Source organism: Hydra vulgaris, chromosome 05 (assembly GCF_038396675.1).
Source record: "Hydra vulgaris chromosome 05, alternate assembly HydraT2T_AEP".
Taxonomy (NCBI): Eukaryota; Metazoa; Cnidaria; class Hydrozoa; order Anthoathecata; family Hydridae; genus Hydra; species Hydra vulgaris.
Window position 1 is genome coordinate 15,755,490 of NC_088924.1, and position 144,179 is coordinate 15,899,668.

General features: G+C 26.9%; 4 protein-coding genes and 1 long non-coding RNA gene across 9 annotated transcripts in view; 4 read left to right on the forward strand and 1 right to left on the reverse strand.

Annotated features, from left to right (window-relative positions):
- Positions 1-3,459: 3,459 nt before the first annotated feature.
- On the forward strand, positions 3,460-66,922 carry LOC136071887 (leucine-rich repeat protein soc-2 homolog). 3 transcript variants are annotated; one of them, XM_065797504.1, is made up of 22 exons: positions 3,460-3,686; positions 7,323-7,491; positions 15,296-15,405; positions 16,019-16,084; positions 19,334-19,363; positions 19,510-19,633; positions 22,559-22,620; positions 22,810-22,905; positions 30,263-30,320; positions 30,441-30,503; positions 31,076-31,184; positions 34,493-34,586; positions 35,989-36,093; positions 47,876-47,944; positions 52,662-52,707; positions 52,843-52,908; positions 57,893-57,951; positions 58,123-58,210; positions 59,381-59,450; positions 59,566-59,633; positions 65,978-66,147; positions 66,222-66,922. In XM_065797504.1, exons 1-22 carry the CDS (start codon positions 3,660-3,662, stop codon positions 66,270-66,272), a joined length of 1,800 nt encoding a protein of 599 aa, XP_065653576.1. In that variant the 5' UTR covers positions 3,460-3,659; the 3' UTR covers positions 66,273-66,922. The 3 variants fall into 3 exon arrangements, with proteins under 3 accessions (XP_065653576.1, XP_065653577.1, XP_065653575.1); XM_065797505.1 differs by lacking the exon at positions 3,460-3,686 and adding an exon at positions 5,266-5,434; XM_065797503.1 differs by lacking the exon at positions 3,460-3,686 and adding an exon at positions 6,208-6,275.
- On the forward strand, positions 60,863-63,207 carry LOC136080621 (uncharacterized). The gene is made up of 2 exons (XM_065797502.1): positions 60,863-61,574; positions 61,678-63,207. Exons 1-2 carry the CDS (start codon positions 61,004-61,006, stop codon positions 63,063-63,065), a joined length of 1,959 nt encoding a protein of 652 aa, XP_065653574.1. The 5' UTR covers positions 60,863-61,003; the 3' UTR covers positions 63,066-63,207.
- Positions 66,923-82,536: 15,614 nt separating the features above from the next.
- Positions 82,537-108,844, reverse strand: LOC136071888 (nephrocystin-3-like). Of its 3 annotated transcripts, XM_065797508.1 has the most exons (25): positions 108,705-108,844; positions 106,442-106,579; positions 101,485-101,553; positions 101,301-101,407; positions 98,912-99,045; positions 96,704-96,837; positions 96,232-96,327; positions 94,124-94,216; positions 93,670-93,726; positions 93,149-93,291; positions 92,512-92,725; positions 92,207-92,380; positions 90,542-90,729; positions 90,223-90,385; positions 85,945-86,104; positions 85,685-85,847; positions 85,482-85,587; positions 85,116-85,244; positions 84,872-84,987; positions 84,346-84,478; positions 83,934-84,053; positions 83,497-83,625; positions 83,268-83,357; positions 82,938-83,096; positions 82,537-82,786 (listed from the first exon to the last, which is right to left on the reverse strand). In XM_065797508.1, the coding sequence occupies exons 5-25, from the start codon at positions 98,952-98,954 to the stop codon at positions 82,676-82,678; spliced, it is 2,721 nt and encodes a 906-aa protein (XP_065653580.1). In that variant the 5' UTR covers positions 98,955-99,045; positions 101,301-101,407; positions 101,485-101,553; positions 106,442-106,579; positions 108,705-108,844; the 3' UTR covers positions 82,537-82,675. The 3 variants fall into 3 exon arrangements, with proteins under 3 accessions (XP_065653580.1, XP_065653578.1, XP_065653579.1); XM_065797506.1 differs by lacking the exons at positions 106,442-106,579; positions 108,705-108,844 and adding an exon at positions 102,093-102,730; XM_065797507.1 differs by lacking the exons at positions 93,670-93,726; positions 106,442-106,579; positions 108,705-108,844 and adding an exon at positions 102,093-102,650.
- A 1,158-nt stretch (positions 108,845-110,002) lies between these two features.
- LOC136080622 (uncharacterized) lies at positions 110,003-113,149 on the forward strand. The gene is made up of 3 exons (XR_010638566.1): positions 110,003-110,651; positions 110,819-111,056; positions 111,137-113,149. It is a non-coding gene; the product is annotated as an uncharacterized LOC136080622 (long non-coding RNA).
- A 26,975-nt stretch (positions 113,150-140,124) lies between these two features.
- The window catches only part of LOC136071889 (TPR repeat-containing protein DDB_G0287407-like), a 43,030-nt gene continuing 38,975 nt past the window's right edge, over positions 140,125-144,179 (forward strand). The window contains 3 exon segments of the mRNA XM_065797509.1: positions 140,125-140,818; positions 141,400-141,468; positions 141,552-141,658. Of these exon segments, the coding sequence (XP_065653581.1) occupies positions 140,339-140,818; positions 141,400-141,468; positions 141,552-141,658 (656 nt within the window). The 5' untranslated portion in view covers positions 140,125-140,338.

Below are 144,179 nucleotides of genomic sequence, written 5' to 3' on the forward strand. Positions count from 1 at the left end.
TTTCAATATTTGATTTTATATATATATATATATATATATATATATATATATATATATATATATATATATATATATATATATGTAGGGCTAGATAATAGGACCTTGTCTTCTGCATGCTCCAATCAAAATTTTTATCTACTTTATTTTTATGTTGTAAAAATGTTGTAAAACTTATTTTTTTTTGACGAAATAAGCAAACAGATATCACTAAATATCTCATTTTGTACTAACTAATTAATTGATTTGCGAAGCCTTTATGTTGTGAAGTTTTTGACATGCTACCTCTAATTATTTTACCGTCCGGGCAGAACATTACAATTGTAATTTTTTTATAAATTATTCTTGAGACAGCCAACCAAAGAAAAATTTTTAAATTTCTAAATATTTTGTGTCGTGGGTATTTGTTACAGATTAATAAAAAAAAATCAGGATCAAAGAAGGTAGATATACAATACCATTTTAATCTATTCAAAAAGTTTTTCGGCATGTTTCAAGAAAATGTATTAAATTATTATCAAGAAAAGTTATCAAGATTGGTTAAAAATATTTATAGTTAATAAAATTATCAATAAAATGAATATTATCAATAAGCTAACGAATATTATCAGCTAATGAAAAATATCAAAAAAATAATTATTTGAACAACTTCTGAAGATCATCAGAACATTCCAGTAATTTAAATATTTAAAACTTTAAAAATGTACAAACTAAAAATTAATAATTACTACTAAAACCAATCATTAGAAAGATGTGTAATAACATTTTACAAAAATTAATGAAGAAATAATAATAATGAAAAAAAAAATTTAATTTTAAAATCAATACAGAAATAAAAATTAAAAAAAAAATTTAATACTTCTGAATAATTATGTAGCAAAATTAAAAACATTCTTTACTTGACATTTTTATGTGTTGAATGATTTCCCCATATCTAATCATATTTGTATCATCGTTTTGAAAAAAGTTCTATAACTCGATATGCAGTATATTAATGCAGTGAGGAAAGGAGTAGTCAAGGGCAACGCCCCCTTTTCCACAAAAAAATTTTTTATATCAAACCTAAACTAAATATTTTAGTTAAAAATTGTAGGTGATGATTTCCGTTTATTTTTCACAAGTTTTTTATCAATATTTTTGAATAATAAATAATAAAAATCCCAAGCGAAGATTCCAAAGAGAAGTCATAACTAATTTTCAATTTAATAATCAATCCAAAGATATTTAAGTCAATACGTTAAATCAAAAACCATAATATAAAAAGTATACGTACAATACGGAATAGCAAAGATATGATTTAAATTGTGGTATAAAAACAACACAAATATAGTGTCAATACGGTATAGTTTGCAATGAATATTAGTTCCTTTTTTTTTAATTATCTGCAGGTGATTTTTTTAGGAATTATTAGGCGATAATAGATGTTCAAAACATACTATAAATATAATGTTTTAATAACGGACTTTGCATTTTACATGGATTTTAAATTTACTAAAATATGCATTTTTTTAAATATTTTCATCTAGTTAAATATATCGAATATTTTATACAAATAAAATAAAAATGAATATTTGAACTACTTTTAACAATTTAGGTAGCAAGTACGATTGTATAAAGAAAAAAATATTTTCGAACATTTATTTATAGAAATAAAACAAAAATAGAGACACTAGTATTTTTGATAACATAAAATAAGTATATTTTGGGAGCTTTAAAGTTGGTTTGAATAATTATATATGCAGCTGTTTTTTTTTTTTTTTTTTTTATAATATATGCATATTAGGATTTAGTAAAATCATATCGATCAAGTCCATGCATGCAGACTTTAGTTTAAGGAAGAAGTTGAAATTGAAGAAAAAACTTTTATTTTATGCTAGTTTCAAACATAAATAACTTATGCAAATATACAATAATAAAAAATTATTATTTCAAATTAAACTATATACTATAAATTTATTTAAAAAAAAAAAATCTTTACATATGTGCATATAGTTTTAAATTTATACACAAATGAAAAAATTTTGTAATTTTGCAAGAAATTATTCATCGATTTCAAATCGCTCTTGGATACGGTGATTGACTTTTCTTTCAAGAAAAAATATGAAACCTATATATTTTTGAATAGCCTAGATAATGTTGTGTATAAAGATAATAATAATAACAAAAATGACAATTTTTTTTTTAATTTTGGCCAAAAATCAAGTTTTTTAGACCACTGTGGACTGGATTGGTTTTTTAAAGGAAATAATTTTTATTTAAATTTTTATTTAAACATTTACTAAACAAAGTTAAAGGTAGATGAATTTAATTTTATAAATATATTGAATATAAGTATATATAAGGTGAATATAAGTATTTATATACATTCATAATTTTCATATTAGAATTTTTTATGTATAATTGTTTGTGTAATACAAAAATAATTATAATTGTGTTTTTTATTTGGTAGTTTTACAAATATATTTAAGAATGTACATCAGAGACTTTTTAAATATTACTGTCTAGGGGTCGATGTTATAGAACTTTTTACCTGTGTAAAATGCTTCCGGCGGAAATTTTATTCTGAGAATTTTTACAGCCGTAAATTTAGAGTCGTAAAATATTTTTCTATTCAATGGTATAAACTTTTTCCGCATCAAATTTTGTAGATATCTTTGCCTTCAATTTGTTTTTAGAAATCTATTGTCCAGATCAATAACATTCTCAAGACATAAAATAGGTTATCAAAAACAAAGTCTTTTTGAGTTGAAGATTCAAAAACATTGTGAACTACAGGTTTCTACACCTAAATCTTCATATCTTTAGATCTTCAACAAAAAAGTCTAAAAACAAGAGGTCCTACCTCCGGAACATTTTTCGACGGTAAACGTTTCTGCAGCAGAAAGTTCATTGCCGAAAATATAAAATAAAATTGAAAAAAAGTCATTTACGCTGGTAAATTTTACCGCCGGTAGCATTTTATACCGGTAAAAAGTTTTATAACATCGATTTTTATAACAGGTGAATAAAATTTTTTCATTTCAAGAAATAAAATAAAAAAATTATGGTTAGTTATATCAATTATGCTTAAAACGTCTAGTACCAGTTTTTGTCAAATTTTTTACGAACGGTCATTTTTTAATCACCGTTATTTAACTTTTTTACTTTTTCCTATTTATTATTTATAATAATTATATTTTAATTTAATTTATTATTACTATTTATTAAATATTTTAATAAAATCCAAAAAAATTATAAATGTTGTCTTGAAACAAGTTATACTTTAAAAAGTTACAATTTTAAAAGTTATATTTATTAAACATTTTTTAAATTAATTACAAGATATTTTCAAAGTTTTAATAAACAAAAATAAAACAACTAAAATCTCAAAAAAATAAAGATAACATTAAACATTGACAAAGTTATTCAAACCGAAAAAGTTTATCATTCCTTGCCGTTGCCAAAGCAACGCTGTTGTTAAGTAGTCTTGAATATAACATCGAATATATTGTCTAAATCTAAAGAAAAATTAATAACAAACAAAATACTTATATATATATATATTTTTTATTTCTTACATAACGTAACATAAAACTTTCTATCAGATTAAAAACTCCCTCTTGCTGCCTGGTTATTTTGAAATTAGTATGCAACCATTGCGCATTTTGTGGATTTAAACTCGTATGGCTTGCATGAGCTTTATCTTTAAAGTAAGTTAGGTAGAATTTTTTTAAAATATTTATCTAGTTTGTAAGAATAGAAAAACAAAACAATACATGGTTTAGGATTATAATTACCAACTTGTAAATGGCATTGAGTTACCCATTACTAAATGAGAATGATTAAAAATCCATCGTTAATTTAGATTGATCGTAAATAATTAAAAATTTATTTAATAAATTACCGCTCAGAAATTAAAATATTGTTGCCTAAGCATTAGAACTATAAGGATTTTGATTTTCTGAATTTTACAACCTTTTACTTAGAGTTTTCTTTTATAGTTGCTTTGTTTTGTTTCAAAATCTTTTTGTTTGGTTATACTGCCGAGAGATAAGACTTTTTTTGAAAAATGAGATTTATTTTTGAAAATCAGAAACAGAAGCCACTGCCTCATATTTACGTATTCTTATTTTGAAAAGTTTTTAGTCTTTATTACCAATTATTGTTTGCTTATATTTCAATTTAAAATAAGGTTCAATTTTAAGTATTAAAAAGTATATATTTTAAAATTACTCTACATTAATTTTAACTTAATTTTTTTATTTGTTTTAGTTAAACAAATTATTCAATAATTTGTTTAACTATAAATCAAAATCAAGAACGGAAAAAACAACTTATTAATCTTTTCTAATCCTTGTCTAGCGCAATATTAAAGGTCTGATTCTAGAAAATTGAACCAAAAGCAAATTGGTCAAAATTAATTTTCGAACTTAAGATTAAAAGTTCCAAATAAACTTAGTACGATAGAATAGATTCAAAATTTAATAATTTGATTTCTTTATTTCAATAATGGATGACTAATCATTCCTTTTTTGAAAGGATGTATAAATAATGAGATGGCAAATCAAATTAATATTTTAAAAATTAAACCAACACAAATATACACATTAATAATCAATTAATAATTTTTGCGCTCAAGATCGTTATGTAGGATCAATCAATTAATTGTTGTGAAGATCAATCACAATTGACAATGCTTCGAATCGCGATAGAGAGTGATTGATCTTTGTGGCGGTGTAATCAAATTCAAATAACTTCAATTGTAATCTGAAATTTAATAAAGAAAATTTAAATGTATTCCGTTAAAATAAGAAAGATTTTTGAACACAATAAAAGTGTTCGATATGTAGAATTTAAATTAAAAATCAAAAATATGATATTAGAAGTTGAATATAGGTCAGTTTGATTTTTAATCAGACTTCATGGATAATTTATTTTCTCATAAGTTTTGTCACAAAATGACTGTCTTAGACAAAGCGTCTAAGACTGTCACAAAATGACTGTCTTAGACGCTTCGTGCTTTACTAATTTAATTACCAAGTTTTGAATTATGAGTTAAATCGCTATCCTTTAAAATCATCAAGTAATCTGTTTAAATGAATTCAAGAGATATTTTTTCACTTTTATTGGCAAGAAATTATATTAACGAATACTTAGCATCGCTTTTTTCAATTCCATAAAGCAATAATTACATATATCTTTTAGTCTAATCTTTTTTAAATTTTAAAGTCGGTTGTGCATATCGTATTACAAAGATTAATAAAATAAATTTTCCGTCGAAGAGACATTAAATAACGTGTAAATTAAACGCACTCTAAGCTTAGCCTCATAATTTATTAATTTTTTTAAATTAACTTTAATAATATTATCTTTTGCTCAAATTAGTGACGGTGACTATTAACCTTTGGTGAAAAAGCAAGTTTTTTACTTAGGTGACTACTGTAATCATGCTCATCAGGTAGGGAAGTAAATGATTACAAAACAAAGATCTTTAGTAATTTTGCAATAAAAACTTTAAGTTTAATTTCAGTTTTGGGAAAGTGTTTTATTTACTATTTCTCATCATACCTGCGTTTACTTAATCTGAATTCATAAATATTTGGTTGTGTTATTACAAGTTTTAATGTTAAAGAAGAAGTTCCAAAAACCATATCAGCTTTTTAGTTATTTTTATATAAAGACTTTACATTCTAGAAGTTGGTAGTTCAGAAAGTTTTCACCATACAGATTGCACCTTAATAGCTTTTATATTCATTATTTCTTTGGATATTTATATAATATAGATTGTATAATTTTACATCTTTGTATACTTGCAAATCTCTTTATCATGTTTTTTAGCAAGCAATAATCTCACATTCATTTTAATATTTTGTTACATAATAACATTTTCCAGATGGCTTATCATATTAGAGTTTGAAATCTTTCTAACAATCATGCTATAATTTTATTGCTATATTGTTTATGATCTTACTGTTACAGTCTAGAGTGTAATAATACCTTATACACTGGCAACTCTCATTCAATACTTATATATGGCTTGATTGTAATTCAAACTCTTTTTCTTAATTCATGAGTGACAGTTTTAGCGAAGATGCTTGTTTTTTAAAATCGTTAAAGCTTCCATTAAAAAAACCATCTCATTTTTGCTGCTGATTTTACTATTATCTAAATGATAATTCTTTAAGTTGTATGGTCAAGCAAGCTATCATGCAATCAAGCATGCAATCAAATTTCTTTAAAAAGTTATAATGGTGAGGAGAAAAAGATTTGGTCTGTATTATATAGAAGAAATCTGGAAGGTTGTATTATTCTAATTGTAGAATAAAAAAAGCTTTTCAAATCTTTTTTAAATATGAAATTTTTTAAAACTTTTTAAAATAAGGTTGATTTTTTCTAATATTTTGACCTAATTTTATTTATATTTACTGGCATTATAAAGATATATTCTAGATATTTGAAAAAGAAACTAAAATATTTTTAATATTTAAGAGATTCGGAATAATAAATATTTAAACAAAACATTTTAACAAGAGATTTTTAAATGATTTTTGCTTAAATACTATAAAAAGAAAGTATGAATTTTTTTGAAACCTCCTATCTTGGATAAATACTAAATAATGTAATATTCAAATTTCAGTCAACAAGGCTGTTGTTTCTATACTAATGGTTGCCATGGTAGCTTATAATTTTAGACATTTACTGTTTTAAAAAGATTTAAAATGTTTATTTATGCTAACATTAAAAACTTGATTATGCAATCTAAGGCTAAAGTTAAATTTTATTATGATTATTTTTAGATTTAAAAAAAGGATTTGTAAAATAACCTTCCTAGCATTATAATAAAACTTTATTTAAAAAGAATGTTTTTAAATTATATATATATATATAAAATTTTCAATAAAACATAGGCACCTCAGATGAATATATGAAAGACACTCCAGTTACTGCCCAATCAAACATTTTTAATGTGGTTTTTCAAATTGACATAATGTAAAATTAGAAGTAAAATGCTATTTGCCTATCTATATACTATCCTTATATTACTGCATCTCTAATTAATGCTTTGTCAATATAATCATTGTAAATTTTGGTTTAGAAAACATTCTTAAATAATTATAGCTGCACATTAAAAATGTATTGTATAAATATAACATAATGTAGCAACAGTTCCTTTTCTTAACTTTTTACTTCATTTGCAATAGTTAAAGTAATAGATTACTCTATAAGAGATGAGAAAACATACTCTGTTGCAATGTTATGTGATGAAAAAAAAAAAAGTAACATTGGGGATTTTTAGTAACTAACAGAGACTTTGTCAGTATGCACTCATTTTTGTTTTATTTTAGATGTCAAAAAATTATTCGAATACTCAAATTACAGAAGAAGAAGAGTCTAAATTACTTGAAAAAAAATTAAAGTCATTAAAAGTAGAAGATGAAGATGATGATGCATTCTTACCTTCTACTCTTACGGTCAAAGAAGTATCCAACAGTCATATTACAGGAGCATTTATTGGTACATATATTAGGGTATATCATATCGGGGGCAAAATTTTGATTTTATAAAAGTATTGGTAAAGATGATTGAATTTCAGTCTATTTGGATATGGGGAATTCAATTCTGAAAATATTCCAAAAAAAGCAACTAGGAACAGAGATTTAAAGTTACATTTTTATTATAATTTTAATTCACTTTTTTACTTAAGATTTAATTATAAAATATTTTAAACAAATATTATACAATGAAATATTATAAAATATATGCAAATCAAAAAATATATATAACAAATTAAGTTATCATTGACCCTCATCATTCCTGGGTCATGAAATATATATAATACATCATGTATTTTCCTTCCTCCTCTTTTAATTCTTGCTAGTTTTGTTATAGTTTATAAAATCAAGTTATATCACAGTTATTATGTGTGTGTGTGTGTGTGTGTGTGTGTGTGTGTGTGTGTGTGTGTGTGTGTGTGTGTGTGTGTGTGTGTGTGTGTGTGTGTGTGTATATATATTTGGGTGTCCCAAAAAACAACATTTTTGAAAAATATATGCAGAGACCCCCTTAATGTGTTGTATCTAATAGAAAAACACTAGATTTAAAATTTTTTAGAATAAAAAATATTTTATGGGGTCCCTCAAGACCCTCAAATATTTAATGGGTCCCTAATAATTTCAAAAAAAAAATTTTCAAAAATATGTCAACCTGGTACTTAAATGAAGCAAAATTATATAAAAATTTCAAAAATAATATTTAATTTGGAAAAATTTTAACTTATTTATCAAAATTGTCATAAAAATACATAAAAAATGCATTTTTTTGTTTTTTGTTAAAAAACGTTAATCTCTTGTTTTTGTATTAGATAGAACACATAAAGGGGGTCTCTGCATATATTTTTCAAAAATGTATATATATATATATATATATATATATATATATATATATATATATATATATATATATATATATATATATATATATATATATATATATATATATATATATATATATTGAATCTTAATTGATGGAACAAGATTTTGTTAAAAAAAGATTTGTAAAAAAGAGAAAAACCTTACAATGATGGAATAGATGTTTAATCTTAGCAGCTAGAGCAGGCCTAACTACAATTACAATGCAATTTTGGACCTTGTCTAGAAAAGAAGGGGCATCATTAGGTTAACCAACCCAAATATGACAACAGTACAGGTACAAATAAGAGATTTGTAAAATTAGAGAAATGAAATCTAGAGTAAGGAGATAGCGAGCACAATACAGTGAAGCAACCTTAACAGATGTCAACTTTACAAAGAATTGTGTACATGGATTCCATGATAAATGGTTAGTTAATAATAATCCAATTATAGGTCATTAATAAATAGTAATCTTTCTTCTGCAACTGTCCAAATATGTCACAGAAGAAAGATCAGATTCAAGATGAGCTGCTTGTTCTAAGTGATCAAAAAGTGATGACTTTATGTCAAGACTGTAGTATATTGTTGTGTTGTTAGCAAATTAAGCCACTTTTTACATTAAATCATAAGGAAGATTGTTAATATAGATGGACAACAATACAGGACCAAAAAAAAAAATTTGGGGTACCCAGAACTTACTCGAAATTAAGGAGACTTAATTCAAAGACAACTTTAATACTGGGGTTTAAAGAAATTATTTAACAATCTCAAAAACTTTCCCAGATGCACTTATGACACATATGATGCACGCTTATGGAGAAGACCAGCATGTTAAACTTTATTGAAAGTCTTGGATATGTCAAGAGCAATAACCTTGGGGCCTTCATTTAGTGCACAAAAAAAAAAACTTTTTGTTACAACAGTTAATAAGACAGCTGTAGAATAAGAGGATAGAAATTTAATCATTGTGAGAGACTTGCTTCAAGATGAATATAAATTTTGATAATTAAAGGCACAATTGCTTGCTAATATCACAGACTGATAGTTAGAGGGGGCAGAGTGTTCTCCAGAGTTTTTTAAAAATTGGATCCACAGATTCCATTTTTCCAGCAGGTAGGAAAACAATATTCAGTTGACTATTTATTAAAAGTTTGTAGAAATTGTAGAATTGTATTATTAAATAGTTTGTAGAAATAGTATTGAAGAAAGTTCTGGAAAACACTTTTGTAAGACTGTGACAAAAATTTTGTTTTGACCACAGGCAGCAAAATAACTTTAGGAATGGAAGCCAGAGCAGTTTAGATGTATAACAATGGAAATTGTAAGACATCCAAACCTGTTTCTTTTGGGCGATAGAAAGAATATGAACATTGAATATAAGAGACAATATAGAGAAAAATGTTCTTTTCAAATTTCTCCTTGGAAGAGGATTTAAGATCAGAGCCATGTATTAGAGAAATAAGACTTAGCTTTATTAATGACACTTTTAAAGATTTTCGAAAAGTCACTAGAACCTAACTTTTTAGATAAAATGCAAGAATTATTAAACTTAGAATAATGAACTTAGCGTCAGACAGCACCTTTTAAAATTAAAAAGGCATTTGTACTCAAAAAAGTTGTACTTGTTAAAAAGATTAAAATAATAATTACAATTAGAAATAGCAGCTGCACAAGAAGGTGATTAGAACAAGACTTGACTTTAATCCAATACAGTGGATTTCAAAAATATAAAGTCACTAAGATGATTTTTTAGCAATTACTTAAATTATTAATTAAATTATTATAAGAAAGAGATTTTTTTTTAAATTTGTATTTGGAATACATTGTATGAAAAAAATAAAAAGTTTCAAAAAAAGTTACGTTTTAGTACCAAAATCTATCAAATAAGAGAATCAAGTAAGGAAAACTATAATAGTAAAAAATGTATCAAAAATATAAGGTCATGCTTTAATTCAGTATTTTGCATGACCACCACGTGCTTTTAGGCAGGCTTTAATATCTTTGAGCTTCAACCACATTGATCCACAATTCCTTTAGAACATCATATCAAATTTTTCTAGTGCAAGTTTTAATTGAGCAATGCCTTCCTCATTCTCTTTTAATAATATGTAGTTTAAAGTTTGTAGTTTCTCAGCATTGGTTAGACTCAGAAACACCAAACAGTCTTGCTATTTCTGATTGATTTTTTGTATTATCTTTGGATTTTCTCCTTCAGGTGTGCCAAAAGTTTGCTAATTTAAAGTTCTTTTAAAAAATACTGTTTAGAAACTGTTTAAATTTTTCTTTTGAATTAGTTTAAAATTTATATTGGTCAAAGTAAGTACAAATTTTCCAAATTCTCAGAAAATTTATTATATTATATATATATATATATATATATATATATATATATATATATATATATATATATATATATATATATATTTATTATACAATATATATATATATATAAATATATATATATATATATATATATATATATATATATATATATATGTATATATATATATATATATATATATGTATATATATGTATATATATGTATATATATGTATATATATATATATATATATATATATATATATATATATATATATATATATATATATATAAATATATATATATATATGTATATATATATATGATTATCCTGCTACTGGGAACATGTAACCCAGTACAACCTGTTTCATGCCCTGCTGCCTTGTAGGGTTCACCTTTTTAGGCAAAGGCTTAAAAAAGTGAATCCAACAAGGCAACAGGGCATAAAATGTATTTAATGTCTGTTCTAGAGGAGTATTTTTCGATAGAAATACTCATCTAGAATAGACATTAAGTACATTTGGCTACTGTCTTATAGAAGGCCTCCTAGGCAAATACTTAAGGGGCAAACAGATTCTATCTTTTGACCAGCTTTGCACCCCTTCTTAATCTATTAGGCTGGCGTATATGTATTCATAATACGTTGTTTCCAGTTTAGGATGTCATATGCTGGATCTTTTTGAGTCATTGCATGGGTTTTGCTTGTATCTTTGTTTTTATGACTAGGCAACTCACTCTATTATCTCCTAATGAGGGTACATCTCTAAAACTATAAAACACAAAAAACCATCGTCATCACCAAGCTCTCTAAATCTATCATTCACTAATATTTGTGGTCTTCAAAGTTACTTTTCTTTTGTTGAGTCTTATCTCTTGCAAAGTTCACCAGACCTACTTGCTCTTTGTGAGACTAAATTGAGTTGTAACTTTTTGGATTGAGGCTGGTGTGGAATCTTTTATTCCAAGGGTTGCTATTCTCAGGTCACATAATCAGGTCACAAAATCTTGTATTTAATCTCAAAAATTAAGACTGCTGGAGAATCTTTAACAGTGTCTATAATAAGGCAAGCCTGTTATTCCTTCTCTCTTTCATGGTCAGATTTTGTTACCTCAGAGCTGAATTGTTTGCCAGAGCTTTCATTAATCTCATCTCTTGATTACACTAATTGCATCCTACCTAATAAATCACTGGTTGATCCATTGTGTGGCATTTATATCACTCCAGCTTCTGTGTCTAAAGTGATTTCCTGCTTAGACTCTTTTACAACTTGTGGTCCAGACAACATACCTGTATCAGTCTTGCAAAAGTGTTCTCTGGAGCTGTTGTCCATACTTTCAAAACTATTTAACAAGTACTTATCAGAGTCTTGTTTTCCAGTCTGTTGGAAAGCGACGTCTGTTATCCTTATTTTTAAAAATTCTGGAGAGTAATCTGATTTGTCTAATTATCGTTCCATTAGTCTTCTTATCTTAAGCAAGGTTTTTGAGTCTTTAATAAACAAACATTTAATCTCTCATCTTGAATCTAATAACTTTCTGATTATCAATATAGATTTTGACCTTCTTGTTCTACTGTTGATTTGTTAACGGTAATAACTGATAGGTTTTATTGTGTATTAGATAGATGTGGAGAGGTTAAGGCTATCATATTTTTGCTTCTCTTTCTCTTTTCTATAAATACTATAATGGGCGCTATTCTAAAAAGCTAGTATCTCCTGTACCATCTACTAAAATTTATTCTTGCTTTACTCATCATTCAATTTAGTCTCATCTATTTACTGTGACTATTTCTTAGTGCTCCAAAAAATCTTATTCAAGTTATCGAGAAATTATTCCAGTTTTTTTCCTTAAACATTAGTTCTTTGTAATTTGCTTCCTTTATCATGTTTTCCTGATACATATCTATCTATCTATCTATCTATCTATCTATATATATATATATATATATATATATATATATATATATATATATATATATATATATATATATATATATATATATATATATATATATATATAGATATAGATATATATATATCTCTCTATATATATATAGATCTATAGTTTGTTGTCTTTGGGAAGAGCAGAAGGAAAAAAGTGATTCTTACGCCAACACATTCGTCACTTTTAATTACTTTTGACTTTCGTTTAACATTTGCGTGTTGGACGAAAGTAAAAACCATTAATTTAATTACATACAAATCGTTTTTTAAAAAAACCACAAAAACGCAAATTTAATTGACCAGAATGTTTTAAAAACACTCTGAATGTTTTTAACAATATAAACAATGTTTTTATTTTTATTTTTTTTAATAAAATGTTTTTATTTTTAATTTTTTTAATAAAATGTTTTTATTTTTATTTTTTTTTACTGTAAATCATGCGCGGAGTGTTGCTACATCGACTATCTTATAGCCTGACCCGCAAGGGAGTGTTGCTACATCGACTGAGGGTTTGGTTGGGGCAGGCAGTCTATCAATTAATAAAAAAAAAAATTCAGGTCTTGCATTTTAATTTTTACTTTTTGTCAACAAATTATGGAAAAAACTTTCGGACAACATCTACGGGTTGTATATATATATATTTATATATCTATATCTATATATATATATATATATATATATGTATATATATATATATATATATATATACATATATATATATATATATATATATATATATATATATATATATATATGAAATATTTACTATATTAGGCATCTATATATATATATATGTATATATATATATATATATATATATATATATATATATATATATATATATATATATATATGAAATATTTACTATATTAGGCATCTATATATATATATATATATATATATATATATATATATATATATATATATATATATATATATATATATATATATATATATATATATATGTATATATATATATATATATATATATATATATATATATATATATATATATATATATATATATATATATATATATATATATATATATATATATATATATATATATGTATATATATATATATATATATATATCTGTCAAAGGCAGGTAGCATTTTTGATGAAAAAAGAGCTTGTTTGTTGCCCAAAACTGGATAGCAACTCTTTTTGCACCACAGTATTCCTAAACTTTTAGAAGTCTTTTCATAAGTGATTACTGCAAATAAAATTAGGCAAAGCTACAGATATGCAGTCTAAAATAATTTTATTTTATCGCTTGTTGCGCTTTTGTTGGACTTTTTAATATAAACGTAAAGAATATTTATGTTTATATTAAAAATATAATAGTTCAAAGTGGGGACTTTTTAATATAAACATATAAGAATATTTAGTACTTACATCGACAATCTTATAGCCTGCTGCTACAAGGGAGTACTGCTACATCCATTATCTTATAGCCTGCCTCTACAAGGAAGTGCTGCTACATTGACTGAGGATTTGGCATAGGGCAGCAATCTTTTATTATTTCAATTAAAATTTCTAATTTTAAAAAACTCTCTACTAACGAGAGCGCAACAAGCAAAAAAATAATATTATTTTAGAGCACTAATCTGTAGCTTTACCTAAAATTACGTTGTATTTGTTCAGAATTTTGTATTTTTTACCTAGGTTTACCTATAGTTCTTCATTGCCCTGTAGTACAATGATTTTTTGATTTAATTTACACAGTCTGTGTCACATGTCTTAAATAAATAAAGTAAAAAATAAATTCTGGCATTCCGGCTTTAAAGTATCAAATTCCGGCCAGAATTCTAGTACATCCCTAAATAGAACCATCAATCTGATAGAAGAATCAATCTCTTAACATACATTATTAAATTATATATATATAAATAATACCGTAGTGAACCAAGTATATATATAATTTACAAAATAGATGTTAAAAATTCTTTACCAATGCTTCCCGATTTCAATGTACCAATCCTCACCCTTTATCAGTAAGTGCCTCAAAGTGAAGTATTTATTTTTTAATAAAAATCTGTTCATGTTTTAATTTTTTCTTGGCAAATTTAGATTTAATCTTAAATTTCAGTTAATTAAAACATTAATTAAGCAGATTATAAAAAAAATCAGCAGCAAAATGAACAACAGGTATTAAATACAGGTAATAAATAACTGTAAATTGTAAATTTAAAGGTATCAAAGCCTTTAAACCTAACTATGTATTCTGTGGAAGAAGTAATTATAAACAATATTTGAAATCAGTATTTAAAAGCTGAAATTTATTTAAAACGCCTGAATATTTGCCTGTGTACCAATGCTTACCCAGTACCAATTCTTCCTTTCTCTTCTATTTATATATAAATAGATACATTTTGTTTTTTTTATAAGCATATGAAATTTTTGAAACAGGCTCGAGTATGCTTATGCAATAAATAAATACATATATAAATTATGTCTAGTAGTTTATATTGGAAATTGGTGCCCAAATATGCTTGAAAGTATAATATATATATATTTATTTATATTTATATATATATGTATATATATAAATATATATATATATATATATATATATATATATATATATATATATATATATATATATATATATATATATTTATGCATATATATATTATGTTTAGATACAAAAGATAAGTCTGATCATAGTAGGCATGTAAGAATTGATGTAAAAGACGATGGTATTAAGAAGACTAAAAGAAAATCTACCAAAGGTGATAAAGAATCTAGTTCTGTAAGGTTTTATTTGTACTTTGAATTATTTTATTCATTATTTTTAGTTTGTTTTCTATCTTTGTAAGGTTTAATTTTATTTAAATCAGTTTTGGTTTGTTTTTTTAATTAAGATTTTTTTTTTTTTGTTATTCACCTCCTCAAGGCTGAGAAGGCCACTACAGATGAGGAGGCTACTTAATAGTGGTTATAACCCTCTCTCAACTCTATAACTTTGAAACACGAACCTTGACGAACAAGGTCGCTGCGCGGAGAAACAAGTTGAGTGCGGTACTACCAGGGACTTGGTGGGGATCGAACTCGGAACCTCTCGCTTATGAAGCGAGCGCTTTACCACTACTTAGTTTATGTAATTAAAGAAAAATATTTTTTAATCTGTTAAATTTTTATCAAATGGTTGTTATATGACCTATAACCTATATTATAATAATTCAACTTCTATTATAAGAAATAATGAAAAATATTTAAGATGCCACACAAAAAAATATAAAAAAATAGCTATCATAAATGGTAAATTAAAAAATTAGGCTTGTTTCAATTAAAGAAGTTAGTTAATAATTAATTTATTTAAAAATTTTTTTGTTAATAAATTTTGTTGTATTGTTTTGTATTAGATTGTTAAAGGGCTTATGAAGTGCAAAGAGGAAAGCAGTAAAATGCTAAATTTATCTAAGTTAGGGGTATGTTTAATTTTTATTTATTTTGTTTTTTATTGTTTCTAACAATCTTGTTGTTGGTTTTTAGAAAAAGTAATACATTTAATACTTTTAAAATTGTTTTTTTTTGTCTTGAAAACTAGCATGTAATTTAATTTTTTTTCTTCTTATAAACCGTATTTGAATAAACTCCCAGCCCAAATGTATATAAAATTGACTTCAAGTAAATTGGTTTGTTGTTACATTTAAAGAGTATTTAATAATAGTACAAGATCCTAGTGGGATTGAGGTTTGTCACTTTTGCTACAAGTAAATTACGAATCATAAAAATTGGAACTTGCATAAAATAGTTTGTTTTGTACAAAACATGGTATAAAAATGATAAATCATACAGTGTTGAAATTATTGATCTTATCTGACTCAAAATATATTATATGATAATAATGTAATTATATGATAATATTTATAGGATTTAATGCTTGTAATAAATTTAATTGGATTTCATACTATATTTCATAGATCGGAGATAATAGATTGGTTTGAACTCTTTTTACTAACAAAAGAAGTACTCTACCACTGCACCATTATTATATATGAAATCACTTAATATTGTTTACATCATTAAAATAAAAACGTACTTTATGTAAAATGTTGATGTAAATGTTTTTAAGACAATATTAGTTGTGTAGTGGTTTGAGTTCACTTTCAATCCAGAGTTCTAGAGTACTCTGGATTGAAAGATCCAATATTAAAAGATTTGATATCTTCTCAGCCATTGAAGCCACACTAGACAAAAAAAATCCTCATTAAATGCTGTCTGCTGATTTTTATGAGATTGATTGCTATCTTTGTGTAAATGGGTTGGCACTATCCTAGTATATTTTGAACATATTCAGTTTAAAACTTAAATTAAATAAACAGTATTTTCAGAAAAAAAAAGAAAAAATAGAGAATAATGAATAAAACAAGATTTTTTTTTGCTGTAATAGAAGTTTTGAAATCTAGAAAATATCTGCCCAAACCCTCAGTTAATGTATGTACTGAAGCCCCCAAAACTGATAACTCTTTACTTGCTGATACCTAATCACTGAATCTTTTCTGAATTAACCCACCTTATCAGTTGGTCTTAAATCACCTAATTTTTTTATTTTTCAGGTCAGACTTCTCATCGCTTTCTCACATTTTTTCTTGCCTCAATCATTTTATATCTTGGTTTTTTAAAGCATTTAATTCAGTTGATTACAAAGTATTGTTGTTAAAGCTAAATGCTCCTGGTTTCGAAACTATTGGCTTATAGAATTCTTAGAACAGAATTCAAAGTGCATAGTAGAGAATAAATTAGAACAGGAAGAGTTTGTATGAGTACAATAATAATATTTCTAATAAAATTTTTATGCGTTTTTGCTAATGACAAAAATGATGAAACTTCTTAGAGTGATAAAAAAGTGAGACGGAAATTATTGAACTTCACCAAATTATAAACATAATAATGGAATGGTAAAATGAGTGATAACAATAGGCACATTCAACCAATTCAAAATCAATTTTGATAAAAAAATTAAAAAAAAAACCCTTTATTGAACTAAATTTATTATTGTTGTTTGCTGAATTTGTAACAACTGTTACAAATTCTATGTAATTACAAACTGTACCTAGTTTAGAATCTTGACTTAGTATACAGCACTTCTAACAAATATATCTTTTTATTCATCTCCTCAGGCTGAGGGGTCACCAGTTTTGCGGGCTATAATTTTTATTTTTAATTGTCTCTTATCCTAAAGCCTCTTTTTATCCTACAGCTCTAAAATACAAACCTAAACAAACAAGGCAGTTGCATAGAGAAACAAGTTGATTGCAATACAACCAGGGGCGTGTGAGATTCAAACTTTAAATTTCTTTCTTACAAAGTAAGCACTCTACTGTTACATAATAACCACATTAAAGTATTTAATTAGTTTTGTATATTAAAAATATAGAGAAATAATAACAATTTATTTGGTTACTTTAAAACAATACTAAAAGTTTTTTCAAATTGGAGCTAACATTTGATTAATTAATTTAAAATTTTGATCAAAATGTTTGATTTAAAGTTTTGATCAAATTAAGTTTTTGATCAAAAGTTTGATTTAAAGTTTTTGTTGAATTAAAAAAGTTTAAAAAACTTATTTGACACTATTTTTACACATAGTTCACTATTTTTACACATAGTTTTTTTTTTTTTTTTAATAAAACATTTTAAAATTCTTATTACTTTAATAATTTACTCAGTTTAAAGGAAATCTCTCTAAGTATATTATCTAAATTATATCTATTATCTAAATTATAATCTATAAAATCCCTTTTTGTCTATAAATTTGTAGAAATAATTGAAGATAATCACTTATCTTTAACTGTTGCACAAGGCTTTTCAATGAATGCAGAGATACAAGAAATGTGGTGTAGCTGTTAAAAATAAGTGATTATGTATATATATTTTTTACTGCTGATTAAAGTTGTTTCCTTTTCTTTTCAAAACAAGTTGAATCCCAGCAAGGCTGCAAGCAACCAATAACTATTTTTTTGCTGAAAAAAGAAAGAGATGCAACCTTATGATTGTAAGACAGAGGCATTTATAATGCAGTTTTTAGACTGTGTCTAAAAGAGAGAAAGTCTCATTAGTAAAACCAACTCAATTATAATAACAATATTCCATACAAAGATGAACAAGAGACTCATAGAGGTAGAGAATATAATCAGGAGTAAAAAAATGACAATAATGATAAATAGTTTTTGCTAATAAAAACATTGCTAATAACATTAAGAAAACTAATCGTGAGATTGGAGCCATCTTCAGAGTTTTTAATTGAAGTCACAGATGTCATTTTCAAGCAACCAGGAAAGTGAGGTTCTGTTAAGCATTTATTAAATAGTTTAGTGAGTAGTGGAGAGAGTTTCTTGTAAGACTGTTAAGATCGGTACAAAACATCAAACAAAATTGTACTTAATTAAAATTTAATTAAGTATGCATAGTTAAATATAAATAAATACTTTAAGCTGTAATTACTTAAGTCAGAAATGGATTGCAACAAATAAAAAAATGTTTTTTGTTTGTTTTTAAAATAATGTGAACTTTAATTTAAGCACTAAAAGTTATGCTGTTTGTATATGTATCCGTGTATTTTTTTTTATTTAAAGTTTTTAATTAAAACTTGATGTGGTATATATGCAGTTTGTAATCCCATAAAAAAAGCTAAAGCTATATCCTTTTTTAAATTTTTTCAAATTTATTTTTAGATTATCAACATGCCAAAAGAAATAAAAGAGGTATTGTAAACAATTAGGTTAATAAGTCTTAATGGTCTTAAAACTTATATGTTGTCGTCATCATCATCATCATCAATCGTCATCAATCATCATTTTCATAAAGCAGTTTGTATATATAATAAGGTAACAAAAATTTTCCTTTTTAGTTAACTGGTTTAACTCAGTTATTTCTATATGGGAATAAAATAAGTAAACTACCATCAGAAATCGGTCTGCTTGTGAATTTGGAAACATTGCTTCTTAACGAGAACAGTATTTCATCTTTACCAGGTAAAAAATAAATTAATATAGTTCTTTGCATCAAATCTCAAAACTTGAATATAAATAAATGTTCTTTTGACACCATCAAATTAGAATGAAGTTTGATAGTATTGTAATTTTTGAAAAAGTTATTATAATGTAAAAAGTTATTAATAAATAATTAAATGAATAAATATTTGTTATAAATATTTATAATAAATATTTATAATAAATATTTATTTCGGAATATTGCTATTAAAGCTAAATGCTCCTGGTTTCAAAACTATTGGCAGAAAAGGATGTTTAAAAAACATAGTTCAAAGTGCAGTCATAGGAGCGAATGAATCAGAATATGCATATTATTATAAAATAAACATTTGTCTAAATAACAAGATTTTATAAAACATAACTTAAACTATAGAAGATTAAAGAAATAATAAGATAAAATAAGAAAAAGTTATAAAATCCTAAAACAGTAAAATATTTTTTTTTAATACATAATAAGATTTAATTTACTTTTAAAATTCTAATTCTGTGATCAACTAAAATTTGTTTAGAAATCAAGATAATTTGTTTAATATTTTCTGATATTTAAGTAAATTTTCTAATAAATAATGAATTTAAATACCCATCATACTTTCCATTCTTTTTTCCCCCACAATTTTCTTGTGTTTTGAATAACAGACTTATTATGTTACTATTTTCCTCCAGAGATATGCTGACACCTAATTACTACTCATTTTGTATCTTTGACTCCAGCCAGTGATCTGTTTCTTTGCATACTATTAAAAAAACTTTGACCTAGTAGTGATCATTAGCTAGTAAATAGTTTTTGACGGGTGTCTCAAAAAAGTTAAATATGCTATATGATGTAAGATTTATCATGCAAAGATGAAAGTTACAGAAATAAGTATAATGAAATCTTAAGCTCAAATGCTAAATGCAAAATTATTTTCCAAGTTATAAAACCTTTTTTCATTGTAAGCAAATAAATAAAGAGTTTAAAATTTAAATATAAACTTTAAATAATGAGTAACTTTTAACCTTTGATTTTTTTATTGGTAAAAACCATCAAAATGACTCTTTGTATTGTCTTGGAACAAAGTGATGCATGCGAGTCATCCCTAGAACTAGTATGTTGAGGTTCTCAGTCATAAACCAGAGAGCCCATTAGATTTGATTGATAGTCACTTGTGATACTATTACTAAAAATGCATTGTTATCATTATATCCCCAGCTGAAAGTAAAAAGAAAAAAAATTACCACCTTTGTCTATTTTTAAAAATGTGCAAATTGTTTTTAAAGTATAGATTATTTTTTAAGATATTTTGTCACCAATACTACTTTAAAAACAATCTGCACATTTAAGAAAATGTTATATAGGTTATTTATTATTTAGAGTGCTGTATTTAGTTGACATCAGGTCGACTAAATTTTACTTATGATTTTTTGCATCCTGTTACAGGATAATCCAATGTTTTAAAGGATGTAGCAGTTAAACTTTATTTAAGTTAATAACGAATTTATGAATTGATTATGTGTGTTTAATGTGCATGATTATCATGTAATTATTTACATACCCCCAACTTTTCCAATAACTTTTCTATTAAGCATATTACAACTTGTTTATAGTTTTTTTTTTTGTGTGTAACACCGTAGCGTTTCTTTTTTTTAATTGCTCTAATAAAAAACCTTAACTTGTTTTCGTTTTAAAAAAATTTTATATTATTTTTTAAGTTTTTTTGTTTCTTCTCCACATGTAGTTTAATACTAAGTCTTCGTTAAGTTATGATAACTTAACGAAGACTTAGTATTAAACTTTCTGATCTTAAATAATATTAAAATAGCCGTAAACATGTAAATGAAGAGTTTTACTTAATAAAATAAATTAATATTCGATTTTATACTTTATAACATAATATTAATGCTTAAAGTTTAACTAAAAAAGCATAAGAACAACACACACAAAAGTGGCTTCCATCACTTTTTTTAAATTTTATTAACTTTTGAATGAATGAATTAATTAATTAAATTAATTAAAATTTGTTTAGTTAATTAAAATATAAATTAAATTAATTAATTTATTAAATTAATTAAAACAAGTTTTACTTTTAAAAAAAAATCGTAAATTTTTATTTCAATTTATTTTGTTATTTTTTTCAACGTCATTCATAACAACTATAGCAAGGTTTTTATTAACCTTGTGAATGAAAATGAAAAAATAAATTGAAATAAAAGTTTACAAATTTTTTTTAAAAGTAAAACTTGTCTAACTTGAAAAACAAATATTTATAAAATATAAAAATAAAATAGTTTGATTAAACTTTGATTGAATATTATTATAAACTATTAAACTATTATGTTTTTTATATATTGATCGAATGTTATCTATTTTTACATATTATTTATTTTTGCATGCCGACAATTTTACAAATTCAGGTCAGTCGTTCTATGCAGTAGTAAAGCAAAGATAGATTGGGTTTTGCATCGGCATTGCTTAATGCTGACCTGGATTTTGTGAGCTGCATAAATTTACATTTAACAATGTTTTTAAAGTATAATCTTTTTTTTTAATTTAAAATCAATTCAACCTGTTTCAGACACCTTATTGATCAATGATCAATAATTGTATAACCACCTGCACAAATTTAAAAATATATACATAAATGTAAAATTAAGTATAAAAAACATGCTTGAATATATACTTATTTAATGTAAACTTTTTATATAAAAATATTGTATTATAATATTAGTCTAAGACTCTTTATTTTCTTTCTAAATTAAGAAAAAGTTCTGTTTAAATTGTTTTTAGTTAAAATTGTTTTTAGTTAAAATTTTTTGGTTAAAAACTAGTTCCTAAAGTTTTTGAAACAAATCTGAACATTTTGTTTTTTAATTTTAAATTTTTTGTTTTTATATTTACTAAAAATCTTTTTATTTTTTTTTTTATTGTAGCTGAAATTGTAAATTGTAAAAAACTTCAAATGTTGGATTTACGTCATAACAAAATTAAAGAGGTATTTTGCCTTTTTTTTTTTTAAAAAAAAAACTGTCTGTTTTCAAGTCTTACTCAAGTAACACTTTAACATTACTTTTTTTTCGATAATAAACTAATAAACAACATTAAAAATAACAAAGCTGCTGAATTAAAGTTGTATTATGTTATATTAAAGATTATTATATTATATTTCTTTTTTTATTTATAGATTCCCCCTGTTTTATACAATTTAGTTTCTTTAAAACAGTTACTTCTTCGATTTAACAGGCTAACGACAGTTGAACCCGAAATTGGAAACCTAACTGTTAGTACATTGTTTTAAATTTTAAGAGTGTTTACATTTTTGAAACATGTTTATTGGTTTTTATTAAAAACATTTATTGAAGTTTATTAGGACAAATATATTAAAAATTTTTTAATTAAAAACATTAATTCGACCCTAGAAATAGTTAACTACATAAATGTTTCACTAAAAATTAGAAAAATTGCTTATTAGAACAAATATTAAACTTTTTTTTTTTTTGATAAATAAACTTTACGAAAAGGAATACCAGAATATAAAGCTTGGTTAATGTGTGGGGATACAAATACCTCAGCAAAATGTAGAGTTTGTCTACATCCAAGAAATATAATTAAACTGTCTAATATGGACCAGGGAGCGTTAAAAAGTCATTTCAACAGGAAAGAAGCATTTTGAATGTTTGTCTCTTCACTTAAAAACAACACGTATACCATTTACCAATGTGTCAAAAAATATACATGTTGTAATAACCACTTTGTCAGAAAACACAGTTCAAGTTTCCACTCTTCAGTCATATGTTGTGTCAGATTTGGTTATTGATGCAGAGATCAGATAGACACTTAAAAATGTTTTGTCATCATTTTCTTTTTGTTCTAGTGATGCACTTTCGATTTTGTTTAAATCAATGTTTCCTGACAGTGCTATAGCTGAAAAGCTCCCTCTTCAAAAAGACAAGTGCTCATATTATAGAAATTTTGGTATAGCTCCTCATTTTTTTTAAATTTAATTTTTGATTTAATTTAAAAACTTTATGTCAAGTTGATTTTTACAAGATAGTTTTAATTAGCACTAAAACTAATTTAAATCAACACATTTATTTTTATAGACAGTACACACACATGAAAAAATTACAATTATTTCATTAAAAAATTTGAAAAAATAAAATAAAAATCTCATGAAAATTTACAATTGTTTCAATTTAAAAAATATATATATATTTATAATAATACAATCTTAGCTAAAGATATAAGTCAGTGTAAAATAATACAAAATTTTTAAAACAACAAATTTTGTAAACGTAATTTTTACTATACCAATTCTTGATATGTTTTTTGAACACCTCAAGACTTTTTGCGGACATTATTTAGAGTGTTTCAGAGCGAGGTGGCTCTATATAACATACAGCATGAATCATATATGAAGCTTTTAGGAGGTAAATTGAGTTTTTTACTACAACTGAGTTTATACATAAGATTTTTTATAGTAAAAAGATTTTTCATAAATATTGGATTTAGACAATTAATAGATTTAAAAGTTTCGATCATAAGAAATCTCAAATTTCTTAGATGGATTCTTGGACTATTATCAAAATTTAATATCTCATTCAGGGACAAATCAAATCTTTTATAGACTATACTTAAAGCTTTTTTATGAAATTCTATTTATTTGTTTGTCATCTTTTTTTGAGCAAAACATCCAAATTGGAGGACAATAAGAAAAGTTAGACAAAATAAAAGGATTAAACAGCAAAATAGATTTATCATGGGATAAAAAATTTTGTATGCAAAACATTTACCTCTAGGTTTACTGCATAACTGTTTAATGTGTTCCCCAAACTTTAGATCTTTATAAATCGTTATACCAAGTAGTTTTACCTTATTGGAGGCAAAAACCCTTATATTACCTATTTTTAACGATAGATTTTTGTGTTTTTTAAGCCAACTAAAAAAAATTGAAACTTATCTGGGTTAGCAACCATCGAGTTTAACTGAAACCAGTTGATGATATTGGTTGCTTCTTTTTGCAAACGAAAAATAATCTCAAAGCTATAATCACAAGCATAAATAGTGTTATCATCAGCAAAATTACAAAGTTCCGTATCTTTAACAAATAAAAATAAATCATTTATTAGGACATTGAACAAAATAGGTTCAAAGAATTGACCTTTGAGACTCTCCAGATAATATATCCACCCAATTTGAGGCAGAAGAACCTACTTTTACCTCTGTTTACGAACACAAACATAGGGTAGCAAGAGATAAAGACTTTCTTTCAAAAAAACCATAGGCGTTTAATTTAGCAATTAGTAAGTCATGTGGGATATAGTCGTACGCTTTTGAGAGGTCTATTAATATTGATCCAACAACACCTCCATTATTAATACAATCATGCCACCATTATTAACACAATCATGCCAACAAAAAAAGGGCATGCTGAGTACTATAACCTCATTGGAAACCAAACAAAAGTTTATCAAATCTAGGCTCAATAAAAATCAAGATTTGTTCATATAAAATAGTTTCAAAAACTTTAGAATGGGCTCGTAAAATACTAATTGGACGATAATTCAACTTACCAGTTGGGTCATTCTTCTTAAAGCATGGTATAACATCAGCCATTTTTAGGAAAGACGGGAATTCACCATCATGGATACTATTATTTATGCAATCTGTAAGACTATCCCTAAAGTGAACAGTATGAGATTTTAACATAAAAGTTGGTATAGCACCACCAGTCTTTTTCTTATTATTCAAAGACCCTATAATTTTTGTAATATCATCAGGTGTTTTAAAGAATTTAGGTTTTTATGAAGTGTTGTTGCAAAATTTTCACTTGAAAAATTTTTGAACGATCTATATATTAGTTTTTTAGGTGATAACTTACAAAATGTAGATCTTAGCATTGTGTATATTAGGTTGATGATGATCACTCACTCCGTGTAAAAGGTATTTGAATGTTGAAAGCACAACTTTCTATTAGTGAGTATAATATCTATACATAAAGGTTTATTAACCGATTTAAAACAAGTTGGTTCTTTAATTAAATTAGTGCATTGATAATGAAGGGATTTCTTCATTATTTTATCCAAAGGTTGCATATTAAAATCACCAATTAGAATATAATCTATGTATGGTTGTAAATAAAAGTCAAGCACTCCTTTTAGGTGATTAAAGAAATAGTCGCAATTCTGATTTGGGGGTTTATAAACAGCAATCATTAGCCATTTCCGCATTCATAGTTTAATTTCAAAAGTGATAATTTGAATGTCATTAGGAAAATCCTTTTTTGTTAACCTATTAGAAGGAATATTATCATTGATGTACACAAGAATGCCAATGCTATAATGAGAAATATCCAGGCAATAGAGGGTTTTATAACCTGAATATAAGAACTGATTAGTTAGAAACGAGTCATTTAGTTTAGTTTCACCAATGATAAGAATATCAACAGTTTTGTTTATAAAAGTAGTAATATCTGAAAATTTATTACGGATTGAATTTATATTTATAAACGCTAGATTGACATATTTTGGATATTTAGCCCTTAACTTATCCAAATCAGAATTTGGATAAGTTATCTTCATTAATACTTGGTTCTTCCAAGTATTAATGAAGAAGATCTTCATTAATACTTGGTTGGTAAGTTTGGTGATCAAAAATCACATGGGAATTTCTATCAAATAGACTTAAGATATGCAATAAAGTTCTTAGCTAATCTACCAGATCCTCAGGTATTAAGGTGGAGAACACGTAATCACAGGTTTATATTAGACAAATTTGAGTTATCAATAATATTATAATTACTTAGTTTTAATTTATCGCTTAAATGTATCATAGTAAGTTGAGCTTTTGCGTTATCGAATCGACAAATTGGTGTAGATAAGATTATTGAACAAGTTGGGTTTGATTTCAAAATAAAGAAAACAAGATCTTTTAGTATTTCCAACGCAGTTTCAGACAAATCGTTTATATTATTATTCGTTCTAATATGCAGGATAATTTTAGCTGTTTCTTTTTTTAAGAGAGGAATAAGAATAGAATACATGTCTTCTATGGTAGCACCACAGAAGACTCTAACTTAAATTTTTCCTAACTTATGCATTTTTTTTTCATTAGTTCCCATTAAGACAGAGCCTCCACATATTAAGGTTGTTCCTGCTGGCCATTTATAGTCGTCAATTTGGTAATCGTAAGAATAATCTTTATCAGCATTGCTTACTTGTTTTTTATTGTTATCATAAGGATAAACTTTAATAACATTGCTTACTTTGTTTTTCATGAATTTTTTAAATATTTTTCACATTTTTTTGTTCCTTTTTTGCAATAGCAGAGCAAGCATCTTGTTTTCGTGCAAGATTTTCATAATTTAAAAAATTGGAATGCATTTTTTTTAGTTTTTAATATTTTTAAACTTATGATTTGATTGAAAATTTGTTTCATTATTAATAGAAATTGTTGGTTCAGCTAGTTCAGAAATATTTTCTAAAATTTAAATATTTAACGTTTAACTGATGACGAACTTTAACTAACTCGTTACATAAACGACCTTTATTTTTATTTGTAGTTCAAAATTTTAAGCTCAGATTCTAATGTTTTGATTTTTTTATCGTTGGTAATACAAAGATCAGAGGCAGATTTTTCTACAGGAGTTAGAAGAGCTTTATAGGACTCCTTGCCGTTTTTAAAAGAGCAACTTATAATATTTTTAGATACCAGTACATTAAGAAAGTCACTTACTTGAAATTTATCTAGTTGGCTGTTGAAATGTTTTAATACTTCGTCGTCTTAATTTTTTATTGAGATTTGAAATCTTTGAATAAAACCAAATTTATTCATGTTTCTATGGATGGCCCAAATGCAAATTTGGCCTTCTACTCTGAGTTACAAAACTATTGTGCTGAAAATGACTTAACCAACAAATTTCAACTGGATCTTGTGGTCTTCATTCGATTTATCTATTATTTAAAACTGGGGAAAACAAAACAGACTGGGGTATTAAAAAGATTATAGGAGCTCTTTTTAAACTTCTTCATAAATTCTCCTACAGGGAGACTTTACTGTTGTGACTGAAAGTAATCAATTTCCTCTTCCTTTTTGTGTTACTTGATGGATTGATGATGAAAAGGTGGCATTTATAAAAATATGTAGGTTTTGGGATACTCTACCAAAGAGTAAGCATGCTTCATGTATAAGCTACCAAATTGTTTTATCTGCTACTAAGGATCCTCTAATTTTTGCAAAATTTTTATTTCTTGCTCATATAGCTCGTATTATGCAATCCTTTTTAACCATATATCAATATGTTAAACTATGATGCCATTTTTATATGACAACTTTTAATGACTATTAAAAAACATGTCAAAGTTTATTATAGTTTCTGCAAATTGGATTTTACAAAAGGAAAAAATTTAAAAAAGCCAGATATTGGATGTGATACCAGCACTATTATAGAGGATAAAAAAACAAATGTTGAAATCACTCCAAAAAAATATTTATGCTTTCAACTACATTTGGATATGTTTTCTACAGTCATTGACATGTAAGTTTGTGAAAAAGTTGCCCTTAAAACATGCCTTCGTGCAAAATGTAAAATGTTTTGACCCAGAAATTATGTGCAATGAAAAAATGGCAAAGGAAAGGATAAGATAAAGTATAATACCCCAAAAGGTAGGAATGAGGTAAATACCGAGTTTAAGAGATATTTAGAAAAGATTTTCTCTAAAAATAGTTAGGGCTTTTCATGAGTTTCAACAAAATAGATGATAGATTGGATGAGTTCTTTTTTTCTAAAGTTGGTGATTTAGATGATTATCTGGCACTGTCCAAATTAATCAAAATAATGTTGATTTTTTCATGGTCAAGCAGGGGTTGAAAGAGGGTTTAACATTAACAAGAATATATTACAACCTAATTTAATGAGTAAATCATTAATAAGCCAGAGAATTATGAATGTATGAAAGTTTTTGACTTAAACCTGAAATCTACAGTCAACGGCGTCAATCACGGCGTCAACAAAAGATTGAAACAGCTGCTGGAAAAGAAACTGAGCTTACAGATGCTCAATGCAAAAAAGTGACTTACTCGCTATAGACATAAAGGATTTCTAACAATCTAAAAAGATTATTCTGGAAAAAGTAAAAATAAACACACTAAAAAGTGATTGCTTGAAGCAATTCTTGTAAAAGCTGCAAATGATGCTGAAAAAGTTCAAACTTCTGCTATTGAAGCAAAAGTTATTATTGAAAAAAGGAAAAAGAAAAAAAAAGGAGATAAAAAAATTAGATGAAACAATTGATTTATTGTTTAAGAAAAGTAAAGAACTTTGAAATTTTAAATATTAGTTTATTGTTATTTATATACAGTAAAATCTAAATTTGTATAGATATTTAAAAGTATATTATATAAGTTGATATTTATTTTTGAAAAGATTTTTAATATTTATGTGGAAATACTTTTTCAGTCTTTTTAACAAGTAATAAAAATTTTGTTTAAACTTTTATTCTTTCAGTATTATTTTTTCTGAACCATTTGGTGTATGTCTATTTTTCATCTTTTAAATATATGTTGATTTTAGCTTTATATTTTACTTTTACATTACTTGTGTAAGAGTTTATAGAGTCAATAAAAACATTTTTACATTTTACTTTGATTGAGTTTTAAATGTACTTTAATAACAATAGTAACCATGAAAACATACTAACAATACTTTGATAAATGTAATAATGATGCTTTGTTTTTAACTGTACATGATTTTTCCATGTGTTATTCCTAATCCTTTATAAGTCTGGAAAAGCTCATAATAACTGAAATAAAAATCAGGAAAAAGAGGTTGACAATCAGGGAAAAGAGATCCACTATTAGGGAAAAATCAGGGAAATCCACCTTAAGATTTTGGCAGACACCCTGATATATATATATATATATATAAATATATATATATATATATATATATTTATGTTTATATATATATATTTATATATATATATATATATTTATATATATATATATATATATATATATATATATATATATATATTTATATATATATACATATACTATACATATATATATATATATATATATATATATATATATATATATATATATATATATATATATATATATATATATATATATATATATATATATATATATATATTTATATATATATGTATATATATGTGTATATATATATATTTATATATATATATATATATATATATATATATATATATATATATATATATATATATATATATATATATATATATATATATATGTATATATGTATATATGTATATATATAAGCAGTTTATTTTTCAATTTATCAATAGTTAATCATTGTTCTTTTAAATTTCAAGATCTGTTTTGTATGTGTGCTTTATCACACAAAAACTACTTTAGATGATTGATTTAAGCATAAAATATTTACTGTGTTTTGACACAAAAATTATTGTAATTGATTGCTTACTACACAATATTTATAATTATACAAATTATTTTTTATTAAAAAAAATTAAAAAAACATACAATAAACAATTTGTTCTTATAATTACAAATAATATTGTTGCTTTTGTATATAAAAATAAATAAAAATTTGTTAAAGTAAAAATATAAATATAAGTTTTTTTCCTATGTAGCATTTGACAATGTTAAGCTTGCGTGAAAATCGCCTTAAGCATATACCAGATACCATTGGTAGGTAGTAACTATGGTAATTATTTCTTGTTCTGTAGAACTGTTATAAGATAAAATCTTATAGATTTAATTAATTTTTATAAATGTCATAAATTGTTAAAACAATTATGTTGTTTTTAGGCAATTTAAAGAGCTTAGTAACATTGGATTTGGCAAAAAATCACTTAGAGTCTTTACCACCAGGTAAGTTAAAATTTTTTCTATGTCAACAGGTAAGGGAGTTTAATATCTTTGAGAAATATTCAAGCTTTTAACCTGAAATCTCATTCTTTTAAAATTACTTTTATTTTTTTTTACTAAACTTTTTGCTATTAAGGACTGCTATTTGAAATTAAATTTACAAGAAGATAAATAATGAAGCAGATAAAAATTTCAATATAAAATAAGTAATAAAGTAAATATATATACTAAAACAAAAATTTTTGGGTAAATTCGTTAGTTTACAAGTGTAAACATCTTGTTTACACTTGTAAACTAATGCAGTTTACAAGTGTAAACAAGATGTTTTATGTTTGATGACATAATATAAAAGAATTTATCAAGGTAAATTGCATAATATGAAGTTAACTAATTAAAAAAAGTGAGAGATCACTTCCAAAATAGTTTTCTAAAACCCTCAGAAACATTTATAAATTTGGTGATGTGACCATATAATAGAATGTATAGGATAAAAGCTTGAAAAAAAATACTAAACAAAAAATATATTGCAGTATTTTTTTAACATTTTGTTTAAGACATAATTTAATTTATTGAAGAAATTGGTAAATGCATAGAAATGAACACTTTGGATCTCGCTCACAATGAGTTGCGAGATCTTCCCGATTCTATAGGAAAACTAACTGCATTATCGAGGCTTGGTTTAAGGTAAACTTACTCTAAATTTTTTATAATATATTATTGTTATGAAAATTTTCATAAAGTCTTTATTAATTATAATAACAACCAATGTTTTGAAAAGAGATGCAGGAGTGGTCTACACAGCCTTAGACAGAGCCATGCAGCAGAGTTTTTTCTTTTTTTATAAATGAATTTAAAAATTTCTTTTCACATGACTTTTAGTTGTTATTTAATTAAATTTCTTTCTTTTTTTTTTTTTTTTAATATTCTTTATTCTTTTTATTCCTTTATTCTTTATTTTTATTCCAATGAATCTATAATTAACAAAAACATTTTACTTTGTATATTTTACAACTTTTAATGCTTAATAGAATTTATATAGTCATATGTACTAGTTTTGATAAAATTTAATACAAAGGCCTTACCAGTTAGGTCAGCATTGCCGAATGCCGACCCTAATTATGAGGGCTGTATATATATATATATATATATATATATATGTGTGTGTGTGTGTGTGTGTGTGTGTGTGTGTGTGTGTGTGTGTGTGTGTGTGTGTGTGTGTGTGTGTGTGTGTGTGTTTATATATACATATACAGTCCCCGTTCAAATTAGTAGCCAACATTGATATATTTTGTATTTTTTATCTTCTTAAAGGTAAAACTTATGTGTTTAAAAAAATGCAGATAAAAACTTTATATTATAAATAAAGTATAACTATTTTCTATCTTTAGACTAACAAAATAACAATAAGAATATGTTTATTAACATTTTTTAATATTTTGTTGATCCTCCCTTATTTTTTATAACTGCACAAAGATGATTTGACATGCTATAAATGCAATTTAAAGCCATTTCTTTCAAATGCGCATTATGATTCCAATGCCATATAACTTTTTTGATCAATTGGGTCCTATTTGTGACCTTTTCTAGTGAAGTTTCTCTTTTTAATAGCTTCTATACATATTCTATGGGTTTTAGATCTGGGGAGTTCCCTGGCCAATCCAAAAGTGAATTTTTTAGAGAAGCCAATAATTTTTTAATGGATTTTGTAGTGTGCTATGGGGTTCCATTTTTGCATAAATATTTCCTTCTGCTTATTTGGAAACCACTTCTTTAATTAAGGTGAAAGACGGATTTTAATGTCTTTTTTGTATCAGTCCTGTTTCGATATTCCATCCACAATGTACAGTTGACCAAGGTCTTTTCCACTAATAACTGACCAAAACTTTAAAAGTGTGTTTAATTGTCTGAATTATACAGTCTTCATGAAATTTTTCATTGGAAGCTCTTTTCACATATTGACCCTTTTGATTCATAATTTCTATCGTAGACTTATCGCTGAAGCTGGAGGAAACAAAATAAAAACAATCACTAAGTATTGGAATATTAGGGGGGAAAAATATTTTTGTACTATAATGGCTTGCTTTTTTCCAGTCATCAACAGTGAAACTGCTGTACTTCTTTGCCCAATCCAGGCGCTTATTTTGCTGAGAATTGGTAGCTGTGATAGCTGATATATATATATATATATATATATATATATATATATATATATATATATATATATATATATATATATATATATATATATATATATATATATATATATATATATATATATATATATATATCAGCTATCACTAAAATTATTGCACGTAATTTTTACATGCAGTTCTGTAATTTTCAGATGAAGAAATCATTCTTCAATTCAATCTGAATTTTAAAAATATTTTGTTTTGCATTACTGAGCATGAATGAGGGGAATGTATTTAACTTAATTTAATATGTACTTTCTTTGCATATTAATGCAACAAAAACACTATTATTCCTACTTGACCCTAACACTTCAATTATTTATTCAAGTTTGTGTGAGATTTGACTTAATTTGACTTAAAAGGGTTGACCTTTGATCTAAGAATATTAAATACCTAAGCTACTATTGTATTTCTGAGATTGCATGTATTATCAAACTAGTTTACTTTAAAAGCAGATATGGGAGTATTAGCAAGTAAAACTTTTAAAGACATTCTGTGTTTCTTCTTAAGTTGATTTTGGTTTGCTATCTTTTCAAGACCCTTTCAAAAGATTATTGAACACTCAGCTCATAAATAAAATTAGTCAGTTGTTGGAAAGATGTTTAAAGAAGCTGAACAAGCTGATTATTGCTCATTGTAGTGTACAATGTGCTATGATATGTTGCTATTTATGTCTTGAAAAATTTTTTATGCTTTATTTAAAAAGTTCTGATTTTTTTGCATCTATCATATAAAAAATGTATTGAGTTTTTGGAATTTTTCAAGTTTCATTAATATGTTCATAAGTTATGATTGTTTAAAGTCAGACCTTTAGAGGATTCAGAGAATAAGGAATTTGCATATCTAAAACTTATATATAGGTTAGGGTAAAGTTAAGATATTTGTTATGTTTAGGGTTAGAGTTGGATACAGTTAAATACAATTTTTTGTACAATTAATTATCACTGTAATGGTTTCAATTTCATATAAAAATTCATAATGGTACTACTTTTTTCACTATTTCATCACCGAGAGCTTGGGGTATGAGCATACAAATTTATACACAAGTAACTTAGTTTAGTTAATTTAAAGATTTAGTATTCAAACTAAGTCTCTTAGAGACTTTTTTAATTTTTATTCAGGAATATAAGTTTTTATTTTTTTTATTTTTGGATTTATAACCATGTCCTAAAGTTTCAAAATATAAAACCTGTTGCTAGTGAATTTTTTTTTCCTAATGTGAAAATTTGACAAATTAAGTATTTAAACTTATTATTCAAAATTTTTAAAATTGGACTGCTTTTTAAAAACTGTAGTTCTAATACCTCTCCTCTCTCCACTACCACTGCCACCAGATATTTAAAAATTAAAACCTGGCACTAAAAATTATTTACAATTATGTATTTAGTGTTTTTTTTATATTATTTTTTTATATTATTTTTTTCTAAAGTTACTAAATCAAACATCTTTTATACACTCTTTAAAACACCTTCTTGTGCACTTTCAAATTAATAATGAAGTATTACATTTGCAGTGTACTTAAAATAAAAATTTATAATTTATTTATTTATAGTTTATTAATTTATTTAAATGATTTTGATGTGATGAAACATCCACAAACTAGTGTTGTTGTTAAGTTGTTGTTTTTTTTAATTTTCCCTCATATCTGTAGTTTTTTTTTTTCATTTTTTCATATTGTTGTTTCTTTTTTATTTTCACCTACGATGATTGTGTGTGACCATATTCTTGTAATCGTCATGATCATGAATAGTATATATTTATTGTATAATATTTACTTTTAAAAATTATTTTTAAATGTAGATATAATCAGTTGACTTCATTACCCAGCAGTTTATGTCAATGCACTTCGCTTCAAGAAATTAATATTGAATCTAATGGCATCTCAAGTTTACCGGTTAGGTTTTAAGTCATATGAAGATATTTATATGTTAATGTTTGTGGTATCAATTTTATTTTATTAGCCATGCTCTAAACATTGTTTTTGTCAAAGTCTGTTTGCAAATTGTATATCTTTAAAGGGGGGCAATTAAAAGATTTTATAAGCTTTTATTCTATTATATTTTTCTATATTTCAAGTCAAATTATCATTTAAGGGTTGGTAAAATATGAAAAATGATGTTATTTTTTTTATTTTTATTTTTTGCTTTTATGTTTCATATATTAATACAATTAATATTTCAATATAAATACAGGTGGCCAGAGCAAGAATAAGTCACAGTTTGTCTAATCTCCAAGTCCCGAAGTTAAAATTTAGAATTTAAAAGTTCCTAATTTTTTATTTAAATTTTTTAAAAATTATTGATTTTCTCTGTCCTTTTGCTAAACTGACATTTATGATATTTTTTGATTGAAACTCAGAGAATAAGTAGCTAACTTCTTTGTACAGCGTACAACTCTTTGTACAGCGTAAACATTTATTACTACATTTTCAAGATGTAATTGTAAACATAATAGTTGTAATTAAGAAATGTGAGATGCAATTTAAACATAAAAGTTTTAAATAAGAAATCGTAAGATGTAATTAACAACGCATAAATTGTAATTAAGAAATCATAATTTGTAAATGAAAATACATAGTTTGTAATTCCTAATTCATTGTGTAAGCTTATAGGTCATTATAAAAAGTCCACCAGAACATGAATTTGAATAAGTTAATAATATCCAATTATGCAATTGAAATATCCTTGTGTTATTAATCCCAAAAGTCTGTTATTTTTTTCTTTACTGAAAGAAAGAAAAAGAGTTATTAAATGTGCTGAGTGAAATGACGATTAGGTGACTCTGGCACAAATTTTAGGTGCTAAAGTGTAAGTGCACTTACAATTGGGTTTGCAACAGAAGTTTAAATTTTAGGGAAGAGATGGTTTTAAACCAAAAAATTGACTGAGTATTAGAACTATTGTTCTGAATACTGTATGAATAGAGTATTGAATATGATATGCAACACATCTATTTTTTCTATAAAAAGTATACTTATTGTGACATTTTCTGGTCATAGTTAAATGTAGTCACCTTAATATTTTGGTGAAACATGAATTTGACAATTTATAAACTACTCCTTAAGTTCAAAATAATAATTGTAATTTTTAATTCCAAAAAAGAAGTTATAAATTTTTTTTTATACTTCCAAAACCTTGCAACACACCTAATTCAACATGTTAAAAGTTAATTATAAGTATATATATATATATGGTAAATGTTTCAAGGTATATATTTTTCTATAAAAAAAATTAGATTTTGAATAAATTAACTATGTGTTAATTATACAAACTAATTATGCGTTGAACATTATTTAGAGTGGATTGCTTTTGTCATCAAAGTTATGCGATTCAATTACATTATCAAGAAATGAATTTGAAAATTTTCCAAGTGATGGACCAAAACAGTTTGCTTCTGTTACTGTAAGTTGTGTTACCCAAGTGATGTTGTATGTAATAATTGATATATTATAAATAATGTTAGCAAATAAAACAAATATAATTTTGTTATGAAAACTCTAATAATTGTTTTAAACTGATTGTTTGATAAAGAATGGCAGAATACAAACATAAAAATTATTGTATAAATTAACACAAATTTTCATATTTAGCTTTTTATAAAGATTCTGGATAATGTTGTAACTAAATTTTTATAAATTCTTTTATAAATTACACTGCTTATAGGTCATCCCATATCAAATCACCTAATGGTCCCCAGGGTACCACCTCATATTTGCTTCAAATTTTGACCACCCACAGCTTTTATGAAAAAAACACAATCCTGAAAATTTCAGCTTGATTGACCAAACCGTTCAAAAGTTATAATTGAATTAATATTGACCAAAATTGGAAAAATTTGAGTATCTGGAGCTTACAGTAGATTTAGTTCCTGATTTTTACCAGATCATAACTTTTTAAATAAAATAGATGATCACCTGAAATTTTTTAGGGTAATAGGTCTTCACCCAAATTATCTATTTTTGTAAGTGTTTTTGACTGATTTTAAACAGTTTTTGAGTTCTTGTACCTAAAAGTTGCTAAATAACACAATATTAGAAACAATTTTGGAAACTTTAATGTGCTACAGTCCAATACCAACAGACAAGCTGTGCCAATTTTTTATTACTTTTGTGTACTTAGAGTAACCAGTTGTGGAAAAAAGTAAAGTTGTGTGTTAAAAGTTATTTTAGCACTTGCAGCAGCCTGTTAAAATTTTACTTTTTTTAAAAAGATACGATAAATTACATTAACTTCGTAGGCATAGAAAGTAGCGTAGACAGTTGAAATAAATTATGAAACTTTTTACTGGCAAAGTTCTATATATAGACAATCACCAAAAAAAAAATTAAAGACCTATATTCTATCTTATGACATGATTGTAGCATTTTGAGTGCAATGCTTTTTTAATTTAAAAAGATACCTATTAGCGCAAGTTATATTATACTTCAAAAAAATAAAAAAATGCTGAAAGAAGAAGTGTATATACACATAAAACACAAGTACATTAATTTCTTTATATCTGATTTAATTAACTCAAAATACTTTCATAATCATTATTAGCAAGTTTGTAGTCGCAAGCACTTCTACCCTTAATGGATGGGGCGCTTATTTTACATATAACTTTGTCAAATGGAATCCAACATTGTCTTGATCATGCATCATTAGTCCATTTTAAATTTAATTTTTTTCTATGTATGAATTTTACATTAACATCTTGGTTTTCATTACAAATCTCAAATACAAGCCTTATGTACCATTCATCATCGTAAGCATGCAATGTATTTACCAGGTTGAAAGTTTAAAGGATCTTTTTTTGCCAAGTTAATATTATTCAGCAAATGGATCATAGACAGTATCACTAGATATTCTCCATAAAAATAATTTCTCTCCACCTGGTAAAAACTGTGATAGCTTCTTAAGCCTGGGACTATGCTCATCTCTTCATATTGTTTCTTTAGGTTAAAATAAGTTTCATGATTATTGATATTATCACTTGAAATGTAAAATAATTTAACACCTTTAATATTTTTTTTTTTCAGTCCATGTAAACAGTTCATTTTGTGTGAATCTAGTTTGCATTTTGTGCAAATCTAGTTTGCATTTGCTGCTTGTAGACTCGCTTTTGCTGCTTCTCTTTTTATAGTTCCTCCTATTCCATCACATAGACTTTTTTCATGGGATGTAGCAAAGAAGTGGTGCTCAGCATTTATGTTGTGATCTTCAAGATGGTACATATGTTGATTTAATGTTCTTTTTGCCTCTGATAAGTAGGAGGATTGTGCTTCTTTGATAAATTAGTGGTGACAAAGATCATACAAAGTTTCATTTAGAGTTTCAATAAACTCAATAGTCCTTGTTTGGACACCCATTATTTGTATATGATATAATCATCAAAATCATTATTTTCAAACACATTTTCCAAGTAAGTCTTTAAATTTACTTTACCAGGGGAACTGGAACATAGTTGCAATATGCAGCTTTGACTATATATATCACAAACACATACTTTCATCAAATCTTTGTAATATATTAGATGGTTCTTTGGTAAAGCAGCGCACATCAAAATTAATATTTTGATGATAAAAACATACGCAAACTGAGCCACTTCCACTACTGTCAACTGTAATGCACCACTTTGGCCTTAGATCACAAATCTTGCTGAATCCAACTTTGTGTTTTGGGTAAAACTTCTTAAACTCAAGATAAAGTTCCTTTAATTGAACTAATATTAAACATTTTTGTTTATGAACTTTTACATTACTTATACGCACAGAAACAAAGTCTTTTTATCTTGGACATTGTTGTGTGAACTCTTTGGGTTCATAAATTTCAATGACTTTGTTTAACAATATCTTCCTAAGGCTGTCCTATTTTAGCCTCAGGTTTAGCAAGTATTCCTTTTTCATTTTTTCAACTTTCAAGCTTTTTTAAAGATGTTCTGAAAATGTTTTACATGTTTTTTCAATTGACCAACTATCAGAAGTTAGTGTTAGTAGTTAAACTTTTTCTTCCTTCAAACTTATTTTCGTTTTATTTTTTATTGCATATAACAGTTTGTCTAAATCATTACAGTTTATACATTTTTGCTCTTTTTCCGATTCTATATCTTTTGGGTCTATATCCAATTCTGGCACTACTAGGTTTGTCATACTTGTTGCAAATTTTTTAGCTTTTTGCTTTCCATATCTTAATTTTTTGTGTCTTCTTACATTTTTGAGTGGAGGTATTTCCAATAAAGACACTCTTATTAAGAATTGTCTTATCAAGGTCTGAACAACTCAAATCTTCTTCAGCAACTTCATCTTGACTACTTTCTGTAATTTTTTCAAGTTTGAATTCATTCATACAGTCAGTAAAAACTTTTTGACCAGGTTTGATCTTAAGTTGATTTGCTATTGATATGTTAACTTTACACAATCCCTTGATAATTTTTTTTTTGTGGACTTTAAAAAATCACAACAATATTTTTGAAGTGCTTTATATCTAGAAATATAGACTTTTTCATGGTAAAAACATATCTCCTCATTTGGTTCGAAAGTGTATCCTATCCTTTGCATTAAAACCTCAATATCAGTATCTTTTAGTCTTATTCTTCCTACCATTCTACAATATGACATTTTATCACAATCTTAATTTAAAACTCTTCCCACACAACATTTCTCTGACATTTTTTACTAATCTAAAAATATTAAAGTTAAACATGTAACATTATCTAAAAATAAACTTTTTTATATTTTTCCAGTAATAAAATCGTAAAAATGAAATCTCAAGTATAAATGTGATTAAAACTGTCTAAAATGCAACCAGTAAACTATTTCTACATATAACTATTTTTGCATACACAAAACTTTTACTTTTTGGTTCTTGCAATATTAAAACTAAAATAATAAAATCCAGAAAATACTCTGCAGATTTAGATTTTAATACAAACTCTTGAAACAATTGAAGTATTTTACACTCAAATTATAACCATGTGAAAATTATATCATTATAATTATATTATATGCACAAAATTTAACAAATACATATTATAAAATCACATCAAATAAATTAGATTAAGACACTGATAATTTTATTTTATGAAAAACTGATTATATTTATTTAGGGAAAACATAAAATATACACCTAAGTCAATCATGGCTACAATCATGTCATAAGATAGAATATAGGTCTTTAATTTTTTTTTTGGTGATTGTCTATATACAGAACTTTGCCAGTAAAAAGTTTCATAATTTATTTCAACTGTCTACGCTACTTTCTATGCCTACGAAGTTAATGTAATTTATCGTATCTTTTTAAAAAAAGTAAAATTTTAACAGGCTGCTGCAAGTGCTAAAATAACTTTTAACACACAACTTTAATTTTTGTGTATTTAGAGTAACTGGTTACTCTAAGTACACAAAAGTAACAAAAAATTGGCACAGCTTGTCTGTTGGTATTGGACTGTAACACATTTAAGTTTCCAAAATTTTTTCTAATATTGTGTTATTTAGCAACTTTTAGGTACAAGAACTCAAAAACTGTTTAAAATCAGTCAAAAACAATTACAAAAATAGATAATTTGGGTGAAGAACTATTACCCTAAAAAATTTCAGGTGATCATCTATTTTATTTAAAAAGTTATGATCTGGTAAAAATCAAAACTAAAAATCAGGAACTAAATCTACTGTAAGCTCCAGATACTCAAATTTTTCCAATTTTGGTCAATATTAATTCAATTATAACTTTTGAACGGTTCGGTCAATCAAGCTGAAATTTTCAGGATTGTGTTTTTTTCATAAAAGCTGTGGGTGGTCCAAATTTGAAGCAAATTTGAGGTGATACCCTGCGGCACTTTTGAAAAACTAGGTGATTTCATATGGAATAAACCTTATCACATTTGAAAAAAAGGAAAGCTTTTGATGTCATGGTCCTACTGAATTTTTTGGTAGAATGATAGTACTACTTTAGTAGTACTTTAGTAACAAAAGTCTCCTATAGAATAGCAGTATAAAATATTTTAAAAGAAAAAACTTTAAGTTTTGTCTAAAATTAGACTAAATAACTAGACTGTAAATATATATTGCAAAGTTAAAGGAGTATCAAATCAGTAATCAAGTTGGTATCAAGAACTTTTATTTTTCTTTACAACATGATAGGAATCCTTTACAACTTGATAGTAATGCTTATGAATAAATGCAAAAATAAAAAAAGTTAGTTAAAAAAGATAAATAAAGAATTTTCTTATTGTTTGGTCTCTTCTACCTTGAGGAACTAAAAATATTATGGAGTCTTTCAGTTGTTTGCTCTAAAATAAATCTAAATTCCTAAATCTAAATTCCTATTGCCAGGTTATATTTTTTTAGATGTCAGGTGTGATTCTTCATTGAAAAGATTCTGGAATCTTGAAAATGAACTTTGAAAATAATTTAGAGAAGTGATGTTGTTAAATGCAAAGCATTAACTTTAAATAATGAAACTAAATCTTTAAATGTTTTATTAAAATGTTAACTAGATTTACTGAAATTGGGTTGCCTCCTTTTCCCTACAGCCTATTTAAAAGAACTGTTCTACAAATTGATGGTTTCTTGTTGGTAATGATTGATCGTGCAACAATTTTAGCTTCTGTTCTTCTAACTTCTGTTGAATTTTTTCATAGGTCAGGCCTATATCAATTGTGTGGAAGGTTTTTCTCAACTTTATAAAAGCACGAAAAACATTTTCCATCTACTGCGTTTCAGTTTGTCTCAAGTTTTTGGGTTATTAAAACTGGATGTTAAGAATTGTACTTTGCTTTGACAAGTGAGAAACATCACTATTTATTTGTTCGTTTGTTGTTTTGGAGTTGTTTCAACAATCACTAAGTAGCTACATTTCTAGAAAAAAAATTTTAATTATATAAATAAATAAGTTGTAATATAAAATAAAATATTGGATAGTGTATTTTTATTAGTTTTTTTAATTATGTATTTTATTAAATACACAATTAAAAAAAGGAAAAGAAAAAGTGCATTATATATATATATATATATATATATATATATATATATATATATATATATATACATATATACATATATATACATATATACATATATATACATACATACGACCGTATATATACATATACATACGGCCGTTGCACAGTGGTTAGAGCGCTTGCTTTATAAGCAGGAGATCCAGGCTCAAAACGAACTATGGACATATTTTCGCGTCACGGCAAGGAAGGAGGCGTGATCTTCCTGGTTAAACGCACTTCCGCGGTGCTCTGTGACAAGACCGATAGGACTTCTTGGGGCATCTAAAAAAAAAAAAAAAAAGAAAGAAAAATATATACATATATGCATATATATATATGTGTGTGTGTGTGTATAATATAGAATATAGAACTTCCACTATTGAAGTGATAAGATGTGTTTTTGATTTGAATGCTCAATGTATACAAGAAGTATTAGAAGTCGTGAATATTTGGTTTTATCGCTTTTGTTTGAAATTTTTTCGATTACATTATAGATTTAACTTAATATACTTTTTTTTTTTTAAATTGTTTTTGGTAGTGAAAAAAATAAAAAAATACAATTTTTTGAGTGGGAAACTTAAAAATTAACTTAAAAAATTTACATTATTGAAACTAAAATTTGTTATTTACATCAGAGTGCATTGTTAAAACCACTTGCATCGTTAATACTATCAACTAATTTTAACAACAATGGATCAATTAAAAGGAATGAAACTTTAAAAACTATTGATCTAACCTTAATAGTGCGATAGTGCGTGCACAACAAGAAATAATAGAAAAGTTTTTAAAAGATGAATTGAGGCATTGGGCATTTCATGGGCAGACGTTGTTCGTGGAAAAAAAAATGAAACACAGCTAATCAACCTAAACGCATCAATTATAGAACAAAATGAACAAAAAAAAAAGGAAGCTCATATAATGATATCTGGTGTAGCAGATTGATGCAGTAACCAATTTGGAAAAACAAGCTAATGAATTTAATGTTGTTGAAGAGATATTTAACACAATCAGAAAACCATGTTCACCGGTCTTTGTGAGAAGATTTAAAAAAAAATTGTTAGTCAAAAACCTGCTCCAATTTTAGTACACTTTTAGGATAAAACACAAAGAAATACTATACTTGCTGCAGCAAAGGAATTGCACTCACATGGAAATTTGAAGGATATATTCATTAACCCAGATAAAACATTAACCGAAAGAGCCTTTGATTATGCTTTGAGGCAGGAAAAATAACTCTCTTCAAAATATGGATACCTTTGTTTATGGGATTCGGAGGCAGCAGAGTTTAAGATTAACAAACAACAATAAGAAAAACCTAAAAATGTTATATACAAACACAACCTCTTTAGATAAAAAACTTAATGAACTTTCAGTATTAGCACTGTTAAATAAAATAGATGTTATAATGGTAATGGAAACGTGGTTTAATGATGAATCAGTTTCAAAGTTGGATTTAATATTTTTAATATTTAATATTTTTAGAAAGGACAGAATTAACGGACGAATGTGGTAGAGTTTGTATCTATGCACAAAAAGATCTTATATCTTTTGAAATTAACTCTATTGAACTATGTTATCCAGATATTGAACAGATATGGTGTGGGCTCAAATATGAAAAAATATTAATTAGTTGTGTCTACAGACCTCTTAACTCAGCAAACAATTCAAACCTTTGTAAATCTATTGTAGCGGCTAAATGTGTTAACGATAATAGTGCTTTTACAGGTTTTTTGGTGACTGGGGAATTTAATTATCCCAATTTAAAATAGGTTGTATGATATCTTCAAAGGTACATGTTCAGATCTAAATAGTTCAGAATTTCATTTCACAGAAACTATAAATGACTGCTTTTTGTCACAAAATGTATTTTTTCCAACATTTCAAAAGATGGATAAAGATTCGACTAACATTCTTGAATTTATATTTACAAAAAATTCAAGTTGTGTTTCTGAACTTACATCAAATCCTCCTTTAGGTGAGATTGTTCATGCACATATGATATTGACTTGGAACTACTTGATAAGCGCTAATAATATCAATAAAAAATTTATTTCAAGTTATATATATAAAAAAGGTGATTATGTTAAAGTGATAAAATATTTTAATTCAATTAATTGGAAAGCAGTATTTGGGGATAGAAATATCAATAAGTGTTATGACAAGTTTTTAGAATTATATACAGTGGCCTGTAACAAGTTTATCCCACATTCTAAAAAATATAGGCAACCACGACAAGCTTGGATTACATCTGATATAAAGAAACTAATTACTGAAAAAAAACAAATATGGTATAAGTTTATTGCATCAGGCAGAAATAATCTCAAATTATTAGCAAAATATAAACTTATTAAAACTAAGACTCGACATTCTGTTGAATTAGCTTTGAAACAATTTGAATATGACTTAGCTAAAAGTTCTAAATCAGATCCTAAGAGATTTTATGCATACGTGAACAGCAAACAAAAGTATAAAGAAGGAATTTGCACTTTAACATTTCCAGATGAAACTGTGAGTGATAACCTTTTAGATTTTACAAATTTGTTAAACACATATTTTCAATCTGTATAATCTGAAAACAACAACAAAGCCTTACCAAGTTTTGATCCTGTTAATCATGTTCGCTGTGAAAATGATATAAACAAAATCAGTTTAAAAGAAATTCTTGTACAAATAAAATCATTGGATAAATACAAATTCTGTGGGAATGATGGAGTCCATCCGTATGTACTGAGTACCTGTTCTTTAAGTCTGAGTATTCCTATTAAACATATTTTTAAGCTATCACTCAAAGCATGGAAAGACTCAAACATAGTTCCCATTTTTAAAAATCGCAATAAGCTTGATCCTTCCAGTTATAGACCTGTTTCTCTTTCGTCAGTTATATGCAAAATTTTAGAAAGGATATTTAAAAAACCAACATTCGGCATCTTTTAGACAATTTGATAAATAAGAATCAGCATGATTTTTAACAGGTAAATCATGCTTTAAAAATTTGCTTAAAAGCCAAGATATTGTAACTCTAATAGTGGATCAAGATTGTCCTATTGATATCCTCTTTACTGACTTTTCTAAAGCATTTGACAGAGTTCACCATAGAAAACTTATATTAAAATTTGAAATGTACGGTATAAAGGGATTCATTCTTAAATGGATTGAGTCTTTTTATCAAACAGAAGACAAAGAGTTGTTCATGAAGACATTACTTCTACGTGGCTTAGTGATTTAAGTGGTTTACTGCAAGGCTCTGTTCTGGGACCAATTTTTTTTAAATTTATATCAATGATTTTCCCGATAAACTAAAAAATAAATGCAAGCTCTATGCTGATGATTGTAAAGTTTTCCACATAATCCATGATAACAGTAGTAATGATCTACAGGATGATATAAATTCTATTTTTTATTGGTGCAATGACTGGAGATTTTTTTTTATTGGTGCAGTGACTGGAGTATGCAAATAAATATAGAAAAATGTAAAATAATGCATGTCAATAAAAGTAATAAATTAAATAAAAATATCAATTTGGAATTTTTTTTCTAATCATATTATTCCTATTTGGAATAATTTGCCGTAGATGTCGAACTTAATAAGTCAGTGTTAAACTTAAAAAAAAGTCTTGATGAGTTTTATTTGAATTAAAATTTTAAATTGTAGTTTTTAAACTTGCTGCTAAAATGGATTACCACTCAGTGAGCATTTGCTCATCGCAGCAATTAAATAAATAAAATAAAAAATATATATATACATATATATATATATATATATATATATATATATATATATATATATATATATATATATATATATATATATATATTTATATATACACACACACGCACACATATTGGAGATAATTTATGTGGTTTGCTTAAAAATTAAAAAATAAAACCAGTGAGCTTAAGTTGATGGAAAGTTTAGATCTCAAAGCAAAGTGATCTGGTAAACTTTGCAATGAGGAAAATTTAACGAAAAAATTTTCTCTGACATTTTTTTAAATTATTTGTAAATAAACGAATTAAGCAATAGGGTTATGAGGGTGGCAGTTTTTTCAATATTTAAATTATTTTTATATATTTTAATATTTGTTTTAATACCTTATTAAAGCTTGAATCATTATTTTATATATATATATATATATATATATATATATATATATATATATATATATATATATATATATATGTTATTAAAAGAATGCTCAGCGAATTAACCTTGTACTTTTAGATTACAGCTTCACACTTTATTGAACTCTGCATGTGTTGATGATGTTATAAAAAAATATTTTTTGAGTTAATATGTAATTAAAAAAACTCTTAATGTGGCACTCAACATTAAGAAAATGTTGTCCCTCATTATTTTTTCAGAATAGTCTCCGCTAGCAAATCCTGCAGGACATCAGAAGTATCAAACAACAGGAATAATAAAAATCACTTTTTATGAAATATTGAAAAATTATAAAATTACTATATCAACATCCAAAACCATATTAACTAAAATACCAAGAGCTATACAAAACTATTATTATATTCATAATGAAATAAGTATTTCTTAAACAGTAAACTACAGCAAAACTTTTCTATAAAATAGTTTTAATTCTATTTAAATGTAATAAATCTAATAATTTGATTTATTGATTAAGTGTAATAAATACATATTTATTTTAATTTTTTTTTTTACAAAGTTTTTTTTATACATTTAATCTTGAATAGCAAGGCTATATATAAAACATCTAGGCAAAAGAACCATAATCATTTTGTTTAGTTTATTATAACTTTTGTAAGATGTATGCTTTAAAAAAATTAATCTAATTTATGAAGGTTTAATAAAAAGAAGTTTTTATTTACTAAATAAAATTTTATAACTTATGGACTTTTTTTTTTAACTAGCCAAAAGTTGTTTTTGCAGCTTGGTCTTATTTAGGTTTCATCAAAATAGACTCATGCTTATTTGTAAAATAATGTTTAAATAATAAACTTAATGAAAATTTTGCTAATTAATTTAAAACCATTCAACATACAAAATGTATCAGACAAACATTTGTTCTGAAAATAAAACTCTAAAAGACCAAAAAAAAAAAATGTCGTTTCAAGTTTTGTTAAACAATCTTTTCAATGTTTTCGTTTTTTTTTTTTTTAATTATAAAAGTATAAATGTGCTTAGTTTTATAGTTATCCATTTTTTCAAAAATAACTTTGTTTTTTTAAAAAAAAATTATAAAAGTATAAATGTGCTTAGTTTTATGACAATGTGTTAGGCTTAGTTGCTATGTCAACAAAAAACTCTTTGCTCTCAAAAGTTTTTGTTTCTGAAGTAAAAAAATAAGTATAGTTTAATCATGTTTTATTTTTGCTAAATAAACAAAACTTTTATTTTATATTAAATTAAATTTCAAGTGTTTCAATTCAAACCAACGCTTATTCGAATCCAACGGTTACTCGGAATTCTTTAAAAGAATTTCAAAGGTTTTTTTACCTCTACTTAAAAACTTTTTCAAAGGAAAAAATTTAATTGCATGAATTTTTTTAAACAAAATGGTATTTTTAAATATTATGGCGCCTAACTTTTTTTAGTCTATTGTGTTTTCCTAATGAAGCAATGAGATATCTATTGAATAGAGTGCATTCTTATTATCTTTTTCTATTATGGCCAGATTTTCTAGCAGAAATAACTAATTAGGCTTTTGGTGATGTTGTTGCTACTAAAAGTATTTTCAAAATTTATAGTGTAATTAAATTATAAATAATTTAAATATTTTGTTATTAGATTTTATTATAAAATCAGGACCTAAAACCGGTATTGCAATACTAAAATGAGTACTACACCCTGGATTTGGTACTTATGAATTGGATGCACAAGGATGCTGTCTAATAATTCCAAAGTTTAAAAAATACACTAAAAGATTCTTTTTTTACCATGACATTGATTATATTATTATTTCTTTTGTTATTATTAATGTTGTTGTTGTTGTTATTGGTGGTGGTGATGGTGATGATGGTGGTGGTTGTAGTGGTGGTGGTGGTGGTGGTGGTTGTATTATTACTGTTGTAATGATTATTAGAAGTAGCATTATCATTATTATTATTGTTAGTATTATATATATTTTTTTTTATTGTTTTTTTTTTTAATTAATGAATATTTTTAATTTTAGTTTTTTTTTTTATCTGATTAAATGTAAGTTTTTCTTTCTGATTAATTTATTTCTTTAATAGTCACTGGTGTTTGATCACAATAAAATTAAAAAAATTCCATTTGGCATATTTTCAAAAGCTCAGTTCTTAGTAAGTATTTTGAGTTTTTTAAACTGTAATGGAATTTTATAAAAACTATGGAATTGAATGTTATTTTTATAAAGATTTAAGTGGTATTATTTAAATGTATTCTATAAAGTAGAGTGTTCAATGTTCTTAAAAGAACAGAGCAATAATAAATTATTAAATTAGTAGAAAATAAGTTATCAATTTTTTTTTTCATTTTACACTGTGTTTAATCAATAGAGAATTTTATGTTTTTACTTTCATGAAAAATAAAGCTTCTTAAAGCTTCTTAAAGCTTCTCAATAAGTCTTAATGAAATCTTAATGATAAATGATTTTGAAGTAACAAATGCAATTTTAATGCTCTATATATATATATATATATATATATATATATATATATATATATATATATATATATATATATATATATATATATATATATATATATATATATATATATATATATATTATATTATAGTTAAATTTTTTATTTTAAGCAATTTATTATAAGACACCTATATCTAATATCTTGAGAATATTTTCAACAAAAAATGGGCTCAGTTTCTTATGGACTTCAAAGGGTTAAAAAATACTTTAAATCTATGAGCAAATTAAATAAAAAAAATCTATAAAAAAATAAAAATAATACCATAAAAAAATTGATGGTAACTACACATTTTTAATTTTATTTTAAGGGGAAGAGTTAAAAAAGAATGACATCATTTTTAAGGGTGGGTCTGCCAAACATTGACAGAGTTTGACAAAGGGGAAAGAGGGAGTTGAAAAAATCGTCCTGGATGTCCCTTAATATAGTTAAAATTTATAAAGATATTCAAAATGAAACCTTTATTTGTAAAGGCTCTTTTCATGGAATAAGGATTATTGTCAGTGTTTGTTGACATTTATTGATGTTTTTTATATGTTTTTGTTTAATTTTCTTTGGCTGTTTGTCTGAAGTAGATTTTTAAATTAAGTTTTAGAAGCCGGCAAAACCATACAAAAAAGTTTTTAAATTTTGAAAAAGGCAAATTTTGCTCAATATATTATTAAGCCAGAAATTATATTTTATTAAAAAATAATTTTTCATTAAAACGCCATATTTGTTGTTTAAATATTTCCTTAAATACTTTTTATCAATAACAACAAAAAAGTGTGAAAATTTTATTTTTTTACATCTTTTGAAAACTTTGATTTCTTATTTTAAAGAAGTTTAAGTTTTTTTTTTAACTTATAAATGACTTATATACTATTATGTTAATATTTAAATCACATAAAAAAAAATATTTTTTGCATTTTATATAAATACTTTCAACAATGCAAACATCAATAGTTTTGAGTTATAAGTTTTTTTTTTTTTCAAAAATATCATTTAAAACCATCGGATCAACCTGTATCAACCACCTAAAATGATATATAATTGAATACCAATATGACATTGATCTTGTGGTATAAAAATTGGCTGCCTATAGCTGCCTAAACGAATACACTTTTAAATTCAATTAACTACGTCCACGTTTCTTGTTAATGCGTTTTTGATTGATAACAAAAAATTTAAGAATATTTGAAATTTAAAAACTGCTGTTTGACTTTATAATAATTTTTATTAAAGACATAAGTTTTAAATTAAATATTTTTGTATTTTTTAATTGCTTTCCAGTAACTTCCTCGTATTTGCTCAATGAACATTTAGATCGCATTGAAACCATTATTCCTAATTTTTTATGCTACCGTTTTAAAGTAATAAAAACTCAGAGACTGTGATAAAATATGAATTATATACTTCTACGTAGTACAAGTTTGGGACATAATATTTATTATTTATTTTATAATTTCCGAAAACAATAAAATTATATGTAATCAATAAAAAACACGATAACAACCAATGAGAAATAAAGGAAAGGAACTGAGTTTCATAGTTACAGCTCGTAAAAAAATTACTTTATTAAAAACATTTTAAATTACTTTCTTTCAAATTAAAAGTATTTTATTGAACAGACAATCTCTTAAAAATGGATAGGAGATGTCTTATGAATTATATAATGGAAAATAATTTACTACAAAATGATGATTTACATGCAAAGATTTTGAGTTTTGTTTCCCAAAGCAATTTTGAAGAATCTAATGATAACTTGTCAATTATTTCGAAATTCATTTACCAAGCTAAAAAAAAGTGGAAAAAATCGAATAGAACAAGTGCAGTATTTGAAAAAAGATATAAAGTTTGGTTAAACTAAACTATATTTGACTGTAAAAAAAAAAAAATCGAAACAAAAACCTGTGGTATGTTTACTTTAATTATGTGTAAATTTATTATAATGTGTATAATTTATCTGTATTATTATTACCACGATTTAATAATTGATAAAATAATATTATACTTTAAGGTGGATGCCCTTCGATTTTGTTTGAAGATGCGTCTGTGAGAACTAAAGATCGCATAATTAAAGAGCTTTTGAGTAAATATAATTTAAACGAACTTTTATATGCAGCAAGTAAAAGTTTGAAAAGGGATAAAAGGTTTATAGAAGCAAAAGTGGTTAAAAAAATATACAACAAAGAATTATCGACAGAATCACTTACTTCAGACAATCATTAGCGCTAGTCTTAAATGCTAATTTATCCAAAGAAACTAATCAGCATTTAAGAAACAGTACTCTTCCATTCAGCTCTCTATACCCATCCTATCATATTGTAAAAGAGGCTAAAAATAAATGCTACCCTGAAAACATTCAGGTCAGTGACTACTCTGCAGAGGTTCCATTACAAGCTCTTCTTTTTCATACTGCATCAAGAATATGTTCAGCTTATAGTGTTGTGTTAAATTCACCTGTGCTTAAAGATTGTACTACACTATTTATAATATACAAAGCTGGTTTTGATGGTGCAACAGGACAATCTGTTTATAAACAACTGTCAGATGTTTCTAGTGAACTTCATACAGATGAATCACTTTTCATAACTTGCTTGGTTCCTCTAGAACTATATTGTTTCAAAGATGACAAAAAACAGGTTGTTTAAAGAAATCCGAAACCATCGTCAACTAATTACTGCAGACCTCTGAGATTTAAATATAGTAAAGAACCAAATGAAGTAATTCTTGCAGAATATGAGTCAATTATGGCTTCTTTTAAAGAGATAACATTATCTGTTGTACCTGTTTTATTGGAACTAATTACTGCAGACCTCTGAGATTTAAATATAGAAAAGAACCAAATGAAGTAATCCTTGCAGAATATGAGTCAATTATGGCTTCTATTAAAGAGATATCTTTGTTTTATTGGAGGACGGTACAACAAAGGAAGTTAAAATACAACATATAGTAAATTTAACAATGATAGATGGAAAAATTCAAACTATTATTTCCACAGCAACCAACTCATACCAATGCTGTTTAGTGTGTGGTGCATCTCCAATCGAAATGAACAATTTATCTTTAGTTGTTCAAAAAAAAACTTTAGAAGGCAATATAAAACATGGCGTTTCAACTTTGCATGCTTGGATAAGGTTTTTAGAATGTATGCTCCATATCTCTTATAAGATGCCGATTATGAAGTGGCAGGCTAGAAATCAAGACGAAAAAAAATATTGTTAAACTGAGAAAGTTTGAAGTCTGTGCTGAATTTCGAACAAGGATAGGTCTTGTCATAGACCAACCGAGAATATGTGGGGCAGGTCCATCAAACGATGGCAACACAGCTAGGCGATTTTTTCAGCAATACGATGTCTTAGCTAGTATAATGAACATTGATGTAGATCTTATGAAAAGGTTTCATATTATTCTGGCCACAATATCAAGTGGTTATGAAATTAACTCATCCAAATTTAAAACATTCTGTTGGGAAACTGCTTCACTCTATGTATTCCTGTATCCTTGGTATCCTATGACCCAAACACTTCATAAGATTTTATTTATGGCTATAAAGTCATTGAACTATTTACTCTTCCATTAGATATGTTTTCTGAAGAGGCTCAAGAGGCTACCAATAAGGTTTTTAAGATTTTTCGTGAAAATTTTACAAGAAAATGCGATCGGAAAAAAAACAATATAGACCTTTTTCATTGCCTTTTAGGTGCATCTGATCCTTTAATTTGCACATTAAGAAAGAAGATACATAACAAAAAAAAAAGTCTACCATCTGGTGTACTTGAACTATTGCAAGAGCCAACGATAGAATACTCTGTGTAAAACATAAATTTAAATATCTTTGTTGTTAATTTTGTTGGGTAAAAACGGAATTTTTTATAAATGGAAAATAAATGAGTTTTTTAATAATTTGCGTAATTATGTAATAAAATTTGAAGTTTTTAAAAAACAAATGTTATTTTTTCCACAAATTATGTTTTTCAATATAATAAACTGTTTCTAATTATAAAAAAAAATAATTTTGGTTTTAGAGGTTTTGGCTAGAAAATGTCACTTTTGACCCACTGTGAAGTGGATAAATATTTACATAATTAACATAAATTTACATCATTTATTTTATGTAAATTAGGTTACAATTATTAAATATTTTTTGTGGTCTCCATTTAATTGTTTCATTAAAAAGTGATTTTTAATAAAATATTTATGTTTTCCATTATCAAGTTTACCAATTTATGCAACAACAAAAAAAAGTATTAATAGTTTATTTTTTTTAAATAAATACTATAATAAATGTAATAAAATAAATACTGTTTTTTTTTTGTTTGTTTATTTTTTCAAGTAATTTATTGTATTTAATTTTTTTTTCAATTTATAGACAAAGTTGAATTTGAAAGATAATTTAATTGCTGAACTTCCGCTTGGTAAATTTATATTGAGGCTTATTTTCAATAACATACAAAAATATATATAAATATTCACACATATATCAATGACAACTTTTTTTAGCACACAGCTATTATTTGCTTATAATCTAACTTTAAGTTTTTTTGTTTTAGATTTTGGTACATGGGCTAATTTGGATGAATTAAATTTAGGAACAAATCAGTTAACAGTTCTGCCAGGTTATTTATTTATTATGTTTACACAGATATAAACACACATATATCAACAGTGGGCAGTGTTCCAAATTGTTATGCAAAATAAAATTTTAATTATTATTGTTAGACCAAGTAGAAAGAAATATAAATACAATGTTAAGCATAATTTGTTACAGTATTTTAGTAATTATTAAAAAAAATCAAAAAAATATGTTTTTGAAGCATTTTTGCGCTATATTTGTATTCTGTTTGAAAGTTATGTATAATATGTTAGAAATTTATAATATGTTAGAAATTTGAAAACCATGTATATAACTAGTTTCTGAAAGTACTAGTTGTTTTTATAATTTTTTTGTTTGTAAAAACAGAATTCTTTGCATTATCAGTTTTTTTGTTAATTGACCTTCTGCTCTAATATTTTTTGACACAATAAAAGGACTTTGTCTCCTCATTGTGTGATTTATTGATTTAGTGATTCATTAAACTTATTAAGGAATATTTAATATTTTTAAATGTAGTAAAATAACTTGTAAAATAACTTGAAATTTAAAATAAAAAGTGTTTAATTGAACTAGCTTTATAGTCCTCTTACTGCTATCATTTGATACCTCTAGATTATATACAAACTGTTTAAATTTTAGGTAATATTTATTTAGGTCCCTTGTCTCAGTTGGAGTCTTAAGCCATATTTTTCTGCATTTCCATGGTTTAACATATGAAAAAGTAACTAACTCTAAACTCTTAACTAAAGTTAATAGGTGGAGTCAGACTTGGTGCAGTATCATTAAACATAAAGAAGTTCAGTAAGCTAAAACTTTTTTTTTTTCAATGGTATAATTTGTAAGCATTTAGGAGTTAAGTACAGCCTCTTTGCAATGTCACTCCATTTTTGTACATTTTTATCAACCAGAGATATCACTACAATATTTAGGTCTAAGTACCATGTGTGTCTCTTAAGAGATTTTTGAATATCTTCTGCCATAAATCACTTAACAAAAAAACTGATTATGTAAAAAACTCTTTTTTTACAAACAAAAAAAATTATTAAAAAAACTAGTATTTTCAGAAACTAGTTGTATACAGGGTTTTCGAATTTTCTACATATTACCCATTTTTTAAAACATGGAAAACAATGTTAGTTGAAAATTAAAAAAGTTAGTTTTTTGAAACACCCTAATATATATATATATATATATATATATATATATATATATATATATATATATATATATATATATATATATATATATATATATATATATATATATATATATATATATATATATATATATATGTAAATTATGTTAGTGTATTTTACAAATAGAGTGCTCAATGTTCTTAAAGAACAGAGCAATAATTAATTAGTAAAAAACACTTATCTAACTTTTATCTTCGACTTGAAGTTTCACCATTGCTGGATCACCAGGAAGAGTTACTAAATCTCAAAAAAAATTCAATTTATAGAAAAAAATATTTTACAGGAAGTTATAAATTATTATAAAAAATTTTAAATTACTATATTTTTTTGTTAACGGGAAGTTACAGAAAGTAATTATGAAATAATTTTCTTTGGAATGGGGATAGTTTAATTTGGTCATTTGTTTTTATAATTTTTTAAGAGGTATTTATTTTCGTGCTTACATTTAGAAATTAATTCAGATTTTTTATTTAATAAATTTTCTTGATTCAAATGAGTAATTATTTCAAATTTTTCTTGCAAACATAGCATACATTTTTTGGAAATGTTATTATAGGCAGGGGCAGATTTTAGAATAGACCATTGTAAATTAAAATTTTTATTTTTTTCTTTTAAATCCCAAATATATTTTGACAGCATAGTCTCTTTTGAATATTTTTTGTGTTTAAAAGATTGTTTGTGGTTGGCATAAATATATATATATATATATATATATATATATATATATATATATATATATATATATACATATATATATATATATATATATATATATATACATATATATATGTATGTATGTATCAACCCTCGGAATTAGAGTCGGCATTTGGCAATGCCGACCTAACTGCCGACCTGAAAGTGTTTGAGGTCAGCAAAAGATTGCCAACCTTGTTTCTATGTTTTATAGTAAGACCTTTGTATCAAATAATTTTTGCTGACCTGATGGCGACCCCTAAAAGATTAAGGTCGGCAAATTATTGCCGACCTAATTTTTCCTAATTCCGAGGTTTGATATATATATTATATATTATATATATTTTATATATATATATATATATTTTATATATATATATATATATATATATATATATATACATATATTGTGTTATGTTATTGTGCTCCACAATTGATTTCATCAATTGTCACAGTGTACATTATTATTATTATTATTGTTATTATTATTATTATTATATATATATATATATATGTATATAAATATATATATATATATGTATATATATGTATATATATATATATATAAAATATATATATATATAATATATATATATATATATATATATATATATATATATATATATATATATATATAATATATATATATATATAATATATATAACCAGACCAAAAAAAGTTTAAAAACCTTTTTTTTCTTAAATGATAGGTTGCTTGCTCAAACCAAACTCTCAGTCGATGTAACGTCACTTCCTTGTAGCAGCAGGCTACAAGATAGTCGATGTAGCAACACTCCCTTGTAGCAGCAGGCTATAAGATAGTCGATGTAGCAACACTCTACACATGTTTTTAAAATATGTTTTAATAAAACAAAAACATTAATTAAAAATAAATTTCTAGTCATTATTATTGCAGTTTTTAAAAAAATGACAAAACTTGATGTACTTCCACTTTAATTTAATTGTATTAACTTTTTGACGACAATAAAATGTAGCTTAAATGTCAAAGTTGCAAAATTGTTGTTGAAAGAGATTTTTTTACCATAAAAGTCTCTTTCAACTACAAGATAAGGAGATGGCAGTGCTGAAAGAGCCTAAATGCCTTCTCCAGTGAATAAAAAAGTTGATAAAAAGTTCACAGAAAAGCTTAAAAAGCATGTTGAAAAGAATCCGGCTGTAACCATCAGAAAGACAGCAAAATTGTGCAAGGTTGATGAAAGGACAGTCAGAAAAACTCTAAAAACACTTGGAAAAGTCAGTATGGCCCAGTGATGGGCACAAACTTTTTTATTATAGTTTAACTAAACTACTAAAACTAAAAAAAAGTAGTTAAACTTTTAGTTACAAACTTTTTATAAAAAGTAGTTAACTTAAACTAATTAGAAATAGCTAAAATTCAACTTTTTTGATTTTTCGTTTATTGTTTCATCAACTTCTGATCCAGGGGGTCTAGAATTAAAAATACCCTATAAAATTATTTTCTGAAACTTTAAAAAATGAACAATATATATACAAATTATATTCCATTTACTTTTACAAATATATTCCATACTTTATTCAATAAACAATATAATACGAAACAATAGCCGTAAAAAATAACCAAAGGAGCCATCCAGTTATGTAGACCTGGGAGATATGTAATCAAAAATTTTCTGACAACTAGCCCTAAAATTTTTTTCATCAGGTTCACCACTTTTTAGTTTAACATCTTTGTAGCACATGTTCACAAGTAAGCTGTTCATGTTATCAATAATAATAACAGATTATTAGATTAACAGTTTGAATTTATGATATTAGCAGACCAAGCGGAAATGATGTTGAAAAGTCCAGTTCATGCACTAAATAAATAAATACATAAAAATAGTAATAACAGAATCCTTTAAGTCCTTGGTCAGGTGAGTGGTGCATAGAAATAGAACGATTTATTTGGCGATATATAAAAAATTTAGTTAATAAAAATTTAGTTAAACTTTTTCAACTAAACTAGGAAAAAAGTTAGTTAAACTAAAAGTTTAACTTAAATAAAAAAACTTAGTTTAACTATTGCATTTAACTAAAAAAAAGTAGTTTAACTAAATGTTAACTAAAAAATTAGTTAACTATGCCCATCACTGGTATGGCCCGACCTTCATGTCAACTTTTAACAGAAGGACTAAAACGATTTACAATTGGAACAATCAAAGAAGCTTCTAAATCACCTAAAAAGCCATTAAAGTTTTCTCAGATGAAAAACTTTTTAGTGTTGACTGTGTGATAAATAGACAAAATGACAGTTTCATTGTGCAGAAGGGTGACAAAGCACCACCTGTGTGTCACACCAAGCACCCTCAGTCCATAATGATGTTAGGAATCATTGCTTCTAATGAAGAGAAATGTCCACCAATCTACATCAAAAAGAAAGAAAAAGTTACCTCGGATGTGTATATTAGCTTACTAAAACACTATGTGGTGCCATGGCTGAAGAAGACATTCCAAGAAAACAATTACATTTTTCAACAGGACAATGCACCTTATCATGGGTCCAGAAAAACTCAACAATATCTTCAGGACAATACAGCTAATTTCTGGCTCAAACACTTTTGGCCACCATCCAGCCCTGACCTGAATCCTCTTGACTATAGTGTGTGGAGCGTAGTTGAGGGTAAGGGTTGCAAAAAGGCCCACTCAAGTGTCAAGTCACTGAAGTCATCAATTACCCGTGCTTGGAACTCAATGTCAAGGGACTATACAATAAGCACCTGCCAGTCCTTCCGTCCTAGGCTTAAGGCAGTGATCAAAAAAAAAGTGTTGAGTTTTGTTTTTTATGCTTAAAGCTAATGTCCCCAACTACCTCCAAATAACTACTGGACATAATTTCTAGGGATTTTTATGATTTTTATTTTACATTCTTTCAAATTTAAAAAATCAACTATAAATTTTATGTTGTGGTTTTCCAATCTTAATTTAGATATCTATTTTTCTTTGAAAACTGTCATCGTTCAGTATAATAATATTTTAATTTAGAATAATAATAATTTAATGATAATTTTACTTAATAATTTTTTTACTTATATTCTAATATTAATATGTTTTTTCTTTTTTTTGAAAAATGTATATACATGGAGTTCAACTTTTTCAGATGATATAAAATGGTTGGTAAACTTAGAAGTTCTTACTTTGAGTAACAATCAACTTAAGGTGTTTATTTGTTTCCTTTTTTTCTATTTTTGTTTAATTTAACATTGGTTAATAAATATTGAAATATGAGTGTTTGTTGGATACATTTTTGTTATTATTGTTTTTGTTGTTTTTTTTACAATTTAGATGGTTAAAAGGGTATTAAAATTAGTAAATCTTATTTTATTTTAGAGGATTCCTCGATCTATTGGAAATCTTCGCAAGCTAAGGGTATTAGATCTTGATGAAAATAATTTGGAATGTCTTCCTAATGAAATTGGTATTGTAAAAGCTTTTTTTTTCTTTTCAAATTTTTTTTTGATTTCAGTAAATATATGTTATTTAATAAATAGTAAAAAACATATACACAGGGTGCTAGCTAGGAATATATTTTTTGCCGCATTTTTGTGATATTGGGAATATTTATTAATATTGTTCTCCAAAATTCTTGATATTATCCTATTACCTTTTTTTTTTTTAAAGTCATTGAAAATTGGAAGTTCTGAGATACATGTGATGCCATAGGGCTGGCTAACACCCTGATACATACATATATGATACATACATATATGTGTGTATATATACACACAATCATACATATATACAAGCCTTGTATATACATATATATATATATATATATTTTTAGTGCTCCTGGGTACCAAAAACTAGGATAAAGTAATCTTTTTGTGACTTTCAAATCCGGAGTCCTTTTTGGGATTCTGCATCCCTGATATATATATATATATATATATATATATATATATATATATATATATATATATATATATATATGTATATATATATATATATATATATATATATATATATATATATATAAATATATATATATATATATGCATATATATATATACACATAAATATATATATACATGCGTACATATACATAAATATATACATAAATATATATATATATAATATATATATATATACATATATAAATACATATAAATATATATATATATATATATATATATATATATATATATATATACAACACTCAGAATTAGGGTCCGCATTCGGCAATGCCGACATAACTGCCGATCTAAAGTTGTTTGACCTCGTTTCTATGTTTTATGGTAAGACCTTTGTATCAAATAATTTTTGCCAACCTGATGCCGACCTTATAAGGTTGAGGTTGGCAAATTATTGCCCACCTGACTTTTCCTAAATCCGAAGGTTGTATATATATATATATATATATATATATATATATATATATATATATATATATATATATATATATTAAAAAAAATATATATATATATATATATATATATATATATATATATATATATATATATATATATAAAAAATGTAATAAATTTTTAAAAAAAAGGTGTTTTTTTATGGGGAAAGTGATTTAGGACTATAATTTTGATTTTAATTTTAAAAAGCTGCTTTGTCTTCATTAAAGATTTTTATGTTTCAGAGTATTTAAAATTCCTTGAAAAGCTGTTGCTGCAATCTAACAAACTTACTACCTTACCAGCTACTATTGGGTGGGTATTTTTAACTAGATTTTTTCGAACAAAATGCAATGCATATTATATTTCTTATAAGTTACTTTTAAATGTCCACAATTAAATCCACAATGTGTTTTTTTAAATAATTTAGACATTTAAAGAAACTTTCATACTTAAGTGTTGGTGAGAATGATTTGACAGTACTTCCACCAGAAATAGGTGAGTGCCAATAATTACATTGTTGACAGTACTTCCACCAGAAATAGGTGAGTGCCAATAATTACATTGTTGACAGTATTTTCACCAGAAATAGGTGAGTGCCAATAATTACATTGTTGACAGTATTTTCACCAGAAATAGGTAAGTGCCAATAATTACATTGTTACAGTACTTCCTTCAGAATTAGGTAAGTGCCAATATTTGCATTATTATAATTGTTAATAACTATGTCACTTGTTTTTAAAGTAAATATTAAGTATAAATCTTAATTTAAAAATGGTGATCAATCGAGAAAAATGTTGATTAATTTTAGGAACATTCATTCCTTGGAAAATACTTGAAAAGATTAAAGTTAAATATTGAAACATTAATAACATAGAAAACCATAACCTACTAAATTATGACCTACTAAATTATAACCTACTAAACCATAGCCTACTGAATCATAACCTATAATTCATAGCCTGCTAAATCATAACCTACTAAATCATAACCTATAAATCAAAACCTATAAATCATAACCTACTAAATCATAACCTACTAAATCATAACCTACTAAATCATAACCTATAAATTGTAACCTACTAAATTGTAACCTACTAAATCATAACCTATAAATCATAGCCTACTAAATCATAACCTACTAAGTAAACAACATGGTTTTTTTCCTAATAAATCTTGTACAAAATATCTCTTATAAACAATAGCTTTTGCAACCGAAGTGATTTCGAAATAAAAACTAATAAACATTCATTTTTTATCACTTTTTGGTGTTTCTTAAAAAAGTTTCTCACTGTTGTAAAAAATGACCAAAAACTACTTTGAGCTGACCCGAGAAAACCGCTTTGACAGGGTGAAACTACAATGTTTCCTGACTCCAAAAATGTAAAATTTGAAATCTAACTATTTCGTCCAAGAAAATAATTTTGATTTTTAGTTTTTAGTACTTTGCACAATAGGGCAAAATGACAGCTTTTCAAATTTTGCATTTTTACAGCATTCAAAAACTCTCCAAAATTAGCATTTATTACTCTAAAACATAACAGTCTATATAGCAAGTATAATTTGTATTTATTTTAACTCAGAAGATAAAATTTTACCTACAATTTCATGGTTGAACTATATTATAAACATTTTGTTGCATCAAAATTGTAAATAAGCTAAAAATTCCGGGAATAGGCAGTGAACATGTTTATTTTAAGTTTTGCATAAAAATTGTAAACAAGCCGAAAATTCCGGGAATAGGCAGTGAACATGTTTGTTTTAAGTTTTGCATCAAAATTGTAAACAAGCTAAAAATTCTGGGAATTGGCAGTGAACATGTTTATTTAAAGTGTTTCACTTATCAGTTGTGTGAGAAAAATTTCAAAATGCCAAATTTTTCAAAAAATCACGAAGATTGTTGGAAATCTGTCTGTGTCTTGTGTCTGAAGAAGTGCTCTCGAGAGTTGACACAGTTCTTTGTTGAAAAGATCCTCAAGCATTACCATACAAGTCTTGATTTGACTGATACCAGAGTGCCAAGAGGCATTTGTGACTCATGTCGAACAATTCTTCGGAGAAAAGATGTTAACCTGCCACCTTTGTTTCCTTTCTCATCTATAAAAGTTAGACCACCAACAAAAGATCAAGGTTGCAACTGTCTTATTTGTCAAGTTGGACATTTGAAGTTGAATGAGAAGAGCCCAGTGGACTATTCTAAACCTGTGGAAGATTGTACCCCTCAAAGATGTGGTGATTGTTTGAGTCTAGTTGGAAGAGGTCTGCCACATCAGTGCACTCCATTCACTTTTAGAGAGAATCTCAAGCAGCTAGCTACAGCTGATCCACTCGCTGCAGAGCAAATAGCTACTCAAGTCATCTCTATTAAACTTTCCACACCTGGTGGTACTGTGAAAATATCGCATCCTAAAGGCGGCCCACCACTTAGAGTTAAAACAGGTGATACTTTTGTATATACATATAAAGATGGCAGGTTCAGAGGGAATACCTTTAATTTTAAAACTTAAAATTACAAAAAGTGTTAATATAATTTCATTTTTAGGAAGCTCAAGTGCAAGAGCTCTTTTTCCTGAACCCAGCATCAAAACTGAAGATCTTGTACAAGTTCAGCTAAACACAGGACTGTCAAACCTTGGCATGAAGAAATTGGCATCAACCATCAACAGAGTCAGTGACACCAAGATTGTGGAGACTAGTTTTCTTGCTAAGTTTGAAGCCATTGGCAAACAGTTGTCTGAGTTTTTTACTCAAACCAGCATCCAAGTTTTATCAGAGAGTAACTCCACTGACTTTGTGGTTGTGCATTGCAAGGATCTTGCCGAGCTTTTGAATGAAGTCCTGCTTTCTCGAAGAGTTTTCCAGAATCATATTGTCAAGTTGGGAATTGATGGAGGTGAAGGATTTCTGAAAGTTTCTCTTGGCATCATGGAGTTGGATTCTCACTGTGATTCAAGGTCATCACCAAGGAAAAAACTTTTAACTCAGAGGACTGCCAAAGACAGTAGTGTAAAGCGTCAAATGCTTGTGGCTTTATCAGAAGGACTACCAGAAAACTTTGAAAATGTGAGGCAGATCTTGTCTTTAATCAAGTTAGACAAAGTCAACTTTGTTGTCTCATGCGACATGAAACTTGCCAACATCCTTTGTGGCCTTCAGAGCCATGCAAGTACTCACCCTTGCTCTTGGTGCAACACAGAATCAAAGCATCTTTCTCAATCAGGATCTTTAAGGACACTAGGCTCACTTGTTGCCTGTTATCAAGAGTTTGCCAAGTCTGGTGGTGATATCAAAAAGGCAAGATCTTTTGGCAATGTAGTGCATGAGCCTTTGCTATCTGGTTCTGAAAACAAACTCATCTTGGAGCTCATACCACCAATGGAACTCCATCTTCTCCTTGGTGTGGTCAATCACATGTACAAAGCCATGACAGAAGTTTGGCCCAATGTTGTCAAGTGGCCCTCAGCTCTCCACATTCAACAAGAACCATACCATGGTGGGCAGTTTGCAGGGAATGCCTGTCACGAGCTTCTCAGCAATCTTGACCTCCTTCAAAGAATTGCAGAGACTGAGTCTGCTTTTCAAGTCTTTGGAATCATTGATGCCCTTCGAAAGTTTAAGTCTGTGGTGACAGCATGTTTTGGTATGGTTCTGGAGGATGACTTTTCTGAAAAAATTGATCGCTTCAGAGACTCATATTTGGCAATCGTGAACATCAGTGTGACTCCAAAAGTTCATGCTGTTTTCTTCCATGTGAAGCAATTCATTGAGATCAAAAGGGCTCCCTTGGGGATCTTTAGTGAGCAGGCAACAGAATCAATGCATCATAATTTCAGCTCACATTGGCAGAGATACAAAAGAGACCGCAATCATCCTGAGTATGCAAAGAGGCTTCTTTCATGTGTTGTGGACTACAACAGCAAGCATTTGTGAAGAATCAAATATTGAGAAGAATTTATTTTATGTATTATTTGCTCTTTATGTGTTTAGAATCAAGAGGTTGTTTTTGTGTTTTGGCTTAGAATAACTAAAAGAATTATTTAAGAAAGTGTTTATTATTTCCATCTTGTTAATGAAAAACTATATCAGTTGTGTCAGAATAAACTATTATTCAAGTGAATTTTAGACAGTTATGTTTTGGAGTAATAAATGCTTATTTTGAAGAGTTTTTGAATGCTGTAAAAATGCAAAATTTGAAAAGCTGTCATTTCGCCCTATTGTGCAAAGTACTAAAAACTAAAAATCAAAATTATTTTCTCGGACAAAATAGTTAGATTTCAAATTTTACATTTTTGGAGTCAGGAAACATTGTAGTTTCACCCTGTCAAAGCGGTTTTCTCGGGTCAGCTGAAAGTAGTTTTTGGTCATTTTTTACAACAGTGTTCTTTGAACTTATTAAAATAAATAAATGCTAAGTTACTAAAAATCATGAGTCGAAGTATAATGGGTAGGAAGTATTAGATCAAAACTGTCTGAGTTCATTTATTGATTAATGGCTTCAAAATTATTTTATACAAAATTACAAAATAATAAATGACTTTGATCTATGTAACTGGCATTATCATCTTTGCAAGGAATCAAGAAGCAGTCATTAAAATTTTACCAAATTGCTTACATCATAATTTTTTTGATAGCTAAACAGACAATAATTGGAATGCTTTACCAAGGTTAAAATCAACTTTAAGCCAGTAGATATTTTTAAAAACCACTTGGCAATTCATATGAGATGTCTTTTATAAAGAGGACAAGTTATTGAAGGCTCGATATTTTGTGTAATCCGGCCAAAATCTAATTAAAAAAGTATCTTTTACAGATTTTTATATTTTAAAATATTTGATAAGGTTAGGAGTAGTAAGGTAAATAAGGTCAAAAATCTAATTATAAAGTATCTTTTACAGATTTTAATATTTTAAAATATTTAATAAGTAAAGTTAGGAATAGTTATAATATTATAAGGTAAATGAGGTCGAAAAGTTCAATTTCAAGAAAGTAAATTGTAATAGATACACAATTGGATCCAGATCCAGTATCAGTAATTTCCACAAGTTACATTTTATGGGTAAATTTTGTTATTATTAAAGTTAGAATAGAATAATTATTCCTTTCAAGCTGCAGTAGAAGTCCTGCACTCTCTTTTCATTCATTTAGCTTAGTGGTAAAATTATCAGGAATATTAATATAATGTAATAATTACATTCACTAATTGCTATTAATAATTGCAATATTTACCATCCAATCAATAGCTAAGTTAGCATCTGCTAAGATTGCTTCTCTTTATTGATATTTTCTTACTCCCGATACCATTCTCTTTTATATTGTTGTCATGTTTAGCTTTTTTTTTCTAATAATGGTTTTTCCTTTTTAGAAAAGGTCGGAAAATGCATTATAAATGTATTTAAACTGCTTTAACTGCAAATCTTAAGTGACCAACTTGTCATTGGTTGCATTACATTTTCTCTATAAATACTATCATGGCTGCTGCTTAATAAGGATTTGCTTCTTGTTTCCTCAACCAAAACTTAATCTTGCATGGCTCATCATTCAACAAGTTGCACCCTTTTACTATAACTGTTTCTTCTTGCTTGAAAATCTTTTATTTATTTTTTATAAAGTCAGCTTTCCTGGCCTATACTTGAATAGTTTGCAGATTTTTTGAATTATTTTGTATTTTAAGTATTTTGTCAACTGTTTTCTTTTTTCAACTATTTTCTTTCTCTTTTATTTTTTTTAACTCTCTTCCTTTCTTAATGTTAAAAAGCAGATTTTAGCAGAGTGTTGCTATAGTTACTCAATTTTTATTTTTGTCTTTAAAGTTAATGTTTGAACTTTCTTTTTTTAGAGATTCACTTATCTTTTTTTTCTCTCTAGTAAGCTTACATACTAATACATTTCTTCAACACAACAACGAGAGATTTTTTATTAGATTTAATGAACTTAAAAATATTGATTAATTAACTCCCAACTACTGTTTTTAATATTTAAGACTTTCTCTAATTTGAAAAAGTGAAATTCATTTTTATTTAGTTTTTATTTTAGTTTTTAAGGCTTTACGTTTGAGAGATGATTTTTAATAATTTTAAATAAATTGAATTTAAGTGGTTTTTTTAAAATAAGTTCAAAGTTTTATAATTAAACAATTCACTGCATAATTTATGTTATTAATTAAACAATTCACTACATAATTTATGTTATTTATTAAACAATTCACTAAATTCTGTTGCAGTCAAGCAAAAATTTTATAATGTAAAAAAATGTTTTTTTAAACTTTAAGTTTAATCTCAAACCAATGTTTTTATTATTAGGTACAGCAGTGGCAGATCCAGGAATGTGTGTGTGTGGGGGGGGGGGGGTGATTTTTAGATTCTGGAGGAGGGGGGTTGGATCCATACCCCCTTTCTTCCTTTCCCCATCCCTTCCCCCTGGATCTGTCACTGAGGTACAGTTATGTATATTTTCCTCTTTTTTTTTTATTTTTGGCTTTTTCTATTTTTGTCATTAAAAAAACTTTTATACATCACGTAGTTGAAGTTCCTAAAAGATTTCCGGTTTTACATAAGGATTAGACATAAGGTTTTACATAACCTTTTACGTAAGGATTCTAAGTTCAAAGTTTGTATTTATTGTACTTGAATGTCCTGATATTCTGCGAGAGCTAATGGACACTAATGACCTGGAGTAAATAGTGGTTTGTGACTTTCAAAACTTAAGTTCTATTTGTGACTTCGTTCGTATATATCATTAATTTACTACTGTTTGCAATAACATCTCGGACATTAAATTAACCATAAAAAACATTACTTGTAATCTGAAAATTGAGTTATTAACTATTTATCTTATTGTTTCAGGAGCTCTGGAATCACTAGAGCAACTTTTTCTCAACGATAATAAAAACTTGCACGCACTTCCTCATACACTTGTACTTTGTCAAAATTTGACTATTATGAATATTGATGCTTGTCCATTATCATCACTTCCTCAAGAAATTGTTGCTAACGGGCCTTCGGTTGTGATTCAAGTAAGCATTCATATTGTGATTATCTCTTTTATATAAAAAGATTTAGTTTTTTGTATTTGTTTAATTGATTTTAGTATTTGCGCTTTGAAGGACCATACAATGGAAACAGCACTTTACCTACTTGATTTTAACTTTTTCATATACGGGTGTAAAGTAAGTTCACTTCATTGTGTGCAAGAGAGTATCCTGTGCCTACTTGTCGACGCGATAGTTAACATTGCTGTTTTATTATAAAAAAATGAAGAATTTTTTGAAATATTCATTTTAATTATATTTCATTTTTACGTCGCTCATACTCTTTTTTTTTTAATTATTTAATTTTGGCATAAAAACGATTCCGTGTGATCTTTGTAATATGTAAATTATGATTGGATGCTATAGTTTTGATTATGTGTCAAACATAATTTAATTATGATAAGTGCATAATTTAGCTATGCTTGGTGTATAATTAAATTATAATTAGTACATAATTAAATTATGATTGAATGCTATTTGCATAATTATAGGTCATATTTTGTATGTTGTATAATAAAATTTTTATAGTCAATTTTTGTACTTGCAATTTTTAAATCAGTTTTCGAGCAATTTTTTAAAACGATTTATATAATGTTAGCCACTAAATTGCATGTTCATGGTTTGTTGGACCTTTAGTGTATGGCTTATTTAAAACATGTTTAAAATGGTCTAATTGTTAAAATGGTTATAAAATGTAAAAATTATTTAGTCCTATATTTATTTTTACAAAACTGTAAAAAGAATTTATCTTTTAGGATGACTTTTTGTTGTATTTTCTATACACGTCAAATGTATATTTATATATAAACCCCCTCCTAACAACTTTTTATAAGCATTTTCAGAAGAGCTCCTAGAAGAGGTAAAGAAGACATTTATGACGATCAGTAACTTTGAGACTTGAAAAATTGTTTAAAAAATTAAACGTGTTTAAATTTGCCCTAAAAAGGAATGTGTTTAAAAATTGAAAATTTTGTTTTATTATCTTTTATAGTATCAGTTAAATGAGTAATAATAACAGCTATTTGACGAAAACCTTACATGGGGAAATCACATTACAACTCTATGTAACAAAATCTCAAAAAATATTAGAATAATATACAAAGCAAGAAACTTTGTTAAAAAATATAATTTAGTTCAACTTAATTACTCATTTATCCATTGCTATATTAACTATGCAAATATTGCTTGGGGTAACAGATTACTTGCACATCTTGCATGTGTAATTAATTTTAAAGATCGTTATACTCATGCAAATCCTCTCTTAACTGAAATGAATGTTCTTAATTTATACCAACAAAAGATCTTTATCCTGTTGACACTGACGTAGGCATGGTAGAGAGTATTCTAAGATTAACATACATTTATGAAGTATATTTTGAAACTCTTTTATATATTTGATTAAAAATTAAAATCGATAGAATTTTTCCTTCATCAATAATAATATTCGATACATTGCGTATTTTGTAATAAAATCTTAGTTCTTTTTTAGACAGACTAGTGCACGAGTGATTAGAATATTTGTTTAAAGCGATTTCACCTTAAGTTTTCAAAAACTCTTCACTCGATTATGCTATTTCTTGATTAACTAATTATAAGTAAATATACGTTAATTATTTTTTCTATATTATTTGAATGTTACTGATATCGGATAAAAGCTTATCTAATGCATTTATCAAAGCATCAACACTAAATTTGCTTTCGGAATCTCGGAACGGCTATTTACCTGAAATATCGTCATAATAAATGTTTTTTCTTAGAGCTCTTGAAGTTATTTAATTTCGGTTCTAATTTTAAAAATAAGGTTTTTTTTTTTCTTTTCGTTACATTTTAAATAAGTATTTCGTTACAATATTTAAAATACAAATATATAATAATCGGTCTGGTCGTCGAGTACGAATACATAATAATTCGGTCTGGTCGTCGAGTACCGCTAATAAAAAATCGTGCTAAAATTTATAAGATATTTACAAGATAAATAATAAGTTAAAGAAGTAAGAAACTTTCTTTAAAAGTATACAGTATCGGACAAAACGAGTGCAACCAAATAATGCTAATTTAGTTTCTTTATATAAAAGTGCTGCATTTTTTCAATTTAGAGAAATAACTATGTAACTGTTTAGAGACAAAGTTCTTCAAGTTTTATTCATCACAAAGTTCATTATTTGTATACGAAAATTAATAAATTAATCAAAAGTATTAAAAAAAGTTGATTTCCTTCTGGACAAAACAAGTGCAACTCGACAAAATGTTGACCAAGCTGTATTTCGCTATTAATATTTCGTGACGAATCCTTTGTAGTTGATCACAGCCTTGCATCTTCGAGGCATAGATTCGATCAGGTGATCAATGAAACTTTGTGGAATCGCTGCCCAGGCCTTTTGGATTTGTTCAAACAGTTGGTCCTTATTACGAACACCTTCACAATTAATTCTGCGGTTGACGATCTCGCACAGGTTCTCGATAGGGTTGAGATCCGGAGATTAAGGCGGCCAATCCATCACCGATAGGTGGTTGTCTTGAAACCACTGCTTGACTACTTTTGCAGTGTGTTTCGGATCGTTGTCTTGCTGAAAAACCCATTTTATTAACATATTCCATTCAGCATGAGGTAACATAACATCGTTCAGGATATTTTTATACATGAAACGGTCCATTATTCCATCGTTTCGGTGTATTGGACCTAGACCGTTAGCAGAAAAACACCCCCAGACCATTACATTGCCTCCACCATGCTTCAAGGTCTTATGGCAGTAACGTAAATCGATGCGTTTTTCGGCCGGTCGACGTACACGGCAAATGCCATCGCTCCCAATGATGTTGAACTTCGATTCATCACTGAACAGTTCTCAATTTCTGCACATTCTAGTTAATATGAGATGTAGCAAACAGGAGTCTTTTCTTCTGGTTTTTTAGTGAAATCAGCGGTTTCTTTGCAAGGCGTCGAGAAAACAATCCGGCTTCAACAGCACGTCGTCTGATTGTTCGGTCCGATACAGTTAGCTCTAATTGCTTTTGTATCAACTGATAATATCCAGGGATCCTTCTTGACGGATCTGACGATCATAGAATCCTCTCTAGAAGTGGTGGAACGCGGTCTTCCACCTTTGTTATCTGCTGCCAACTTCCCCGTAGAACGGTATTTGGAACAAATATCTACAAATAAATATATACAAAACTTCCGTGACGTTGACACGAACCAGACTTCTGGAAGCTTCTGCATGGTTCTGGAAACTTCTGGATACTTTCTTTAATTATTAAAAAAACTTCCGTGACGTTGACACGGACCAGACTTAAGAAAATGAAACAAACCAAAAAAGTTGCACTTGTTTTCTCCGCTGCAAAATGGCACTTGTCAACGAAATTCTGTCTGTGTGCTGTCACCTGTCAGCTGATTGCTCATGTCATGGCATGCTATGACTCCAGACTCTTGAACTGTTTGCTGTGGTAGTATAGTTCGTTTCGTTTTTAAGACATGTAAAATTAGGAACACTTTTTAGCATTGTTCGATGTTGGTTGCAAATGTTTTGTCCAATACTGTAGATACTTAAAGATAAACGAAAAATTGAAAACAAAAAAATAAGTAAAATAAAATATTCCTTTATAAATAAAGAACCACTTAGTTTTATCAATGTTAAGAGATAATATGCTAGTCTTAAATCAGTCATTTTGATTAACTCACTTGATTAATCATTTTGATTAACTCGATACTCACGTAATTAGTATTAAATCTCGAGAATTTCTCGAGAAAAAGTCATCATTTTTATTTCTCAATTCTCGAGAAATTGAATAAAAATTCTCGAGAAAAAAATTAAAATTATTATTTGCTTTAATGATTAATCTAATTCAGACTATAGTTCTACGTTCTTTGCATGTGCGTAAGCCAAATGCTGCGCAAGGTTTTTTTTTTCTTTCTGGTTTTTTATTTTTTTACATTAAATACTAATAAATACTATGGTAGCAAGAGTTTTCAATTAATAATTTATTGCAATATTTTATATTTTATATAAGAAAAGAACGATTGAGTTTTTTAAGAAATTTATGATTTGTCTGATTCTTTCAAACGATCTTACAAAAAGTTATCTGTTTTTTATTTTATTTATTTGTAATAGTTTTTATAGAAAAAATGAGCAACAACGAAAAGGGCAAGACTTACAAAGATGTTAAGTCAAACTTTAAAATAAACAACGAGGCACATTGCAATTTATGTATAAGAAAATTATTATGCAAAGGTTCAGCAACGATTGGTATGCGGAGACATCTTGAAAATGTCCACAAATACACTCGCGATATTAGAAAGTTCTACGTCTTATCAAAATAAACGGAATAAAGTTGAAAATCTAACTAATCAAACTATTTTAAAACTTGTAAAACGACCTACCCTGGCTGAATTGATTTCTAAATTGGCTGCTGAGGATGGTATATCGTTCAATAAAATTACTAAAAGTGAATTTATACGGCAAAGTATGACCGCCAGGGGATTCAGATTACCGCAAAATCCTTCTGAGGTGAGACAATTAATGATGGAATTTTACCATAGCAAGAAAAAGAGATAGTACAGATTATTTAGAAACTAAAGGACAAAGAAAGAAAGTTCAGCGTATCTTTTGACGAATGGACAAGCGTTAAAAATCGTAGATTCATGGGTGTTCATTTATACAGAAGTAATGAAAATAATTCATTTAACCTTGGTTTAATTTTTTTCGAAGGAAGTTGTAAATCAGAAATAACTTTGGAAATACTGTCGCAAAAATTAGAAGATTTTGGTCTATCTTTACAAGAAGATAATGTAGCTGTTATGAGTGATGGTGCTGCGGTTATAAAGAAATTTGGTAGATTATCACCTAATTATGCTACAATCATTGAAAAATGATGTTCTACAAAAATATATAAAAGACCAAGCACAAAAAGAATTGGCTTTGCTACTAGACTGTAAAACACGCTGGAATACTATTGAATTAATGGTGAAACGGTCTCTTTAAAATTAAAAACTGTGGAAATGGTGTTAAGTGAATTAAATTTAAACCACTTGTGGAAAGATAATTACATACAAATGGCCGAAGTTCTATTAGCTGTATTAGAACCAACACGAATAACTGTAGAAGCTTTAAGTCGAGCAGATGCAACATTATTAAAATTTAAAGCCTTAAAATTTTTATTCAATAAATTAGAGGAAGAATGTAGAAAAAACCAAATAAGTAGAGAATTTTTAAACAATATCAAAGAAGAAATAAGTAAAAGGAGAAATGATAATGTTGTATCTTTATACAAATTTTTACATAACCCAACAAATGATGAAAAATATGCTTCTTCTTTTTTTTAATCTTCATCAAAAAATGATATTTATAAAATTGCTAGAAAAACATACTACTGATTGTATGGGTCATCCGATTCCGAAGAAGATCTAACAGAAGAAACGTCCACTAGCAGCAATGTCAACACTGAGCTATCACTTGAAGAACAACTAAATTAAGCTATAACAAATACTACAAAAGAAATTATGCCACGCCACCGTTGTAATAATGATAACCAGGATCTTTATCAGACACTTAAAAAAGAATGCAGCATATTCCAAACAACTGGAATAAGGTCACAAAATTTAGAAAATCTAAAAGTTGCATTATCTACAATAAAACCAACTTCAACGCACATTACTTCAAAAACAATAAATATTACTTCAAAACCAATAAATAAAAATTATTACTTATGTGCTTATAATTTGTCTAACTGCTGGTTTTGTTTCGCATTTTTGTATTAGTATTTTTTCTTTCATAAATTAACTAATAAATAACAATAAAAAATTTGTCACGCTTGTATATTTTAGAGTATAACTTTTTTTCGTCATATTTTTATACCATTTTTTTCTTATATTAATTGATTTTTATATTTGTTACTCCGCTGTTTTTTTAATCCAATGTTTGTCCATATACATTTTATGTACATAAATTATATTAAAATTTAAAGAAAATTACGATTTTGACATTTCTCAAAATTTCTTGAGAATTCCCGAGAAGCTCATTCTCAATTTTTTATTTCTCGAGAATTAAAAAACATCGAGAAATCTTAGACACTTCACGTAATGAAATAGAGTAGGAATGCTTTTGTGTGACAAATAAATTAGTGTCATCTTCAAACATAATTGTTATTATATCCGACACTTTGTATAGATCATTAATATAAATAAGGATAAGGAGAGGTCCTAATATGGATCCTTGAGAAACTCCAGATGAAATTTTTAATAAATTTGATGAAAATGTTTCATCGGCCTAAAAAAACTGTTTACGATTAGTTAAATAACTTTTCAACCATTTTAAAACATTGCTTGTTATGCCATAATATTTTATTTTTTCAGCAAGAATTTTATAATTAATTGTATCAAACGTTTTCGCTAAATTAATGAATATTCCCACTGTGAATTTAGAATTTTTAAATGAGTCTGATATACTTCTTGTAAGCTGAATAATAGGATGCTCTGTTGAATTATTTTTTTTGAAACCATATTGCATGTTAAATAAAAATTTGTTTGCTAAAAGGTGATGTATATTCTGTTTTACAAAACTCTTTCTAAAATTTTAGAAAAAACAGAGAGGATGGAAATTAGACGATAGTGTTTAACATGAGTTTTTTCTCCTTCTTTAAATATATAGGAATAATTTTTGCTATTTTAAATCATCAGAAAAAATACCCTGATTAATAGAGTATTTAAAAATTTGAAAAAGTATGTCTTTTAAAACGTTAAAACAGCTTATAACAATATTCTCATTGACATCATCAGGACCAACTGCTTTATTTGACTTTAACAATTTAAAAGCATTATCAAACTCTTCAAAAGATAAATCCAAAAAGTTTAGATACGAGTTTAGAGGGTAATATGTTACCTTTATTAATTTTTTAGGGTTTGGAATTTTTTCGGCTAGGTTTGGTCATACAGATACAAAATATTTATTAAACTCGGAAGAAATTGTTTTTTGATCAAGAAAAAAATTATCATCTATTTAACTGAGGGCTAAAATTGCAACTTTTTTTTAATTAACCATTAATTTCGTTTATTAGTTGCCAAATGCGTTTTGAGTTAAATTTGTATTTTCAAGTAAATCAGTTTAGTTTATTTTTTTTGAATTTTTCATTTGGCGTTCAAATAATCTTACGTAATTTTTATAAATGGTCTTAGTTGTTTTTGATATATTTTGTTTTAAATATACGATATAAAATTTTTATTTATTTTTAGAAGATTTTAGAATACCCTTAGGGCAATTCCACATCAAATCACCCAATCCATTAAACCATGTGTCTTCCTTTTGTGTTATATTTTGACACATTATTCCTAATTATAAAAAAATATTGCGTGCAAAATTTCAGCTAAAAAAGTTTAGCGGTTGACAAGATATTGCAATTTTAATACTGACCTGGTTTCCCAAAATGACCCGGTTTTCATAACACTCTGAAAAAACATTTTCCTTAAAATAATAAGAAATAAAAATGGCAAAAACATGAAAATGAACATATATAATGTTTTTTTAATGCTGAATTCAATAAATGTACTTAAAATGCTCAAATATAAAAAGAACATGCATAAAAATTAATAAAACAACTAGTTTCTATAAACCAACTTTGGGGCCCAATATCTCAAAATACCCCCGTCAAAAAAAATTTTTTTTTGCTGTTAATATTTTCAGCTGTTTATAATCTTACTAGGCACAAAAAATCTAACTGGAAAAACAACTAAAACATACGGAACTTTAATTTCAAAGATGTATTACTTTTTCAAGAAATTCCCAAAAAATATTTGTAAATAAAATAAAGTTAATCGTAATTTAAAAAGTTACTTAAATATACAAGATTTGTAAAGGTATCAAAGATGAAAGTTATTTTGACTGTGTTTGTAATAGTTTACAATATTGCTCCCATTTTACTTGTACTTCCTCTATTTCAGCATTTTTAAACACATAGTTTCTACCAGAACTAGAGCAAGCTTGTGGAACAGATAGTTTTTTCAATATGTTGGTGTTTGGAATAAAACAGTAGTCGTCTCTTTCAGGACAGTTAAAACAGATTGATGGACCATTTGGATGAAGAAACTTAACTTTAGCATCAACTTCTTCTAAGTTGGTTTTAGTTACAATGCCGATCCACCACTTATCATCACAGACTACAGCGACATAACAACCTAAAGTGACAGTATCAAGTTGAGATATGTCTTGTTTTTTTTTAAGATTGTGGATTATTGTATAATTAGTGTCTGTACTACACCTCTTTGCCCCAACCTTTTTATCTCCAAGATGTATAAATTGATTAAAGCTACGAATACCAGGTAGAGTTGTTACATCAGTGTACCTTTCTTTTTGCTCTTCACGTTGCAATTGTAAATCCAATCCCTTTATGTAAATGAAGTTAACAACTATGATTTTATCAATACAAAATTCATACATAGCTTCTGATGTGAGAATTTGGTTTCTGTACGGTCGTTTTAAACTTTCTTGTGCTGTTAATCTTTTTACAGTACCACCAATCCCATCGCATGGTGACTTTCCGTGGGACGTGGCAAAAAAGTTCCATTCAATTTTAAGGCAAAATTCGCTCTCTAGTTGACATAGATTGTAAAAGCTTTTACAATTTTTGTACTGTCCTGCGCAACCATCAGTGAATAAATGTAATTTGGACAGATTGGAAAATTTTATTTTTAATATTGGTATGATTAGTTGGAATATTTTGTACACATAAGTTACATCATGTATAATGTCATCTGAAATAAAACAGTAAGAAATATGTTTCAGTTCACCTTTATCATCTTTATAGTATATGGCTAATGAATGTAAAGAACATTATTGGGTGTTCCAATGATAGCTCTGTATTTCATCTTGGACAACAAAAGCATAATTTTCAGCAAAGTCGCCAGTAATGATAATGTTTGATTGATCCATATATTGTTTCAGTTGGTTAAGGTACTGTTATTGAGAGTGAGCAATAAAAGAATGAGCTTGTAGCTTTTCAAAACAAGATGCTAATAGTTCAACAAACGTTGGAACATCAGCTGTTAAACTTAATAGTGTTGCACGGTCAGTAGTTTGCCATTGCTTGTAGTGTATCTCAAAATCATCTTCGTATTCTCCAAAAATCTCATACAAATATTTGGTGAGGGGTTCTTTACCAAGACAATCATCACACTGTGCAAGCATGCATTCTTTGTTTTCTACTGAGCAAACGGTTTTTGAAAGTAAGTCCTTATACTTTAGTCCAATATTTAAAGCACCACTTTGGTCTAAGTGAAGCAAATTTTGAGTAACTTATTTGTATTTCTGGATTGTTTTCTTTGTATAATAAATATAGTTCCTTTAAATTACACAAAAGCAGTTTTTTTTGTTTATCGACGTTCTTTTGAATGCTAACATAATCTTTTTTTCCAGGCATAGTTCTACATAAATCACTTGAATCATAAAAAAGTTTAACAGAATCTTCTATTTCTTTTTGTAAGACTTTCCCTTTATACAAAGGTGAGATCCTTTTTTATTAAAAAGTTGTCTAGCCTTTTTTGCTTGGTATTCTATAACTGCAAAGTTATTTTGTACTTCTAATATTGACCAACTTGGGGGTGCCAGTGTTAGAAGTTGAACAATAGTTCTTTTGTCAGAGCATAGAATTTTTTCTTTTAGCTAGCTCATAATTTCATCAAAGTTTTCAGCCTTCTTTTTAATGTCATTTGGTTCATAACACAGTTTTGAGGGAACATTGAATTGACTTTCAGTTTTTCTAGTAAGGTTACTTACCATTTCGTTGATGCGCGCAACTTTTCGCTTTCCTTCTGAGAGTATATGTTTTGATGACTTTGAATGAGATTTTAGAGGAGATATATTAAAATTTTCAAGTTCTTCATTGATCTGATGTCTTTTTGATTTGAATGATGATATTAGAAAATCTTCATCTTGTTCACCCTGACTTTGCTTCTCTTCTTTAAGATCTGCTTTTTTGGCAATCTTTTGCTTACAGGGTTTGCAAAGTTTCTTCCCAGGAGCAATATTTAAGCTACTTCTCATCATGTCTTGTGACTCATTTATCGTAACTACTCTAAGATTTTCTAAAAGTAATTGAATTGTATATATAATTGCATATAGCTTTATGTATTTTGTATATAGTATAATTGTATGTATAGTTGTATATACCTTATCTGCACAATTGTTTAAAACATTGTTTATGTTTTGGAAAACACAAATTAAAAAAAAAAAAATATTAAAATACTTAAATTCCACTTTTACTTACTTGTAATTTTCTTTGTATGTTTTTTGAATAGATCACAGCATGCTTTCTGCTATATAGGATACATTTTCAAATAATTTGTAGCATGTTTTTCACATAATGTTGTTAAGTTTGATAGTTCAATGTTACAGCGTAATGATATAGCTATTTTTTCTTCGTTGCTTAAAGTTCCAATAACATCTTGTTGGCCTTTGCATGCATCTGATGTCATTAACCCAATAGAACACATCTTATAATAAACTACTTTGTATAAATGTATTTCCTAAAAAAAAGAGAATTCTCCTACTTAATTAAAAGAATTCTCCTACTTAAATAAAAGAATTTTCCTACTTAATTTTTAGTGAAAAAAAAAATTTAATATAGAAATAATTCAAACCTTTTCAGAATCCCACTGTTGTATAATTTTTTACACTGATAGATATTGTTAATTTTCTTTATAGATATATTTATATATATATACAATTTATATATATATCAAATTGTTAATTTGTTAAAATTTAAATAAAATTTACGAATGCTGTTTTTTAACTGAACTTTTTATAAAATAGTTATTATAAACTTTTACAAAAGTTGTCAAAATTTTAAAAACAAATGCACATCCATATCACACTAATTCAGTTTTTATATAAAACAAAACAGGATGTTTTTTTCAGTAGTTAAGTTCAAATAACTAAGTTATCATATAATTAAGACTTCCTTAAATATAACAAAATTGTTGTTTCTTTTTAAGGAGTCTTTTAACTAAATATAATATTTTACAGAATTCTATTTGAAAGTTTTTTAAAATAGCTTATTGAAATTTTGATACATCTTTGAAATTAAAGTTTCGTATGTTTCAGTCGTTTTTCCAGTTTTTGTGCCTAGTAAGATTATAAACAGCTAAAAATATTAACAGCAAAAAAAATTTTTTTTTGATGGGGGTGATTTGAGATATTGGGCCCCAAAGTTGTTTTATAGAAACTAGTTGTTTTATTAATTTTTATGCATGTTCCTTTTATATTTTAGCATTTTAAGTACATTTATTAAATTAAGCATCAAAAAAACATTATATATGTTTATTTTCATGTTTTTGCCATTTTTGTTTCTTATTATTTTAAGAAAAATGTTTTTTCAGAGTGTTATGAAAACAGGGTCATTTTAGGAAACCAGGTCAGTATTAAAATTGCAGTATCTTGTCAACCTCTCAACATTTTTAGCTAAAATTTTATATGTTAACTTTTCTTTTTAAGATGCAACAGCCAAAGAGGTTTCTAAAAAATTTGAAGACCCATGGTTCAAAATTTTCTAAACTTTGGGTGATTTGATGCGGAATTACCCCTTAGTAATCCATGTGAATCTTAGTAACCCATGAAGCTACTAATTTAGATTCTAGTAGAGCCATTCTAAGAAATCCAAGAACCTTTTGAATTTCTAAAGGCAATTGTTGAAAATGACCTTTCATGTATGGTAAATTTTTTCTCCGATGAATTTGTTGCAATCATTAAAGAACTTAAGAACATAAATTCAAAAGAATCTAACCATGCAATAAGACCTTCCACAAAAACCATGCAATAAGACCTTTCCACCTATCTGCTGGCAAATTTGCTTCATTTTTTCTATATACAATTGAAATTATAATTTCTGAATAAAAATAAACATTTTCTTTTATTTCGATCGAGATTCCAAATTGATCGAGATTCGAAATTCGATCGAGATTCGAAAAACATTTAAATAGCTCTTGAATATTTCCAAAAAAATGATTTTATTTCTGGGTTAACTTCGATTGTGCGCACTGCACATAAGTTTAATGAATGAGCACTGCTCATTCATTATGACTGCTCATTCATTAAACTTATGTGCAGTACTTAACGGAAAAACTTATTTATGTGCAGTTCTTAACGGAGAAACTTAAGGGAGAAAAAGCTTGAGGATTCATCTCAATTATTTTAGCCTTTACGCTATTGTATTTTCGAGACACATTTGCTGCATTATCGTATCCTAGACCCCTGCAAAATGATAAATCTAAATTACAATTTACAAGAATTTCTTTTGTTTAGTTATCAATATCGGCATTAGTATTTTTTCATAGTCAACCATTATGAGAAACCTTTTAATTATATTCTAAGTTCCATCATTCTCAATAACATATTACTATGAATTCCAGTTGTTCTCTGCGTGAGACGTCTGGAGTACCTAATTATCTAAAATAATTGCAAAGTATTGACTTTTTAATTTTTTTTCAAAAATTTTATTTTGAATTTTTTGGCACGAATTTCCATAAAGTCATTTTGATTTCGTTAAAATAAATAGTGATTAGTAGATGTGTCGAATTTTGTGAAAATGCGTTGAACGAAAGAATGGATACTCGGGTACCCTTTAAAAGAATTTATAAAAGTTGTAATCATAAACAGTCAATTAAAATTCTTTTTTACTTACGTCAAAGTTTTAAATATGTTATTATTACAATTACTTTAAAAAAAAAGTATAAAGAAAAAATAATACCAAATTAATATTGTTAAATTGTTATATCACAATTATTGATTTTAAACTTAAAACCATTAATTATTTTATAAACTAAATAACAAAATTTATGATAAAAAAACCGCCTGTTGGATTATTTAAGAGTTCTTATAATAACTTTGATACAAGTTTTAAAAATTATCAAATTACAAAAAAAATTTGTTTGATAAGTAAGATTGTTTAATATAACTTATCAAATGACGGTTAACTGTCATTTGACAATGCTACCCGGCTAGTAACCAACTAGCGGGTACCCAGGAACTCGTCAACAGCCTTTGTGATTAGACATTGATTTACTATTATCTTGATATTATTTATTGTTATCTAAATGTTATTTTAACATTTTGTCGTAGTGACTTATCAACTTTGCAGCAGAAAGCAAAATATCCACTGCCTTCTTGATCAATTGTTAGCAGCCGTAGCGCAGTGGTAGCCCAATAAGCAACATTGGTATGGAAAAAGGCGTAAACTTCTTGGTTAAATGGAAAATTCAGAACAAGCTTAATCACAACATGGCATAACAGCGGACTGTTCATGGTAGTTAGTTAGAAGAAATATGTAAAGCAAAGTATTATGGACTAATGTTTGGCTCCTGATCAAGCTAATCGTGAACAAATATCTGAGTTAAGATTAAAAAATCATTCCTCGGTTTTATACAAATAAGCGATAAGAACGCTGCAAGCTTGGTTCAAGAAATATGAAACAGTTAGAGAAAGACAAAATAAATTTGCAAGATTGTAGGTCACAGTGGTATGATAATGTTGTTGTTATGGTTAACTGATGTTCATCAAAGAATCCTGATTAAAAACAAAATAGCAATATTTGTGAATTGTCATAATCATTCACTTAATTTGGTAGGCGTGCATGCAGCCAAAGAAGAAGTAATGATGGCTCTATGAAAAGTTTGTGATGATAAACGCATCATCCTTACCTTCTTTGAGTCCCTGACTGATTATAACAGTATATATATATATATATATATATATATATATATATATATATATATATATATATATATATATTATAAATTAAAAAGATTAAAAACGTTTTTTATAAAGGTTTTTTATGTTTACGATGTTATTTATTTTATATGAAAAATTGCAATATTGTTTGATCAGCGAAATAAAAGTTAAATAAATAAAGATAAAAATGACAAATTTTTTGGATGTAGTTTATGTTTTCTTCCCTCGTTTAACCCAGCGCTGGGAAAGACTCCAAGCTGTTGTACCTGTGGCTTTAGAGTCTGACTCCGCTACTAGGTGGAGCGCAAAAACGGAATCAATAAACCTGTCAACAAATATCACGAGTAAATAATGGAGGTTCTCCCGAACATAATGGACGATAAAAACGCGACTAGTAAAACTAAAAGTGACGCAAAGAAACTGTATAGTAGAATAATAACATATGGTTTTATAGCGTTGCTAGGGTTTTGAAACAAGATCTTAGGTGGTATTGACCGCGTTCAAATAATGTTGAAGGTTCCAAAAATGAACTTTCATAATGCAGCTTTAGATTTTTAATTTGAAGATATTTCTCATTTTTGACGGAAATCAAAACATTCTTTGTTTCACTATTTCGTTTTGATACTTTTTGGTAACTGATTTCTTAAAGAGTTTATCATTTAATTTAGAAACGTTTTGTTGGGCAGGATTTATACAAAGGATATTGAGTTTTTTAGATCAATTGTAAAACAAATTAGTAAAATATATCAGTTATAATACTTTACAAAGAAAAAAAAAAGTTTCAATTGATATTTGAGACGTTTTGACGTATAATCAAATAAAGGTATTCCTAGGTGACCCAGCTTTTACCTATTTTGGTGCTACTGTTATTTAAAACAAATGAAAAAAAACTTTTAAACAATCCTTTAAATTAAATTAACGTAATTAAATTTACGTAATAATCCTTTTAAAAAAAATTTTTGATGCTCTTAATTATGATAACAATCCTGTTGATGGAAATACTGAAGCTATAGAGTATGATGATGAAGACGTAACTAAAGTTGATGATGATGATGATCAATATGTTGACAAAGATTCTGATTCTTTGTTAAAACTTGAACATCAAGAAAAATAAGAACATTCGTAAAGTAAAATAAAGAAATATTTTAAATCACTAGTGAACGATAATGAAGAACTGTTGTTGATGTTTTAAACTTTTTGCAGATAAAAATTCTTTAAATAAAAAAAAACAAACATGAAATCCATTTACAAAGACAAACTATTAAATGTTTTAAGTGATATAACAATGCCATAATTCTACAAAAATTACATTTGAAAAAGCATAATAATGAGACTTAAATATAACAAATTTTTAAAGTAAAATATGACAAATTTTTAAAGGTTTATAATTAGTTTAAAATAAACTTTGATTGTTTCAATATCAGGATTTCGGAACAATAAAAAAATGTCAGATTTACTGAAAAAACGAAAGATTAAACTGAAACAAATTATTTTTAAAAAGTTTTTTAAGTTTCTTTGTGTAAAAAGTTATATTTTTGAACCTGGGTACGAAGTATGTTTTTCTAAACTTTTATGCCAAAATAAATAGAACTTATCCTATTTATTTTGGCTTAAAATTCTTTTAGAACTTTTTCAAACGTTTTGGACTGTCAAATAGTACCTACACAAGTACAACTCATAGATTTCCAGTTATAGTTAATTCCAGATCCTTAAACTATGCTGTTTTACTAGAAAAACAATTACTTGCTTCTCTATGGCTCACTCTGCACAATTCAACGAGGACTACACCAGCGCCAATTAGAAACTTTAAAATGACATTATTCCCGATAAACTTTAAAGACGTTTTTGCAAAATTTATTGCATTCATTATATATGAGACAGCTGCAACTCTTAGCTGCACTAAAGAATGGATTGGTAACAGTGGAGCGAGCTCTCGGCAGGAAAGAGTAATGTCAGATGAGAGCAGCTGATAGAACCTTAAAATGTCCTGATGCCAACACCGCACATCAGATTAGACTAAACCAATCGATTTGTCACTGCTTTTGACAAGAAGAGTTGGCTGTTTTATCTTAAAGATTTTTAATATATTTAAGATTTCTTTCCGAAGCTATGCGAGGTCAAAGCTGCTATTTTCGTTAGACTGCATATCAAGATTATAAAGTCTGACGAGTTCGTTAAGCTGCTGAACAGAACGGAGAAAATGGCTTGGATTAGTTTTGTTGCAATTATTTAAAACTTTCTTGGTAATCACAAAACTGAATGATTTTGGCAAATTTCAAATAATGAAATTTGTCAAAATGTGATGCAGAATGTCTCTCTAAGCCCCAATACATATTTTAATACCCTAAACGTTTATCTTAACAAATTCAAGAAACGTATGGGAGCTTAATTAGATGAGCAATGTTGGCGCTATAATCATCTTTGAGTCCCAATTATTCCAAGGCCGCAACAATTGACGAAAATTGTTCTAGTCTGGCCGAAGCCTTAATCCCACCAACAATAATATTAATGCCAACAATAAATAATAATTGATAATAAAGAAAATAACTAATGACAACAAAAATGAACTAAGCCTACTTTTTTTGTAGGTTAGAATTAGTGTCATTTCATGTTATCGTGTCGTGGTGTCATGTTATTGCGTCGTGAATGTTGATTACAAAAGTTCTTTGAAGACATATGTAAATATATTCTTTCAAGTATTAAGTACTTCATTTCGATTATTGGTAATAGTCAAAAAATAAAAAGAAATACAACTGAACTTGTAGTTGAGAAGAGGAAACATTGAAAAAAGAATAGTGTTGTACTTATGCCATTCCAGCAGCTTGTCTTTCTCTTTCTTCTCGAATAGCAACATACGCTGGTTCCGCTAACGTTTCCTTACACCTGATAGATTTTGGGTGATTTAGACCTAGGACCTAATAAGAAAAAAAAAAAAAAAAAGTTTTTAGCTAACTTAGATCAAATAAAGTAATGTATGATCGTAATAGCGTTTTTGTGCAACTAACTTGCTCATTATTATATACAAAACACATACAGATGCTCACGGGTATACATATAACCGTTTACCTTGGTTGTAACATTGTCCCATTTAACAAAATAATCGTAAGCCTCGTTCAACTGTTTGTTATCTTCATAGAAAATTCCAATGTTAAGACATAACCGTGTATATAGCATGTGAGTTTCACCGTATGCTTTCAAGCAAAGATCTAATGACTTCATCAATTGCTGTAAAAAAAATATATATAATTTATTTTGTGAACTTGACATTTAAATAAATAAAATTGTCCAAAATTAAAAATATAAAGACGACCAATCTTCATAAAAAACGATGTACTTCGATTTTTATATCGCAAAAAGAGTTATATCATCAAAACATAGAACAAAAAAAAAACCAACCTCTTTTTTTTCTTTGTAATATTTAGGTTCTCTAGGATTTATAAATGATTTTGTCATAATTGCTTCAGCAATATGACCAATATCATTTATCTGAAAAATCAATAAAAGCAAAAATTATAATTCCGTAGAAAAGACTTTAGATATTAATATTGTATAAATTATTTACATATAATATAGAACTTTGCTAGGCTATGGACAACATTGAAAAGACAACTAAACAAAGTCCAACCTCAGTAAAAACTTCTATAGCCTGATCGATGATGTTAAACGCTTCTAATCTGTAACTGTTGTCGTTCATTAAGTCGGCAATTATACTTAAATGATGGCACATCAAAACATAATTCACAGCCAATTTAAACTAAAGTATAATATAAATATCATCATCATCATCATCATCATCATCATCATCATCATCATCATCATCATCATCATCATCATCATCATCATCATCATCATCATCATCATCATCATCATCATCATCATCATCATCATCATCATCATCATCATCATCATCATCATCATCATCATCATCATCATCATCATCATCATCATCATCATCATCATCATCATCATCATAATCGCCACCATTACAACCACCACCATCATCATTTTTAGATAAAAACATTTTATATTAAACTATGCTTTGTTAGTACTATTAAAAAACACCTTTTGCTCATCTGAAGGCTCTAACATTTTTCTAAACATTTGACTTTTATGACACATTTCAACGACTTCTTTATGATCATTTAGTTGAGCCATCATGATGTAAGCAACATTTTTTACTTGCTGTAAATATGAGAGTAAATATGCGACAAATATTTATAATAAAAATTAATCTGTGTTGTTAACAGAATAAACAAAAATGAATCCAATAAAAACAAAGAATTTTAACAAAATAAAACGTGTAAATAAAGTAAACGCAAGATAACAACGTCATTTTATTCTTGTTGGGGTTGTTAGATGAATTTTAATTGTTTTTTTAAAACATTTTGACTTAAAAAAAATGTTTCAGTCTTTCCATTTAAATTGAATACAGTTTTAAAAATGGCAAAAGAAGCGAAAAATTATCAGTACTAACCTCACTTTTACACTTTGCTATCATTTGATATACATCAGCTAACTCATCAGGTCTTAAACCAAGTTGGTTTTCTTCTAACTCAACCCTTTCTTCTAAAATTAGGATTGCTTCTTTGTACTGACCAGCTTGAACCCTTAAAGAATAAGTCAAATCAAAAACGAAGTCGTAAGAAAACATTGTTCACTAATGACTTCGTTCATTAAAATTACTTTCTAAAAAACGCAAATACCATTTAATAACAATAAACTTTAAATACGACACATCGATAGTTGGGCTCACAAACTATTGCTGTTTTTAACGAACTCTGATAAAAGTTTTCCTATGGGCCCTGTAAATCCATCCTTGGAGTTTGTAGGTAAATTATGATTTGCAAATAGATTTCTTTAAAGGTTTTGTGTGTGCGTGTGTGTGTATATATATATATATATATATATATATATATATATATATATATATATATATATATATATATATATATATATATATATATATATATATATATTAAGAAGTAATGAGAAAAGCTTACAAAAAAATTGCAACTTTTTCCAGTTGATCCCCTAAACAAGTAAGATTATTTTGTTGATCTTTAAGTAATTCTAGAGATTCTTTGTACATCATTGCAGCAACAGAGTAACCACCCGCCTAAAAAATTGTAACATTTTAAAAACAATGACTTTTCTGTATAAAAATTTATTTTCAGTATAAAAACTGAAAATAAACAGTACTTATAATTATTTATTTTTGTTGTAAAAAATAAATAGTTTGCAAACCTTTTGCCAAAATCGAAGTAGATCTATACTAAATTCCTCATCATACAAACGATTAAATAATGGCCATTCCAACAAACATTGAACCAATCTATTAGTATCTGAAAGTTTCTCCAAATGATAAGGCAACTCCTTTAAAATTATTAAGATTTTGAACCAAAAGATTTATTGGTTTTAATAAAACATAAAAATTTTACGTTTAAAAAAAATACAAAAAAATTTAGGTTTAATAGCTTTTAGGTTGAAAATTTATAATAATATTTAATAATATTTATAACATTTAATTTTTTTTCAGTATTATTATTTTTTTTTAGATTTTATTGAATTTATTATTTCTAACATAAAAGTCATTTTTTTTTCATTTATTACCTCTGCTTTTCTATCCATATCGTCAACATTCTCAAAGTAGTTAGCTAGGACACCATGCCAATAATTGTAAACATGCTTTGTGAAACCCTCACTGCCTTGAAAATACCTTTATAACAAAAAAAAGTAAGAAAATACTATACGCAATTTCAAACATTAACAAACTTGAAAGTTTATTACGTTTTTGTTTAAACTAAACAAGGTACTTTTTTCGAACAGCTTTACTCAGAGAACGGTGATAAAAGTCTAGTCGTCCTTCTCCAAGATCACCACATGGTCGCAGTAATGGTTTTAAATTTCGATAGATAATAGCCCAATCTCTTGCAGGCAAAAAATTTACTTGCTTGCCTTTTTGCCTTCTGATTTGAGCTTGATTTAAAAAATATGTATATTTTCAATAACCAACAACAATAACAACAAAACTTAAAATCAAATAAATACTTAATTTAAGAAACATTTATAGTACTTTTATTGTTATTTATTCCATCTTCTATTTCTTTAACATCACATGTATCTTTTTTATTGTTCGAAAATATATCAGCTAGATGTTCAACTTTTGTTATCTCTAATGGCATGACTGATAAGATATTTTCTACAGGGGTATCCAACACTTCATTTTCTTTTCCCTAAAATAATATTTATCTTTATGTATTTTTAGTAAAAACTAATTGTAAAAATGCCTTTAATTTTTTACACTAGTCAACAATACTTTTCTAATATATTTTTCAATATATTTCAAAAAATTCACCCCAACAACAGCAGTAGCAAGCAACTGTGCAATTTGTGTATTTTTTAATGTCACATTTTTAAGAAACTGTTTAATTATAGGATTAGTGGTAGTTAAAATTATAAAATAATTTAATGTAAAAAAGCAGTAAAGATCAAACTTTCAGTTAAATTAATGAAAAAATAAACGCAGGAAACTTTTCATAATGTTTTTATCACTTAGGTCATATCAATAACAACAATAGATTCATAAACTTAAAGGAAAACTTAGCAGAAAAACTGAAAATAGTTCGAAGCTAAGATTAAGTCAAGCAAAGATTGGAGCTGACGCTATCTTTACCACATGGAACAATATAAATATTGTGTCCTAAAAATCTAGCATCTCATTACCTTTAGCTCGAAAGATAGGGCTAAGCATATGATTTATTTGCTTTAGGCCAAGCAGTACTAGAGATTTTTTTAATATCTTTTAGACTTATAATATTAATTTTAATTTTAAAATTAATGTTAAAGTTATATTTAAATGTTTATTGACTTTTAGTGTTAAATATTAAAACAAGTGGAAAAAAGTTTTATAACTTGTAACATTAACTTCTATAACTCTATATAATATAAGCTATAACCAACTTCTTCTACCCACCAATATGTTTCTTTAAGGACCAATATGTCTATAAGGACTTTTTTTTCATATACTTTATCAAAAACCTCAAGAAAGTATTCCTTTACATTTTCCACATACTTTCTGCATTTCTTTCTGATCTGATTTCTACATTTACCTGAATATTACAAAATGATTGCCTTCTTTTAATTTCTAAAGTCTGCACTAACAAAGGTCTTTTTTTAATTTCATGTTATCATAAAATATTTATATTGTTATTATTTATATATTTATTTATACTTCATGTAACTAAATCAGGCTTTGTAATACAAGCTTCACCTTGTATTACATTTATGTTACTCATCCATTTTCTTTCTGATTAAGAAAGCAAGATAGAAAACAAAACTTTCCCTTAAATATTTCTTAGATCAAACCCCTTTTTATTACATATGCTCTCAATACCATCAGAGCTACACCAACATGCTCACTCATTTCTCCACATTCAATCAGTCTCTCATTTTCTCAAACATTTGTCAAGTCATTATCAAGAACAATGTGAAAATTCTTCCATTTCTTCTCTTGTTTTTGCTGAAACTAGATTTAAGGTATCTTAATCTAATCTTTTCATCTTAATCTAATCAGATTCGTTAATCTTAATACCATCACTCTCTCATTCACTCTCTTCTTTTAACTACATGATTATCCATTTTTTTGTTACTGAAATACCAACACCTCATTGTATACAACACAGAAGAATTTGTACTAACAATCATTGTATCCAATAATCTTATCACTGCCACCTTTCTGGCAAGTCTTTTTCAGACAGCACATGTTTAGGCTTGTCCTACCTGAAATTTAAACTCTACTAACTTGGTTTTAGAGCAGATTTGTACTAGTTTCCGAGCCTTTCCAAGTATTAACTTGTTTTATACAGTTCAGGAAATCAAGTATTTTTATCCTGACACCATCATTAGAAATACTACTATCCAAGTTTAATAAGCTCCTTTTACCTTTGCTACACTAAAGTGAGATGATATTTCAAAGTTTTTCACTCATAATGGTATAGACAACTCCTAAATAAGTTTCCTACTTTACAGCTACAAAACTTATTTGCCTAAAAAATTTGTCTGAGAATCTTATAGGTTTTATCTTATAGAATCTTACCAGTTTAATGTCAGACAAACTGATCATAAATTTAACTAACTAAACTAAACTAAAATAGCTTTTGTAACATCTTAGATAAAAATAATATCAAAATTATAGGCTATTAAATCTTTATCTTTATATAATTAAACTATCCTAAATTATTTTTTCCTTAAAATCCTAAATTCAAAATTTAAGCTAAAAATTCTTTTAAAAAATGAAAAAAAAATGTTGTAATTGTTTTTTTTAATGTTGTTCACCTCCTCAAGACCAAGAGAGCCACTGCATTTGAGGAGGCTACTTTATTGTTGTTGCGACCCTCTCTCAACTCTTCAACTCAGAAACACAAGCCTTAAGACACAAGGCCGCTGAGGATTAAACTTAAAACTTCTTGGTTATGATGAGAGTGCTCTACCACTACACTGCTAAAACAATACATGCATAATAAAAAATTAACAAATTAACAAAACTAACAAAAAAAACATAAAAAAACAAACAATTAACTGTGTATGTTTAAAAAAAATGAGAACATATCAAAAATAACAAGACAAACAATTATAATGGCATACAAAAACTGCAAATTATTAAAAATTCATCTAAAATATATTAGATTAAACATACCACATGCAAACTATGTTACAATCTTAATTAAAAAGCAATTGGTCAAAAATGCTTTGCATAAAACAAAAATAAATTATTTGAAAATGAGTTATTAAAGTTAACAAAAATTAATTATACCATGTTTAATTTTAACATGGTTACCATGGTTTTAAAATTAAAGACATTTTGCCATTTTTTAACTTATGCCTAAACTTTTGTTTTTCTTTTCCTCTGCTTATCATCTTTATACTTAAGTAATGTTAATGTCTTAAAATAAAATTTAATTTAAAAAAGAAAATAAAACTACACTCCCTCTAAAAATCTATTAGTCTTTCATTTAAACACAAAATATTTTTCAAATTATCTTTAAATACTTTACAACCTAATGAAGTTGATTTATTAAACAATGGTCTTGGTTTTGCTTAACCTCACAACTTTTTGACTTTTAACCTAAACATTTTGGACATATAGCTATAACTTTGTCAAACATCAATCTCGTTTTTTGTCTCTACTTAAATAATTTTTCACTTTAATTTTTTTTTGATAAAGAATTAAAGTATATTAATGTAAGTAATAAATTTTTCATTTCACATAATATTGAAATTTTACACTTAAGGAAGAAATCAACATAGCAACTGATTTACTATTTACTTTGATTTTGTGAATTAATAATGGATCAAATATTTGGCTGTAACTTATTTTGATAATATATCTGTTGAAAAACTTGTGGTGTGATGGAAAATGTAAGTTAATTAAATTAAAGAAAAGTATTCTTATTTTAGTGATAACATTTTTTTCTTTGCATCTACAGTTATGACTGGAATAGACGCAAATGAAAAAAAAGTAATATCAAAGTAATTAACAATTACAATTGAGTAGAAATACTAATGTTGTTAATTTTGAATATCTGCATTTATAAAAATGCAGCCTATAGTCAAAATATTCCCTTTATACAGCCTAATATCAAACTTGTTGTAAAACTAGAAAATTTCAGGAAAAAAAAAGGAAAATTCCAATCAAATGCTATGACATTAAATTAATTTTTATCCAAACTTTGTTATTGTTAAAAAATAGGACGTATGTATATGATGAATTAAAGATTTGTTCTCTTTAATGATAGCAACATAATGTTTAGCAATAGAAATAAAAATGAGGAAGAGCTTTCCAGCATCAGGATGTCTGCACTGCAAACGAATAAGTTAATTTTAAAATACAGGCATGAAAATAAATTACAGTATGTACAACAAACAACAAGTGTGTGCAACAAACCACAAGTGTGTACAACAAACCACAAACGTGTACAACAAACCACAAGTATGTACAACAAACCACAAATATATACAACAAACCGCAAGTATAAACAACAAACCACAAGTATATACAACAAACCACAAGTATATACAACAAACCGCAAGTATATACAACAAACCACAAGTATATACAACAAACCACAAGTATATACAACAAACCACAAGTATATACAACAAACCACAAGTATATACAACAAACCACAAGTATATACAACAAACCACAAGCATGTACAACCAAAAATAAAAAATAATTAAAAGACTTCTACTTATAACTTTACTACAACTTTCTTTCTATTTTTAAAGACTATAAATAAATTAATAAATATTGAAAAAAACTAAATAAAAAAATATAATAAATATGTTTAACCTCAATATACTCTGTGTATTGTATATTACTTGAATTACCAAGTAGTGCTAATAACTCAGTTTCTAACAAACCATGTCTGGAGACTTCTAACAAACAAAGAGTAGCTCTCATTAGCACACCACCAGTTTCTGATTCAAAACGAGTAAACACTTCTGTCTCTAAGCTGATTAAAAGAATTAAAAAACTCATATTTAATCATAATTCATATATCTTTTTAATTTTCTTTTGATAATTTATTTCCTTAAGAAAAACAAATATTATTTTATTACAAAACTTTTCTAAAAAAAAAAAAACCAAAAATTCTCACAACAATCCTTACTTAATCAAATCATCTGGCAAACTAATAATTTTATCTTTTAATAATTCAAATGTGCCAAAAACCCGCAATTCTTCACAAGCTAATGTTAACCATAAAGGATTGCTTGAGCCTTTTTTCTGGCAAAGTGTTTCTAGTTCAGTACTATGCAGCTTCTTGTTGTAAACTGCTAATAAGCTTGAAACAATTTCCTAAAAAGGTATAAAATTTTATATACATTATTGCTATAAACAAATAATATAAATGTAAAAAATGCAATTCTATGCAATATATTGTATATTCTATGCAATTCTATATACATGTATATATACATATATATATATATATATATATATATATATATATATATATATATATATATATATATATATATATATATATATATATATATATATATACATATATATTGTTTTTTGATTATGTAATAATTATCAATTTTTTTCGATTTGAGAGTGATCAATATATAGTGAAATAATCACAAAATAGATCAATAAATAAATTAATTAACAAAATAGATCAATAAATAAGTTAAATAACAAAATAGATCAATAAATACATTTTCCTTATTTAAATATATGGCTGATGAGCGCCGCAAATGGCATGAAACTTTAAGTACCACAAAAAAGTTGTTTTTTTTCATCTTACTTTTATATGTATATATGCATTAATATATATAAATTAGGGTCAGCATTTGGCAATGCTGATCTATCTGCCAAGCCAAAAGTGTTTGAGGTTGACAAAAGATGGCCGACCATGTTTCTTTGTTTTATGGTAAAAACTTTATATCAAATTTTATTGCTGACCTGGTGCCAATCATATATATATGTATATAGGAATATATATATATATATATATATATATATATATATATATATATATATATATATATATATTCCTATAGTAAAGGTCTTAAACTTACTGTTTCTGGTAAAAAAGAGCACTTAGCTACTCTATGACATCTAATTTGACAAAATTAAGGTTAGATAATAACAAAACGCACTAATTTAATTGAGGAAACTAATTAAATTTATTGTTTTTTTAAAAAACCACAAAAACGCGAATTAAGAAACTGGAATGTTTTGAACTCAGAATGTTTTTTTTTTAAATAAAAACGTTCTAAATGATTTTGTTTTTTTATTCTAAAACAAGGGAGTGTTGCTACATCGACTATCTTATAGTCTGCTGCTACAAGTAAGTGCCGCCACATCAACTGAAGGTTTGGTTGGGGCAGTCAATCAAATAATATATATGAGTATGTATATATATATGTGTATATATATATATATATATATATATATATATATATATATATATATATATATATATATATATATACATATATATATATATATATATGTATATATATACATATATATATATATATGTATGTATATATATATATATATATATATATATATATATATATATATATATATATATATATATATATATATATATATATATATATACACTTTCGTACAAGATTAGAATAATAATTATTATTAATATATTAAATATACATAAATAATATAACAATAGTACTAAAATACTGTATTTTACAACATCAACCCATTTATATTTACAATAAAAAACATTTATCATATATAACATACACAACTATCATTTTGTAATTGAAGTTCTACATAAAAAGTATTACAATCAAATAACCTTTCTTGATTCCATATCAAGTGGACCACACACCACTTCAATAGGAGATGGATTAAAGGAGCGCAGCATTTGATGACTTGGTGTCCCTTCAATCATAGAAACAACAACACGAACTGTTGGTGATAAACAATCAGGAAGCCATCTACTAAGAAACTGCTGCTTGTCTTCATCTAACTGCCAAGGAAACAAACAAACAAAATTTTTCAAGTTAAAAATAATTAAGTTGAAAAGAGTAATCTCAATGATCAATAAGTTCTAATTTTGCAATGATCAATAAATTCTAAATTTGCAAGCAGAACAATCACCTGATTAACAGCATCAATGAATAAAATAATAGGTTCTGTATTTGGATTTGTTAGCAAACTGTTAGTTAACTGCATTAGTGTTTCAATATTACTAACTGTTTCTTTTAAGTCAGGTTTTACTTCTTTTGTTAAACGTTGTAAAAAAAATGCAAGATCAGTTGAGCCATGTGTTGCACCAACAAAGTGATAAAAAATCTTCCATTTTGTGAAACCTCTGTAAAAAGATAGTTAACAACTTAGATATATATCCAAGTATATACTTAGATCTGTTTGCCAATTAAACTATTTAGGGATAGAGTAAATGTACAAATGAATTATTTATGGATAAAATGTACATACATCAACTGAGAATTTTGATTTGGACAGACAGTCTATTAATTTGAAGTAAGTCTTTTCGAAGTTTTAAATTTTTCTGGTTTTAAGCTTTTTCAAATCCGGAATTAAAGAGTATCGGAATTAAGGAAATTTATGAGAAAAATTTAAGTAAAAAAAAAAAACACAACTAAATAGCTACCAAAACAACTAAAAGCCTAAGACGATTTTGATTGGTCAATGATTTTGATTGAGAAAATATTTTTTACAATGTTTTACATTCCTTAGTCAGAAATCTAAAGCAATAAGTTGAGTTCAAACTTACACAGGCACTAAAATTTCATTCTTATCAGTCATTTGTACAGCATTACTTGCACATTTTGCCATCACAGCAGACTTTCCAGCACCAGCTGTTCCAATAACAAGCAGAGGTGATCTACTATTGTCATGTTGTAAATAATTTTCTATCTAAATAGACAAAAAGGTTAATACGTTTTTGTTTATTTAAAAAAGATAAAATAATATATAAAAATATATAAGTAATAAATAAAGTGTTGTAACTTTTTTTTTTTTCAATGTTATTCCCCTCCCCAAAACTGAGATGGCCACTAAAGCTCAGAAGGCTGCTTTGTTGTGGTTACAACCCATCTCTCAAATCTTTAACTCTGAAACACAAACCTTGATGAACAAGGCCGGTGCACAGAGAAACAAGGTGAGCGTGATGCTACCAAGGATGTGGTGGGGATCGTTTATTACTACTTTATATGGAGTTTTAACCTTAGAAAAAATCAAAACTAATACAATCAAAACATATTGTTATCTTATTAAAACAGAAAAAAAGTATACTTGCAAAATAAGCTTGTCTCTACCAAGCACACACTGAGACCGACTATCCAAAAATGTCTAAAAAATATGACCAATGATAGAATAGTATATCAAAAAACTTGAAAACAAAAATAAAGTGAACTTTAATCATTATTTTTGCTTTTATAGTCATTTAGTTTGTTTATTTATAAATAATATATTAAAAAATTTTCTGCCTAACTAAAGCCCAACCAGCTTCAACATAGGGTTAAACCTAAAATGAGAATATGCTCTAAGTATTTTAAATATAGAGTCTGCATCAGGTTGGAAGTAGATTTCCATATTGGTTATACTAACCCTAATTTAAACTTTAAAAATGAGAACTGACAATTTAAACTTTTCAGTTTTAAGTACTGTCACAAAATTTTAAATTATCATTTGTTTACTATACAAATATATAATATTAAAAGTATTGATGTATTTATTATATCAAAACCTCATGTTCTTCCTTTTGAACTTGAAGTGGGTCTTTTGGACTAGGATCCAAAGGATATAATACCTCAATTCGTTTTTGAAAGAAATCAAACACCTAATAAGATAAAGTAATAAGATATACCAGCAACATAAAAGTAAATAATCAAAACATTTAAATTTTAAATTATTTAATATAAATATGAATATACTTGTTATAATTTTTAGGATTAAAAATTTTTTTTATTCAAACTAATTTTAATTAATTTCTCATGATAACGATGTCAGATGCGGTAGCGGTGTAGTGGTAGAGCGCTCGCTTCATAAGCGAGAGGTTCCGAGTTCGATTCCCACCACGTCCCTGGTAGTACCGCGCTAAACTTGTTTCTCCGCGCAGCGGCTTTGTTCGTCAAGGTTCGTGTTTCGGAGTTATAGAGTTGAGAGAGGGTGATAACCACAAGTAGCCTCCTCATCTGTAGTGGCCTTCTCGGCTTTGGGGAGGTGAATTATTATAAAAAAAAAAAAAAAAAGATTAAAATAAAAATAGATAGTGGCTAAGTGTATACATTGTCTGTTAGGGTTTATCGTGGCATTATTTGAGTGCATAGATTGGCTGTAAAAAATTTTTTTTATTCAAACTAATTTTAATTTATGTCTCATGATGATGTCAGTGTCTCATTTTAATTAATGTCTCATGATGATGTCAGTCAATGATGTCAAGATTAAAATAAAAATAGAGAGTGGCTTGAGTGCATACATTTACTGTTAGGGTTTGTGGTTGCAGTATTTGAGTGCATAGATTGGCTGCTAAGGTGTGTGGTGGTAGTATTAACATTTATGGGTGAGCTTAACTATGTTTTTTTTCCCCCTAAAACAATTGAATAAAATTAATAACTAAAGTTGTTTTAAAATATTTTTATTTTTAACAAATTGTTAAAGTTAAAAAATTTTTAAATCATTAAACAAAAAAACAAATTTAGTAAATCATTTCAAATAATTCAATTTAAAATACATATTATTTAAATAAATAAATCATATCATTTGTTTAATATTTTTTGAAGTTCAATTTTGCGTTAAAATGTTTATTTGTTTTTGTTTTAAAATTTCTTTTTGACTTCAACAACTTTGTATAATGAAGATGTAAAAAAAAAATTTATATTAAATTCGAGGATAAGTATATTCTATAAATATAAATAAAAAATTTATATTAAATTCGAGGATAAGTATATTCTATAAATATAAATAAAAAATTTATATTAAATTCGAGGATAAGTATATTCTATAAATATAAATAAAAAATTTATATATTCTTTTTATTTATCTCTTAATTATTATGGAATTTAACAAGAATTGAAAAATTAAGAATTTAATGTTTAGAAGAATTTAAAATCAGGAACTTAAATGTGTATTTTTATTTCCCAATACTTTCTGGTATGTTTTTTGTTGACGTTAGATAAAATTAAATTATTTTAAAAAAACAGCAAAATAAATTTGTTGTTTATCACTAACAACAGTCACTAACCACAGTCACTGATAACAAGTCACTAACAAGTTTACTGAACTTACAGCTACCAATTTACTGAACTTGTTAGTAAATTGGTAGCTGTATAGAAATAGTTTTTCTCATTAAGCAAAAATAAATATTTTAATTGTTAATTTTTTGTTTTCAAAAAAACATTACCCTAAAATATTTTTATTTTAAAAATTTCAAGGCCATTATATTATTGTTATAAAACAACTTTTATTTTTAAGTTTTTTGCACCAAAAGCAACCAAAATGCACCAAAAATATTATTGCAAATAAAAATAAATGCACCAAAAAAAAATTTAAACAATGTAAATAAGGAGTAATCAAATTAGAAACTCCAAAACTAAAAGAGTTTATTAAATAAAAATGGTTTTTATTAAATAAAAATAATTAAAGTTAAAAAATAAAAAAAATAAAAATAAAAAACAGTTGAGAGAAAAATCAAATGTTAGCAATTCAACTTAATTTATTATTTTATATTATTAACAGCAATTTTGAAACATGTAACAACTATTAGAAACTACAAACTTAATTTATTATTTTATATTATGAACAGCAATTTTGAAACATGTAACAACTATTAGAAACTACAAAAGTTATACTTACAGTCTGTGAAAAGGGTGAATTACCACTTAAACCTTCAAATTCCACTACACCATCACTGTATTTACCATTAACTTGATACTTGTATATATGGGTTTCCTAGGAAACAAAAACTCACTCAGAAAAATAGTTAATACCAATATTATCCAATGAATTCATCTTTATTAGATAAGATACTAAGTAGATATGGTCATATTTGCATTGAAATAATGAAAAAATAGAATTGTTAAAAAAAGAATCAAGCTTGTTTATTTAAAAGAATAAAATCAGCTTCAAGTTGTTTGACAATGCTTAAAACCTTATAAATCTAAATAAAAACACTTATAATAAACTAGAAGAAACTTTTTGTTATTGAAGAAATTTATTGTTCATTTTTTAATATAATAATTTGTATATGTAAAGGTTGTATTAAATAAAATTCGTCATTGTCATTATAACTAAAAATAAATATAAGAATGAATAAATATAAAATTGCCTCAAATGTATCAATGATGACATTTTTAAGAGCTTTTAACTTTTCAACACATAGCTCTGAAGTATCTTGAAAGTCTTTCTTGATGTCATCAGGAATTCCAACAAGACTACCAGGCTCACGAAGTAAAAATAAAGCTGAAAAAAAGCAGTAAATGCATAAGTTTATTAAAATATGTAGTAATTACATCAAAAAAAAAAAAAAAAAAAAAAAAAAAAAACAGAAATTAAAACTACAATTGACAACTTTGGAGATCAGATTTGAAGATTTTAAAAAATTGGAATTTTAAAAACTTTACTGTCACTTTATGATAACTTAAGTTATTTAAAAATTATAGTTTGTAAAAAATTTGAACATATATAAAAGGAAAGTAACGTTAAACAAAACAAAAAGAGAAAGGGGTTTCTTTTTTTTGTTAAAGTCTTTCATTATTTTAACTTACTAAATATATCACGATTAACATTGTAAACAGTAGAGAATAAAAAACTTGAACACTTTTAAACATAAAACTTATTTACCAGCAAAACATCAAATTTATCTATCAGTTATTTTTAAGGTTAACAAATTGTTGGATTAAAAAAGTATGAATTGCACCTAAAAAAGATGACAGCTACTACTGCTAGCAAATAGTACTGGTTAGCAGCAGTAGCTGATACCATGACGTAGCAGCAGTAGCTGATATTGTGACTATTAAATCTGTGGAGATTTTTGTGCAGATTATGCGTAAACGTTTATACACATGAATTGTGTAGATTTGTGCAAATGCAGATGTGTTTCAGATGTCAGGTCAAAGTCAGGTGGTAAGAATAAGAAGCAATCAACTTTAAGCAACAGAGTTAATTTGGAATTCAATGAAGTAATCGAAAACTTTTATTTAAAATTTTTGAATTCAAAAAACCAAAACAGTCTTACAAGAATAAGAGATTTACAAAGATGTGCAAGATTGCAAATGAGATATCTAGATTGCAAATGAGATATCTAGAAAAAAATGTATGATCTTCAATTTTTCAGTTTATTAAATCTAAAAACTCTGTTATTATTAAGTTTAATAATTGATATTCAATAAAATATATTTATCAATTGATCTTTAATAAAAAAAGTTCAATAGTTTATTCATACAAAATCATCAAATAATAATTGAAAAATAAAACAAACAGTAAAATGAAAAAATAAAACAACCATCAAATAAAATTAGAAAAACAAAAAATATAATATAATGGAATATTTTAAAAAGTAAACATAAAAATATTCATATTAATTTTAAAAACCTTTTAAAAAGTTTTTAAAAGTATGTGTGTGTAAAAGTTTCTGAAGTCAATAATATTATTTATATACTTATTGTATTTTTACTAGATGCATAACTACTTCACCTAAAATTTAGAATATAATATTTGTATTATTTCCCAAATTTTAGTGACTCTTGATTTCAAATTTGACTATATTTAATGGTGACATTCTCTTAAGAATATAACACAATTAATTTATTTAAATTATTTTAAAACGTGGATTGATTGTTGTTTAAGCAAACAAAAATTATAAATGTTATAAGTATGCTACTGTTATTTAATACTTTTGTAGTTGTAAGTTTATTGTCTTTTTTATATATATTTTTTTTTCATTCATTAATTTGCATTTTCCATAAAAACAGAGTTCACGGTATTTTTAAACTGAAACTTTGAGGACCAGGAATTGTTTAATAGTTCAATAGTAAATGATAATTTGAAGAATAGAGGAATCACTAAGAATTACTAAGCCGCCAATCATCAATAGTAATAAATCAATAAAATATAAACAAGAGATATTAACAAGATTGAAATAAATAAAAGCAGTTAAAATAAATATTTTTTTGAGTTTCAATTAAACTCGATTGCGCTTCAATTTTCAAACTTTCAAGTTTCTTTGAGTTTAAACTGCAATGAGATTTGCAATTAATTTACAATCAAAAATGAAATAGAGGCTGATTAGTAAGATAAGATTAATAAGATAGTAAAAGGCTGATTAGTAAGATAAGGTAAAAAAAAAATTAAAAAAAAACTAATTGGAAAGGTAAGTAACTAAGATAAGGCAGAAAATAATTGTTAATTATTTGTCTTCAATGTATTAACTAGTTCATCTTGAAGTTGTAGCACATTATACTTTCAAATTTTGTTTTGCCTTTTCAATTAAATAAGTTTTGCAACCTAATTTTTGATTTGTTAACATTGATTTTACCATTAGGGTTAAGTTTCCTGATTGCACCATGTACAATTTCCATTTCTGTAACTGATAGCCCATACACCCATCCATACTGAGTTGCTAAATTTAATGAGACATCTTCAAACTTCGGAATCCAACCAGCTCGTTCTCTAATAAAAAATTTGTATTTTGAAGGACTTTTTACAAGTGAAGCTTTAATTAATTACAATTTAAAAATTTAAAAAAGATTTTGCAAAAAGTATGACAAAAAAACAAACATTTAATGCTCATTTAACAAAAAAAAGCAAGTATTCATTTAATGTTAAACAAGCTAACACACTTAACCATTTACAAACAAAGTATGCTTTTGTTTGCTTACTTACAACTTATTTTATTCTTTTTAAAAGTAGGTAAAAGAATATATTGATGATTTTAAGTTAACATCAATGCATATTGCAAAATTCTGAAGTAAACATTTTAGATTTATCTTATATTTTCAAAGGATTGAGTGCCATTTCAGAATAATTAATAAATATTGATAAAATTATATTGAAAAGTTAAATGGAAGATAAAGAATAAAGAAAATAAAAAGAAGATAAAGAAATTTGATTTGAATATATTACAAAGTATCAAGTTTATTCTAAAATACTAAAAAAAACCTTTAATACTTGCTTATTCAGTAAAAAAAGACAAGGAAATGAGGAAAAGGTGAATGGCATTAAGTGTATAAGCAACATAATAGGTTTGTTGCAAACTGAATTTCCCCTTCAATCAGATAACACATTGATTCAAAAGCTGAATACATTACACAAGAAGTACTTTAATTAAAAAAAATAAAACATGCACATGATGTCCTCTTTAGAGATGAAAAATCAATGAGACTTTAGAAAAAAAAAATAATTAAAATCTCAAATTGACATGCTACTACAACAGTTACTTATGTTACATAAAACGAAGTTTTTACTAAAAATATATTTTCAAATATATGCGTCTGATCGTCTGATTTCTTGTTGATAGAAAAAAAAAGTGCAAATGCCCTATTGATAATTTTTAATTTATTTAAGAATAACTAATTACTTGCAATGATTTTGCAAATGTCGCGAAAAGCTATGAGATAAAATTTCTTAGTTACATACAACAATTTCAAATAGTAACAAAATAAGAATTTCAATCTTTAAAGTTAACAACGTTAAAGAAAAATAATTGCACATCTTATTTCTCTGCTCATTACTACTAATGTTAATTAGTTATCAATAACAGTGGCGGATCCAGCATTTTTTAATCTTTGAGATAGCTAACTTCCAGACATGGAGCTAACTCCAAACATTTATATATTTATACTTATATCAAATAATGAGGGTTTGCAAAAATTGCAATGATTGGAGAATAGTACAAAAAATATTTCATCAACTTGTTGCTCTCACGTTTGGGGCAGGTGTAGCAAAAATTTTGGAGCTTTTTTGTTCCCAGCCTCCAATAATCGCAATTTTTTGCAAACCCTCATTATTTGATATAAGTATAAATATATAAATGTTTGGAGTTGGCTCTATGTCTGAAAGTTAGCTATCTCAAAGATCATAAAATGCTGGATCTGTCACTGAATAATGTTATTAACTCTTGTGCACAGCTAACGCACAATGTAAAAAGCATCTTAAGGCATTTTGAAAAATGGCTGCAGTAGTATAAATAAAAAAAGAGCAAGCATGCAATTAAATTTATCTATAATTAATTCATTTATTGCAATTTGAAAAAAAATTTATGAGAAAATAAATACAAAGATTTATTTTCATTTTTTAAATTTCATCTTGACTATTTGTCAAACCTTGTTTTTCAAAACCCTGCTTTTTTTTTATTTTGGGAGATCAAAATAGCAATTTTAGTCATTTTAGGCAGTTGTTAATCATTGACTGTCAGATATTTTCCATGCTGTATGTATATATATATATATATATATATATATATATATATAAAATACAGGTAATTATTGCACTTATAAATATATATATACACATACATGTATATATATATATATATATATATATATATATATATATATATATATATATATATATATATGTATATATATACATATATATATATACATATATATATATATATATATATATATATATATATATATATATATATATATATATATATATATATATATATATATATATATATATATATATATATATATATACATATTATACATATTACATCATATAAATATATATTTTTATACTTATGTTCTAAATACTAAAAACTTTTAAATTTTTCTATTTAAAATATGCAGTGTTAAATTTGAAACAAACTTTAAACAAAACATAAAAAAATTTTATAACATCTTTATTTTAACAATTATAACAAAGTTTTGAAATAAATATAGTACATATTAAATAAATATAACAAATGAAATACTTACCCAACTAAGTTCAAAAAGAAAGGTGCAACATTATCTTCATAACAACGATCGAGTTCGCTGAGACATATTTTAATAGTTTCTTCTGTTGTAGAATCTTTTGGAACACCCTTAAAATGAATTAAAAATTTTATTCAAACTTGTACTTCTAAGATTGAAAAAAATTTATATTACTATTAATCATTACCCAGCGAAGATCACATTCTACAAGTCGAAGTTTTCTCTGTTCGCACCAAAGTCGAAGATCAGGAAACACCTACATAAGTTTAAAATAATATATATTTAAACTTAATTTTCTCATATGATACATTGCTTCTAAAATATTTATATAAAATATCCATTTGTAAATATGTGTTTATATATATATATATATATATATATATATATATATATATATATATATATATAATACTTTAAAAACTTAAAAGATATTTTTTTAAATCAATAGACTCTCCAAAACCTTTAGTATGTAAAGTAGTAAACTTATTTATTTAAAAATTGAAGTACTTCTAATTCTAAAATCAGTCAATACTCACTGTAGTTATCCAAAAATCCACCAGTCAATAAATGTATTCTTAAATGCACATAACACAAAAAAAATAAAAATAACAAAAAAAGCAAAAAACAATTAAAAAACTCTTAATAACAAAAACACAAATCTGTGTTGTATAGTTTTATTTTTGTAGTTTTTTTAAAAAATAATTTAATTTAATTTGTTTTGCTAGTTACTTGCATGTTTTTATTTCTTTCAATAAACTTTTTATTTTATTTTAACAATAATAAAAAGTTGCATGCCTCTTTTACAAGAACCTCTCTTTCTTGATGAAAATCTTTAAATGTACTTGACACAAATATTCTAATAGTACGCCAACCTTTACGACTTTTCAAAGGTTCGACAATGATGGCTTCTCTATCTGATGTTTTTTTAACTATAGACCACATTTCTTCTATGGTGTTTGCTTGAAGTTTAGATGCTTCTTCATATGATAAGACATTACTTGTCAAATCAAATGTTTTGTTAGAACTATGGTTTTCTGAAGATTTAATAGATAAAGAACTCTTTTTTTTTAACAGTTCAGAGTTTGAAATATGCGCTTTTAAGTAAGTTGATCCAGATCTACTTGGAGGAACAAAGACAACACTATTTTTAGATGCACTGTAGCCCATCTAGATATACTCATACTGCATTATATAATTTTCTTATTTTTATAATGAATAAATATTATTAATTGTTCCGCTTAATTTTTATTGTAATTGAAAGGGTGGAAATAAACATCAATGCAGCATAAAAAATAAAAAAGGTAAAAAAATAAATAAAAACTAATATTTATTTGATTTTTCTTTTTATTAATTGATTTTTTTTTTTAACTTTTTAAACAAATGATACAGACAAGCAGTAATTACCTTAGCTACAACCTATTAGAAACTCTATTGACATATGATATAAAATTTTAATAAGTTATTTGAAAAAAATATGAATAATTGATAAGAAAAGTTAGCATGTAATTTATTAATATAGATTTCATATACTTCTGAAGTTGTGAAATTTTAAAATTTTTGTTTCTGCAGTTTTGCAATTTTATAGTCTTTTATATGAATATAGTAATTACTCAATTACTTTTATATAAACATAATTAAATATTTAAAAGTTGATCTTTGAGTTCAGTTTTTAAAACTTATAAAAATAAGAACTATATATATTGTTAATATTATTATTCACAAATGTATAATAATAAATACAAATTAAAATACAAATACAACAAAAAATAATAAAACAAAAACAATTTAACACACACACACACACACAAACACACAAAATGTTGCATTACTAATTGAAAGCAACTAGAAACTTCTAATTATTTTGCAACCATAACAATAAAGGGTGAAAAGTAATTATCTGGAATGACTTTGTTTTGAAATAATTAGGTCATTTCTTGCAGGTGGACCAACCATGCGGTTTTTATTGATAAACTTTAATGCATTACGAAAATCATACTTATCTTTCTAAATTATTTTAAAAGTTTCAATTATAAACCATGTCTGAAAAAGAGCTCTTAGGAAAACATGTGTAGAAGTTTCATGAAATTGATATAAATGAAGAAAAGAAGTACACAGTTGATCATTTTGTATCTGAAGAAGCAAGAAAATCAACCATTTATGATATAATCAATTTTATGAAGATGGAATTGATGGAAATCAACAACCAGGAGCAGGCAGACCAGCTGTTACATTTGATAAACAAGGTTTAAATCAATTGAGACAATCAATAAACAATAATAGTGCTTTTCACAAAGTTACTTTGTGAAAACTTCTGGTTTATCACAAAGAAACTTTCTTTGTGATAAACCAGAAAAATTCAAAAAAAAAAGTGCAGATGGTGTACAAGTGATAGATGGTGTACAAGTGCATAAGGGGTGATGTAGATGGTGTACAAGTGCATGAGGGGTGAAGTCTTTTGTAGATTGTGTACAAGTGCATGTTAGAGTGGGGAAGTCTCTTGTAGATTGTGAACAAGTACATGAGGGGTGAAGTTTCTTGTAGATTGTGTTCATTGAAAAAGAAACTATAGAAGATAATTGAGTAAAAAAATATGAGCCATACAGATATTTTAAAGTTATTCCAGATAAATACTTATAATGCCCTATTATAATGTCATATCATATCATAATAGATGTTGGCAACTTTGCTTTCATTGTATGATTGCTTGTTAATATCATTGTTTTTGTTTTATACCAATGTCCAGTTTATTAACATAGCAGCATTCAGCAAATTTATTAAATGCTGATTGAGTCTTCCTTAATAGTTGGTTAATATTTGTACCACTGGCCATAATAGTAAAAACTCTCATTATATGTGAATAATGTTGATTTATATAGAATTAAAAATCAGGAATATTATTGATAAAAACTAAAAAAAGTAGAGGTTCTAAAATGTACCCTATGGCAAACCAATATTCCCCTTGTTAGATTGTGCATCATCAACTTTTTTAAACATTCTTTAATTGTAAAAAGTTGCTTGTTAAGTTCAAAGCATCTGTGCAAAAACCAAAATGCTTTAGTTTCAATATCAGTAATTAGGAATCTATGAAGTCAAAAAGTTTTTCTGTAATTAATAAATAATAATAGAGCAAAGAGTTTTTTAAAATTTTTTCACCTTTATTCTTAAAATGAGATCACGCAACACAGTTTCACATGAGTGATTGAATCTGAAACCGTGCTATGTTTATTTTTTAGTTAATTATTTTGCTTAAAGTATGTAGTGATTATTTTGGCAATTATTTGTTCAAACACCTTCCCTAATGGAGATTTTATAGTAATACTTCTATAATTATTGCCTTTTGAATTTCATCTTTTTGTGGTTAAAGTGGCATAATACTAACTGTTCAAAATTTAGTTGAAATGATGCTTGTTTCTATATGTAAAATTTCTTTCACTGGTTGATTCCTTATGCTGTAGCACCATCTTTTCATTATTAACATTTATGTCATATCTGAGTTTGATATTGCTGTCAATTTTTTTTGTTGAAAATAACTTTTGTTGAAAAATGGATTAGTAATCAATTTAATGTTTTTTTTTTAAACAATTTTAGTTGGAATATTTGAATAACCACAGCTACTTTTCTTCTTAGAACAGCTAACCACAGTAAACTTTTTTCTTTTAAATATTTAATTGTATCAACAGATTCATATTTATTAATTGGATGAAATGAGAAATTCAACTTATTGTTAATCTTATTAGATATTTTGAGTTTCCAAAAATTGATTGTTAATAAAGTTATAAGAATCAATTAATTCTCAACCAGAATTAGATTTAAATGTACTGAATAATTTGTTGAAAAATAAAGACATATTGATGTTTGAGTAGTAAATCTTTTTTTTTTTAAGCATTTTGAAGGTTGATAAATCTTTAGTTTTGGTGTAATCAAAAGGATAATCTATACGTAATTTAGTTTTTGATATGTATTTCACTTTTCTTGGTGATGGAGTGTTTAAAAAATCTATGATGTTAAACTTAAAATAGTTTCTTAGTTAGTGGAGTTGTCATTTACATTGAATCGTATATTAATTTCATTGAAAAAAATATTTTTTCAATTAGCTTTGCATCACCTAACAAAACAATAGGTCATTAATAATGACATATGGTTGATTAAATAATTGTTGTTCAAGTTGTAAAGTGTCATAAATAGTGGTATTATTAGTAGGGTTTGTATTTTTATTGTTTAGCAGATTTGAAAAATTATTGGTTTCCAAAAGATCATTTTTATCATTTTTTAATATATAAATTTTTTTCACTTGTTGATCCCTTATACTGCAGTAGTATTTTTTTATTTTCATTATTAGCATTAATGTAGTATATGAGTTTAATATTGTTGTCAATTACGTATTTGAGTTCGCTTTTTTTTCTTTTTAAGATTTGTCATAAATTCTTTTATTTTTGTTATATATCTTTATTAAATTATCTTTATTGATTTTTTATTAATAAAAATTCTTGGCAAATGATTTTTTTAGAATTTTTACTTTTGCTAAAATGATAATAACTGTTGTCACTGAGTGGAGTTCAACATATTTGTATTGGTCAGTGTTTAGTTTCCTTGTTTTTTTAATCAAGTCATTTTTTTTCCTTAGACTCTGCAAGTTATAAGACTACTTATAATTAAAAGGGATGCTTTTTAGTCACTTTTTATATTTAAATTCCATTTATTATACTATTGTTCTTGTGGCTTATCATTTCTATGATGTTTTTTATAACTGCTGCAACAATAGCTGCTTAATATTTACTTGTTATGATACCCTTGTTGCCTGAAATCATTTTGCTTTAAATATTCTGCACATTAGGAGTATTGAGGTTGTTATCTTGTATTAAATTTTCGCTAATTTTTGTTTCAAGTTCACATATCCTTTTTTTTATAGCTCTTTGATAATTTTATCTTTCTCTATAAGTGTAATGATTAACTAGTCAATACTTTAATTTACTTTTAGTAACCATAGGTCAAAACTTTGTTAATTAGGCTGTTTTTATTTAACAATTTGCTTTAGCCAACACCGGAGGTTGATCCCATGCTGCAACTTTCCATTAAAAATAACACAAAAATAACAACATTTTATCAAATGCGTATTAAATAAAACAATTAAGTATAACAAATACCTGTAAAAAGGCTGCACATGTTCAGTTACTTCTAGCTGCTGTTAAACTCTTGAACATCTTTTTTTTGCTATCATTGATTTTAAGTAATCTAAGCAGAAACGATTTTTTGCCAAGAAAAGCATAAGATGACAATTTTCACTAAAACAAATTTTTAACTTTTTTTACTAAATATTATTTATATATATTAAAATAATACTTTGCTTTTATCCTTTTTGAAGAAAAAAACTAGAAAAGAATATTGTTTAAATATTTTGTAGAAAAATATAAATAGAAATATTTTTTAGAAGATATTTTGACAACTATTTAACTGATATTTAGCCACAAGATATACTTAAAATCATTCCACTATGATTATATATTGTGCATTTATTTTCCTTGACACTTAGTCACTAAAAACATAAAGACCAAAAATTAATTCTTTGAAAGTTCGAAAATCATGCCTAAAAAAACTCAGATGTTCGCATTATAACTGGAAAAAATTTAACAATTGTAACTGTAATATGCGGTAATGGTGTTGTGGTAAAAGCGAGTGGTAAGAACAATTGTAATTGTAATATGCGGTAGTGGTGTAGTGGTAAGAGCGCTCGCTTTGTAAGTGAGAGGTTCGGAGTTCGACTCCCACCACGTCCCTGAAAGTACCGCGCTCAACTTAGTTTCTCCGCGCAGCGGCCTTGCTCGGCAAGGTTTGTGTTTCGGAGTTAAAGAGTTGAGAGAGGGTTGCACCACGAATAACAACTAAAAAAAAAAAATTAAAAAAAAATTAAAAAAATTAAAAAAAAAAAAAAAAAATTAGTAGCCTCCTCGACTGTAGTGGCCCCCCTCAGGCCTTGGGGAGGTGAATAATCTAAAAAAAAAAAAAAAACTAAAATAATAAAAATCTTTTTAGAAAGCAAGTAGCAACAATAAGAACACAATGGTGAGCAAGTGTTTTACCTTATTTCTAAATAATAATTTCTATAGTGCAGAATAATAAAAAAAGTTACTCCTTTCAATATTTGGCACAAAAGTATATATATTTTTTTCCAAAAACTTGTTCAAATCTTTTCAAAAACAAATAAAAAAATAATCTAGATCAACTTATCAACAAATATATAACAGCTATATGCACATGAAATAGAATATAATAGGTAACATAGCCTTACATTATACATTTCAGGCTTCTGAATAATAATTGACTACTTTTTTTTTTTTTTTTTTGTACAAGTATTACTGATACCAATCTTTTTTTTTTATGGTTAAAGCAATGCAGTTAAAAACTTTGTTAAAAAATACAAACGCAGTCAAACTACTTTACTGTAATAAAAATAAAAACTTTCTTTCAAGATATACAATGACTAAAACTTAAATTAACTTCAATGACTTTTAAATCTGTCTCTAATTTTACAATGGCATTACCCAGCTGTTCAATGAGATTTTGTTTTTCTTTTACTTAACCCCTAATAACCAATAAATCTATGTCAGATCACAAAAAAGAAGCTGATATTTCTTTTTAAAATATCACATCTTTCCTACTCAGGCTTCTAGAACATTACATCCCCCTAGGTACTTTTTAAAATATTTCAAATTATTAGTATTTGGTAACTGGAATATCACACCCCCCCCCCCCAGTCATCTTTATATATATCTCAATAAGTAGCTATAATTTTTGCTTCAAATATCACATCCCTCTTATTTAAGCTTCTAGAATATTAAATCAACCTGTTAATTCATACAATATTGCAAAGTATTGGTATCTGGTATATAGAATATCATATCCCCTCTGTGTAATTTATATATATATTGCAAAATGAAGCTCACATTTTTACTTAAAATATTAAATCCCCCCTTCTTCCCTATGCATGCTTCTAGAATATTACATCCCCCTAAGTAAATTATAAAATACTGCAAATTATTAATTTCAAGTAATCAGAAGCTGAAATTCTGACTTAAAATATCACATCCCCCTATGCAGGCTTCTAGAATACATCCCACAGTTGATTTATAAAAAATAGCAAACTATTAGTATTTGGTATTTAAAATATCACATCCTTTCTGCGCAATTTTTATATATATCGAAAAAAAAAGCTGAAATTTTTACTTAAACTATCACACCCTCTCTATGCAAATTTCTAGCACATTACATCCCCTAAACAATTTATAAAATATTGCAAACTATTAGTATTTGGTATTTATAACATTACATCCCCCATAGGTAATCTTTAAAATTATTTTCATTCAATATACTAAGATTGAAATTTCATCAGTATGAATTTAAAATATTTACCATTTCATGCTAATTTCATTTATGGTATATTATTTAAAAACATCTTTATAAATCTCGTTATTTTGTTTATGCATTATGTTTATTTCGGACGTACTTGATACACTACTAAGTGCAACTACTCAAAAGCGCATCTCTTTTTCAGTTTTTCTATGGGGATGAGGCGGATCTGATATTTTATTAAAAGTAACAAGCTTGTGGTTTAAATGATTTCTAATATAAATCAGTTTGTTTTTAAAAAAAGAAAATTTTTTTTGTGATTTTATGTTGGTGTAACTCAGAGCCGTGTCTAGGCTCCCTCACACACCCAATTTTAGGTAGGGGATAGGGCTCTGTGTCTTGGTCTTAGATGACTTTTGACCTTAGATAATTAATCTAAGGCCATTAAATTTAATATAGTTCAACACTTTGCTGACGACACACATTTTCTTTATATAAACAAACCTATTTAAAAAATTAACAAATTTATTAACAACGATCTTAAAAATCTTTGCAACGGGCTAAAATTTGTCAGTCGATTTATGAAACATAAAGGGTTAAGGTTCTGCTTATATTATAATACGTATGTATAAAATATTTATATTATAAACAAATATTATTTTGATATATCGTTTTTTTTATGCGCTGTAAAAAAAAATCCAGGTGGATTTTTTACGAGGGGATATCTTCCGGGGGGATTTTTTCCTGCTACCTCAAAACCAATTTATAAACGTTTGCAAATTGGTTTTTGAATTCCTGCCAACTTTCTCTCTGTTTAAAGAGAGAAAAAGTTTATAGGGTTGGTACAATTGGTAAAGCAGAGCATATTGGCAGAGCAGATTATTTAAATGGTACAAACGGCAGAGCGGATTATAAAATCAGCTGAATTTTTTTTTAAAATCTTCTAAATAATATGGCAGATTCTCTCAAAGCACTCTAAATTAAAAGTTAATCCAAGAAACAATAAAGCGTTTAGAGATTTAAGTCTTGTGCACAAACGTTTTTTGTGTTAAGTAGTAAATTCCTTACCAGTAAAAAAGTGATCTGCTGTATTCTAATATGTGATCTGCCAAATAATTTGGCAGATCACATATGTTTAAAATCGGACAAAATTCTACCAATTAAATTGCCGCTGCGAAATAAGAAAGTTTTAAATTTAATCACCGCTTTTGATTTTTTTGATAAAATCTACTTGTTTTCAGTTATTTATTATATGTATTAATTTTTTTAAACCAAAAAAAGGTTTTTTTGCCAAAAAATGGAGTTAGTTTACAGTTTTGTTTTGCAGCAACGATGTTTATTTTTGATTGATTATTTTTTTAAGACATAAGATATTTAAATTTTACTCATTATAATTGCAAAAATTAAATCAATTTTATTTCCATACTTTGTGAGATGACTTTTTTGGACTTAAGGAGTATTTTATACCAAAAAATTTTGCCAAAAATGGACTTAAGACATTTTTTTGCATTTTGCAGCGACTATATGTGCATAGTTTTTATAGTATATTTGACAGATCACAATACAATAATTCAAACATATATTTTGCCAGACTATTTGTCAAATCACTTATAAGAATTCAGCTTATTTCATAATTCAAAAGAATGTCTTTAACAAGTATTCTGCTGACTTTACAATCCGCTCTGCTGTTTATACCAAAAAATTGATGTGCTCAGCCAATTGGCTTTACTTTGCTGATTGTACCTACCCAGTTTATCGAACAAACGTTTGATAAGTTATATGTATAGGCAATACTATTGTCACTCAAAGAGAAAGCTTTTAAAAACACTTAAAATATAATGCCCGACAGTTGTCAAGCTGTAGGATTTATAAACAAAAGAATAAAAGTCAATGAAAACTTGATTTTTTTACTGCATTCCTTTTGGAAATACCGAAGCTTCTATTACTAGACGAGTTTTACATCTGCAAGCTTTAAAGTGTGAAGACTGATCTGTAAATACGATTGACAATGTAAGATTATGTAGTGAACATTTTATTTAGGGTAATTAATATATATTTTTTAATAACAAATAATAACAACAAGAAAGTTTTTATTGTTTGTGTTTTTGTTTAATTTAACAGAACTATTTAATTTTAATAAAATGAAAGAAGTTCAAGTTTTTATTTTATCTTTTTAGTTAAAAGTCTGATAAACCTACAAGTCCTGGCAATATTCCATCTATTTTCATACTGTCAGCAATTTTTTTTTAGTTAGAATTATTAAAAGTAAAAAAAACAGTATTGAAAGAATTTGAAAGAATTTGAAAAGTACTGAAGAATCTTTATCTCAAACAAGATTTTAAAATGAAGAGAACTCAGTTAACATAAATGCAAAACAATTTGTAACAACTGTTAACTTTCTCAAATTAAATCAAGGTAAACAAATTGCAATTTGATTTTACGAATTTTTCTTATGTTCTTTGATAAAATAAATAGTTACATACTTATAATTTTAGAAACTTAGACTGACGATGTTAATTTTGTTGCTGGGCTACATGGTTTGCCAAATGCAAATTTATTTTGGTGGTATTATGGTGGTTTAATGATTGTGTGAGACGTTTATATTACAACATTATTATTTACATTTAAGTATTGTTTACACTAATAGCATCATGAACATCTCTTTTGACCAATATCTTTTCAATATATGGTCAATATCTTTTGGTTCATTTGGCTCGAGAGTGCATGACTTTGTTAATGAACGAAGATAACTGTTAAGATAACTGTTCCAACTTAAACATTAATTCAAGTTGGAACAGTTATCTTCAGTAACAGTAAATCTTCAGTTACAGTTATCTCAAGTAACAGAAAAAGTCTTTGTTACTTGACCAAGCAGTAAATTGCCTCTTGAAATGTTTTCGGATATTACTAATACTAGATTGCCTACTGATAAGTTACCCATTTCGCTATGCCATTTTTTGTAAGTGTTCCAAGCATGGGTAACCATACTTTCATACACAAGTCCTTCTGCTCCAGTAAACGCTGTGATAATTTCTTTGTCAGTGATACTTGCTTTTCCCGGTTGGTAATAGTTTGTTCATTTTATGGCTTTTATCATGATTTCGTGAACTCCTTCGAATTGAGGGGTTGCTGGTTGGTTAAAATGCAGTTTAATACCAACATTGGTTGTTGCCTCGTTAATTTTTTTCTTTTGGCAGTTTGTGAATTTTGCAGCTCATTTTTTTTGCAAATGCAAGTTTGCTCTTATGATCCAATATCATTTCCTTTGGTGTTTCTCTTCGACTGCTCTTACTAAAAAACGTATTGAGAAATGAGTTGGCATCCAACCCAAACACTACTTCAAGGTGAACTGCTCATGAAGACAAGCAAGTAAAAGAGGTTTTTTGGGGCAAAATAATTGGGTTTTTTGTATCGAATGAGAGAAACTCAGCACTTTTTTAATCAGCTGTCGCATCTTAAAAAAATTATTTTCATCTATTCGAGGCGATAATTTTAGTAAATGAGTGTTTTAAATAGTCCTTTGTTACTTTTTAATCAATTGTATTCTTCCGCATATGATTTTTTTTTACGCATTTATAATTAACCATGTTTCCGTATCATTAATTTCCTCCGTTGAGAGTATTCCTAATGATGAACGTTTTTCATTACAGTTTAAAAACCTTCGTACAAAGGCTAAGATTCGTGTAAACCGTCTCCAACTTGAGTAGTGGGTTGGTTCTAAACGCTATTCAATGAATAGCGTTTAGAACCAACCTTCAGATATAATAGTCATCAAAGTATAATCAGATATAATAGTCATCAAAGTATTTGCTTCAGATATAATATTCATCAAAGTATAATCATTCTTTACTTCTAGTATTATTTTATTTTCAATTTTTTTAAATTCATTGGTTGGTCATTGGGATTCTTCGTATTGGATGAAATCAGATTGACTCCACCACGAGTTAATGTTTTGAAAATTGCTTATTTATACCTCTCTAGGTGATAAATCCGCAGGGTTTTTTCCTGTTGCTATGTAACGTCATTGTTTCAGATTTGAATGAGACTGAGTTTCGGCTGTCAACTCTGTTTGCAGCTGTTTAATCCAGTATAATTTATTTACGCTGTCAAACCAAAATATAACATTTTTTCTCCATATTTATTGTGCAAGGCAAAGCTTCTATGAATGAGAGTGCAAGTTTTAATCCCAACACCGCGCTCATTACTATTATTGCTTTTGTATTGTTATATGTGATATAAATATTATTATAACATTATTCTACATGTGTGTATGTATATGTGTATGTATATGCGCGTGTATATGTGTGTGTACATATGTATGTAGGTATGTGTCTATTTGTATATATGTATGTGAGTGCGTGTGTACGTGTGTATGTATGTGTGTGTATGCATGCATGTATATATATGTATATGTGTGTGTATGTATGTGTGTGTATATATATACATGTGTATATGTATATATGTATATGTGTATGTATATATGTATGTATGTGTATATGTATGTGTATGTGTATATATATGTATGTGTAAATATATATATAAATATATATATATATATATATATATATATATATATATATATATATATATATATATATATATATATATAAATTTGTGAGTGTATGTGTGTATATGTATATGTGTTTATGTATTTATGTGTATGTGTATATATTTATATATGTATGAATGTGTTCATGTATGCGTATACATATATATATTTATGTATGTTATACATTTTTTGTAACATTGACTTTTATTATTATTACTATTAATATTGTTAAATTTTGATAAATACTAGTGCTGTTCCTTATTATTATTGTTTTATATCATTATATAAATATATTCCTAATAACTACTACTATCATTCATATTTTATTATTATTAATATCAATTTAATTTGTATTTACTTTATATTATTATAATATCAGTTATTACTAATATTATTTTTATATTATTACTAATATTAAAATTAACCTGTTATTATTACTGAAATTACTTTAATTTATAGTTATTATTTATATTATTGTTATTGTTATTATTTTTGTGGTTAAAATCGTTATATACATTTTGCAGTTACTATTATTTCTTCTTTTTCTTAAAATTATCACCTTTTATCTGACTTTACTTTTCTTTTTATTATCACTATTTATAATAATTAAATTTGATAGGTGTTTACTTGAGGTTAGTATCACTATTATTTGTAAATTCCCTTGATGTAAGATCTTTTATTTAGAATAAATTTGATTTGATTTAACTATAATCTTGGAACTTTAACTGAGTTCAATGGAGCGACACGAATTTTTGGCAAAACAAAAGAACTTGAAATTCCACCAAACCGATAACAATAAACTGATTAACAAACTGTTCATTTTAAGAAGCGTTGATAAATAGGGGAAAGGCGCCTATGATGGCATAGCGCCTATGATGGCATACCGGTCATATTTCCATTAAAATTGGTTTTGGTAAAAAAATGATTAGACCTACATGACTATACTGACTTTACATTAGTTTTAGTGAAAAAACGTCCCTTGTGCACAAGTATTGTTTTTATAATCAACAAAAATCGATTTTGGGATGTGCTGTTGTAGTTTTATTTCCTTCATATATTTAAGATTGTGATTTTACTATTAACTGTGCAGAAATGAAATTTTCATGCATTTTATATTCAAGTTTTATGCATTTAGTGGAATAGTTACTTTAATTTTATCTTTTGAACAAAGCAGACGCAGCTTGTTTTAATGAAAATGATGACTTTTACCCATGATGGCATACTGACGAGTTGGGGGTTTTGAAATATTGACGAGTTGGGAAAACCTTTTTTTTTTTAAAAGAAAAACTTATTTTTAAGTAAAGTTAAAAGAAAGCGATGCTCCAAAAATTTTTTTTGGTCCAAAAAATACGTAAAACGCAATGTATCCTATGCGCATGCGCAAAATTTTACAATGCTGGTGTGTAGCATGAAATGGTAAATTAGGATGGTTTCGAGTAATTTCTGGCTTTATTGATGGAAGACTCTAAGGTTAAATGAAATCATTAAGTTACCCTCGATCCTAACTAGCCCTATCCTCCCCTATGCCATCATAGGAGCAGTGGTTGCCTATGATGGCATACTTGTGCTTTTTTTTGCAATAAGAATAACTTATAAAAAAAATAAATCTGATGAAAACTCCCAGAGTAATTATTGTTCTAGATGTAACAAGGAATGTATCCATATTAAAACTTTTATTATTGGTCTTCAGGATACTGAATAATGAAGCTTCAAAGTTAAGTATGCCTCCATAGGCGCCTATATGAAGAACTGGTTAATAATTTTATTGGTGTTTTTACAACGTAAACAGCATGGTATTTTGCATTGGTGTATGTTCACTAAACCAGTTCGCTAAACAAATATCCAAATTTTATTATATTTGTTCCATTTATTAACAATCCTATTAGTAAAGTAATGCGTTTTTGCTTCCGAAATACGAACATTTTGTTTGTGCAATCGTATTAGTAAAGTAATGTATTCTTGCTTCCGAAATACGAACATTTTGTTTGTGCAATCGTTGATTACGACCTCTTAATTTTGGATATAAATTGTTTATTGGAGGGTATTTCCAATATACTTTAGGAATATCCTTTTTATTTTTATAATATTTTATTATATCGCTTCGTTATCTTCGTTTTTCTAATGACGTCAATCCAAATTCTTTTAATCTCTCCTCATATTTCATACCTTTTAAACATCTTATTCTTGTTGCTTTTCGTTGTACTTGTTTTATTTTATTGATGCCTTTTTTATAATAAGAATTCCATATTGGTAAAGCAAATCCAAGTGGGGTCGAACTAACGAACAATACAGCAATTTCATTAGGTCTTTATCTAAGTATATCAAACAATCTTTATTTGACCAAGTATACTGTTTGCTTTTCCTGCGTTCATATTTATATAATTTTTCCATTTTATATCGTTAGATATTAGGACCTCTAAATCTTGTTCCAAAGATGTTTATCATAGTGTAATGATTTTCATTGACGTTGGTTCGCTCATATAATAATTATAGCCAGGTTTTTTTTTCCCTATATGCATAATTTTGCATTTTTTATTGTTAAAGTGTAATAACCATTTTTTACTCAATTTACTAAGGTTCAATAAATCCACTTGCATTGCATAGTTATCGTTGATATTTGTTATCACCGAAATAATTTTTGTATTGTCGGCATAAAACTTACGGCAATTTTTTATTTCTTGTGATATATGATCAATATAGATAACAAATAATAGCGGACCTATTACTGAGCCCTGTGACGCTCCACTTGTTACCTCCTTCCATTCTAGTTTGTAAGTACCAAGGACAACTCTTTGAATTCTATTAATCAGATATGCTTTAAACCAATTTATTAAAACTTCATTTTCACAACATGCTTTTAATTTTATTAACAATCTTTTGTGTGCAACTGTATCAAATGCTTTGGAGAAGTCCAAAAAATCTATACTAATTGAAAAACCACGTTCTAGAGACTGTGTAATTAAATCTAAAGACTCTAGTAAGTTTGTGCAACAGTTTTTACAAAAGTCGTGCTGCGAATCAGATATTAATTTATTTTCAACAAGATGTTCATTCAAAGCGTCTTTTATGATACTCTCCATTATTTTGAATACGACAGACGTTAATGAAACAGGACGGTAGTTTGTTGCTTTCAATTTGACTCCTTTTTTAAATATAGGGATAATATTTGCACACTGCCATAATCTTGGAATTATGCCACTTGAGTAGGATCGATTAAAAATAATTGACAATGGAGTTGAAATACTATTAGAACATTCCTTTAAAACTCTCGGGTGCACTTTGTCCTCTCCAGTAGATTTATTATTATTAGATTTATTAAACGTTGGTGCATTGTCGTTTTCCTTTTGAAAAAGTGAATGAAAAAAATTATTCAGTACTTTAGTAATATATGATTCAATTATCGATATTGTTCCATCTTCCAATTCCGGAGCACTTGTTTTCTGATTGATTTTAGTTTTACAGTTTATATATTGGTATATCAATTTAGCATTTTCTTTGGCTTTATGAATAATTTCATATTCCTACTCTCTGATTGTTTATTTTACAGTTTTTTTTTGTGACTTTATTGATATTTTTGTATTCCCTTAATAAATTTTGGTCTTTTGATGTGGAATTCCTACACTTGATCCACAGTTTTATTTTCAACTTTATCAGTGCTACTAATTTTTTATTAGGTCAAGGTGCTCTTTAGACTTTATTCATAATTGATTGCGGGATATATAGAGTGCATACCATATCATAATGTAGTAACCATTTATTGTAACACTTGTCTGCGTTAAGGTTTTCAAAGAGCTTATCCCAGTTGATTTTATCAAAGTAATTGTTCATATTACTGTAGTTCCCTTTATGATACATATATATTTCAGCCTATGATTGACTTACAATTATATTCGATAGAGTAAAATTATATCAAAAAGTAAGAATATTATGTCCATTAAGTCCGTGTTGAGAAGCGTTGACAAATATATAAAGGATTGAATTAATAATTTTATTGGTGTGTTTAAAACGTAAACAAAATGGTATTTTGCATTGGTGTATGTTCATTAAACCAGTTCGCTAAACAAATATCCAATTTTTGTTATATTTTTTCTGGTACCTTTTTATCCTAATTTTTTCCTGAAGTCCATAGTTCTTGAAATATTATTTTTCTCGAATAACACAAGAAAACAAGAACCTGAGTGGATCGAAGAAATTTGAAATGTACTTTAAAAGCCGTCTTTTACTCGTTACTGGTTCTGGTGGTAGAGTGTAATTAAATGTAAACATATCTTCGGCTACTTCCCAAAGATACGCCCAATGTTTTAACCGAAGGTAAGTTTTTCATTTTTATATTTATCTTTGCTACACTTGTTTCTAAAGAAATTTTCTAAAGAAAGTTCAAAAAAAGTATTTCATTACTTTTTTTGAACTGGAAATCCACTTTCTTGCAGTCATTCCAGCCTTTTTCCACAGCTGCGTAAGTTGGTTATACAGTTAAACTGCTTTTTATTCAGTTTCAACTAAATCCATAGATTCGTTCTTATACGTAGACTCTTCAAAAGTCTTCGCAGCAAGCGGAAATTTCTTTTTATTATTTCACGGCATGTTTTTGTATAAAAAACTATGCTAGAAAAGCGCTGGAATTGATGCCAAATATAACTCTTGTAAACTCAAGTAACTCAGACTATTTATTCTCTTTTAGATCCCGACAAAGAAATCTGTGATACCTTTGATAATTTTGGATTCAGCTCAATTTGTAAACAAATCTCTGTAATATTACCCAGTAAAGCAACTAAAGTTATTCAGAACCGCAACAGAACGAACTATGGGTCCTTAAAATATCACATAGTTCAGCAAAACGCCATGGCATTTAGCAGCTGCGTCAAAAACGATTCTGCCTTTTTTAGTCTCCTTTTTCAATTTTACGTCATTGAAGTGTGGAAGAATCCATTAATTTTTATATTTATTTGTTATTATTTTTTTTGGTACAACCTTTTTAAAGTAATTCCGTATTGTTTCTTTGTAAATTTCAGCTACCTCCAGAGTTCTTTTAAGCCTTTTTATTGTACTTATTAATCATTTTACTGCATTTTATAGTTGTTCGGAATCCTCTTTCCAGAGAATGCCAATTTGATGTTGCCCATTCACATAACTTATCGAATAATTAATTAAGGGTCTTTTTAACTTTAACACTTCCAGCTTGCGTATGCGATGATGGATGAACATTTTTTATTTCCTAAAATATTTTTAGTGTGTTTCATTAATTTTTAAAAGTGTTTTATTAACTTTTTCAATTTCAGAAATGTTTGTGTTTAACTTACTTTCTAGTGTGGCAAGTATAATAATTTTGTGTACGTCCAAGTGCCTAAATGCATGTCCGTCTCAGTGGCGTTAGGCGGGCTATTGGATTTCCAGAGCGCCCTTTACCTTCTGTTTTCAATGAGAGATGTTCTGTGTTATCTAATCCATTTAAAATATCTACATTTGATTGCTGTCCTAATCTGAAAAATGGTATAGTTCTTAGGTGACTCCAATATTTTTTATTTGTTCTGGTCCACGTTGCCTGTCATTTTAATCAATTGACAACGAATACCAGTTCCGGTATTCGTTGTCAATTGATTAAAATGACAGGCAAAGTCCTCATAGCCACATCTTGACTTTGAAATTTGCTTGAAAAATTTTTGAAATTTGCTTAGTAAGAAGAGTTGTTTCTTCTTCCTTTTTTCTCTAGTTCGTTTCTTTAAATGCAGTAGTGTGTTATGAATTTCTTGCAAACCATCTGTTCCACATTTTTCATTTTTCATACTTATTGCCAATATGATAATTACCAAAACAACAATGATTTTTCAAATTTATTGCTAATGTGATAATTACCCAAACAACAGTAACATTGGTGATGAACTTTTGTTTGTTTCCTTCTTTTACTAACAGCTATAAATTTGAATTTTTTACGTGCTGCTTACCATTACAAACCTGGCATACTTTTGTTACATCGTCTTTGAATTTTTCTCCAAAGTAAGTTCTTTGTTTGTATTTAAAGCCTTTAATGGTTTTTTTTTAATTTTATCTTGGTTCTTCCAGACCACATAAGGTTTCCTGGGCAACCGTATAATGTTCCACTTCTTGAATAACCGATTCTCGGAACGATTTCACTCCAGGACTTTTTTGCTTTTTAAATAACCATCGTAAAAATACACTTAGTATTGTTTTCGGTAACTTCTTCTTAAGTTTGATATAAGTCAACTGCTAACTCTTCAAATTTTTCTAACTTTTTTAAATTTATGACTGCAATATCCAACATGTCAGTAAAATTTTCAAGATCACTTGGGTTGTTAGGTTTTACTTGGATGAAATTTTCCACACTCTCCAAATACAAAGGGTTGTCCAAAAATTAAATCACGCAGTTTTTGACCGTTTTTTACCCCCTTCCTTCCTTGTCACAACATTGTAATTCTTTAGTCACAATTTCTGTATGAGTCGTTACAAAACCATTAATCCCTCCCCCTTCCCCCTACCCTAAAGTGTGACGTAAATTATAGACAATCCCCAAGGCTATTTTTTTTCAAGTTAATATTAATTGTTAAAGTTATGTCAAGTTTACAGCTTCGTCCGCAGCTTTTGAATACTTCAAACTTTCGACAACTTTGGAAGCTTCTCCTGACAAATATTGGCGTAGTTGCAAAAGTTTAGGTATAGCTGGAGCTCTATCCAACTGAAACAAATGATATTAATGCTTGCTTAAAAAAAAACAGATAATACCGAAAAACTTAAGTTTAAACGTTCAATACCGCATGAATGAAATAGATTTTTTTAGTACTTTATGCATATTTCATATAGACTTGCAATAAAAAATGGCAAATAAATCAAAGGAACAAAAAAGCAAAAATTTATATCAGAAAGGTGAAAATGGAGCAAAGTTCTTTCAAAGACTGTCTTTTCTGGTACGCATGTCTCTTCACGGTACGGCCAGGAGCTGCAAGAACTACCAACGATCGGAATACGATCCGATCCGATAATTAACTATCCGCTGAGATAACCGGATTAAAAAAAAAATAATTAAAAGATGTTGGATTATTCTTAAATTTTTGTTCAGTGAATACCAAATTAATACCATTAATTTTGATAAATATCGCACTGACACTCCTTAGTTTCAAGTAAAAGGTTCGTATAAAATGTCCTCATTAGTTCATAAAATATTAGTTTATGATGCCACATAGTCATTGAAAATTTGAATAATTACCCTATTAAACAACTACCAGAGGAGGCTCAGGAGACAACACTTGAAGATATTAGAAGTTTTACATCAGAAAAACATTTAAACAATATACAAATCTCTCTTAAATCTGCTTTTTCGGATATATTTTTTCTTCTCGACGTCTATTACCAGTGATTAAATATGAGCATGTAGATAATCTTGCATTATTAACTTCATTCCTTGCATACTTAGAAGACGAATTGAAAGTTATAGAGAAAAATAAATACAAGAAAACAATTTGAACTTTTTCATAAATCTTTTTTTCTTTTTCCATGTGGAGGCTTTACAAGATTAATTATAACAATATAGCACTTTAAGTACCGAGATAATTAATACTTTAAACTCATATTTTAAAACGTTTTTAGTCAACGAAGAGCTCATTTCTCCTAATTTAAGAATCAAACTACTAGCTTAGTTTTTTAGGCCCAGATTTATTTAAAAAAAGTATTTGCAAATCTTAGAACTGCGGCCGTGGCGTAGTGGTTAGAACGCTTGCTTTATATGCAGGAGATCCAGGTTCGAAACGAGCTCTGGACATATTTTCAGGAAGGAAGAAGGCGTGAACTTCCTGGTTATATGCACTTCCGCGGTGCTCTGTGACAAGACCGTTAGGACTTCTTGGGGCACCTAAAAAAAAAAATAAAAAAAAAAAGCAAACTCGACCAATAAAAAGCTCTAGGTGTAGGTTGTGTGCATCCATGGTTTTTTAAAGAGTGCCCTTGTACTATAACAGTCCCTCTGACAAAAATATTCTGTCACAGGAACTATGATTGAAGAGAGTTCCGTCCCCAATGCCTAGAAAGCTGCTAACATTTTTGCACAAAACCTGAAATTGATTAAATCAAGCCAACTACGGTCCAGTTTCGCTCGCGGCTGTCCCGTGCAAAGTCTTGTAACGAATGATCCAGGACACAACTTTAAATTTATATAAAATTTTAAGTCACAGTACCTTATTGCAGAACAATAAAACAAATTTGTTAGGAATAAATCTTGTGTTACAAACCCTTTAGAGGCCATGAGTATTACTCTAAGCAATGGGTTGATATAATTTTTCTTAAATTTGATAAGCCTTTCGACAGAGTGCCGCATAAACATCTTATAAATAAACTGGAAGTATCTAATACCACTGATAAATAGCTTTGCTGGATAGGAGATTTTCTTATTAATCAAAAGCGGAGAGTTGTTCTAAGCGAATAAAATTGAAAGAGTTAACTGAGCTATTAGCATGTCAAACCTTTAACAATTGAACTTAAGTTCGGTACGGTTACCGTAAACGCTTACGCAGAGAAATAACTGATAATTGTGGAAAAACTTATGTACTATTAGATTAGCGAATTCTTGAACAATCTTCCCTATAATATTGTTCAACAAACTTCGGCAAAACTTTTTAGAATTCATTATAATAAAATTTTTTAAAGGTTTTGAAAAAAAAATTATTACATAAGTTATACGATGTATAACCTGGTTAAACAGCGAATAGCAGGGCTTGTATTCATTGTCTGATCCAGGAGTTACTTCCTTGAAGCAAATACATACTAATACTAAAACGTGAACACACAAGATTGACACGAAAAGTTATAAAATAAAATGAAAGAGCCTATGGAAGCAAATAATAACGGTTCCAGAAATACTCAAATTAAGAAATACCGCCAAATGTATCAACAGAAATAATTTTAATTTTAAAATTGATAAATTTTAAAGTTGATTTAAATATTAATTCAACTGGTATTTAAATACAAAGTTTTAACTACAAAGCTTATTATTTTCAATCAAATTTTTGATGAGTATCATATAGGATTACCAAGCAAACATTCTATAGCTGAATTTCAGTGGACCTTTATAGACATTGTTAGCGAACCACTATAGTTTTGCTCATCGATTAATTAGTGAATCATTAGTAGCTACTGAAAAATATGGTTTTGCAATGCTATTATAAAACTATTCGTTATTAACATCTCGGAAAGTTATTGACTTGCCATTTGAAGCGGCTACCATTAATGGTCCACTAACTAACCAGTGAGCAAAACTCCAATGAGCCACTAAAAAATGCCTTAAAAATGCCAGGTCCACTGCAAATCTACTAAATGAATGTTTGTTGGGTAGCAGTATATAAAAAAATAAAAAAGTTATTTTTGTTTTTTGAGTTACTAATTCAAATTACTTTTACATTATATAACTATAACACGCCAGCTCAAAAAAAAATTATAGTTAATTATATAAAAGCTAAAAAAGTTATAAACAATTTTTTTTTCCGGTATAAAATTCTAACTTACATTTTCAAAGTTTTTTCTGGTTATATTGAAAATTAAGAGATATATGAACAAGCTAAAAGAATATGATGTAAAAAAAAATCTTTTCTAAATATAAAATGCTAAAAAATATAGTATTACTTCTAGTGAATAATTATATATTGGTTAAATTATTATGCCTACGAGTTAAACTATATCAAATTCATAAGATTAAGTTGAATCACAATACTGCGGGTTTGACCGTCATACTTTAAAAGTATAAATCTGGCAGAGTCCTAAAAATTAGTTATTTTGTAATTTATATCACATAAATATTATACTACTAATAAAGGAAAGGTATAACACAGAAAGCATTATTAGTTTTTCTTTGAGCTACAATACTTTTATTATGTAAAACTTTATATAGATATGTTTACTGAATTTATGATATTTACATTACGTTGTAATTTATGGTAAATTACTTTATAAACAACTTTTGTAAACAAGTTTATCAATTAGTATAATAAAAACATTTTTTTTTAAATTAATTTGAAAATTACCATTATTTTAGAAAATTACGTAATTTTAGAAAAGTGCGTAAAATCCGTCAAAGTTTAAATAAATAAGTTTTATATTGCATCCTTGATGAATTAATACTTCATTAAGACTCAATCTTAGTCTAAAAATTATATCTGAAAACCTCAGCTCATATCCAAACAATAAAATTTATGCTAACTATGTGAAGCAAAAGATCGATGTGCCAACGAGCTATTAACTAATAGTTTCTCGAAAATGGTTTATACACCTATATACTTTCAATAAATTAAAAGACTTCAATGGGTGGTTTTGCCTAAATGAAAATATCTTTAATATAAAATAACTTTAGGCAGAAAATAAACTGATTTTAGAATCGGTAGCTATTTAATAAATCGATTTTTTCAATATTGGTTGGTCTCTGGTAGTTGTTTAATATTTGAAATTTGTTTCTTTAATCTAAATTAAAACTATTTTTGAATTTGTTTCTGAGAACATTTTTGGACGTTTTGTAGTTTATGATTTCTATGAATTTACAAATATTCTTAAATAATTGCTATTAAAAGGCCTAATGGTTGATATTTTGTTATAAATATGTTAAGAGGTTTTTTAATGATATTTTTTATGGGATATTTGTGGAGCGTTATGTAATACAAATGTACAAGAAATTTGAATTGAAGTGATAGAAGAGTTTGATTCAATAGTCGAAATAAAATAAAACAACCATTTGATAATATGACTGAACATAATAATGTTGGTTATGCAAAATGTTGTTTATTTTCTGAAGGTTCATGTGGAGAACATTTAAGATCAAGACGAACTGGATTATTTAAATGCGATGAGTTAACACAAGTGTTTGCTAATGGTTTTACAGAAAAACATGTAATTGAGTAGCGAATACATCTAGAAGTAATGAATAAGTCATATGTGCTTATCACAAACAGAAGTATGGCAGATACTGGTATGTACCAAAGCAATGTTTACATCCATGCCATGAAGCTCCTCCGACAAATAAAAATATTGATAAATGTTTTCCTGGTTCTTTTACAGTATCTGGTCAGCTGTGCAGAATTCACAGAGCAGCATATTTCTAAATCATGACAAAATAGAATGATCCAACTTACACACTTGATTTGGTGTCTCCAGAAAGCTTTTTTTTCTTCAGAAAATGTTACTGAGTTCTTTACGATAAACGCTCCAGATATAAACCCTGTGAAATGGCATATTACAAAAACACATATCAATGAAACATCAACTTCTACAATCATAAAAGAAAGTTCAATAAAGCTGTCGATAACTTTAAAAAAATCTATTCTCAAAAAGTAGCACCACGGCAAAGAGGCCATTTTTTGGAGAATATGGAAGACTCAACGCAACCATTTTCAGTTATTCCAGATGATTTGATACTGCTATAAGAAGCTTTTCAAAACATTCAAACAACCTGCCACTTATTTTATCTCCAATACCACCACTATAAAAATATTTAAAAGTTTATTAAAATTTTAAAAATTTAAATTATTTAATCTCATGACAACTTTTAAATGTAGCTAGTAAGACTATTTAATTAAACAGCGCTTGATTAATTTTTTTTTTCCTCAAAAATATAGTAAACTTTTTTTTTTAGGTACACAATTGATTTGGCCAGGAAGCAAAGAAAGAAAACAGGAGCACTAACATTTAAACAAAACAAGAAGTTAACTCGTCAAAAAATAAATATGGACCTTGCAAAACACTTCCTAAGTTATATATTTACATCAGGATATATTCAAGATATAGTTTATAGGACAAGAAAAATTACTTTAACCGATGGACATCAACAGGTACATTATTTCCATACAACTTATTTTTTTAGCATGCCAAATTCAGGTATTTGACATTAAATATAATGTTTTGATGATTTATTATGCCGTTTGCAAACTGATCGTATTGCATGCTTTAAAGCACAGCTTCTTACGCTTTGTTTTCAAGAATAAGTCTTTAAAATATCAATAAATTATTCTAAATCTTATCTTATTTTATTTTAATTACTTATTTTCATTCCGTAGATACTACCTAAAGCTGTTCTAACAATGGCAAAGTGGCAAAAAAACCATAAACTCGTATCAAAACTATTGTAAATCAATAAACCAATCTGTTTCATCAGATCCATCGCTCTTGAAAATTCTTTAATCAATTAAACCAAGCCAACAATATTTACTAGCAGGCCTTAATGATACGACATAAGAAGATATAAATGAGTTTATTTCTCTAATGAAATGTGTTGCCATAGCGTCTACAGATGCCAACACAATAAAAGATATAGAAAGACGTTTAGAAAAAGCAAAGAGATATTTGAAGACTGCATATGTTTTGCATTGAATAGAAAAGTCAAATACTGCTTCATATTGTATCAGCTGTGCTTTGTGTAATTCTAAAGATAACGACTTTAAAACTAACACTTGCTCATCCCATCCGAAAAAGTGTCATGACTACACGTTACTAGCAGAATGTCTAGAGATGATTAAAAACCTAATCCAGAATATATTCGAAATGAAAAGAAAATAGAACTTAATAAGAACTCTCAAAAAAGTTGAGTTTATATATTCTTGGATGAAGCATATTCTTCAATACGTACAACAAAACATAGCCAAAAATATGCTATGAACCAAATTAACAATGAGACCGGTTTATAATTAAGTGATTGGTCTCAAAAAATACTTCCTGCTAAATTCAGAGAAAGAGATAAAGTCTATTTTGGTAAAAAAGGTATATCAATGCATATCGACTGTAGCTATTCAGCTAACTCAGTTGCCTAAGCATTGTTTTATATTTGCAAGATGAAAGGCGTACGCCTCTTAAGATATCATTACAATGAGCCACAAAAAAGTAAAGACCAATGTGCTCGCAAAAGTGCTGTTGCTAAGAGGTAGATTAATGCTTATATCGACGCTGGTAACAAATGTACATCAGCCCAGGATATTAAGAAAGAAGTTTTATTTTTTCGAGGTTTAAAAGATTCAAAAGCATCAGTGGTTGAAATTGACAAGTTAAAATCAGTAAATGATAACAAGATAACGAACATCTGTTCAATCCATTTAATTTCATTTAACGATAAGGCGTCTTAACACCGGTGTCTTCTGATACTGAAGCTGACCTTCAAAACTATCAGTATTAAAATGAACACAGATCCCATATCAAACATACATCAATTGGTTCAATTTTATTACATCATGCTGATTTGCTTATTTGTTTTTCCAACTCCAAATCTCTCAAAGGAAGTAATGCTGAAGTGATAGTTACAGAAAAGAAATTTAAATTTGAGCGTAATATTGATGTTACAGGTTGGGCTATACTTATACGTAAGCATACAAGATTTACAACCCAGCAGAAAGATTTTTTATATGAAGAATTCATGGCTTGAGAAGTAACAGGACATAAAGCAAGACTAGAAAAAGTTTTCTTCAAAATAAGATCAATGAAAGATAAAAAAGTTGTCAAATCATTTAGTCCTACTCAATACCTTAGTCGACAGCAAATTCTCTCTATAGCAGAATGTCCAAAAAATACCAGCAAAGTTTGCTTAAAAAACCTGAACAAGTTGAAGGTTTTGAGGACTTGACAAAAGAATTAGTAGAAAACATATTTGCAAATGACATTGAAAATGTAGTTAACGAGATTTTAGCCAATGTTGAGAAATTTAATAATGTAAACGTTGGGCAGTCTGTCTTGTGGCAAAGAGTTTTGAAAATCAAACAAATCACTCTGTTGGCCAAATAAAAGCAACAATAATTAAAATAACAACGATGATGATGATGTGCTTACTAACCTCATGTTTATATTGGATAACACTTTTTATTGGCCATACTCCAAACAAGAATTTATTGAAGACAGGTGTAACATCCACAAGACATTAAACATTACTAAGCAAGGACTTATGGAGCATTTTGTTTTTAGCATAGACGACATGGAAGTAATAAACAAATGCTGTAGAGAACAAACTAGTATTTTTTTTATAGATTCATTTGTAGATTTCATAGTGTTTTTATAGTTGTTTTTTTACCGTCAAAAGTCTTTTTGAATTAGAGATATCTTCATTTAGGCAAAACCACCCATTGAAATCTTTTGATTTATTGAAAGTATATAGGCTTCGAAAAATTATAAGTCAATAGCTTGTTGGCTCATTGATCTTTTGCTTCTCAAAGTTAGCATAAGTTTTATCGTTTTTAAAGCAGGTGAGGTTTTGAGACATAATTTTTAGACTAAGGTTGAGTTCTAAATCAGTTCGACTGCAATTGCAGTAAAAAAAAAACATTTTTTCTTTCTTAAAAACTTATAGCATACTAATATAAGCCTAGATTAAACAGAGATTTGGTGCTCAAAAGTACAGAACTTGCGTTATTGAACGTTCCTGGGGTAGTTTTGGGTAACAGGAAAAAGTTACAGATATTTTAAAAACTCAATTTTTTTCTCTTAATGAGTAAAATATGATATTATAGTTGTTTATAAAAATTCAGCATTTCTTCTCATTTCAAACAACATTTTTAACTGCATGAAGTTGCTACATCGAAACATGTAAAACTTTGAAAAATGTCAACGTTTTTATGAAACGTCGAACCGCAATGACTTTTGAACCACTTTGATTTATAGGCTCAAATTTTCAGATATTTCTTATGAAATTATTTTAAGATATCCCTGAAATTTTCAAAAAAATTCAATAGCTCAACAATTTCAACTTGCCTCATTCTTATAAAAAATGATTCTAAACTTTAAAAAAAAAAAAAAATTAAAGCTATAAAAAAAAACCAGTTTTATAAAATGTGTTGCAACAAACCCCGGTCTCCCTTGGTACGACTAAGTGCCTGATTATTTTTTAACCAAAAAATGTATTCCAGGCAATTGCATTAAACATCACTAGAAGATTTCACTTTGATTTGTTTGATTACTAATATTTTTCATAGTGTTTGGAAAAATCTACCATCATACCTATATGGAAAAACAAGAGCTCTTTTAAGAATCCCTCATTTATTGTCTTTTATAAATTATTTAAATTCTAGTTGTTAAAAAAAAAAATCAACAAAATATTTTTTTAAAATGTTCTAATTAAGAATCTATTGTGTGCGATATTGGGAATCAATTGGGTTGGTTCGCGCAAAAATGCCATTTTTTAAATCCAAGCAGCGACACTGTTAAAAAATATAATCAGAGGTAAGTAAATATTACCACCAATGAGGACGGTATACTTAACTTTAAATGAGCTCCCTAGTATCTGTAATAACTTTTATTGAGATTTTTTGATGAGTCCGCACCCATGAGTAGCCTTGTTGATATTAGGCCATGTATTGTTTTTTAAAAATCCTCCCTTTTACACCGAAGTAGAGATTTTATTTAAGGTTATCTGAAAAATTTGATAAGAAAGTTCAGAATTGTAAGAGAACAGAAACAACACCGGCATGATTTCAAAATTGTAAAATGCAAACCGACGTTAATTTCCTTCCGTAAAAAAAATTTCGCATAGCTCGATCGGTTATTTTAAATAAAAACAAATATCATATTGTAATGATAAATTATGTATAATTTGACATAATCACACAAAATTCTACTGCCAGAAGAAAGCATATTAATTGTGGCTTATATATATATATATATATATATATATATATATATATATATATATATATATATATATATATATATATATATATATATATATATATATATATATATATATATATATATATATAAATATATATATAAATTAGTAAAAACACTTATCTAATTTACTAATTTACTAATTTAATTTATTATTGCTCTGTTCTTTTAGAACATTGAGCACTCTATTTGTAGAATACACTAACATAATTTATAATTTATATATATATATATATATATATATATATATATATATATATATATATATATATATATATATATATATATATATATGTATATATATATATATATATATATGTATATATATTTATATCTACTTATATGTGTATATATATATATATATATATATATATATATATATATATATTGATATCTATTTATATATTTATATGTATTTATATCTATGTAGGATACATATGTACATACATACATTCATGCATACATACATACATACATGCATACATACATACATACATACATACATACATACATACATACATACATACATACATACATACATACATACATACATACATACATATATGTAGTCTGAAAGACAGCCATACATATATGTATTTCTATTTTATTGATACAAAATTACAATTTATAATACTATTGTGAAGCAAGTGATGTTGTCACTTATTTATTATCAAAAAATAAAAGACCCCCCACGCCAAAAAAAAAAAAAAAAAAAAAAAAAAAAAACTCTTTTTTGGTAGTTGAAAAGTCTTATTTTATCCTCTTTTTGATAGATAAATTAATAAACATTATCCTTTTTTTTTAATATTATCTTTGTTTACCACTTAATGTTAGTTTTAATTTGTGAAGCATTTGATTTTGTTTATATTTTTGTATTAAACAAGTTTTTTTGGTTTAAACAGTTTTTGCTTTATGTGGACAAAAGTTAACTTATGTTTTCATAACTGAATAATTTTGAAAAAATTATTTTAGTTCTTTTATTTTTAGGTTACAAATTACTTAAACCAACTGCAAGGTTTATAGGCATTCACATTTAAAAAAGGCTTATCAATTAAGTATGTACAAACACTTTTTCTCTTTACCTTTAAAGTGTTTTGTCAATGTTTTTTATCCTTAAAAAAGAAGTCATTTGTAATATTTTCTAAATATATGTCTATTATTTTTGTTAAAATCTACAAAAAGAAGTTAAAGTACATAAGTAAATGTTTTTTAGAAATCTTTTAAATTAAATACAATGCAAATAGACAAATGAGATTTGCCAATTACCAATTATTTTATTAAAATAGTGAGACAAAATTAAATATAGTTAGGTATACAAATAAAACAAATCATATATTAATTTCTTTTTTTCATCATTTTAATCATGCTTTTGCAAATATAGCAAAGATACTAATCTTTAACAAATGAATAGTAATGGAATGGAAGATTTTTTACAAAAATATTATACAAATGATAAAATAATAGATTATTAAATATCAATAGGCATGAAACTAGAGTTCTGTTTTTTATGATTTGTTTTTTAACTAAAAATGAACCTTTATGAAGCACGAAGTTTCAAGCAGATCATCTTTTGATCAAAGTTTTGTAACAACTGAAAATGAAAAAACTTTGATTTAACAACAGTTGGAGTAATTATTTTAAAACCATTAAATAACTGCTAAAGATTTTTTTTCCTTTTCTTGTTGTTTTAAAGACCTTTCATTGGAAATAGCCTAACTCATACTTTGATTTGTTTTTTGTTAAATGTTGGATGGCCTCCAGCTTCGAGTTCTTTACTATACTCCATTTGAACCAAGACTTTAATGTATTATGTTTGAAAAATTTCACAAAAGTGAAATTTTATTTAGCAAATTTTGTAAGAATATTTTTTTGATGATGTGTTAACAAATTTCATGATTTTCAATCTCACGAAGGCAGTCTGAATAAGATATTTTTCAGGCTCCCCATAAAATTTTAAAATGACATTGCATGTCATTTAAAAATATTTTTATCTGGTTTTTAAATCAGAAAATAGTAAAAAAGTGCATTTTATAAAAGAAAAAGTTAAAAAAATGAATTTATCGACCAAGTATGCAATAAATTTTAAATCAATGCTTGTTTCTTTATGAAGTGGCCTTGTTCACCAATGTCATGGAGTTAAAGAATTGTAACTACAATTTTTGTATTTTCAGTCATGAAAAGTAAAGAAATGTAACTACAATTTTTAAAAAAGTCAAAATGAGTAGTATTGTTAATTTTAATGGTCTCCTTGGAAGATAAATAAAAAAATATATAATTAAAAAAAAAAGTATTTTTTTCATAATATATAATAGTATATTAATTTTGGTTTTTTTTCCCAATTTTTTATTGACAAAAATTTGTGTTTAATGTGTTTTTTTAATATAATTTTCTGTATTTGTTATATATATATATATATATATATATATATATATATATATATATTTAAACAACTTTGCTTTCAACAAGGTTGCAAGCCGCCACTAATTAAAATTGGAAGTTGCTGTATGAGCATTTTTGGACCTCTTAGGAACAGTCACAGAAAAAGGATTAGACTTAATTGAATGACGAGTAACACGAGAATGAATTTTAGTAGATGGCACAAGAAACGCTAGCTCTTTAGAGCAGTGTCCATTATAGTATTTGTAGAAAAGAAAAAGAGAAGCAACATTACGGCAATGTGATAATGGTTGGAGGTTGGCTGCAAGAGCAGGTCCAACTATGTTTACAATGCGCTTTTGCACCTTGTCTAAAAGAGAAAGGGCATCATTAGAAAATCCGCCCCAGATATGGCAACAGTATTCCATACAAGGCTGGACTTGAGATTTATAGAGATAGAGAATAGAATCCGAAGTAAGAAAGTGGCGAGCTTGATAAAGAGGTGCAATCTTAGCAGATGCTAATTTTGCAACTGATTTGATATATGGTTTCCAAGAAAGATTGGAAGTAAGAGTTAATCCTAGAAGATGAAGAGTAGATGACTCATCAAGTACATCACCGTTCATAAATATAGGAAGATTGAAATTATTGCGATAACGATTGGCTGAAAAAAATCAAGGACAATTTTTATGCTACGATTAGAAAGGAAGAGTTCAATAATCTTAAAGATGTTGCCAGATGCACCATAAGAAGAAAGCTTATGGAAAAGACAAGCATGCCAAACTTTATCAAACGCTTTTGAAATGTCAAGAGCGATGGCCTTAACCTCTCCACCTTTATTTAACGCACAATAAAACCTATCAGTTATTACTGTTAGCAAATCAGCTGTAGAACGAGAAGATCGAAATCCATATTGATGGTCAGAAAGTGAGTTATTTGATTCAAGTTGAGAAATTAAGTGTTTGTTAATAAAAGATTAAAAAACCTTGCTTATATAGGAAGAAGACTGATGAGACGGTAGTTAGACGAATCAGATCGCTCTTCAGAGTTTTTGAAGATAGGGATAACAAATGCCGCTTTCCAGCTGACTGGAAAACAAGACTCTGATAAGCACTTGTTAAATAGTTTTGAGATTATAGACGACAGACCCGGAGAACACTTCTGCAAGACAATAACAGGTATGTTGTCCGGGCCACTAGCTGTAGAAGAGTCTAGGCAGGAAATCACTTTAGATACAGAAGCTGGAGTGATACGAATGTCAAGCAATGGATCAACCTGTTTGTTGGCAATATCAGGTAGAACACAACTATTGGAATCAAGAGATGATATTGATAAAAAGTTTTAAGCAAACAATTCAGCTTTGTCTTTAGGTGAGGTGACAAAGTCTTAACCATATAAGAGAGGTGGAATTAAAGATTTGCCTTTATTATTGATGCTATTAAAGATATCTCCAGAAGTCACGAGAGCCTACTTTTTGAGATGAGATACGAGATTTCATGACCTGAGAATAGCAGGTTTTGGCATTAGACAAAACCTTTTTACAATTGTTTCTTGCAGTAATAAACAGACGTCTGTTTTCTGGAGAGTTGTTTTGCTGATAGATGTGGAAGTAACGGTTTCGATTGGCAATCACAGCAGCACAATGTGAAGAAAACCATCGAGGAGAGTGAGGCTTGACCTAGATTAGCTGATGGATAAAGAGAGAGGGTTTGGTCAATATGATCAGAAATAACATCAAAAAGAGTGCAGTCTTGAGATGAAGGAGAGCGATATAGAACAAATAGAAAGGCAGTTGAGTGAAGCGGCGCTAAACGAAAGCACATGAAAGAATAGTCTGTGGATTCAAACCTAGTTTCATGACAAATGGGTGAATTCTTACGAATGTAAATGCCCAGGCCAAGCATGTGACTATTGGAGTCTTTACGAATTAAAGGAAGATAACCATCAACACTAAGATTGCAAGATGAGACAGCTGAACTCAAATTAGTCTCACAAAGACCAAGTAGGTCTGGTGAACTTTGCAAGAGATAAGATTCAACAAAAGAAAAGTTACTTCGAAGACCACAAATATTAGTGAATGATAGGTTTAGAGAACTTGGTGATGATGATGGTTTTTTGTGTTTTATAGTTTTTGGTACTTTATTCATTTTTAAATTAGATTGAAGAACTTGACTCAAAGCATAGATAGTACTCAGAACATTGTTTAAAAGCCCAAGCAATTGCCTCATTACTACTAATAAACCCTATGCCATAACAAAGGGCTCCAAATGCGGCCTCCGCAATGCACACCAAAAGTACCAACAGGGACACCATCCATGCGCAACATGGCACTGCTAATAATTTGATATTTTTCAGCTGTTGATGGTATCAGCCTCTCTGAGAGCTACCACAGAGTTCGGGAAACTACCAGCCTAGCCTCAGAACCATAAAACTGAGTTTTAGAGCTGTACCCTCATTAGAAGATAATAGAATGAGTTGCCTTGTCATAAAAACAGAGACACAAGCAAAACCTATGCATTGAGTCAAGAGGATCCAGCATTCAACATCCTAAACTGGAAACAATGTATTAAAAATACATCTGCACCAGCCTAATAGATGAAGAAGGGGTGCGAAGCTGGTCAGCAGATAGAATCTGTTTACCCCTTAAGTCTTTGCCAAGGAGGCCTTCTACAAGACAGTTGCCGGATGCATTTAACATCTGCCCAAGATGAGTATTTTAATCGAGACACCATCTCTAGCCTTTACTCAATCAAGAGCCCCAAGGCAGGGGGTGTTTTAAGTCGAAGTTGGCATCTCCTAGCCATTGCCTAAAAAGACGTATCCTACAAGGCAGCAGGACATGAAGCAGATTGTACTGGGTTACATGTTACCAGTAGCAGGATAACCTGACCTGACATGTCCTAACATATCAGGTCAGGTTAACATGTCATCCTAACATGTCCTGACCTGACATGACCTAACCTGACCTGACATATAACTATAAAAGTTAATGCATATTAAAAACCATACTCATTTTTGCCATGTTATGCTGTACCACTTTAAAAAATATTGAAAAGAAATGGAATTTTGTAAAAAAACTTTTTGTCGAGGAAACAATCACTAAAAGCCAAGTTAAAAATGGTTCATAAGGTTTAAAACAGACATTACAAACCTCTTAGATGAAGAAGGGAGAGTATGACCATCATATTTTGATGACCAAGCCATTGCCATCAACTAGCCTAGCTTGACCACCTTTTACTGCAATAAAGGTGAAACAACTACAAAAAAAGAACCATACCATCTCCTAACACATTAATGTCTGTCTCATGTTGAACATCAAGTGGGTGAATTGATTGACAATAATGGATGGGAGTTGCTCCCACATCAACCTGCTGAAACTTCCACAAATTATCACCTCAATCGAAGAACGAAGATTGCATCCAAGCACAATAACTTTTATGCACGTTGAATCAACTATCAGCTGTGCAAATGGGAAGCAACTCTTTAAGTGGATGGTGACTACTCTCAGAATAATTGTTAAATCATTTCTTTTTTATCATTTTAGTTGGATAAAATGTACCAACTAATGACTTTTATAAAATGTTATGGTGTACATTTCATTATCTTTATGTAACATATATTATCTTTACATAACATATATTATCTTTATATAACATATATTATCTTCACATAACATATATTTTCTTTAGGCATTATTTTTTTATTTACAGTTATTCAATTTAGTTTATTGATCATTTACTTAATTACTTCTGAATTGTTTAAAACAGAGTACCTATCTTAATGCCAACGTTGTATCAAGTTTGTGTTCTGACACAGGACTGTCATTATGTTTGTCTATACAAATTTGCGGCGGACCAATATCAACTAGTCGACTCAACTATTTTCAACAAACATCAGGTTAAAAATGTTTACATGTCTAAAATTGTATAGCTTCAGAAAAAATTCAGCTTTAGCATTATTTTCCTTAATGTTATTTCAACGATTTGGTATTACTCTAATATTTAAAAGAGCCAAGGTACAGCTTACAAAAAGTTTTCCTGAAGCTGCTTCCCCTGATACGAGTGAAAATTTTATCGCAAATGTGTTAAATAAATTTTTAGAAACTTTAGACAATAATATGTTAACTAAAAAAATTGGTTGAAATTTATGAAAAAAGTTAATCTACCGGTAAACATATTGTTTTGTGTTTGGTTGAACATGATTATAAAAATATTTGGATGCTCCAAAGACAAGATAGATTGATAGATTACAAACAATGAAGGTGTAACTATTCCTATTAAAAAAGAAATTATGCAAAATAGACTAGATCAGAAAAAATTAGAATATATCCTTGATTTCAAATTTAGCAGCAACCTTATCTAAAGTGTTGCATAAAGAGTCACACAAATTAAATTTGACTAAAATGGTGTATAATAAAAATAACTCATGCAGTTTTTCCAATGGTGTAATGGTGAAAATATGTTGTTCAGTTTTGTCTGCAAAAATGTGTCTTACAATTGCATTTTAGCTACAAACAGCCACAAACTGCTATCCAATATAGCAGTTTGTGGCAAATACTTTGTGCAATTAAAACATCTTAACGATAACTTTTAGCTTGATTCTATGATATTACTGCTGTAGATATATATGGTTTCTCTATGCTGCAAGATTTATCTTTGGAGTAAAAGAATTAAAAGTAATATATTTGAATGCAGCAAAGGATATAATACCAAAATAATTTCTAGTTCAACTGCAGTGTGACCTATTTTAGTTCTCCCACTGTCCAATATTTGATTTGAGTGATTTTCTGATAAACAATTGCAACAGGTTTCAATAGCATCTAATGATACAATTGTCATGTTTGTAAAAATTTAAGCAACTCCTTAGTGGAACTAAAAAGATTAGCATAAGATAATATAACTGATGTGGATACATTTTATGATATTGAAATTGCTGAAGAAGTTATCATTGATTATAAAAAAACATTTAATGCATGATTGTCTACAGAAAAAATCCAAAGATTTTGCTTTTAAAAACCCTAATGAAAAATCAGATTTTGGTTGATAGACCATTGCCAAATAGTTCTACTATCCTGGGAATATAAATGAAGTTCTTCATTTTCATTTTGAAAATAAGTATCTCTTAAACATTAATCAATCATTTTGATTGTGTTACTAAAATTTAAATAAAGTTTATTTTTGTCAAATGAGAATCCAATTTTTCAAATATTTTTAAAATCATCTTTAGAAAAATCACTACCCTTATTAGTTAGTCAATCATGGTTACACGATGAGCTATATGAAGTATTGTTCTGGAGTCAAGAATTATTGAAGTGGTAAGCTTTCCTGATGTTATAAACTACAAAGACAGTGAAGTCATTTGTGAAATTCAATCACCATTTTCTTTAAAACAGCACAGAGACTATAAGCTTGCAGAAAAAAGAGGTTGAAAAAGCCCAAAATGAACTTTAATGCAACGATGCATTAAAATAAATTTAAGGATATGTAAACTGATTTATGACTCAAACCGATAAGTAGAATTTTTTGCTGCTTGAGAAATGAAACTTTCTAGTTTTGTTTGAATTTTAAACTTAAGTGTGGTCATGCCTTGAAACATTCTCATTTAAAATGTCATTAACATGTCAAATGAGAATGTTTTGCAAAAAGCTGTGGTAATTAAAGCCTGGGAACCCAAATTCTCCAAAAAGATCCTCCCCATACCCTAAATGTGAAGACAATAGTTAAAGTATTTTTTTACTATTTTATACTAAATTTAAATTTATCTATTGGTCTTAAATTTTATTTAATGACCATTTAGTGTTCAAAAAATATACCATGCGAAATTAAAAACCCCCTTATTTTGGGGAGGATGGAAGTAATATAACTTTTGAAAATTAAAAGATTTTAAAATGAAATTTTTAAAGCTGGGTTGTTCTTTTAGGAGTACTTTTATTTCCAGGCTGCAAGAAGCATTTCTAATGGGGGTTGTAATAAGGCTAATTTATTCCTTCTTTCTCCAGCCATTTATATAATTTTTTATAATTTTGTACATTGTAATCAATTTTAAATGGCAAAATAAACTAAACTAATTATCTCAATTTTTTGCAATGCTTTAGTGAAGACATTTCCATTTGACATAAACATGAATATACTAAAGTTTAGAGTTTGCATAATGCTTGTCATTTAAAGCATCAAAAAATCTTATCTACCCCACTGTCTCATACAATGACATATTAAGATAAACAAAAATAATGTATTGAGTTATTCCGCTGAGTTTTTTTTTTTCAAATATACAAAAAGTTTAGCTTCTTGTAGTGAAGATGTTTCAAAAAATGAAAAATTACCCCCCAAAGTTTTTGCATTAAAAAAAGGGTAATATGGAGTAATAAAAAATCTATACATTCAATCTCGAGACCTTTACCATTTCTCATAATGGCTGATTTTTAGTTAAAGTTAATTATTTAAATTTTTTATTAAAACATTTTTTGATAGTTAGATGACTCACAGGTATTTTTGTAAGCAATATCCCCTTAATTTTTTTAAACCATTAAAATTACAATGGGATACCCTTTCAGAGAATGATAAGATATTTTGTGGGAACTTTTTTGTTTTAAGATAAATATATTTAAAGTAGGCCCGAAATCAAAAGTGTGTGGTTTCAGCTTATGGTTTTTAGACTAAGAAAAGGTTTTCCTCAGTTTTTAAATACTTTTTTTTGAAAGTTCCACCTATACTTCCCTAATATAAAAAGAAACTTAGGATGCAGGTGTTTCATTAGCTTTAAATTTAGTTTAAAAATTATAAAATCCAAACAATGATTTTTCAAGTGTTAAAAGGTCAAAAGTTTGATGACCATAACTTAAGAATTACAAATATTTAGAAAAAAATAAATAAAACAAATACAGAAAATTATATTAACAAAACACATTAAACACAATTTTTTTTCAATAAAAAAGTTGTGAAAAAAATCCCAAATTAATATGCTATTATTATATATTAATTATATATTTTTTTATTCATCTCCTTATGGCCAAGGATACCATTACAATCAATACTACTCATTCTGACTTTTTTAAAAATTTTAGTTACAATTCTTAACCATTTAACTCTATGACATTGGCAAACCAGGTCACTTCATGGAGAGAGAAGGTTTGATTTAAAATTTATTGCACACTTGGTTGATAAATTCATTGTATTCATTTTTTTTCCCTTTTTTTTTTTTTTCATAAAATGCAACTTTTTACTTTTCTATGCTTTCTTAGATAATGTCCTCCTTAGATAATATCCTCCTTAGATAATGTCCTCCTTGGACATCACAATGTCTAAGGAGGACATTACTTTAAGGAGGTATATAAGGCATCACACAAAAACATAGTGTGATGTCCAAGAAAATATATTTCTGTAAGCCTTTGATCATAGAACATTTAAACTCTTTTACTTAATGATTTTTGTTTAAAATTTAGGTTAAAAGCAAAAAAAAATGTTTCAGAAGTCAACACATCAATAATAAGTTTCCAAAGTTAACACAACAATAACAAGTGTCATAAGTCAATCCATCAATAATAAGCCTCAGAAGTTAACACATCAATAATAAGTCTCAGAAGTCAACAGATCAATAATAAGTCACAGAAGTTAGGGCATCAATAAATGTAAGTTGAATAAGAATTTTTGTTAGTAGTTTTATAAATAAAGAGAAATACAATATATAATACAAAATTAATAATAAAATGCAAAGAAAGTTAATAATAAAAATAAATAATTTTAAAAACACAATTGATAATAAAAAACATAAAAAATAATTTAATACAACAATACAAATAAACAGACATAGTATAATATTACAAATAAATAAAAAGAAATAATGTAATATATAGGAAAAATGTAATAAATAAATAAAGAATAATGTAATAAAGGAAATGCAGTTTTTAATGCTTTGGATATAAATTATTCAAAATTGAAAAGTGGTTTCCAAATGTTCTCGTCTTAATATTGTACCTTCATCCATTTTTTTCATAAATTATTCTTTTCCATAAGTAATTATACATCTTGATGTCACAAATTTTAACATTGCATAATTATTAAGTTTTTGCAACTCCATGCATTGTTAATTATCACACAAAATGAAAATAGGTGCATACTTTTTATTATGTGTTATTATATGAATGATTGTATGGTTTTATATGTTAAAAATAAAAAATATCATTTTGTTGTGTTAAATAGTGTTAATAATAATAAAAACTGTAAAAAAAAACTTTTCTTTATTTAATTTTAAAAAAAACTTTGCATTTTTTTAAAAAAAATACGTTATACGAAATATATTACAAAATGAATTAATACATTACTGAACATATTATGAACAAATTAATACATTACTGAAATATATTACAAAAAAAAAAGACTTATAGAAGCCATAATTTAAAAAATATGAGACTGTTAAATGAATATGATGTTAGATTTTAATTTAAAAACTTAACCAAAAAAAAAAAAAAAAAAATTTTTAGGAGCTGGTTTTTATTAAAAATAATTAGTAATTGATAGTAACAATAATAATTGGTAATAATGGTGGTAATAATAGTAATTATAACAACAACAACAACAACAACAATAATAATAATGATAATAATAATAATAGCAATAATGATAATAATTATAATAAAAATAATAATGATATAACTCATAATAATATTAGCAAAAATAGTAATAGAAAAAATAATAATAATAACAATAGTAATGATAATAATAATAGCAATGCTAACAACATTAAAGAAAAAGTTGTAAATTCCTTCAATTAGATTTATAAATATTTAATTAAGAAACTTGATTTGATAACTAGTTGACTACTTCTATCTTATCATTCATCATTTTTTTAACAATTCATTTTAATATTTTATCATGCTTTTATAAATATTTTATTTTAATGCATTCATCCATAACCATAGTAACAAAGTTTTCCTGTGTTGTCTTTTACATATTTTTATGTAGTTTAGATTTACAAATTTTATGGTATTTTTATTCTAGAGTTTTGTTATATTAAGTATTCATAATTTAAACAAAAGATAAAATAAGATACCAATGTCACAAATAAAAATATAATAGAGAGTTTAAGATATGAAAAATATTGTGATCTATTTTTAATAACAAATATATTTTTTTGATTGTGTTATTTATAAATGGGTTGTGGCTCTTCCAAAAGTAGTGTAGTTGTTGTTCCTCATAACAGAAGTAGACCAACTATTTCAGAATCTATAAATCTAAAGTCAGAACAAACAAAATCAGTTAGCTCTTATTCTATAAAATCAGATATTAATTTTCCTAGTAGATCCGAATCAGTCATCTCAAGATCATCTCTTTTAAAGTCCGACCAAACAGAATCAAGCAGTACATTTTCTTTAAAGTCATCATCAAAATATCTTAATTCAGTGAAAATCTTTAATGTCAATCAAGCAACTCTTGATTTATCATATGAAGAAGCATCTAAACTTCAACCAAAGGACATAGAAGAAATGTGGTCTATTGTAAAGAAAACATCAGATAAGCAAGCCATTAATGTGGAACCTTTAAAAAACCGCAAAGGTTGGCGTACTATTAGAATATTTGTATCAAGCACTTTTAAAGATTTTCATCATGAAAGAGAAGTTCTTGTCAAAGAGGTATGCACATTTTTCAAGAAAAATAAAACTTTTAATTTTTATTTATTAACTTTTAAAATACATGTTTGTAATAAAAATAAACAGTCATTGAAATTAAGAAGAAAAACAAAAACAAACAAAAAATAATAATAATAATTTTTTGGAGAAGTTTATTGCTTTGTTGTATTTACTATTTTGCAAATGAACATATAGCAAATGCAAATTTATATAAAATTATATATTTTAATTGTAATTTTTATATATTTGAAAATACTAAAAATTTGAAAATCAAGTAGGCTCAGCCAATATTTCATTTTGAATTTACACATCTTTGAATAATTATCAGTTAAAAAATAGATAGAGCCAGAACACCAAACAGTACAATGTAACAATGTCTAAACATACAATAGAAATATACACAAAAACAAAGTTCATGGTTTCCAATAAACTTAAAAATAAAAGATCACAAATATCTCCTGATACTGAAATTTATAACTGTTTAACTTGTCCATGGATACTGTAATAAAATTTCCATAACTTCAATGATTTTTTTTTTTAAATGCAGGTTTTTATTTAGTTTATTTTATATTGTTATAATTCAGGTGTTTCCTGATCTTCGGCTTTGGTGTGAACAAAGAAAACTTCGGCTTGTAGAATGTGACTTACGTTGGGTATCTATTTAAAATAGTATTGATTTGTACTAGAAATTATGTAGACATTTTTAAATTTGAATAAAATTTTAAAATTTTTTAAGGGTGTTCCAAAAGATTCTACAACAGAAGAAACTATTAAAATATGTCTCAGTGAACTCGATCGTTGTTATGAAGATAATGTTGCACCTTTCTTCTTAAATTTAGCAGGGTAAATATTTTTACTTATGTATGTATATATATATATATATATATATATATATATATATATATATATATATATATATATATATATATATATATATATATATATATATATATATATATATATATATATATATATATATAATTTATGTATATGTAGGCCTAGGAAGGAGAAAGTGATTGCAAGAACAGAGAAAAGTTCTCTTAAAATAAGTATGGCAAGCCATGCAATCTGCTCCTCCAAACAGCTTTTCATGAAAGCTTTCATTTTTTGCACTTGTTAAATGCAAAATATTATTTTATTGTCAATACATACATGTTTGTAACATTATATTGTTACAGGAACATATTTATATATATATATATATATATATATATATATATATATATATATATATATATATATATATATATATATATATATATATATATATATATACACACAGGGTGATTTAATCAAAAGTATAAACTTTAAATTAACATAATTAATTTTTTGATTGCAAATACATTACATGCGGTAGTACATTTTAAAGCTCATTAAAAAGGAAACTTAATGTTAATAATTTCAAAAAAATTAAAATAACAGCATAGCCGTGAGAAACGATATTCAAAAGCGCATATTTTTAACAAAAAAATTGGTCGAGTTGAAGAGCGTAAGTCTGGTTCAGAGAGCTTATAGAAGTAATTTTAAGAACAGACCATGTCCAACGGCAACAGCTATCACAAAATTATCTAAAAAAATTGATACAACCAGAACAATACTTGACTTGCCACCAAAACCGAGGAATGAGCGAGACATTCGAATTAATGCCAGAAATAAGCTGAAAGTACTCTTCTTCGAAGATCCTACATTGTCGATCAGAAAAGCCTCAGTTGATGTTGAAATTTCATACAGCTTTTGTCGTGATATTCTTCTCAAAGATTTACAACTCAAACCGTATAAATACCAGAGTGCTCATCAACTATTGCCACTTGATTATGAAAAAAGGGTCATTTTTGCTCAATGGTGGCTGGACTTGGAAAAGGATGTTCACAAATGGTTGATCACTACAGATGAAGCCTATTTTTACCTTACTGAGTCGATCAACAAGCAAAATAACAGAATGTGGCTGAAAGAGAGACCTGAGAATTGGATAGAGAAACCGTTGCACGATGCGAAAGTTTTGGTTTGGTGTGCCATTTCCTGCCGAAAAATCTACGGACCCTACTTTTTCGAAGGAATGGTAAATCAGCACAATTACCCGGATATGCTTAAAATTTTTTTCTGGCCTAAGCACTATAGAGTTGAGAGTCACAAAAAATACTACTTTCAACAAGATGGGGCTACTCCGCATACGGCTAATATGGTTCAAGAGTGGTTACAAAGTAAATTTGGGGAGATTTTCATTACCAAGCAACAATGGCCTCCACGATCACCAGACCTCAATCCATGTGATTATTTCCTATGGGGTTATCTTAAGTCTAAAGTTTATAAGCCATTACCGAAGACTTTGGATGATTTAAAAGAGAACATCACGAGAGAAATCCAAAAAATAAACACTTCGGCTTTGGAATCAACGTTTTTGAATTTTACAAAAAGATGTCATTCATTAATTGAAAAAAATGGAGGTTTATATTTATGATAAAATTATACTTTTGCGAGAGCCATAAATCGTTCCTGTAAACAACTTTAAGGGAGTGTGGGCGATTAGTAGAAAGTGAGAGCTAAAGCTCTTGCTTTCCGTTAAGGCCTTATATGCTTCGACTTCCCATTGAAGCATATATACATATATATTATATATATATTTATTTATGTATTTATATATTTATAAATATATATATATATATATTTATATATATATATACATATATATATATATACATAAATATATATATATATATATAAATATAAATATATATATATATATATATATATATATATATATATATATATATATATATATATATATATATATATATATATATACTTATGTATATGAATATATATAATATATAGTGTGCAAATAACAGAATTATTGGGCTAGATTGGTGTATTATTGCAAGTTTATTAAAATAGATAAGTTTTTGAACCTAAAATGACATAAGTTAATGATTTGATTTTATTAACATAAACTCAGTTTACTTAAACTTGAACAAACATGTGGTTGTTTAAATAATTCTTGCTTAATCAAAATTCCAAACAAATATGTAAAAACAATGAGCTGCAATTCACTTTTTCTTGTGTGTTTTGAGTCTCAATGTCCTGATTTAAAAAATTTTCTTAAAAAAAGTTGCTATCAAATTCTGAATCTAATTACATTGTTTTTATTAAATAAAAAAGCAATATTTTAGGCTTAATAATATTAAAGAAAAAATAGCTTTTTGAGATTTTACTAGAGAAAATGGAAAAAAGAAACTTTTTTTCTGCGATTTTTTTTATATATTTTTTAAATAACTTTATTAGTCATAAGTATAATTTTTTTGAAATCAGCATTAGATTTCCTATCTTTCTTGGTTGACTATATTTTGGACAAGTTTTATAGGGCCCA

Excerpts from the sequence above, each read along its gene's own strand:
- LOC136071887 (XM_065797503.1), top strand. The coding sequence starts at position 6,225 with ATGGTGAGGAGAAAAAGATTTGGTCTGTATTATATAGAAGAAATCTGG. Across the intron at positions 47,945-52,661 it reads TTTCAAAAGCTCAGTTCTTA|ACAAAGTTGAATTTGAAAGA; the intron begins GTAAGTATTTTG and ends TTCAATTTATAG. Across the intron at positions 57,952-58,122 it reads TGAGTAACAATCAACTTAAG|AGGATTCCTCGATCTATTGG; the intron begins GTGTTTATTTGT and ends ATTTTATTTTAG.
- LOC136071888 (XM_065797506.1), bottom strand. The coding sequence starts at position 102,464 with ATGGGCTACAGTGCATCTAAAAATAGTGTTGTCTTTGTTCCTCCAAGT. Across the intron at positions 90,730-92,206 it reads TTGATATGGAATCAAGAAAG|GAAATTGTTTCAAGCTTATT; the intron begins GTTATTTGATTG and ends ATACCTTTTTAG. Across the intron at positions 84,479-84,871 it reads GAAAAAGTTGCAATTTTTTT|GGTTCAAGCTGGTCAGTACA; the intron begins GTAAGCTTTTCT and ends TTATTCTTTAAG.
- LOC136080621 (XM_065797502.1), top strand. The coding sequence starts at position 61,004 with ATGCCAAATTTTTCAAAAAATCACGAAGATTGTTGGAAATCTGTCTGT. Across the intron at positions 61,575-61,677 it reads ACCACTTAGAGTTAAAACAG|GAAGCTCAAGTGCAAGAGCT; the intron begins GTGATACTTTTG and ends TTTCATTTTTAG.